General features: G+C 43.4%; 1 pseudogene; it reads right to left on the bottom strand.

Annotated features, from left to right (window-relative positions):
• Window positions 1-29,048: 29,048 nt before the first annotated feature.
• Window positions 29,049-115,450, bottom strand: LOC136169356 (small ribosomal subunit protein eS4, X isoform-like; annotated as a pseudogene).
• Between the last annotated feature and the right edge of the window lie 28,729 nt (window positions 115,451-144,179).

Below are 144,179 nucleotides of genomic sequence, written 5' to 3' on the forward strand. Positions count from 1 at the left end.
GTCAGTTCTAATGAGGTGGACGAACCTGGAGCCTATCATACAGAGTGAAGTAAGTCAGAAAGAGGACAAATACTGTATGTTAGTGCATATATATGAAATTTAGAAAGATGGTACCGATGATCCTACATGCAGGGCAGAAAAGGAAACACCGATGTAAAGAATAGACTTTTGGACTCAGTGGGAGAAGGAGAGGGTGGGATGATGAGAGAATAGCATTGTACATTACCATACACATGTTAGATAAAATAGATGACCAGTGCAAGTTCGGTGCATGAAGCAGGGTGCCCAAAGCTGGTGCTCTGTGACAACTCAGAGGGATAGGGTGGGGAGAGAGGTGGGAGGAGGGTTCAGGGTTGGGGGACACATGTATACCTGTGGCTGATTCATTTGATGTATGGCAAAGACCATCACAATATTATAATTATCTTCCAATTAAAATAAATAATTAATTGAAAAAAAACAAAACAAAATACTACCATTGCACTGATGAATTGAGTCCTATCTAGGACTGATCCTTTTGGACAGAATTTGAAAGGCACTAACTTAGGATTCTTTAAGTCTTTTATCTTCTGGTACCTGACATACCCCAATTTGTTTTTCCCAACTTGTGTTTCTTTGGAGTTGAGACAAAAACACTCTTTTCATTACGTAAGTATTGTCTGTGAAGTATGTCTAGTCAACTGGTTTGTTGGCTGTATCACTATAGACAATGTAAATTTTCAAATTATTCAGCTAATGAGTTCCTGAGAGAAGGAATCAGAGGTAAGTTTTATTGAGGTGAAGAGATTATCATTACTTTTAAAAGATTTATTTTTTTGAAGTATAGTTGATTTACAATGTTGTGTTCATTTCTGCTGTGCAACAAAGTGATTCAGGTTTTATATATATATATATATATATATATATATATATATATACTTTTTTTTTTTTTTTTTGGCAGGGGGCGGGGCGGGGATTCCCAGGTGGTTCAGCAGTAAAGAACCTACCTGCCAACGCAGAGACACTGGTTCCATCCCTGGGTCGAGAAGATCCCCTGGAGAAGAAAATGGCAACCCACTCCAGTATTCTTGCCTGGAGAATCCCATGGACAGAGGAGCCTGGCAGACTACGGTCCATGGGGTTGCAAAGACTGAAACAACTTAGCATGCACATATATATATATATATATATATATATATATATATATACACACACACACACACATATATGTACACACACAACTATATGTGTACATGTCTGACAAAGAGACATGACTGAGCACAGCATACATTGTTTTTTATATTCTTTTCTATCATGGTTTATCACAGGATATTAAATATAGTTCCCTGTGCTATATAGTCAGACCTTCTTGTTTGCCCATCCTAAATATAATAGCTTACATCAGCTAACCCCAAAGTATCAATCCATCCCTCCCTCCCTTACCTCCCACTTGGCAACCACAAGCCTATTCTCTGTGTCTGTGAGTCTGCTTCTGTTTTATCTACAGGTTCATTTGTGTCATACTTTAGATGCCACATGTAAGTGGTATCATGTTGTATTTGTCCCTTTCTGACTTACTGAGGTGGAGCTTATTGATGATTGCTGATGTTTGACGGCCAAGAGACAATAAGAAAGCATAGTGTGTGTGTGGCAGGGCAGAGTGAGGAGAAAACCAGCAGACATGGTAGCAGTCATTTTTGTAGCAATCATTTTTTCCCAAAGACCCACTGGTTCCCACTCCTTTGCAACGGTGGTGATAGCAGAGGGGCACAGGGACAGAAGTGGTATATGAGCAGGTAGCCAACTCCGAATTTCTAAATCACTGTGTTACACCTACAAGTACCTGGAATTGGATTGGGGGCATTATACTGCCTTTGTCACTGCTGTTGGACTGTGGTATTGACAGACAGGTGTTTGCATCTGTGCAGAAGATTCTAAAGTTCAATGCTATAAAAAGTAAGGGTTCTCTACAGTGAAGATCTTGAAGACCAACACAGTGTCACTTCTGATGGATGACAGTCTAAAAACCACAGAGGAAAGAGGACTGAGAGCAATGGGCACAGGGGAAGAAACTTGAAATTTACACCTCAGCTCTGCCACTGACATTGAGCAAGTTACCTCACCTTAGTGGCCTTCAGTCTCTAAGTCTATAAAATAATGTTCTATAGTAGCAGGTTTTGCAAAGAGTAAGAAGGCATCTGCAGCACTCAGGGGTTCTCTTGGAAAGACAGAACCAGTGAATCGTATATGTGTATGCGTGAATTAACTGGCTGCAAGGAATTGGCTGCAAGGAATTGTAGGGGGCTAGGCAAGCTTGAGGAGAAGGCAATGGCAACCCACTCCAGTACTCTTGCCTGGAAAATCCCACGGACGGAGGAGCCTGGTGGGCTGCCATCTATAGGGTTGCACAGAGTCGGACACGACTGAAGCGACTTAGCAGCAGGCAAGCTTGAAATCTGTAAGGCAATCTCAAGCAGGAGTGGTCTCTACAGCACACCGTGGAATCTCCCCTCTTCAAGGAAACTTCAGTCTTAGGGACTTTAAGTTGATTGGATGAGGTCCATCCACATTGTTGAGGATAATCACCTTTATTTAAAGTTAATTGATTGTAGATGATGTGAATCTCATCTACAAATACTTTTGACCTAGCCAAGTCACACATCAAACTAACCAACGCAGCACCCAAGCTTGTTTTTCCTTGCCTTTGCTCCGGTCTCTGAGACCTGGAGGAATATCCTCGGAGCACTGTTTATGTGGGACAAACAAAAGATTGTAGCGATGTGTAGAGATGCCAGCCCTCTGTGGAGGAAACTCTGCCTTCTGGTCCTTGGAGAGTCTGTCTAGGAATCATCAACCAGGGAACAGCTTGTGGTTCCCAAAGTGAAGGTGCATAGGCCCCTGAGGCAGGAGATAGGTGGGCTCCAGGTCAGACATTTACAACTGGCCTCCTGTTTGCATCTCCTGAGACAAGATATAGCTGGGCTCCAGGTAGGGCATTCACAACCTCCTGCTTGCCCTCAGAAATGGAATCAACAACACAAATAGGGTAAACAAATAAGCCGTCTTTTTCTCTGTAAACACCTTAAAGTAATAGTCATGGCAAGGACAGAGAGGCAAAACCCTGTTTGGATAAAGGATACGGGATCTCCCTCCCCACCTTTTCTGGGACAGGGAGACACTGCACATGTGCAGAAAGGCTGCTTGAGAGGCCATAAGTAAGGGCATAATGCCAGGCCATAAGGAGTCTTGTCCTCCCAGAAGCCTTCAGTTCAAGATCCGCCTTGGCTGAGGGGTGCATGGGCGCCCAGGAGAGGGTCCCAGGGTAGGTCAGGTATAGAAAAGGAAACCAGATAATTGGCTAAAGGTAAACCAAGACCTGGAAGAATTGCCCTAGATAAGTGACTTAAATGCCTTTTTATTGCTCTCCTCCTCACTGGGGGAGACACACACCCTTTCTCTCCAGGCGAGCATCTCCGCCTTGCTTCTCTCCTCTGAGCTAAACAAGCTGTTTCTGTGTGTGCTTTCCCACTTGTTGTGCTATGCCTCTAGTAATAAACTTTGTATCTGCATTTACAGTTTTTGTCTCCATGATAAATGCCTTTCCCACTGAGGGCAAAGATCCAGGGAAAGTTAGCTTCTAGCCTCCAGCACTTGCTGGTCTGGTGGGTAGAATTTCTGGTTTTCATCCAGGCTACCCAGATTCAATTCCTGGGCAGGGAATTAAGATCTCACTTCACGCCCACTCCCTGCTGCTTTGCAGAGATCACCCCGACCCTCTTCCGCTGTTCTCACAGGCGTGAGGCTACAGGAAGGCCAGTGGTGGGGCCCCTGGGCAGCCAAGAGAAAACTGGAATCTGTGAAACCTGGAAGTCAGCACAACTTGTCAGGTCCATATGAGGACTTAGATAGAATACACCTGGGGCTGGAATGAGATGTTGGCCACATTCTTGCTCTCAATGTGAAAAAATCTGGAATTCACTTTTTCTGTTCATGACCACTCTGATTTGCGGTGCCTTGTGGGCATAACTGGGTGTATGCACACATGCATGTGTGTGCACCTGTGCATTTATTTAATGGGGGGTTTTCTGTTCCTACTGGAGAAGGCAATAAACCCTTGGGGGCAGACTCACTGTGTTTTAGAAGAGCACTTTTGGGGTGCAGGGTTGTGAGCAGGAGCATATCAGGGAGTTTGGGGTGAACTGGGACTGGTTCCAGAGAGGCAGCTATGGTGGTCCTCCCCCATCCCTTCAGATGGTGTGAAGCTTGGAGGTTATTGAGCAGAGATTGGACAAAAGTAGTTAGGACTATAGTGATCTCTTAGAAGGAAAGAGATTCAGATCTTCACTTTTTCTCTTTGTGGTTCAAATTTAGTGAAATATACTGGATGCCCCATCCGCTTCATGGATTACAGCCTTTTTGTGGCAAAGCAGCTTGTGTTACTCAATGAAGCTGTGAGCCATGCCAGGCAGGGCCACCCAAGACAGATGGGTCATAGTGAAGAGTTCTGACAAAACACAGTCCACTGGAGAAAGAAATGGCAGCCCAGTCCAGGATTCTTGCCTGGAGAACCCCATGGACAGTATGAAAGGGCAAAAAGATATGATGCTGGAAAATAAGCACCTCCCCACCCACCCCCACCTCCCCCCAGGTTGAAAGGTGTCCAGTATGCTACTAGGGAAGAGCAGAGAGCAATTCTAATCACTCCAGTAAGAATGAAACAGCTGGGCCAAAGTGGGAATGATGCTTGCCTGTGGGTGTGTCTGGTGGTGAAAGTAAAGCCTGAAGCTGTAAAGAGCAATATTGCATAGAAACCTGGAATGTTAGGTCCATGAATCAAGGTAAATTGGATGTGGTCAAGCAGGAGTTGGCAAGATTGAACATCAACATCTTAGGAATCAGTGAACTTCAAAATGGACAAGAATGGGAGAATTTAATTCAAATGACCATTGTATCTACTACTGTGGGCAAGAATCCCTTAGAAGAAATAGAGTAGCCCTTATAATCAAAAAAGAGTTCAAAATGCAGTGATTGTTTAGTCACTAAGTCGTGTCTGACTCTTTTGCAACCTCATGGACTGTAGCCCGCCAGGCCCCTCTGTCTATGTGATCTTCCAGGCAAAAACACTGGAGTGGGTTGCCATTCCCTTCTCAAAGGGATCATCCCAACCCAGGGATCAAATCCTTGGTGCTTGCTTTGGCAGGTGTATTTTATACCACTGAGCCGCCTGGGAAGCCCTGATGCCTGACTTCTTTCACTTAGCATATTGTTTTTGAGGTTCACCCATGTTGTAGCATGAATAAGTACTTCATACCTTTTCGTTCTGAATAATAGCCATCTTTTGTTTACTCATTCACTTGTTGATGGACATTTGAATTGCTTCTACTTTTTGGCTATTATGAATAATGATGCTGTGAACATTCATATATAAGTTTTGAGTAATGTTATTATTATCCCCTCTTCATAGATAAGGAAACAGGCTTGGAGAGCTTAGATAGGTTTTACAATATCACACAGCTACTAAAGGGTGGAATTCAGATCATGTGATGGTAGGTCTTCCTAGCATGCTCCCATCCACAAGGTCATATATCCCCACTGCACATAGAGTGGATCTAGTAGGGGCAGTTATTTTCTCTGCTTGTGCCTCCTCTTGGTTTCTTGTCAGATGCCTACCAGGTCTCTAGAACTGCTGTAGCAGTTAAGGGAGGGATCTGTACTCACACCAGGAGGGAACCTGACTACAGGGAGCAGTAAAGCAAGAGACGTGGTCATTAAGGTATCAGCAGGATCTCAAGGGCAATCTGGAAGATTGCCATCCTCCAGGAAGGCCTGGGTGAGAGGGAAGCATTTCAAGGGGATTCTCGAAGTTTTTTGATACAGATTTTGGCAAAAGCATGAATATAGGTGTATTCTATTATAGTTTGGGTTATTAATGGAAATGAGATCTCAAAGTCTAATGAAGTCTCAAAAATATTGATTGTCTTTAAAAGGAGATGGTTAATTAAACTTACTGACACCTAAACAAATATGTGCCGTAGTCAAAGCATTGACAAAAATAGTTTATAAATCCAAGGATTAAGTTTGCATTTTTAAAAGATTTTATTAATATAACCCTTTATAATGACTAGACTTCAAATCAGGAGCCCACATGTATAAGTTATGCCATTGTTTGGTAACCCTGCTGCTGGGAGGGCTATGAGCAGGATGACTCTATAAATTTCTCACCCAGCGAGAAGAAAGAGATATAGGCACCACCGATACCTTCCTGTCTCAGAGGGAAATCAGTGAGTCCTTGGGAAGCGTGGAAGGTGACCATTCTAGCTTGTCTGGGACTGAAGACCTCACTGGAACACGGGATCTTCATTTTGAAACCAGACAGCATAGGTTCGCCCAGGATTAGTTGGTCAACCTGCAATGTGGAACACGTGATTGTGGGAGGACCACTGGGAGTCAGGAATCCTGCTGTTTTGAGCACAGGAGGAATGAGTCTTTTTCCCCAAAGTAACAGAGCAGGAATGAGTAGAGAAGTAGAGAAGCTTCAGGTGAGCACTCCTTTGTGGGCCTAAATCCCCACTGCTGCACTTTCCCCAGGATCCTGTAGGTGGGGCTATTGCTCAGCACGTTTTGTGCAGAAGGAAAACTGCGGCCAGGAACAGCAGGACGTGTTCCAGGCGGTAAAAGCAGCGGCTTATTTCATTACAGACGGCGCTTTTCACTTGTCCCAGCTCTATCGTGCATTTCCCTGCCAAATGCTTGATAGGGTCTGAGACCTAGAAATGTAACTGAGCAGGACCCTGAGAGGCCTTGCCAAGGACAGGCCTTCCTGCAGATCCTCTGCTTTAGCTCCTCTCTGAAGTACCGGTGTGTGTGAGTCGCTCAGTGATGCCCAACTCCTTGTGATCCCATGTTCTGTAGCCAGGCTCCTCTGTCTGTGGAACTCTCCAGGCAAGAATACGGGCGTGGGTAAGCCATTTCCTTCTCCAGGAGATCTTCCCGACCCAAGGATGGAACTCGAATCTCTAGAATTGCCAGCAGATTCTTTACCACCTGAGCTGGAAGGCTGTTATTTCCTGAAGCACCTAGATAAAAGTATTTGATGCAAATTTCCTGAGTTGTTTTGCAGATGTAAACCCCTCCCTATCTCCAGCAAGATGTTGACTACTTGACAACCTTGAGCACAAAGCCCCAGGCCTCCTGGAGCCTAAGGGCTGATAATGTTTACCCCTGTGACACCACCCTGCTACCTCACCAGTGTATCTGCCAGTCAGAGAACTGTATACAAGTTGATCACACACCCTGCAAACCCCTCCCTTACCTGGCTTTTAAAAGTGCTTTGCTGAAATCTTTCAGAGTTCAGGGCTGTTTAAGGCAATCAGCCACCCATTTCCTTGCATGACCCTTGCAACAAACCTTTCTCTGTTCTACACTGTGGTGTTTCACTTTGTTTGGCTTCACTGTGCATTTGGGCATACGAACTTGGGTTAATAGTAACACTGCATATGATCTTAAGATTTTCTTCTCTCACAGTTGTTGCAAAACTTCAGATTTGTAGCATGGCCTAGAGTTGGTAAGATTTTACAGAAAGGATCAAGAATCAGAGTTGGTGAGTCCTGCAGGCTCAGAGCACTCAGAAGTACAGGTATAGGGTTTATTTACTAGTTCAGCACCCAAAGGCCCTGGGCTTGTGATAGTGAAATTGCCCAGGATCAATTACTTGTTGTTTAAGAGGCAAGAAGGTCTTTCCTGGTGACTCAGATGGTAAAGAATCTGCCCACAGTGTGGGAGACCTGGGGTTTGATCCCTGGATCAGGAAGATCCCCTGGAGAAGGGAATGGCTATCCACTCCAGTATTCTTGCATGGAGAATTCCATGGACAGAGGAGCCTGGTGGGCTACAATCCAAGAGACCACAAAGAGTCAGACACGACTGAACGACTGACACTTTCACTTAAAAGGCAGGAACCCCAGCAGTGGGTTTACACAAGGAGGGCAAGGGAAGCAGAGAAAGCATAACCTTCTTCCAACGCCCTGGTCTCCTGCTGTGTAGCCCAAGTGCTATATGAGTCCTGAAGAGTTACACTGTGGGTGGGACAAGGGCACTTCCTTGAATGTGCTTAGTTCATTTAATGAATACCCAGAAAACTGGGGCGCCAGTAACTCCATGAGCAAGGGCTTTGGTGTAGGCAGAGATGTATGTGTATGTACATAGGGTAATTTGGGGGAAGATTGTATAAAAAGAAGGGATCTGTAGTTTTATGATGGATCCTATCACCTTCCAAAGTAGAGATCTGCTGATCTACTATACTATGTTTGTTAGTGACATGGTCAGCCCTTAGCTTCAACTTTCAACATATGTACCAATGACCCATAAGATCCTTGCAAATAGTCCTCTTCTTTTGCTTCCACATCCATAGGTGCTATGGCCTACAAGACATCTCCACTTCCGTGTCTCATGGGTGCCTCAATGTCAACACATGGAAACCTGAAGTTAATAACTTCTCTTTCAATATATTCCCTGTTTAGGTGAATGACGTCACAACTGACTCAAGTCCTAGAGCCCTGGGAATTGTCAGAGAATGGCTCTCTTCCATCTGATTAGCCAATAAACCTGGTCTTTGTCACCTCGGGAATACTTTTTGGTTCAGCTGTACCACCTCCTTTTCTTGATCCCACTGCCATTGCATTTATCCAGAAATGGAAACCACAGTGATAGGCCCTCTGCCCTCTCAACCTCACTGAGGAAAAATACCTCAGGTAGCTGTTTGCTTTTCCAAGGATGGTTGAGTCAAAACTTCTCTTGAAATACAGGCAAATCTTTGGTGTATTCAAAGACCAACTGTAGTCTCCTTTCAGAGTTTTGGTGTCAAGTCCAAGAAGCCAGAAATGGAGGCTCCCTGGGCCAATGGAGAGAAGATTCTGGAAACAGACCCATAAAAGAGCCTGTGTGATTAGAGATGGAATTCAGAGTCAAGAGCAGCTAGGAAGCACCTGACTCCAACTAAGTTCATCTTTAAAAAGGAGTATTTTCAAATTTTAAATATTTTATAGACTGATTTTTAACCTTTTATTTATTTACTTTTGGCTGTGCTGAATCTTTGTTGCTTTGCATGGCTTTTCTCTAGTCATGGGGGCTACTCCCTGGTTGCGGTGCGAAGGCTTCTCATTGTGGTGGATTCTTTTCTTGCGGAGCACAGGTTCTAGGCGTGTGAACTTCAGTGGTTGCAGTTCACCGGCTCTCGAGAGCAGGCTCAGTAGACGTGGCGCCCGGACTTAGTCGTTCCACAGCATGTGGAATCTTCCCAGGGGGATTAAATCCTCATCCTCTGCATTGGCAGGCTGATTCACTCTACCAGGAGGGAAATCCTGAATATTTTAAACATTCAGTATAGATAATAACAGATATATCTATCCCCACCAACAATATTAAGTAGATGCTCGCATTTGCAGTCTCTACTTCAAATTACTCTTTTTAAATTTTTTTCTTTTGTTAAACTGAAAAAAAAGTTTTCCCTTTGTCAGAAAAAACAATATTATAGATACTATAGCTTCACACTCCAATATATTTCCTCACTTTTCTTTCCCTGACTGTTTGGAAGCCTTGTTCATGTTTCTGCATATTTTGTGAGCAGACCTACTGACAACTTTTGTCCCAGACTATCTTTTCAAGGTTGTTTGTAGTGTGAACAATCTTAGAAGATGGAGATGCTGTCTCCCTAAGAGCAGAGGGCAACTTTGTTTACTATCTGGTATAATAAGAGAGGGCTTTCCTGGTGGTTCAGTGGTAAAGAATCCGCTTGCCAGTGCAGGAGATGAGGGTTTGATCCCTGGGTTGGAAAAGAAAATGGCAACCCACTCTATTATTCTTGCCTGGAAAATGCCATGGACAGAAGAGTCTAGGAGGTTACAGTCCATAGGATTACAAGAGTTGGACATGATTTAGTGATTAAATGGCAAGCTGATAAAGAGTGTCTCCCTCCAGGATTTAAGTTTTACGGCCCATTAAAAAAGCTTGGGAATTCCTCAGCTTTGTGTGATAGAAACCCATTGTGTGCACAATCTCTGCCCAGGCCACTCAGCATCACCCTTGTGGGACTTAAGAGCCAAGGGGAACTGATGCATCCATGAAGGGCATGCTGCCTACTCTGCCATGAGTGATGATGTTCTTTGGCCAGGGAACTTCATGTGTTTTGCCAGCATCCATAAAACTGGCAGGCTAACTTGTTAATGTGGAAGGAGGACATAGTCTTAGAACCTTCACAGTTCTTGACAATCTTGAAGTTGAGGTATATCATTCCTATGTATGTTCTCGCAAATTTCCTAATATATGTGAATCTATAACTAACACACTTGTTTTATATATCTTAAATTACAGGTAAATGACATTAGTCTCTACAGGTCATTTTGACACATTTTTTAATAGTTCGATCAGTGATTAAAAATAAAACCACATTTATAAACTTAGTTACAGTTCACTCATTCTAATTGTTCTATCATCATTTATTAGATAGTTTTCTATTTTATGAATAAGTGAAAATGAAAGTCAGTTGTGTCTGACTCTGCAACCCCATGTACTATACAGTCCATGGAATTCTCCAGGCCAGAATACAGGAGTGGGTAGCCTTTCCCTTGTCCAGGGGATCTTCCCAACCCAGGGATCAAACCCAGGTCTCCCACATTGCAGGTGGATTCTTTACCAGCTGAGCCACCAGGGAAACCCAAGAATACTGGAGTGGGTAACCTATCCCTTCTCCAGTGGATCCTCCTGACCCAGGAACCAAAGCAGAGTCTCCTGTATTGAAGGTGGATTCCTTACCAACTAAGCTATCAGGGGAGCCCTAATAAGACTTATGAATGAATCTTAGTTTATTTCTGAGAGCCCACTTCCTGAAGAGAACCAGAAAAAGCCATCTTGCAGTAAAAAGAGTAGTGGCTGCCAGGGGCCTGGGAGAGAGGGGATGAACAGATGGAGCACAGAGGGGTTTAGGGCTGTGGAAGTGCTTTGTGTGATACCATAATGTAGGATACATGCCATAGGTTTGTCCAGACCTATAGAATGCACAACATCAAGTGTGAGCCCTAATGTGAACTGTAGACTCTGGGTGATGATGATGTGTATGTAGATGTTGCAGTGCAAGTGAAAGTGTTAGTCGCCCATTCGTGTCTAACTCTTTGTGACCCCATGGACTGTAGACCCCTAGGTTCCTCTGTCCATGGGATTCTCCAGGCAAGAACACTGGAGTGGGTTGCCATTCCCTTCTTCAGAGGATCTTCCCAAACCAGGGATCAAACCTGGGTCTCCTGCATTGCAGGTAGATTCTTTACCAACTTAGCCACTAGGGAAGCCCCAAGTATTGTAGGGAAGAGCCAATTCTGACTCCATGTTGGAACTGTTCCTTTGATTTCCTTTTTGTTGATTTTGTTATTATAATCATACATATTGGCCTGCCTCAGAGAATCCAACCTCTCTGCCTATTAAACTAAAGTGTCATTGTTCAGAACCCTGTCCACCTGTGACTGACAGGAAGGAAGAAGTTAACACATCCTCTGCCTGAGGCTTGCCATCCTGGGAGATATTTACAAGATTCATGGCCCTTTTACTGTTTCCTCAGCTCCCCAGCATCTATGTTCTATAAAAGAACCCAGCATCCAGACTCCATAAGATGGTTATTTTTGAGACAGTTTCTGCCATCTTCTCCATCTGCCGATGGATTCATTCATTGACCTATCACGTGCTGAGCAAAGCGAGCTTGAACTCAGTAACATAGGTTCATCAGTTGTAACAAGCATACCGTTCTGGGTGGGGGATATTGACAGTGGAAGAGGCTTGCAGGTGTGAAGGCAGGGGGTTTATGGGAAATCTCTATACCATCCTCTCAATGATGCTGTGAACCTAAAACCGCTCTAATGAATAAAGTCTACTGAAAAAAAAAATCTGTCTTGCATTTTGTGATGTAGCCTTGGAAGTCTTACATCCTCACTTCTGTCATAGTTTCAACACCCCCAGATTCAAGGGGAAGGGAAGGTGGACTCTACCCTTGGATGGCAGGTGGGTCACAGTCACATTGGAAGGAGAGCACATGGCCTGGGAAATGTTCTTATGGCCATTTTTGAAAAAACAAACAAACAAACAAAACCCTTTGCCACACCAGTCCAGTCCCAATTTTAATGTTAATTTTTAAACTTGGGGTTTTCTTGTTCCCAATTTTTGAACCAATGTTAAATCCAGTGTCTCAGTTCAAACTTTTAAACTATCAAGGGAGAATTTTTCTCTTACCTAGAGCCTAGACAAGGATGGATAATCTTCCGTGGAATTCTTCCTGTGCCAGTTGGTAAATGTTGCAATATCACTCTTTTGCAGTGTAGCCTTTTGAAGGTCATGGTTTCTACTATAGCTTCAGTTTTATTTTTTTAGGCATCTTTCTCCCTCACTGGATGAACAGCGTGTGGAGTGGCTGAGTCTGTTGTGTTTCTAGCAATCAGCCCATATACCTGTTATACACTAGAGGCTCAGTGAGGGTTTCAGAACTGAGGTGAAGTCTCCTCTATTTTGACCTCCTGTTTCTGTCTTTAATTAACTGTCCATTCATTCCTTTTGACTTCATTATTTTATCTTGGTAGTTTTAAAAAATGTTAGTTGCTGTTTAAAGATTCCCTGTGATTCCTGGAGACATAGGCCTGTACATATCTGATAAATTAATAATGTTAGGAGTTTAGCATTTATACGATTCTGTATATTTGCAATTCAGCAAGCATAAATATTTCAGTGCAATGCTCTTAAAAGGTAGCAGAGTAGGAAAGCAGTTCTCCAGTTGTATGGCACCCTGGGGTGATTCTTCCTTCTTGTTTCTATCCAAGTAACAAAAGAAAATATACATCTCAACCTCCCCACCCATCCCTGCAATTTTTCCTTTATGAATGTTGAAAGCTCTTTAAAAAGACTGAGGCAGGTGGTAGATGCCCCCCTACCTCACTCCCACCCCCTCTGCCAGGGTAGATTCAATTTCTGTGTATCTAAACTCTGAAGAGAACAGCAGAACAATTAAAGGAGAGGGCTGAGCCCTGCCCAGACCACAGATCTCTCATTCCCGAAGTCAGGAGACCTCCTCGAACATACATGCACAAAGAAGACTCCCTGCAGATGTTAGGGGGAGCAATGTCAAGGGATGCTCTACCCAGACACTATTGCGGTAGGATCCATCTTAGCTACAAGGGAGTGTAGCGTGTGTACACAAGGGAGGATCCTGAGGTATACCAAACATGGACTCAGAACCAGGCAAACCAAAATAATTGGCCAAAGGAAACCCAGAAGAAATACCTCATAGAAGTAATTCAAACTGCCATGAGACTCAGCAACTCTCTTTCTGAATCCGCCTGTATGTCTCCCCACACATACTATACTTTTTTCCCTCTTAATAAATACGTTACTTGTTTCACTACTTTCCATCTTCGTGGAAATTCTTTTCAGCAAGGGTGAAGGGCCAGAGCCCTTGTCACTGACCACTGGTCTAGTAGCTAGAGTCCAGTGTTTTCCCAGTCTCTGGCTGGGAACCCAAGGCCCACTCCAAGTCGTTACAGGCTGAGGCCACCCAAGATCAAGACTGTGGTCTCCAGTAATGTGCTAGAGTTATGGGTGTAGAGCAGTCCCCTTCAATCCTGGCTACTAATCAGTTACAATCTTAGCAAAGCTGCCTGTCACAGTATCTTTTATGATGCAACTTGTGGATCTAAAAAGTTCACTTGCTCAGTCGTGTCTGACTCTGGGTGACTCCATGGACTATAGGCCACCAGGTTCCTCTGTCCATAGGATTTTCTAGGCAAGAGTACTGGAATGGGTTGCCATTTCCTCCTCCAGGGGATCTTCCCTAACCAGGGATCGAACCCACATCTCCTGTGTCTCCTTCCTTGCAGGTAGATTATTTACTGCTGAACCAACACTAAATGTCAAAAAGTGAAGCGTGACTACTCAGTAGCTTCAGTCGTGTCCGACTCTGTGCAACCCCATGGACTTTGGCCTGCCGGACTCCTCTGTCCATGGGATTCTCCAGGCAAGAATACTAGGGTGGGTTGCCATTTTCTTCTTGAGAGGATCTTCCCAACCCAGAAATTGAACCCGTGGCATCTCCTGTATCTTCTGCATCACAGGCAGATTCTTTACCACTGAGTCACCAAAAAGTGAAGAATGGAGGATAAATGAAGTTAAGCAGAGCAGGCAACGTAGACGGTGTATTTGAAGTAAAATTGTATGATCACCAAAGATACATTCACCATTATTTATGATAAAATCTTCTTTTCAATAATTCTCTGTATATTTCTTTCTGTGTAGCTCTTTAACTCTTCATAAGATGTTTTCTGTTGGTTCTGATGTGGATGACTCTGAATTCTTCATGCTAATGGAAATAATGGGAGAGTTTTAAAAATTAATTCCCAAACCTTACATTCAGTCAGTTCAGTTCAGTTCAGTCGCTCAGTTGTGTCCAACTCTTTGCGACCCCATGAATCACAGCACGCCAGGCCTCCCTGTCCATCACCAACTCCCTGAGTTTACCCAAACTCATGTCCATCGAGTCGATGATGCCATCCAGCCATCTCATCCTCTGTCATCCCCTTCTCCTCCTGCCCCCAATCCCTCCCAGCATCAGGGTCTTTTCCAATGAGTCAACTCTTTGCATGAGGTGGCCAAAGCATTGGAGTTTCAGTTTCAGCATCAGTCCTTCCAATGAACACCCAGGACTGATCTCCTTTAGGATGGACATTAGTTTAACCTTTTGCCCCCTTCCCACCTGTCTGACTCTTTGTGTGGGTTGCTTGCTTAAGCAGCAGACATTGGCTTATTGGCATTTCACCTCTTCCTTTTCATTTGATGATGTTACTAGTAACAAGACTAAGACCTGGTATTTGTATTATGCTTTGGAACTGATAGCACATTTCCACATTATCTCAAAAACAAAGATGAGAGAGACTCATGGAGAATTGTCCTAAACACTGCTCTTAATTGGACACTGGTGACTGTGTTTGATTATGGCTATGGATCCTCCTCTCTGCCTTCCAGGCCACTCTGCAATTGCTTTCAGCACGTCTTCCTAAAGTTCTAACTGAATATGTCAACTCTCTGCTCCAAAACCTTCAAGGACTCCCTCTTGACAATGTAAATATAAAGGTCAAATTCCTTAGCCCGTCATTTAAAACATTTCAAAATTGAGTCAACATACTATTCCAGTCTAATCTCCCACTATTCTTTTGTATGTATGTATAAAATGTATGCTCCAACAAGTCCTCTATTATCCTTTTCACATCCAAGTTTCCTCTCTTACTGTTCTTTTCATATGGAACTATCTCCTTTCATCTTTTCCTATTAAAACTTTAATTTTTAATGTCCAACACAAAATACATCTTCTCCATTGAGCTTTCTCTGATAGCCTAATTGTTCTTTCTCTCTTTAACCTCCTCTACTGTGTTGTTTGTATGACCCCTATTTCTGTTTTTAATTTATTCTTTTCTGACTGTGCGGGTCTTTGTTGCAGGCGGAGGGCTTTCTCTAGTTGTGGTGGGGAGTAGTTACTCTTCATTTTGGGGGGTAGCTACTCTTCATTTCAGTAGACTTCTTATTGCAGTGGCTTCTCTTGTTGTGGAGCATAGGCTGTAGGCACGAGGGCTACAGTTTGAGGGCCCTAAAGCTTGGACTCAGCAGTTGTGGCTCATGGGCTTAGCTGCTCTGCGGCATGTGGGATAATGTGGAAATGTTCCCTGCATGGGCAGGTGGATTCTTAACCACTTTACCCACAGGAAAGTCCCCCTATTTCTTATCTTTCAAAAACTGGTTAATTTAAAATGTCTCTAATTTTCTTGATTATATTGTATAGATATCCGTCTTTGTTAAGGATCTTGTGTGTGTATGCACACTAAGTGTCTTCAGTCGTGTCCGACTCTGCATGGCCCTATGGGATATAGTCAGCCAGGCTCCTCTGTCCACGGGGTTCTCCAGACAAGAATACTGGCGTGGGTTATCATTCCTCCAGGAGATCTTCCCGACCCAGGGATTGAACCTGCGTCTCTTAGGTCTCTGATATTGGCAGGAGGGTTTTTACCACTGGGAAGCGCCACCTGGGAAACCCGTTAAAGATCCTACATACTGCAATAGGTAAAATACTGATACTCAGCACTGACTGGTTTTCACTCCTGTGATGTTCCAAGGTGGCTCCCTGGTTGGAAGAAGCCATGTTGTGACTCCACCATTTTTAACACAGATTCTCGAGTTTCCCTTGGGGGTGGCGGTGGTGGGTGTCTTCTTTCTTTCCTGTCAGCTGGCAGGGGAAAGAACATGAAACGGTGTGTACGGATGGTTCTTATCAGGGAACTGGAAATAGTGTGTTCCACTTCCTGTCATATTCCATTAGAAATCTGTCAAGCAGAGCAGTGGTGGGAAATTTCTAGATCTGTTCATGTGAAGAAAAGGAAAGGAGTTTGTGAGCAAACTCATCAGGTAGCTGGTGTCGTCACAGAGTATTATAACTTCCCTCTTTTCTCTGTGTTCCAGCATCAGCTCTTAAAGGAACTCAGCAATATTTTCACCCCCTCTGGGAGTTCTGAAGAAAAAGATTCTGCCACTTCTCCACTCTTCACTTGCTTTTCCCCATGAGGGGAGAAATAGCTCATCTTTTTAGGGGAATCAGTGATAACTGGATACCCCTGGGCCAGGTTAACTAGAGTGCAGGTTGCAGGACAGACTCACATTGTGTGATACTGGAAGCTAAATAAGTTTGAGAACACAAAATTGTATGCACAGAATTGTCAGCGCCCCCAGGTCTTTGGAAGGGCTTTTGCAGGTAAGGGTCTAAAACTTAAACTCCACTAGCTTCACGATGAACCCTCAGGCAGGCCACCACATTGGCCATCAGAACAGCCTGAAACCCCTGTCCAGAGCTCTCCATTCTGCTCTCCGTCAGGATGTGAGCTGGTCATGCCTCTCACTGCCATTTTCTAGACCAAGGCTGCCAGGCCTGCGCCAAGGTCTGAGTTTAGACAAGTGCCTTGTTTTGGCTTCAGGTCTAAGCTGCATTCTCTAGCCCAACGTGGTGACTTTGTAATATGTGAATTTAGGTAGCATTTCATGTGTGCTAAGTTGCTTCGGTTGTGTCCGACTCTTTGAGACCCTATGGATTACAATCCACCAGGCTTCTCTGTCCATGGGATTCTCCAGCCAAGAATACTGGAGTGGGTTGCCATTTCCTCCTCCAGGGGACCTTCCCTACCCAGGGATCGAACCCACATCTCCTGCGTCTCCTTCCTTGCAGGGGGATTCTTTACTGCTGAGCTAGCACTAAATGTCAAAAAAGTTAAGCGTGTGTGCTCAGTTGCTTCACTTTGTGTCTGACTCTGTGTGACCTCATGGACTGTGGCCTGCCAGGCTCCTCTGTCCATGGGATTCCCCAGGCAAGAATACTGGAGTGGGTTGCCATTTCCTTCTCCCAGGGATCTTCCCGACCCAGGGATCGAACCTGAGGTGTCTCCTGTGTCTTCTACATCGTGGGCAGATTCTTTACTGCTGAGCTGGGTTTCGGTATCTGCATGCCTGGAGGTGTCATGAAACAAATCCCCCAGGGAGCAAAGGAATGACTGGACTTGTTACCAAAGGTTCCGGACTAATCCTGTGTGTCAAACTACTTTATATAGACCTGACACACACTAGGTATTCTTCTAGGCGCTCTGCATATATTCACTCATTTATGCTTCCAACAAATCCATGGAGTAAGGACTGTTATGATACCTATTTTACAGATGAGGAAATGGAGAACCAGAATTAAATTATTTAAATGGTAGAGTTGAGCTTGATATCTAGGGACTCTGGCTCATGAGTCTATGTTCTGTCCCATTGTGTTATATTTTCTCATAACTAATGGGGAAATTCAGATCATTAACTCTCAGAGTTAATGTAAGAGCTAACATCTGTTGAACGCTGGCTAATGTACCAAGCATTAGATGTTGTACATTTGTTGCCTGATTTAGTTCTTACCATCATTCAATGACATGGGCACCATTACTTTGGGATAGGAAACTGAGGCTCAGAAATGTTAAGAAATTTTCTTAAGGTCACACAACTAGTTAAGTAGTTGGGCCAGGAAGAGACTCTAGTGTGTGTGTGTGTGTGTGTGTGTGTGTGCACGCGCGCGCACGCTCAAATCCTATCCAAGACAGGAATTATTTCTTTGACATCTCTCATAGCCATTAGACTCTGTGAACCATATGGTGGTTTTGCTGACCCAGGTTCGTTTGCCCAATGCACCACAAACCAAATACTGAGACAACAAGGTTTGCAGCCGAGAAACAGTCTATCCACAAGGGAGCCAAATGAGGCGATGAGAACAAGTCTCAGACCCGCCTCCCCAAAAGTGAGGGGCTTGCGATATTTATGGAATAAAGGAAGCAAGGTGGTGTTAAGCATGGAGAAAGATGATTAGAGGTAGAGAGAATGTGAGTTAGGTGGTTTTCTGGGCAGGCATACCTGAGTTATATGCTTCTTCATGGGAGGCACATTAAAAGTGGGGGCGTTTAGCATGATTGGAGGGTAGAGTTTTTGACCCTCTGACATCCAGAGGGCATTCATCAGACACTTGTGCAGGGCCAGTTTTAGGGTCAGTGGGCCTATCCAGCTTTACCTGGCTCAGGTCAAACTAGACCCAGCTGACTCCAAGCTCTTGGAAAGGCCCTGCGCTCACATCCTGTTGTTTAGGCTACAGTGCCACTTGGATGACATGCAAGCTTTTTGTAGCAACATTAAAACAACCTCGGTCAGTGAAAGCAGGTTATAGATGTAATGGATTTAACTGATGGTTACTTATGGTTTCAGTGAGACCCCCATTTTCTTGCAATGCTGTTTACCTGATTGTTTTAAACAATTGTGTTGCAAAGCTCTTAAATCTGTTTCCCCTTCCCCATAGCTCTTCAGTTTCCCCCTGAGTCTTCCACTCTAAACATCCTCGCAGCTTCAGATTTTCCTCATTTGATGTGATTTCCAGAGCCGTCATCAACCTGGTTCCCTTTCTGTTTTGTGCTGTGGCCCGGCAGAGAATGGAATGCGGCACTGCAGGCATGATCCTCCGCTGTGTTTAGTCACTCAGTCATGTCCGACTCTTTGTGACCCCATTGACTGTAGGGCGCCAGGCTCCTCTGTCCATGGGGATTCTCCAGGCAAGAATACTGGAGTGGGTTGCCATGCCCTCCTCCAGGGGATCTTCCCTCCCCAGGGATCCAACCCAGGTCTCCCACATTGCAGGTGGATTCTTTACCGACTGAGCCACCAGGGAAGCCTAAGAATACTGGAGTGGGTAGCCTATCCCTTCTCCAGAGAATCTTACCAACCCAGGAGTCAAACTGGGGTCTCCTGCATTGCAGGTGGAATCTTTACCAGCTGAGCTGCCAGGGAAGCCACAGGCATGATCCTACTTTTTCAGTAATCACCAGAACTACGACCTTCCCGAATTCCAACACTCTACCTCTGACAAAATGTCTCTCTTTGACCAAACTCTAGCTAGGCTCCCTTGAGCCCTTTCTCAATAAGACCTTAACTTTGGCCTATGAAGATATCTATGAAGATATCAGTGAACAAAGCACTGATATGATTTCTAACAGCTCAAAGACATATCCCAAGGATGACACTAGCCCCACTGAGGGTACCTGCCTGAGAAAACTTAAGGCTGCCAAAGAACTGACTGTTTGTTCGAGCCAACACCTGAAGATAGAGTCTTCATTTCGCAGCCTCTGTGGGATGTAAGTGCCAGTTAGCAAATCTGGATGAGTATCATAAGGATCAACCACACCCCCTTCCTGTTTTTTTTTTCTTTTTTCAATTTTTCACTTCCCTGACTCTACTGAGCCCCTGCTTACCCTCTGCCTTTCTATTCCCTCATTCTCCCTTTAAAACACCCAGTCACCTCTGGGCAGGTCAAAGTGGAGTAAATTCACACTGGACCCTTTTCTCTATTGCAATTATATATGACTGATTAAAATCTATTCCTTAGTGGCTGAATTTGTTTACCTTGGACACCCCTCTCTACTAGTGCTGCCTGAGACTCTTGGCATCTGGGGGCAGCTAAACCAGGTAACAAAAATGTCTGGGTTTCCTCACGTCAGCTGCTATTAAGTCAAATTTGTGCACCCTGTATCTGTGTAATCAACTTACTAAAATCTATTTGCAAGACTTTAGTCTTAATCTCTTAGAAAAGCATCTGTTGAATTCTAGCCTGTTAAATTATTTTGGGGTGGAATTCTGCCGTGTAATGCATCACTGATCCTCCCCACTTGTGTCTCAAAATTGTCTCTCTATATGTTAACAGAAATATTGAAGAGGGCACAGATATGTGAAAGTTACAACTACCAGCAACCACTTCCGTGGATAAGAGAGGCAAGTGAGCGAGTGTTCAGTCGTGTTCGATTCTGTGCCACTCCAGAGATTGTCCACCAGCCAGGCTCCTCCGAATTTCTGAGGTAAGCATACTGGAGTCGGTTGGCATTTCCTCCTCTAGGGGATCTTCCTGACCCAGGGTTCAAACCCGCATCTCCTGCATTGGCAGTTGGATTCTTTACCACTGAGCCACCTGAGAAACCCAAGAGAGGCCACTTCTTTAATTCTTAGTTAACTGGAAAATTGAATTAAACCTTCCAGTATCTGACCCTCTTACTAGCTAATGTTCACAGCATTATTGTTAAAGGTTTGAAGAAATACTGTGTGAGCATTCCCAATTTGGGGCAAAGATAATACATATCAGGCACTGCTACTGGGGCTTTGAACTTGCAGATGAACCAAACCAATCATCAGACATATTAAACTAGCTTGAAACTATTTTTCCTGAGTTTCTGAGTGTTTGTTTCTCGTTGATTTGCAGGGTCCTCTCCAGCCCTTGGACTTTGCTCATGGCTCAGAGGTAAAGAATCCGCCTGCAATGCAGAAGATGCAGGTTCGATCCCTGGGTTGGCAAGATCCCCTTGAGAAGGGAATGGCAACCCCAGCAACCCATTCCAGTATTCTTGCCTTGGAAACACCATGGACAGAGGACGCCAGTCCATGGGGTCGCAAGAGTTGGACACAGTTGAACTACTAAAACAATAACAGCTCCAGTCCTTCCTGGTGGAAAGCCATGCATGTCACTGTGATAGTTTGCATCTCCTGGAGATTTCCGTGCACAGATTCAAGGTCACTATCTCTCCCTCAACAGTCTCCATTTTCTTTCCAAGCATTCTCTGTAGAGGATAGAGATGATCAGAGAAAATCGCTGCTTCTGTTTCTCTGCCTCTTCCTCTTCCCTCTTTCTGCTTTTTCACCGGGGAAGGACATGGGAGGAGGGAGATGGGATTCAGGGGGAGGGAGAAATGATCAGATTTGCCCTAGTGATGGCATGAGAGGAAAGGTACCAGCTTCATTTTCTATCTGTGGGTGTGTATGGTCAGCCTCCTTAAATCAAGGAGCTAGCAAGCTGAACAGTTCAGAGACAACCGTGTGACCCACAGTTCTGCACAGCCCCTCACCCTCACCGCCATGTAGGATTGGCGCAAAGCCCGATAATCTTCATCTATGGATCACCGAAGGTGAATGTCCAAAGAGACACCCCCACATCCATTAACTGCCCCAGCTTCTTTCCACGTCAATCTCGCCCGCTGACACTAGGTGGCAGCAAAGCGCCAACTCACCAACCATTCCTCACTGCGTCATGGCTGTCTTCTAGCTGACTGTGGAACTTCAAAAAAGAAATGTTAATGCAGATTTTCCATTTAGAGAAGGAGCTACCCATGCGAAAAACGTATCAGCTTTAAAGAGAGCCATGGCGATAACTGGAACGTCATCAAGATGAAAGCTGCCTTTAAGAATAGGATAGACAAACAATCAAAAGAGAAAAACAAACTAAACCCCCTAAACCAAACTATCAGTATGAAACACCTATGAGAATACAATGCAGTGTTGGCTTTAGAGGATGTAGTTTTCCAGGCTTAAGGGACCTCCAGCTTCCGATCCATGCTTGCAGGGTCTGCAGTATTAGTGATTGTCTTGTAGATGATATATGGACCCCAGGCAGGTGTAAAAATGGGGCTTTCTAGGTGACAAGGATTAGTGCAGGAGGAAGAATCCATCTGCTTTTAAGGCTGAGTCCTCAGAAAGTAGATGATTCAGACCATCTCCTTGTTGCTAGCTGCAATCCTGAGGAAGGAAAAGGACAAATGGCGGGGAGAGGAGGAAGCACTCCAAAGACAAGAGTACTATGCTAGGGTTCCGAACACCCGAGTTCTGTCTCCCAAAGACCAATGGGGCTTAGAATTCAGTAAACCCACACCATCATCCCTGCTCCCCACCCCCACTTGCATATGCTGCTGCTTCAACAATAAATTTTTAGAGTGCTCTCAAAGTCTTTGGGGCTTCCCAGGTGGTGCTAGTGGTAAAGAATCTGCCTGCCAATACAGGAGACATCAGAAGAGTGGGTTCGATCCCTGGGTGGGGAAGATCCCCTGGAAGAGAGCATGGCAACCCACTCCAGTATTCTTGCCTGGAGAATCCCATGGACAGAGGAGCCTGGCAGCTATAGTCCATGGGGTTGCAAAGAGCCAGACACCACTGAAGTGACTTAGCACAAAGTCTTTTATAAAGCAAGCTTGTTTTAACCGAGGCTGTACCTCCTGCAGAAGCCATCTTCTTGGTGAAGACGAGGTCTTCAACTTGTTTGAAAGCTGTTCACGGGGCTCTAGAGATGGCATGCAGACTTCAAAAGGCCAGGGACAGAAAGCCAGACTCGGAGCAAGGGGGATAGCTCTCAGAACCTTTTCCTTTTCCCTTTGACCATCATCTAAGTAGCCCTGCATTTCAGTTCAGGTGAGAGCTGAAAGTTTACAGGGGGTGAGACATCTGATCCTGCCCAAGGCTTTCTGAGAGGTGTATACGGCTCCCAAGTGCAGCCGTTCAGGGGAGCTGAGAATAGGGAATGGGATAGGATCTCCAGAAACCAGGCACAGGATCTGCTTCTTGGGGGGAGGAAATCATCAATTTAAGTGCACCTATTTCCATGAAGGCAGAGCTGTAGGACCCTGCACTGCCTTGCCAGGTTAGGGACTGGCAGGCGAAGGGGGTGTCCATCAGTAACAGACACTTGGGAGCCTTGATTGGTGGAGAAGCCCAGGATGCCAACCAGCAGCTAGTCCTAGTGGGGACTGACACTGGTCCCTTGGTAGCTGCCACCTCAGACGGATGTACCAGGGGCTCTCTCCTCTCCTAGAGGCTCTGCAAATGATCGGGGTGGACCCTAGCTCCACAGACCTTGACAGCCCCAGCTGGCCTGCCTAAGGGGTGGCTATTTAGCAGATGCACAGTACACTTCAAAGGAGCCAGGGATCGGGAAGAAGGCAAGGGGCGGGCGGGAGTGGTTGGGTCACAGGAGCGGGCTCTTGGGGAAAAAGGTATCTACCTACGGCCAAGCCCTAACTTACCCAAACAGGCATATGCCCACTGTAGCCAGAGCAGGAGAAAACTGGACTGCCCTAAAATGGGACCAGGGACAATGGCCAGCGTGTCCCTCTGTAAGAGGCATCTAGGAGTCCTGGTTGCTAGAGAAGCCTGCAACCCCATCAGGCAATAAGTCCAAATGGAAACTGCTAAAAAAGAAGTAACAGCCTCAAAATGGAGTTACTGATGCTAAGCTCATATCACTATACCAAAGCTTAAGACTGAACCTAGTTGCAATTTCAACTTTTCCCCAGAAATGTAGTCTGAACCTGTCAGTCTGCAATTTTCCAGTCAGCATCAATGAGATAATTTGGTACATAGGCCTTTTCCATTCTGGAAAGAGAATGACCCTCCCCTCTCCAATTTATATACATCTTCATATTGCAAAATTTCCGGCAGCTCCTCCCTGCTTGCTAGGTAGGATGTTGTTGCTGTTGTTGTTCTTCAGTCATTAAGTCGTGTCCGACTCTTTGCAACCCCATGGAAGCCCATGCAACCCCATGGAAGCCCACCAGGGTCTTCTGCCCTCCATTACTGTCCAGAGTTTGCTCAAATTCATGTCCATTGAATTGGTGATGCTATCTAACCATCTCAGCTTCTGCACACCCCTTCTCCTTTTGTCTTCAATTTTTCCCAGCCTCGGGGTCTTTTCCAATGAGTCAGCTCTTCACATCAGGTGGCTCAAGTGTTGACGCTTCAGCACCAGTCCTTCTAATGAATATTCAGGGTGGATTTCCTTTATAATTGACTGGTTTGATCTCCTTGCAGTCCAAGGGACTCTGAAGAGTCTTCTCTAGCACCACAGTTCAAAAGCATCAAGTCTTTGGTGCTCAGCCTTCCTTACGGTCTTCGAGGTGGGATGATCCTTATTCAATAAAGCCAATCAGATCTTTTAAGTTTCCTCTGTTGAATTTTTGTTATCTAACAGCAGTGACAGTCACCCACTTGCTGCTGCCTTATTAGAGCAATATCTGGGGGGTGGACTGCCTCCTTCCTGGAGGCTATGCAAGAGGTGGGAGTCAGCCTTAGCTCCAAGACCTGGGGGGTTCCATCTGCCCAATGCCTGATGAAGAGGTGGTGCTGTGCATGCATAGGCAAGCGGAGCTCAGGGGATCCAGGGATCTGGAACAGGGCAGGGCTCTGGAGAGGACTTGTTACAGGAGCTGGCTATTGGGGGAAAGAGGCATCTGCTTAATTCCAAACCCTGTGCTCTGCTATGTTTAGTAGCTCGGTTGTTTCCAACTCTTTTCGACTCCATGGACTGTAGCCTGCCAGGCTCTTCTGTCCATGGGGATTCTCCAGGCCAGAATACTGGAGTAGGTTGCCATGCCCTCCTTCAGGGGATCTTCCCAACCCAGGGATCCAACCCAGGTGTCTTGCATTACAGACAGATTCTTTACCATCTGAGCCACCAGGGAAGCCCAAGAATACTAGAGTGGGTAGGTTATCTCTTCTCCAGGGAATCTGCCTGACCCAGGAATTAAACCGGGGTCTCCTGCATTGCAGGTGGATTCCTTACCAGTTGAGCTACCAGGGAAGCCCATCCCAAGCCTTAACACCTTCATATACATGTTTCCCCTTAAGATAGAACTGTAGGAAACTGCACTGTCTTGTCAGGGTCAAGGCGTCTGCCTAATACCAAGTCGTAACCCACCCATTGGTGCATATCTCCCTTGAACATATGGACTTGCTTGCTCGGGCAGGCCCTAGCTGGATGGACTGGGTGTCCTCTCCAGACTCCTGGAGCCTGGGGGGCTGAGTAGCCTCAGATCACACTGTGTGTCAATTGCAAATGGGATCAGACCATCACCATTTTGCAGTTGCTGCTTCAGGGCAACTTACTGGGACTCTTCTACCCTGGAGGATAGGCAGGTTTTGCAGCCCAGGCCTAGTTCACTGACCTGGAAAAACCGTTCTGAAGCGATGTATACTGCTCATGTGCTTGTAGCTCAGGTCAGGGGAGCCAAAGATCAGGAAGAGGGTAAAGGCTGGGAAAAGCCATCTCTTAGGGGTGGACTGTTGGGTGAATAAAGCATCTACCTAATTACAGTTCCTTGGTCACTGAAGTCCAAGCCTTGGTAGGGTGACTTAAACTGTTCCATATTTATTACAATTAGGCCCTGGATAAACAACCTAAAGGAAATCAACCCTGAACATTCATTGGAAGGACTGGTGCTGAAGCTGAAGCTCCAATACTTTGGCCACCTGATATGAAGAGCCAGCTCATTAGAAAAGACCCTGATGCTGGGAAAGATTGAAGGCAGAAGGAGAAGGGGACGACAGAGGACAAGATGGTTGGATGACATCACCAACTCAATGGACATGAGTTTGAGCAAACTCCGGGAGATGGTGAAGGACAGGGAAGCCTGGTGAGCTGCAGTCCATGGGGTCACAAAAAGTTGGACACAACCTAGTGACTGAACAACAGACAGTCATGACAATAATGGATGGAGATGTTGTGAGCTATGCTAAGATAGGTAAAAACCAAATTGAAAATTGAGCTCTATGTTGATTAATTCACCATAATGTTTTTTCTCATTGTCTCCTCTGTTTCTGGATTTTTTAATCTTTTTATTTTTTATTTTTTTTTGGATTTTTAAAATCTTTTTAAAAAGTATTTGTTTATTTTTGGCTGTACTGGGTCTTCGTTGCTTTGCATGGGCTTTCTCTAGTTTCAGGGAGTGGGGACTACTCTTCGTTGCGGTGTGCAGGCTTCTCATTGTGGTGCCTTCTCTTGTTGCAGAGCGTGGGTGCTGGGCATGTAGGTTTCAGTAGTAGTGGCGCATGGGGCGTAGTTTCTCCCTGGCATGTGGAACCTTCCTGGACTAGGGATTGAACCTGTGTCCCCTGCATTGGCAAGTGCATTTCTGTCCACTGTGCCACCAGGAAAGTCCTTGTTTCCTGGTTTTTAGACAGAGTTTTATTCATTTTTTTCTTGAATATCAAACTTACTATGCTTACTGTAGAAAAAAGAGAATCTTATTTATTAAAAGCTATGCAAATGCTCTCCAAACTCAGAAGATACAGCAAAGATGACTGGGAAGACTGGAAAGACAGGAGACTGAGCACAAACCAGTGCAGCATGCTTTTGATCGGGTGCCTCTGAGCAAACTCCTGGGCACTCCTAAGGACGAAACTCTTCTTCTACCCCCAATTCTTCTTTTGATGGATCTTGTGAAACAGTGTGGGGGAGTGCAAAAGGCACCACCATATTGGGAGCAGGGCAGACCTAGTTTGAAACTCTGTTGCTATGGTGAGCATCTTGGTATAATTTTTAAAGCTTGCTGAACTTTTGCCTCCTCATCCATAGAGTGGGGGATAATAATACTTAATCTGCAGAGTTATTATGAGATTAGAAGGTGAGGATACTTGTCATGTGCCTGGTACTTTGCAGGTAGTGGGTTTAAAACAGAAGCAAGCGGATCCAATCTCCTGTCTAATATCAGAGTAGGCACTACTAGGATATTATACAGGGGCCTGGCTGTGAGATCTGTTGGGAGATTGACTGCCCTCCTTCCATCCTTACTGCTTGGGCATAACAGTAGTATCTCCTCTTCTACTCGAGGCTCACATGTAACCTATCACTTCATTACCCATCACCCCAGCAGCACTGAGGATGAGCTAGGGAGAATTTCCTTCTCCCTTCCACACTCCTCTCCTAAGCTCCAGGATTTGTATCTATTTTTCCCTCTGGACAGCACACCCTTCATGTTTAACTAAGCCTGGTTGTTGTTTAGTTGTTCAGTCATGTCTGACTCTTTCATGACCCCATGAACTGTAGCCCGCCAGGCTCCTCTGTCCTTGGGATTTTCCAGACAAGAACATGGGAGTGAGTTGCCATTGCCTGCTGTAGGGGATCTTCCTGACCCAGGGATCAAACCCACATCTTCTGTATTGGCAGGTGGATTCTTTACTGCTAAACCAACTAAGCCTGGCTATTTATTGCCTGTTTAAAATCATGGCTTTTGCATGTGCTTTGGGGAGAAGAAGGCATCTGAGAGCCACAGTAGATGCTCCCAACCCCTTAAGCCCAATAGATGCCTGATCTCAGTCCTCTTGCCCTGCGCGTGGCTCTCGGCTCTGTCGTGGTGATATGTCAAACAGGAGTCATTCTTTTTTGTGCCCTTCTGGAAGGGAAGAAGAGTCCTGTTAAACACATGCAGAACTAGCCCAGGAAGGTAACGTGACCACATTAGAAAAACAGGGTGACTGTATTTTCAGAAACAGTATGAGGATCCGAGGGCAAAGTAGTTATTTAACCTTCATTTAAAAAAAATTATTTATTTTTGACTGTGCTGGGTCTTCGTTACTGTCTGGGATTTTCTGTAGCTGCGACCAGCAGTGGCTTCTCTTGTTACCAAGCATAGCTGTAGGGTGCATGGGCTTCAGTAGTTAACTCTAGAGTACAGCTAATAGCTGTGGCATGTGGGCCTAGTTGCTCTGAGGCATGTGGGATCTTTCTGGATCAGGGATTGAACCCGAGGCTCCTGAATAGGCAGGCAGATTTTTTGCCACTGAGCAACCAGGGAAGCCCCTCAACCTTCATTTTTACTGAGAGATGAAGTCAAGTAACTCTGAGTATATAGAGGAGGAATCTGTTTTAGACAGTTCTAAGCTCAACATTCAGAAAACTAAGATCATGGCATCTGGTCCCATCACTTCATGGGAAAAAGATGGGGAAACAGTGGAAACAGTGACAGACTTTATTTTTGGGGGCTCCAAAATCACTGCAGATGGTGATTGCAGCCTTGAAATTAAAAGATGCTTACTCCTTGGAAGGAAAGTTATGACCAACCTAGACAGCATATTAAAAAGCAGAGACATTACTTTGCCAACAAAGGTCCGTTTTGTCAAGGCTATGGTTTTTCCAGTAGTCATGTATGGATGTGAGAGTTGGACTGTGAAGAAAGCTGAGTGCCAAAAAATTGATGCTTTTGAACTGTGGTGTTGGAGAAGACTCTTGAGAGTCCCTTGGACTGCAAGGAGATCCAACCAGTCCATCCTAAAGGAGATCAGTCCTGGGTGTTCATTGGAAGGACTGATGCTGAGGCTGAAACTCCAGTACTTTGGCCACCTCATGCAAAGAGTTGACTCATTGGAAAAACCCTGATGCTGGGAGGGATTGGGGACAGAAGTAGAGGACAACAGAGGATGAGATGGCTGGATGGCATCACCGACTCGATGGGCATGAGTTTGAGTAAACTCCGGGAGTGTGTGATGGATAGGGAGGCCCGGCGTGCTGTGATTCATGGGGTCGCAAAGAGTCGGACACAACTGAACTGAAGTGATGTCTACACTGTTTCTCACTAGGGCAGCATCCCCCACCCTGCACAGGCCGGTTAACTCTCTAAGAGTTATACAAAATGGCTTTTAAAATGATTGCTTAAATTTAACCTCAAAGATCTTTGCTATCTCTTGTCTTTATGGGTGGTGTAGGTTTCTTTCTGTAAGAAGCACTTCTGAAGTGGCAAAGAAAATACAACAGGATTTGAAAAAGTTTAGTAAAATTATAAATATTGCCTTCAATCTTCTCACTTTTTAAATTAATCACTTGGTATTATCTTTAATTAAGTACAAAGACTTTTCCAATCACATCACATAGAGATAATTTTATCACTGCTCTGTTTGGCTGCCAGTCTCTTGTCTCTCTCCTCAGCAATAGAAAGAAAGTGAAATCACTCAGTCATGTCCAACTCTTTGCGACCCCATGGACTGTAGCCCACCAGGCTCTTCCATCCATGGAGTTTTCTAGGCAAGAGTACCGGAGTGGGTTGCCATTTCCTTTTCCAATGGTAAGGCGAATACCCTTTCCACGGGGAAGAGAGATCCACCGTTTGTTGCCTTTGCCAATAACGAAAATGTTCGAGAGCCATGTGGCAAAGCTGTTGCCGTTCTCATCTTTCACGTGAACTACATCAAAAGAGCCTGGATGTCTTTCCCGGTTGATAATCACACCAATTCTTCTCAGGTTAGCACCTCCCATCATCATGCACAGGTTACCAGTGTCAAATTTGATGAAATCAGTAATCTTGCCAGTCCCCAAGTCAATTTGAATAGTGTCATTCACCTTGATGAGAGGATTGGGGTAATGGAAGGTGCAAGCATCATGGGTCACCAGATGAGGGATTCCTTTTGTCCCCACAAAGATCTTTCTTACTTTGCACAATTTATACTTGGCCTCCTTAGGTATAATACTGAAAGGTTGCTGCTGAACCATGAAAGACACCTTGATTCTTGGCCTCCGGGGGAGAAGAATTCAATCCAGGGCCAGAGATGAGGCTTGATCGCTCAAAGCTTTTGTGTAATAGAATTTTATTAAAGTATAAAAGAGATAGAGAAAACTTCTGACATAGACATCAGAAGGGGGCAGAGGGGAAGAAAGAGTGCCCCCTCACTAGTGTTAGCAATGGAGTTATATACTTTTTAATTGTTTATTAAAATGAGTCAAAAGAATGTCTGGAGGTTGTAAAGACCTCACTAGACCCACTCCCATGATTTACATTTTAAGATAACAGGATTAGCCAGAAGTTTTAATCCAGAGACTGTCCTCAAGCAGGGTACATTACTGTTACATAATCCTAAAGAATATAGAGGGAAAAAAAGCATTTGTCCTTTCTTCCTCCCTGAGAATTCCAGACCCCTCTCTCCTTGGGGACCCTTGGACTTCTTATCAACGTGCCTAGGAATTGACTCTCTCAATACAATGAACAGCAAAGCGATCCTTGGTGTCATAGATCAAATGAAAATTCTCTCCAGTCTTATCAACGCTGATGACATTCATAAAAGCAGCAGGGTAGGTCATATCGGGTGCGGACTTTGCCTTTGATCTTAATGAAATACTGCAGGCAAATCTTCATTTCATCTCCTGTTAGGGCATACTTAAATCTGCTCTTTAGGAAAATGATTAGGGGCAGACATTCTCTCAGCTTGTGGGAAGCAGTAGATGGACAAGGGGCAAACACACCAGTCAGTTTATCCAGCATCCAATGTTTTGGAGCTTCAGTGTTCTGGAGGACTGCCTTCTTCCCAACCTTCTCACTTAGCTCAACTATTTCTATTTTTCCATATTATTTTTCCTCATGCATACACATATCTATTTAATTGCAATCAATTTGAATATTATTTTGAAATGTATATTAATTTTATACTATGAAGTCTTCTTCATATTTTATAGACTTTCTATTATAATTTTACTTTCTGTGTAATATTCCATCTTGTTCGTGTAAAGTTATTAAATCATTATCAGGCTGCTGCATCTATTTAGCTTTTCAACAGATATTTTCAGTATGATATATACTTGGGACTGTGCAAGGTCGACCTTTTAATGCTGTGGATGACTAGGCCAAAAGTTGTGAATTTTTTCCGACAAATGCTTTGTGTTAACAATCCAAAATGATTGCACTAGTATATCTTGTGACAAGCAGTACATGAGTTCATTAATTTTGCCCTGTGCTCACTAGCATTGTGTTATCATTTTTTATGGTTTTTCTAAAAGCATCATTTCCCACAAAACCCTAAAATAATCAGGAGAAAGCAGCGTTTACTGCTCTGAAGTTGTCTGTTTTCAGGTCTTGCTTACATGATGGCGATGAGGTTTTAATCAGGTAACTATGCTATCTTTTTCTTTTTCTTTCATGTAAGTGTTTTCAGTTGAGGGGAAATGTTCAGCTATTGACTCAGATTCATATCAACCCTTTGCTGTAACACCTCCAACAAGTTCCTTGAAGACAGACCACGTGAAGGCAGGGGTGAGCTGGTGGTGGGTATGAAGGTGGTGACATGAAGTTGCCCAGTGACTCAAAACAGACCAGACCCAACTCAGGGAGAGGCCACGTCTGGCACCTGATGTGTGGGCTTCCCCCCGCCCCCTACCCCGGTCCTCCCACTCAGGCTGCTTCCTGCAGGAAGATCTTTGAAAGAAGAGGAAAGATTATTATATTCAATACTTAGAAAAAAGCATGATAGACACGGCTGGCTTCTAAAAATTGCTGAGCTTAATAGAAAAGGCTTTTGAAACCTTGCTTGGATCCAGAAATCCTCACTCTGCAGAGCAGCTGATTCAAGATTTTAAAAAATGAATCTTCTCTTGTGGTTCTCTTCTTGCATTTATTCATGCATATTTATTCCCCAGTGTGTTTCAAAAAGGGTCTGGTGCACATTTCCCTTTCTGCAGAGGGAGAATGGAAATTTAAAAAAGAGTCAGGCTTCTGTCAAGCCAGGTAAAGCAGTGGGGAGCTCTGCTGAAGAGATATGGAGCTATGACTTCAGAGTATTGCAGGTAACAGTGAGAAATAGCAGAGAGCTGCAGGCAGATAAGCAGGCTATTGATAAAGATCATATTAAAAAAAAAAAAAAAGCATTTCTGAAAGAGATTCTGAGCATAGGTATCCCTCATTTTATCGTGCTTGACTTTATTGTGCTCTGCAAATACTACAGCTTTTACAAATTGAAGTTGCCAGCTCCATGTTATGAAATGATGGTTAACATGTGTTTTAGCTATAAACTGTTTTTAAATTAAGGTACGCACATTGCTTTTTTAGTTATTTTTTAATTTTTATTTATTTTTAAATTGAAATATAGTTAATTTGGGCTTCCGTGGTGGCTCAGATGGTAAAGAATCTGCCTGCAATGCAGAATATCCAGGTTCAATTCCCGGGTAGGAAAGATCCCCTGGATAAAAGAACGGCAACCCACTCCAGTATTCTTATCTGGAGAGTTCCATGGACAGAGGAGCTTGGTAGGCTACTGTCCACGGGGTCACAAAGAGTCGGACATAACTGAATGATTGACACATTTATAGCTGATTTACATTGATGTGTTAGTTTCAAGTGTACAGCAAAGGGATTCAATTATTTTTCAGATTCTTTACCATTATAAGTTATCATAAGATACTGAGTATAGCTCCCTGGGTTGTTCAGTAGATAAGGTATGTACATTGTTTTTTAAGACATAGTCCTCTTGCACACTTAATAGACTTCAGTATAGTGTAAACATAATGGGAAACAAACAAAAAAAAATGTATGTGACTGGCTTTATTGCAAATTCACTTTTTTGTGGTAGTCGGACCAAACCCTCAGCATCTGTGAGGTATGCCTATATTTTGAAGTGGATGCAGTGATCAATTCCTACAGGAAGAAAATATAGGAAATGAACATCATTCTAATTTTTAAAACAGGGAAATTAATTTGCAAGCTCAGGGAAAACTGTGGATGGAGTGTATTGCCTTTGTGCTGGCTCTTAAGGAAGTATGTGCTGCGCTAGAGAAGATTGTTTACCATTTGACTGAATGTTATTGTTGTCAGATGTACCCAGATCTGCTGCAGCAAATAGTAACCTCTTCCAGCCCATGGGATGGTCTCTGAGGCACAGGGCTCTGTCCTTGACCTTGGCTTTTTCCTGTTCAAGAATATGACTCGACTGAGGAAAGAAACATTATACAATCCAGCAGATAGGACAAAGCTCAGAGGGACTTAGTAACAGTGATGGCAGGACAGAGATTTGAAAATAATTTTGGTGGCCTGGAATTAAAAACTGAAACTGAAACTAACATGATGAAGTGAAAAACTTCAAAGATTTTAAGAAAGTAATTGTTCAAATATAGAACGAGAACAGTTCCTGGGGAAAGATCTGGGAGTAATGAGATGCAGCAGCTAAAGAGATGATGGGGATTCAGAGACACACAGGCTCTAGATAAACTTGAAAACATTTGCCTGTGGATGCTGGTCCACCATTCCCTGGCCTGAAGTCCCCTAGAATTTCCATCTGAGTAACTCAGAGGCAGCAGTGCAGTCAGAGCAGGCCCCCAGGAGGGTTAGAAGGGTTGAGAACAAAGAAAAAGCAAACAACCCCCCCACCCCCGCCACACACAAACCCTACAAAAAATAGGAGTATTTTTAAAAAGTGTGAAATATAAAGGGGAAACGTGAGAGTTATTCTTAAATCCTGCAATAGATTTTATATAGAAGTGAACTGACTAGTTTTAGGTGACATCGTACACCAGAAGTAGTTCTCTAAACCTCTCTAATCCCATCTTCACCCACTCGGTTCCCAGCAGTTCCTCTAACAAGGCTTCCCTGAGTGTCTGGAAAAAATATCAGCCCATCATCCTTTCTCCTATACTCCTCTCCCTGCTGTGTTTTTCTTCACAACACATGAAAGCAACTGAATACTGATATTTTCTTGTTTCCGGGCGGTTTTGAGAGGCAGTATGCCTTGGTGAATGATAGTAGGCTACTAGGCAGTAGAGTCTGACTTCCTGGTTCAGAGCCCAGTCTTGTTTCTTTCTAAGCACTTGACTTTAGGCATGTTTGCTGACCTTTCTGAACTCCTCATCTCCTCCATTTCCTCATCTATAAATGGGAGATAGTGAGCTTCACAGAGTGAGCTTGTGCTCAGTTTCCCAGTTGTGTCTGACTCTTTGTGACCACATGGACTCTAGCCCGCCAGCCTCCTCTGACCATGGGATTATCCAGGCAAGAAGATGAGTGGGTTGGCATTTCCTCCTCCAGGGGATCTTCTGACCCAGGGATTGAACCCACATCTCCTGCATCTCTTGCATTGCCGGCAGATTCTTTAACTCTTAAACCATTGGAGAAGCCCCTCATAGGGTAATTTTAAGCATTAAATGAGTGTTTTCCTGCAAAGAGCTTAGAAACATACCCACCTCTGTCCTCAAAATCTGTTTTCTGTTTTGTTTTTCATTATTACCACATAAGAATGCAAACCTCCAGAAAAGCAGGAACTCTCTTATGTTTTAGTCCTATGACAAAGTAGGTGCTCTCTAAAAATTTATTGAGCCAGTAAGTTTAATGTGTGGAAGTTTCAAGCAGCCAGATGGCATTTTGTTGTAAATGGGAAGGAACTTGCCCCAAATCAAAGCTCATTAAGATCAGAAAGTTTGTCTGGGAGGTAATGGATCCAGGCACCTGAGATATGGAGGAAAGGGTTGGTGGTTCTTGATTTGGGTGGGGTATGAAACATTTCTGCTTAGGGTAGGATGGAGGATCTGTAGTCTCTGAGTGGGGAAGTGATCTGATGATGAGACAAAGATCGTCACTGACTTCATGCCAGATTTGACTCCTGTGTGGGCTTTCGAGGTGGCCCAGTGGCAAAGAATCTGCCAGCCAAGTGGAAGATGCAGGAGATGTGGGTTCAATTCCTTGGGTTGGGAAGATGCTCTGTAGTAAGAAATGGCAACCCACTCTAGTATTCTTGCCTGGGAAATCCCATAGACAGAAGAGCTTGGAGGGTTACAGTCCACGGGGTCACAGAGAGTCTGACATGACTGAGCGACTAAACAACAACAAGGGTTCCTTTGCGTGTAAATAACAGAAACAGACCCTGGGGCTTACAGCTCACTGGGAAGCTGGAGAAGCAGGCTTGGCAAACAGGAGGGGACCAGCTTGGTCCTGGTGGGTCAGGAGGCAGGGAGCACAAGATACTTTAATCATAATTCTGAGTGATATGTCTTCACTGGCTTCTACAGTGTGAATGGGGTGGATGCTCTCCTATGAAGACCCACAAAAGAGGAAATACCCGCAAGCAGGAAGTAGGTTGGTTGCTGGGGAGTATGGCCAACATCCCCTGTCCCAACCTGTTGAATGTACATCTTCCCGATGAGCTCTGGTGCTGGTAGGACAGTCTTGTTCTGCAGACCTGGATCATGAAGAGAATTTGTTCTCAGTCCCCAGCTGGCAGCCTCTCCTGTGCTATTTCTTCATCTGCCAGTCATCCCGCTTGGTAATGTCCAGTGTGTCTCTTCATGGACCACAGTTGATTCCTCACATGTGGTGACTTGGTGACTGTATCCTTAATGGTCTTATAACACTAACAGTGCTTCCTGGTGCTCAATGATAAGGAATGTGCCAACAGAGCAGGAGATGTGGGTTCGATCCTTGGGTCAGGGAGATTCATCTGGAGAAAGAGATGAAAACCCACTTCAGTATTCAAGCCTGGGAAATTCCATGGACAGAGGAGCCTGGCAGGCTACAGTCCATGAGGTCACAAAAGAGTCAGACATGACTTAGCGACTAAACAACAACAAACACTAACAGTAGTCCTATAATATTCAGAAAACTGATTGCTACCATGTCTGAGACTGCTCCAGATGTCAAGCACTGAGTCTGGCCATTTACACACATTACTGGTTTATTTTGGGGGGCTCTAAAATCACTGCAGATGATGAGTGCAGCCATGAAATTAAAAGACACTCCTTGTAAGAAAAGCTATGACCAACCTAGACAGCATATTAAAAAGCAGAGACATTACTTTGCCAACAGAGGTCCATCTGGTCAAAGCTATAGTTTTTCCAATAATCATGTATAGATGTGAGGGTTGGACTGTAAAGAAAGCTGAGCGCTGAAGAATTGATGCTTTTTAACTGTGGTGTTGGAGAAGACCCTTGAGAGTCCCTTGAACTGCAAGGTTATCCAACCAGCCAATCGTAAAGGAAATCACTCCTGGGTGTTCATTGGAAGGACTGATGCTGAAGCTGAAACTCCAATTCTTTGGCCACCTGATGTGAAGAACTGGAAAAGACCTTGATGCTGGGAAAGATTGAAGGCAGGAGGAAAAGGGGACTACAGAGGATGAGATGGTTGGATAGCATTACCGACTTGATGGACATGAGTTTGAGTAAGCTCCAGGAGTTGGTGATGGACAGGGAGGCCTAGTGTGCTGCAGTCCATGGAGCTGCAAAGAGTCAGACATGACTGAGTGACTGAACTGACCGACTTACTGCTTTAAATCCTCATGTCCTTGAGGAAGTTATACTTTTTCCATTTGATAAATGGAGAAACTGATGCTGATAAAGGTAAAGTAACTTTGCCAAGGTTGTTGAGTGAGGAAAGATGAAGCTGGGATTTGTAAGCCTTTGTTGGCCTCTGAGTCTCCCATCATGTAGGCAGAAAACCAAAGGTGATGAGATCTTCCATCTTTACCTTTGCAAAATGTCAGTAGATCTATCACCTGGAGTTTGGCCTTCTCTAATTTACTTCATTAAGCAAATATATGTACTTGTAAAGAAACTTCTAAATAGTAACCCTGGCCCCTGGCCCAGCCACATAGGTGCATTCAAGTCCCAGCAGGCATGGATAGTCTGCCCTGGAGAAGGTGCAGCTTGACAGCTGGAGACTGGGAGTGTCCCCTCCCACATCTCTTCTTGGTCACTGCCTTTCTTTCCCATCCTAAGAAGAGCATGCCATATCCTGTTCACTTTCTCTGTCTTGTCTGAATTTTTCTCTTCTCTCCTCTCTTCCTTCTTCTCCCCTTCTCATCCTTTCTTTTGTGTCTTTCTTCTTCTAGCTTAAGACTATTTCTCTTCTTGCCCAGATACCTTAGGAAAATCTCCCTCATTCACTAACTTCTTTTTGTCTCCTCCTTTTCCTCTTTTAATTTGCTTAGTTGATTTGTTCACCAAAAAAAGAGGAATCTTAATAATAATAAACTCATGAATATTGCCACCAATGTATCTGTATAAAGGGAAGGAAAGTTCTAGATCTGAACTGATATTAGACAATTGGGGATAACCAGGATGTAAAGTCCTGGAAGTCAGTTTGGAAAACTCACACAAGTGGATTTTATTCTCAAGCACAGGAATTCAATGAGTGAAAATGTTCAATGGTGGGCTGTGAGCTAAGGCCAGGAAGGCAGAAAAATAATTCAATAAGAATACTCCATGCCCTTAAGGAACTCTCCATCTAATTTTACTCATTATTTAGAATCACTTTGGGGTACTAATTTCTTTTCTTTTTTTTTTTTTTTCATTTATTTTTATTTGTTGGAGGCTAATTACTTTACAATATTGTAGTGGTTTTTGCCATACATTGACATGAATCAGCCATGGATTTACATGTATTCCCCATCCTGATCCCCCCTCCTGCCTCCCTCCCCACTCCATCCCTCTGGGTCTTCCCAGTGCACCAGCCCCAAGCACTTGTCTCATGCATCCAACCTGGGCTGGTGATCTGTTTCACCCTTGATAATATACATGTTTCGATGCTGTTCTCTCAAAACATTCCACCCTCGCCTTCTCCCACACACTCACACCTCCCCCCAAGTGGTTTTTTCTTTTTGCTAATGTGTACCATTTCAGCTACTTAGTGGGATAGAAATGTTTTATAGGTGGTTTTGGAACCTAGTCATCTTTTATAAGCAAATAATTCTATGGGGAAAATGACTTTTCAGCCTGCAAAAACTGAGTTAAACACAAATGGGGCACTATTCTTTTGTAGGTGGGGGTTGATTACCTGTCTGAGTATTGTTGGGGTGCTTTTCTAAGTCATTAGAGTGACTTGTGGCCAACAGCAATCTGTATCTGGCACCATCTGGTGTCTGGAGGTAAAGGAAGTGCTGCTCTCAACATTTATTCTAAGACTTGACCTTAGTATGACACCAAGAAAGCCCCAAGGCAGAAATGATACCCAAAGAGGTAGATACAGGTTTCTGAATGGGTCCTGTTATCTCCACCAACCACTGGCATTGAACTTTGGCTTTTAGCTTTCTGCCCATCCTCCTGTCACCTTTCCTGACTCCTGCCACTCTTCATCTGTCTGGGACACTTCACCACATCAGTGAGCCACTCTGTCAACGGAAGTCTAGTGGTGGTCTGGGAATGGATGTTGTTGTGGGGGAGATTGGGGTACAGGGCCACTGGCGGTCTTGGTTCTCCACTGACAACTGAGGGAAGATGCAAGTGAAATGACATAAGGGCTTTGTTGACTGTGGCCAGTGTGGTTATGATGGTAATGATTATACATGATGGAAAGCTTATGCAGGAGAAGGAGGGGAAGGAGGAGGTGAGTGCTCAAGTCTTCTATTCCTGGAAGTCATGAAAGGAGCAGCAACACTGCATACTTCAGAATAGACAGTCAGGGGAGTCTGTTTAGATAAAAGCTAGTCATGAAAAGTAGGCTGGGTCCACAAGGCCAGACTCGGACTTACACTGGGCAGAGGTCCAAAGAGAGGTGGGCCAATCAGATAGACTCTTCTCTTTTGCGTTTCCTTTCAGATTTGATTTTTTGTTTTTTAACATCAGTGATGGGACCAAGGCTCTGTGAAGGTATGAGGTACGAGTCACTAGAGAGAAGAAAATTAAGAACATGTATATTTCTCAGTGGAAAGGCCCTCAGGTGCACAAGGAAGATGACTAGGTAGTTACTTGTGTGTCTATCAGCAAATTCTGACATCCTGGCTTTTGAAAGCTACCTTTGTGGTTGATAAACCAGAGCACCCTAAATATTATCACTGGCATCTAGCACCCTTGTCTGAGCACTCATAAATGCTCAGAAGATGTATCATTAAGTCAGCAAATTACTTATTCAGCCAGTGTTCACTAAATGCTAGACTTCACTGGTGGTTTAGATGGTAAAGAATTCAACTGCAATGCTGGAAACCTAGGTTGAATCCCTGGGTCAGGAACATCCCCTGGAAAAGGGAATGGCTACCCACTCCATTATTCTTACCTGGAGAATTCCATGGAGAGAGGAGCCTGGCAGGCTATAGGCCATGGGGTCGCAAAGAGTCAAACAGGACTGAGAATGAAGCACACACACACTCATCTTACAGATGAGGAAACTGAGGCCCAGAGAGGCAGGAAGGCTGTCCCACAGGTCAGTGGGATGGCCAGGGCTCTGATCCCATCAGTGGTCCAGGATTCCTTCCACTAGCATTGCAGGGTTCTGTGCTCTCTGGAAAACTGCCATTCGGAAGATGAGATTCAACTCTGTTTGTTGTTGCCACCTCTTGGTCAACGAGACTCAGCCTGCACCCCTTCCCTGAGGCTCTGCCCCCGCCACAACCACTCTGCTTATCCTTCTGGAATTTGGATATCCTTGGAAGAAACGAACCCTCCTTTTGGCACTGAGAGCAGTGTCCAAGCAGTGGGTGTATCTGGAATAATTGGGGGCTTGAGAATATGGCTGAGGATTGATGTAGTATACAACTCAGACATCTGTTCTTTCATCAGATATTCATTGAGCACCAACTAGGTAATAAGCATCATGAAACAGGTTGAGATAACTGGCTAGTTTTTAGGCTAATGAGAAATAAGCAATTAGAATGCAGCCTAGGAAGTGCCAGGAGGTGAAAAACAGGAGCCATATAAGCACATGGAGAAGCCATCAAACCCAGTGTGGGCAGGGGATGAGCAGAGTCATGGGCGTTTAGGCCAAGATTTAATGGGGGCAAACTTTCCAGGCAGAAGAAAAGCCCCCAAATGGGTGGGGTTAGGAGGGAGATAGAGACAGAGGTGTGATCAGGCCAAGGTATATTCAGGGTCTGCCCAAGGCTCAGTGTCTGAAGCTCTGCCTGCTGGTGTGGGGCTGTGAGATGGGAAAGGTCAGTGGAGCAGATAGTGAAGACTCTGTGAGACATTTATGAAACTTGGGTTTTAAGTGATAGGTAGTGGGGAGCCATCCCTCTTATTTAATAAAAACTTACAGAAGACTTGGTGCCAGATGTTGTTCTAAGCTCAGTATTAACCTCAATCATTCTTTCAAACAGTTCTTTAAATTTTTTTTTATTCATCTATTTATTTATCTATTTTTGGCTGCACTGGGTCTTTGTTGCCATCCAAGGGTTTTCTCTAGTTGCTTTGAGTGGGGGCTACTCTACTTTGGTACATGGGCTTCTCATTACCATGGTTTCTCTTGTTGCAGAGCCCAGGTTCTAGGGCCCAGGGGCTTCAGTAGCTGTGGTGCATGGGCTTAGCTGCTCCATGGCATGTGGAATTATCCTGCACCAGGGATCAAACCAGTGTTTCCTGCATTGGTAGGTGGATTCTTTTTTTTTTTTTTTTCCAGTTGTTCAAGCTGATTTTATTAATTTATTTATTTTTTCATTTATTTTTATTAGTTGGAGGCTAATTACTTTACAGTATTGTAGTGGTTTTTTTGCCATACATTGACATGAATCAGCCATGGATTTACATGTGTTCCCCACCCTGATCCCCCCTCCCACCTTCCTCCCCATCCCATCCCTCTGGGTCTTCCCAGTGCACCAGCCCTGAGCACTTGTCTCATGCATCCAACCTGGGCTGGCGATCTGTTTCACACTTGATAATGTACATGTTTCAATGCTATTCTCTCAGATCATCCCACTCTCACCTTCTTCCACAGAGTCCAAAAGTCTGTTCTGTACATCTGTGTCTCTTTTTCTGTCCTGTATATAGGGTTATCGTTACCATCTTTTTAAATTCCATATATATGCGTTAGTATACCATATTGGTGTTTATCTTTCTGGCTTACTTCACTCTGTATAATGGGTTCCAGTTTCATCTATCTCATTAGAACTGATTCAAATGAATTCTTTTTAATGGCTGAGTAATATTCCATTGTGTATATGTACCATAGCTTTCTTATCCATTCGTCTGCTGATGGGCATCTAGGTTGCTTCCATGTTCTGGCTATTATAAACAGTGCTGCGATGAACATTGGGGTACACGTATCTCTTTCAGATCTGGTTTCCTTGGTGTGTATGCCCAGGAATGGGATTGCTGGGTCATATGGCAGTTCTATTTCCAGTTTCTAAAGGAAATCTCCACACTGTTCTCCATATTGGCTGTACTAGTTTGCATTCCAGTTTAAGAGGGTTCCCTTTTCTCCACACTCTCTCCAGCATTTATTGCTTGTAGATTTTTGAATAGCAGCCATTCTGACTGGCATGCAGTGGTACCTCTTCGTGGTTTTGATTTGCATTTCTCTCATAATGAGTGATGTTGAGCATCTTTTCTTGTGTTTGTTAGCCATCTGTATGTCTTCTTTGGAGAAATGTCTGTTTAGTTCTTTGGCCCATTTTTTGATTGGGTCATTTATTTTTCTGGAATTGAGCTGCAGGAGTTGCTTGCATATTTTTGAGGTTAATCCTTTGTCTGTTTCTTCATTTGCTATTATTTTCTCCCAATCTGAAGGCTGTTTTTTCACCTTGCTTATAGTTTCCTATGTTGTGCAAAAGCTATTAAGTTTCATTAGGCCCCATTTGTTTATTTTTGCTTTTATTTCCAATATTCTGAGAGGTGGGTCATAGAGGATCTTGCTGTGATTTATGTTGGAATGTGTTTTGCCTATGTTCTCCTCTAGGAGTTTTATAGTTTCTGGTCTTACATTTAGATCTTTAATCCATTTTGAGTTTATTTTTGTGTATGGTGTTAGAAAGTGTTCTAGTTTCATTCTTTTACAAGTGGTTGACCAGTTTTCCCAGCACCACTTGTTAAAGAGATTGTCTTTTTTCCATTGTATATTCTTGCCTCCTTTGTCAAAGATAAGTTGTCCATAGGTACGTGGATTTATCTCTGGGCTTTCTATTTTGTTCCATTGATCTATATTTCTATCTTTATGACAGTACCATACTGTCTTGATGACTGTGGCTTTGTAGTAGAGCCTGAAGTCAGGCAGGTTGATTCCTCCAGTTCCATTCTTCTTTCTCAAGATTGCTTTGGCTATTCAAGGATTTTTGTATTTCCATACAAATTGTGAAATTATTTGTTCTCGTTCTGTGAAAAATGCCGTTGGTAGCTTGATAGGGATTGCACTGAATCTATAGATTGCTTTGGGTATTATACTCATTTTCACAATATTGATTCTTCTAATCCATGAAGGCAGGTGGATTCTTAACCACGGAACCACCAGGAAAGTCCGCAAGCAATTCTTAATGAGACAGATACTACTACAAAACCCATTTTATAGATAAGGAAACCAAGGCCAAGAGAAGTGAAGCCACTTTCACAGGGTTCCCCTGGGTAGTAATGAGAGAGTCAGGATTTCAAACCAGTCAGTCCAGCTTCAGGGACCATGATCTTAGCTACTGTGCTCTGTGGCCTCATTTATGGGTTTTTAAGCAGAGAAATGTCATGACCAGACTGAATTTTGAGAAGGCCCATGTCTGCAGTGAGGGAAGACTGCCAGTCTTGGAAAGGGGCTTGAGGAGCTGCTTGGAGAAAGGTGGGTGTGTAAGAAGATGGTTGCTGTCTGCAACCACCCAGAAGTGCTGTCCCTCAACCCAGAGGTCATAGTTGCTCGCTCCACACTGTGGACATGGAGCATCTCTTGACAGTTTCCTGACTAGTACCATTTTAGGTAAGAAACAGACACATTTTTGGGGTGTTAAAAAGAGAGCAACAGACATGACTAAGGAAATAGAAGAGGGACAATGACAGAGTTAGATCACTGAGCTGACTGCCTCCTGAGGGCTTGGTGGAAAGTTTGGGGAGGGATCAGGTAGGCAAAAAGTAGGAGGGAGTGAAATAGAGAAGGGTAGGCTCTATCAGTAGTCCATGAACCCAGGAGGTGCAGAGGACTCCTCCAGGGAATCCCAGGGAGAGGGACTCAGAGCACAGTCTCAATATGGTCAGGACCCAGAAGGTCCCACAGCCACAGCTAGGGGAAGCATGGGAGGCCAGCCGTCATAGGTGAAGTCAGTCTCTCTGTCCACTGTGAGAGCTGGGCGGAAATTGGACCGCCTCTGTCCAGCTTAGCTGTGTACTCCGTCCACAAAGGGCTGTGTGATGCATCCTCATCTCTGCTCCTGGCCTGGCCCCTCACGGGCTGCTCATGGGTCAGAGCTTCTAGGGACAGTAACTCAAGCAGACAGTGAGCTGGGAGCAGGCAGGAGCTCCTCCAATCTCAGTTGACCTGCCAGTGTCCAGCTTTGTCTATTCACCTGGAAGGCATCCCTCTTTCCTGCTGTGTGAAGGGGAAGTGGAAGTGGAAGTTTTAATTGCCCAGTCATGTCTGACTTCTTTGCGACCCCGTGGACTGAAGCCAACCAGGCTCCTCTGTCCATGGAGTTTCCCAGACAAGATTACTGAAGTGGGCTGCCATTCCCTTCTCCAGGGAATCTTCTGGACCCAGGGATCGAACCCAGGTCTCCTGCATTGCAGGAATACTACTGTCTGAGCCATCAGAGAAGGGGCGATAGAGGAAAATGGCTGAATGGGCCTGACCCAAGAGGCTACCATTTGTCAACCTGCACAGCCCCAATTCCCTAACACCTGGCATGGCTTAGCATGACATCCTACTCAATAAGCATCAGTGAATGGATGGATGAATGCCTGCAGTGTGTATAAGTCTGACTCAGTCCAGTTTATAACTGGGGATATTGAAGACACCAGGGATAGACAAATATGAGGGGTCAAGGATGTATCTAGAGTTTTGCATTCAGAAACCCAGACTGTGGAGGACTTGAGTGGACATCATTCCTGCTAGGGGAAGGGTACAATTGCTTCTGAGGCAGGCCACTGTCCTCATCATTTGGAAACCTCTGAAATACTCTCCCTTTTGAAACAGAGAGAAGTGACCTGTTCAGTTCAGTTCAATTCAGTCACTCAGTCGTGTCCGACTCTTTGCGACCCTATGAATCACAGCACGCCAGGCCTCCCTGTTCATTACCAACTCCTGGAGTTTACTCAAACTCATGTCCGTCAAGTTGGTGATGCCATCCAGCCATCTCATCCTCTGTAGTCCCCTTTTCCTCCTGCCTCCAATCCCTGCTAGCATCAGCGTCTTTTCCAATGAATCAACTCTTCCCATGAGGTGGTCAAAGTATTGGAGTTTCAGCTTCAGCATCAGTCCTTCCAATGAACACCCAGGACTGATCTCCTTAGGATGGACTGGTTAGATCTCCTTGCAGTCCAAGGGACTTTCAAGAGTCTTCTCCAACACCAGGGTTAAACTCACTTTGAAGAAAACTCAGAAGAGTTGCTGAGTTATGGTGGGGAGGGTGGAGGCTGTCCTTCCCTCCCTCCCCGCTGCTGCAGGCTGACTCACTCTCCTCTGCGGCAGACAGATTGCGTCTTGCGTGGGGGCGGCTCTGCAGAGCTCAAAGCTGTTCCCTGAGAGTTATAGGGATTACAACGTGCTGCAGGGAACAATTGTTCTAAATGTGTTCTTTTAATGATACTTTATTTTTATGATCATTTCATTAATGGGTTCCTCAGAGGAAACAGCAGGTCCCACTGTCTTCGGAAAACCACTTGCTTTTCTCCTTGGGGGCACTTGGTCTATTGGCTCTGAATTTTAAACCCTGCAGTGTCAGGTCAGGCCTGACTTTAAGTGCCTCTGTGTCTGGCATGAGTCCCAGGCTAAAATCCCTTTGTAAGGCTGTTGCCTTAGGATCAGCATCTCTGGGCGTTCTTCCCCACGGCAGATGGTACCATCCTGGGGTCTGATGACTTAGCAAGGCCTCCAGAGAGGTATTACTGGCTCATTATCATCAGGGTCTGTCAGGACAGAGAGCTGACAGCCGTCGAGGCCTCCAGGGCAACGAGAAGGAGCAGGTATCATGGGCGTGATTTTTCCAGGTACCCAGGCTGAAAGAGCTCACCCAGACCTGGCTGGCAGGGGCTCTCACTGCTTGCGTGCTCACCCCTTAACCCTGGATAATTGCTTTTGGTTCCATTCTGTGGGAGATGTGGGCATAGTAAGCTTTCTAACCATCCCCAGCTTGCGAAGCCCTGGTAGTGTGCGGTGGCCACTGGTAAAGCAGGTGCCATTCATGTCAGTGTCTGTTGTGTGAATATGAATGGGAGAGGCTCTCAGAACAACAAGAGCTACAGTGAGTATTACTAGGAGGCAGGCTGCAAGGAATGCCCAACTGGCTTGTGGTTAATCCAGTGCAATTCAACAACTGTTTGCTGGCCGTCTGCTGAAGGCCTGGGGCAGAAAAGTGAAAGATAAATATAGCTTCTAGGAGCTCACAGACTAGCAACTGGTTCCCAAAGAATTTGATTAAAGTGCCAAGAGTTCAGTGTCCTAATACATGAAGTGGCAGTGCGTGCATGCATGTGTGCTCAGTCATTCGTCATGTCTGACTCTTGGCGACCCCATGAACTGTAGCCTGCCAGCCTCTTCTATCCATGGGATTTTCTAGGCAAGAATACTGGAGTGTATTGCCATTCCCTTCTAAAATGGAGATAATAAAAACTTAATGGTGGTCTTGGGAGGATTTAAAGGAATGATGCATATAAACTAAGCCACTTTGCATGTGGCCTGGCACATAGTCATGCACATTACTTGTTGAAGGAATCAACAAATAAAGATGAATCAAAGAGACAAAAGTGGATCAAGCATGCATATCCTGCAGATTGCTATGAAGTCTAAACTGGTGTCTTAACCCATTCCCAGATGGGGGGTAATAGAGGTTAGCTGGGGAAGGGGCTGACCTATTATCCAAATTAGGCAGTGTTGAAATCGTCACAAAGGGAGTGTTAGGTTGGGCTAGAGACACAAAGTCAAAGTGTCGTGAGACCAAGGAGGCCTTAGCTGACTCTTGGCATCCAGAGTGTAGTGTGGATGAGGGTCAGAGAGGAAGGGCAGGGTGAAGGGAGTGTGTAGAGAGAGGGTGACTGGACTTGGAGGCATGAGGCCCTACCTGCTGGGCCATCATCTCTGTTGGAGGTGTGTTTACATGAGCTGGCCTTGTCTTTCAAGGCAGGTAGAGGAAGGAAGCTCCCACCTGGAGGTGTTTACATTCATCTCTAACTCCTTATTCTGAGCACATAGTGGTGATTTAGTTGCTGAGTCATGTCCGACTCTCTTGCAACCCCATGGACTATAGCCCACCAGGCTATTCTGTGCATAGAATTTCCCAGGCAAAACTATTGGAGTGGGTTACCATTTCCTTCTCCAGGGGATCTTCTTGACTCAGAGACCAAACCCACATCTCCTGCATTGGCAGGCAGTCTCCTGCCAGTTGTCATGTATAGACCATAATGAAGGATCATAAAGAAGGCTAATTGCCAAAGAATTAATGCTTTCAAACTGTGGTGCTGGAGAAGACTCTTGAGAGTCCCTTGGAAAGCAAGGAGATCAAAGCATTCAATCCTAAAGGAAATTCACCCTGAATATTCATTGGAAGGACTGATGCTGAAGCTGAAGTTCCAATACTTTGGCCACCTGATGTGAAGAACTGACTCATTGGAAAAGACCCTGATGTTGGGAAAGATTGAGAGCAAGAGGAGAAGGGGGCGACAGAGGATGAGATGGTTGGATGGCATCACTGATTCAACAGACAAGAGTTTGAGCAAACTCAGAGAGATAGTGAAAGACAGGAAAGCCTGGTGTGCTGCAGTTCATGGGGTCACAAAAAATCAGACTTGACTTAGGGCTGAACAACAACAACTCCTGCATTTCAGGCAGATTCTTTACCAGCTGAGTCACCAGGGAAGCCACAGTGTTAAATTAATACCTACCTATTGAATAGAATCTTATTTCCCTTCTACTTCTTCTGCTGGTTCTTAGCATAGTGTAACAGTTCAGAGTGGGGACTACAGGGCCAAGCCACCTGTGTGTATCTGCTCGGCCACTTAATAGATGTGCAGCCTTGCTGGGCAATCTCTCTTGGACTCGGTTTTCTCATTTGTTAAATATGAAAAATACTTCATAGGGATATTATGAGAATTGGATGAGTTAGCATAAGTAAAATGCCTAGAATAGTACCTCACACATTCTCAATTCTCCATAACTTTTAGACATCACTATTACTGCTTTCACCATTGAAATAAAGATCTGTGGGATTCTGGTGGATAACCAAATATGGGAGTCCCGATTTGGAAGAAGGACCTTTGGATCTAATCCTGTATTGCTATATCCTAAGGCCCAGGGCCTAGCACATAGTAGGTGCTCATAGTAAATATTGTTATTTTCAATTGGGTAGAGTGGACTTGCTGGGGTAGAGAGGGGGAGGGTTAATTTTGAATTTATGCTGGATCTGCTTCTGTGACTTTAACTGTCATCTTGCCACTTTCGTAAGCATACTTAATGGCCTGCCTCAGGGAGATAACCTGAGCTGCTCACCTGTGAAGGAATGTAAAGACGTGACACTGACACATTTCCCTGCCCAAGGCTTGCCATTCTATGGCACATTTGCAAGGACTGACTAGTCTTTTTACTTTGTTTCCTCACCTCCCCCAACTTCTCTTCTGTAAAAGAACATGGCAACCAGCCCCTGACAAGATGGTTATTTTGAGGTGCTAGTTTGCCTTCTTCTTGGTCAACTGACTCCTGAATAAAGTTCCTTCCTTATCCCAACACCTCCTCTGGGATTCATTGGCTTACCTTGAGGCCAGCAGAGCATGCTCCTTCAGGAAGGTGAGGGTTTGGGACACAGGCATGGTTGGGATCCTTGAGCAAAAGATTTGGGGTCTGACCAGAAATGGGAAGTTTGAAGGCAAGGGAGAGGGACGAGTAAGAATGACTTTGACCGGAGCCAGCTCCATACTTGTGTGGCAGAAGTCTGAGTTTGGGTCTGTGTTCAGCTTTTTACTTTGAATAGGATGGGAATTGGGATGGGGATGAATATTTCTCATCATCTAGTATCTTATCTGTAAAGTGGATATGATAATACCAAAAATACTTCCTCCTTTTCTGGGTTATGTGTTTGTTAGTGAGCACCAAGTGAGACTGTATCTCTGAAGCTGCTTAATCAACTCAAATACCATGAAAATATTGTGGCTAGTATAATTTTCTATCTCATTGAGACTTTGATTCTCTAGCATGCCCTCAACTTTTCCTTATCAGGGATATTTTCATTTTCATAGATGGTCTAGAAAAAAAGTCAAAGGAATGAATGGTGAATGCTGAAATACCACTTTTATGCAAGAGAGACTTGTATTCTTTTTTTTAATTGAAGTATAGTTGATTTACTATATTGTGTTAGTTTCTGATTATAGCAAAGTGATTCAGTTTTATACTATATATATATATTTGTTTCACATTATTTTCCATTATGGCTTATTACAGGATATTGACTATAGTTGGCTGTGCTATACAGTAGAACCTTGTATATCTATTTTATATATAATAGTGTGTATCTGTTAATCCCAAACTTCTAATCTACCCCTCCCACCTTTCCCCTTTGGTAACCATAAATTGATCTTCTATGTCTGTGAGTCCATTTCTATTTCATAGATAAGGTCATTTTTATCATATTTTAGATTCCACATATACATGATATCATATATTTGTATTTTTCTGAGTAACTTACTTCACTCATATGATAATCTCTAGGTCCAGCCTTACTGCTGCAAATGGCATTATGTCTTTCTTTTTTAGGGCTGAGTAGTATTCCGTTGTACATATATATACGTGTGTGTGTGTGTGTGTGTGTGTGTGTGTGTACACCACACATCTTATCACATTAATCTGTTAATGGACATTTAGGTTGTTTCAATATCTTGGCTTCTATGAACAGTGGTGCTGCAAACATTGGGGTACATGTGTCTTTTTGAATTATAGTTTTCTCTAGACACATGCCCAGGAGTGGGACTGTTGTTTCCTACAGCAGCAGTATTTTTAGTTTTTTAAACAGAGTGCCTCTAAGATGCTTCTAAATTTCCGTCACTTCTTTGAACATGCACTGCTCCTTCCCTTTTTTTAGCCTCTTTAAGTTGTCAAGTGTCACAGGCAGTTGGAGTGAGAAATCTCTCTTGAGGCTAAGTAAAGGTGAGAGCAGGAGTCAGCCTAGAGGGGTGTGGAGCTCCATGGACCAAGTGAGGACTGTTCTGACCAGGACGGAGGCTGATGGTTGGGACAAGGAAGCGTGGGCTCTGTGGTTTCATTGGTTGTTGTGCCCTTTCTTTCCTTCATCAGCTGGAGAGATGCCAGGGAGATAATGGGCCCTGAAGAAATAGACTTTGATAGAAATGTCTCTGACATTTAGCCACACAGACTGTTGTCCAAACATCATGAACTACTCTTAGTGAAATATACCCTTTGGATATGCTTTTACTCACAAGAGGAAAATAGAACATTTTGGGAGGTGATTGACAGAGGCTTGCTTCATTTTTGAAAGTTTTTTTTTCTTTTTCTTTAACCAATGAGAGATAAACAGCATAAAGCAATTAGTCCTGAATATGAAACAATGATCCGTTCCCAGAAAGTAAAATTCCTCTTGCTTTCGTATAAATGCCATAAATAAATTGAAAGCTTTATAACATGGAAACATTGAATTTACTTGTACACATTAAAAAATCCCCACATTGGACCATATGGGAAATATTCTTCCATTTCTTTTCTAGTGCACATGAACATATTTTTTCTGGTGTTGGTCGATCCTATGTAGCAAATGCATGTATATAGAAGGAAATAACTCCCTTGTCTCTTGAAAGAGGGAGTGGCATCTTTGTTTTGCAAGATGGTTGTGATAGGTAAATCTGATTGTTACTTTTTACAAATTAGTGAGAAATAAGAGGAGTGAACTAAGGGCGGTTGTAATTAGAGAAGAAACATGGGTTTCTTGGGAAATCATTACCTAGTTGCATTTGCCAAGCTTTTGGGAAGAGAATGATTAAGAGAGTGAGTGAATTTCAAGTGCTTCCATGTAAGTGAAGTAACTTGAAATGCCACTGTTTTTTCTCACATAGAAATGTTTGTGACTGTCCTCCTCCTTTTTATCAATTATCAGCAATATTTGATGAGAAGAATCAGTTCAGTTCAGTTCAGTTCAGCCGCTCGGTCGTGTCCGACTCTTTGTGACCCCGTGGACTGCAGCACACCAGGCCTCCCTGTCCATCACCAACTTCTGGAGTTTACTCAAACTCGTGTCTATTGAGTCAGTGATGCCATCCAATCATCTCCCAGCTCATCCTCTGTCATCCCCTTCTCCTCCCACCAGAAGAATAGCACTTATACATACTTTCCCCCGCAGAGTCCCTTTCCATGGCTGCTGATAAATGTGCTCATTTGCCTAAAAATATTGAGAACATTTGAATTTACAGCATGATTTTTTAAAGGCAATTAATTTTTAAGTTTATTTTATTTATTTATGGCTGTGCCAGGTCTTCATTGCTGCATGTGGGCTTTCTCTAGCTGTGATGTGCAGACTTATTACTGCTGTGGCTTCTGCATGTGGAGCACAGGCTCTGGGGTGCATGGGTTTCAGTAGTTGCGGCTCCTGGACTCTAGAGCACAGGCTCAGTAGTTGTGGTGCATGGGCTGAGTTGCTCCAAAGGATGTGGGATCTTCCTGGATCAGGGATAGAAACTGTGTCTCCTGCATTGGCAGGCAGATTCTTTGCCACTAAAGAAGCCCTAAAGACAATTTTTAGAGCAGTTTCAGGCTTACAGCAAAATTAAGAGGAAGGCATGGATATTTCCCATATACCTTTCACGGATGCATAGTCTCCCTCATTATCAACATCCCCCATCAGGATGATATGTTTCTTATAAGTGATGAATTTATAATGACACACCATAATCACCCCAAGTCCATAGTTTTCATTGGGGTTCACTCTGAGTGGTTCTTCATTTTTTGCTAGATAGCAATAGTTATAATTATTCCAAGCAGAAACAATGCTAGTAATTGTAGGAGACACTGGGGTTAACCTTGGGGGTTGCTGATCATGTGAGGGGTCTGGTTCTGTGACTATTGCCTCCAATCCCAGCCCAGCAACCCTGGAGACTTGGAGCAAATGGTATCTCCTGGTACACCAGTGACCCATTTGCAGCATGCTGGTAGAAAACTCTGGCTTGAGGATCCATATGTCTTGCTCAGAGGAGAAAGAATCAAGGCTCACAAGCATCGCTGAAGACCAATGCTGTGGAGCCAAAGATCAGGGTCAACATTAAGAACAATATTCATTTTGCAGTACTCTCTCGAGCTCAAGCACCAGGAGTTAAATGATGCTTTTTGAGTGCCTGTTAAATGTCATGTTCTGTGCGGTGAGCAGAAGGCCCTGTGGAACATGTTTGCATTTTGAGAGGAGGAGGAAAGCTGTTTGTCTGAAGTCTCTGAGACACTCAGCCCAGAGCTGAGGTGGGGGTGGGGTGTGTGGAGGAGGGAGCATAATTTCTGCTGCTCAGGTCAGGGCCCTGAGGTCTCTGGCTGGCAGGTGGTGGCAGGCGTTGACAACATCTATGACTTAGCTACCCGGGACAGGAGGTGACAGCTTTGGCTGTAGCTGAAGGCCTTTTTATGGGGACTCTGGAAGCTTAATTACTTGGCAGAATTTTTGAGAGCTCCAGACATCTCAGCATCAGAGTAGGAGAAAAGAAAACTGGCTGATGCTAGTTTTGTGAGCACATGGAGACATTTCTTGGGCATTAAGCTAGGAAGTGAAAGAGCTGGTCTTTTATCCAATATCTGTCTAAATTCAGATTTCATACTCTTCACTCTATCACTCTGATTCTCTGCATTCTGGGAAGACAGTTTGTTTTTTGACTATTTTAAGCCTCTCTTTCATTCTCAAAAATATACACATATGCATATTACACCCTTAAAAATATGTAGATCAGTACTATTGGAAAGTAAGACCCACATTTTCTAAACAGGAGATGAAATGTCTTCCCTGCTTCTTTAATGAAACTTTAGATGATTTTCAAAAGAAATAAAAGTTCAGATGAGTATTATGGTAAGTGGACTGGACCCTTCAATACTTCTAGCAATTTGTCCTCGAAGATTCCATTCCTTAATGGGTAGAGAAGGAAAATTTGGGGAAGTTTAAGGGGAATTGCAAGACAGATGGCTAGATCAAGTACACTTATAGGATTTAACAGCTGAGTGAATTTTATTGGAAGTAAATATGAGAATAATCTCAAGCTGGGGTTGGGAATGAAGTAATTTGAGGGATGTTTTGGGGAGATCACCTTTATCAGCACCACTGGTACTTACTGAGAGGCAGTGTGGTAAGCACTTTATACATATATTACTTTACTTAATCATCCCCATAGCTCTATGAAGTAGATACTGTTAATATCCCCATTTAACAGATGATGAAACTGAGGCTTGGAGATATTGTTTTCTCTAAATGACTGGCTGAGGCGTCCCCAATTTGTTGTTTAGTAGTGAAATCATGTCTGACTCCTTTGCAGCCCCAAGTTCAACTCTTTTGTAGCCCGTCAGGCTCCTTTGTCCATGGGATTTCCCAGGCAAGAATACAGGAGCGGATTGGCGTTTCCTTTTCCAGGGGATCTTCCTGACCCAGGGGTCAAACCCTGGTCTCCTGCACTATAGGCAGATTCTTTACCATCTGAGCCACAAAGCATTAGGTACTTTATACATATTATTTTACTTAATCATCACAATAGCTCTATAAAGTAGATACTGTTAGTATCCCACTTAAAAAATGACAAAGCTGAGGCTTAGAAATACTGCTTTCCCCTAAATGACAGGCTGAGGCTTCCTTGATGGGCTAGTGGTAAAGAATCTGCCTGCAGTGCAGGAGACACAGGAGACGTGGGTTCAATCCTTGGGTCAGGAAAATCCCCTGGAGTAGGAAATAGCAACCCAAACCCACTCCAGTATTCTTGCCTGGATAGTCTCAGGGACAGTGGAGCCTGGTAGGCTACAGTCTATAGGGTTGCACAGAGTCAGACACAACAGAGCACACATGCAAATGACTGGCTAGTTGAGTGTGAACAGTAAGGATTTTGATAATAGTGAATGTTGCCTGCATGGAGGGATATTACACTGTTTGGGGACAGATATGGCTTGACTCAGTAAGCAGGATGATTTAGTGAAGGTTTGTGGATAAGAAGTGATGTGTTTAGAACAGTGTTTTAGCACAGTTTTCCAAGACTATATAGGGTATACTGAAGCAGAAAGACTGATGACCAGTTAGGAGGATGTTGTGTGGTTTGGGGGAGAGAAGATGAATATTTGAACTGGGTCATGGTAGGAGGTCTGGGAGCAAGGAAATTGATATCAAGTTAGAGGCCATGGTCCCTGAGTGAATAATGAAGGGAGGGAGGGGTGAAGGGCTCCAAAGTGATTTCAGGGTTTCAGATTCAGACATTGGGAGAATAATTCAACAGAAGAGGGAAGTGAGAAGGTAGACCTGTTTGGCTAGGCTTAAGGGTCCCAGAGAATTCTGGGTGAACTTATAAAGCAGGTGGCAGGAGGTCAGGTTTAAGGGTAGAGATTTGGGCATCAACTTTAAAGTGGTGGTGATAGTAACTTCACAAGTATATGCTCCCAGATTGGGCATCTAAAGCCATAGGGTCCATCCTTGACCCTGGCCTTTGGGAATTGGCTTGTTCACCTCACTCCTCCATCTCAGGCCTGCCAGCTAGTCCATGCTGAAATTTGGTGTGAATTAGAAAAAGCATACTTCCCCTAAACGTTTTTCTGATATCTACCAGAAAGTGTCAAAATACCTGTAGAAATCTACAATGATTATGAATGAATAGTGCCCCCTGAAGTTGGACAGCACATCCAATAAACATCAATCTAGTCACGCATGTCAAATCTCATGGTCCTGATACTTTGGCTTCGCAAGCACCCTCCTCCTTCTGAGCTTTCCCAGCTAGGTTTGGTGTCTGGCTCTGGACTGGGTGTTTCTCACTAGCACCGGGGACTCTGCGGTGAGATGTCCCAGGGATCCAGCTCTGCAGCTGTTGGGGCACCTATGGAGGCCCCTCAGATTCTCACTTTGCCCAAGGTCACTGAGGGAGGGAAGGCTGAACTAGTAGAAAGGCAACCAATATCAGGACTTTAGTGATCAGTACCTTTATAGGTGCAAGACGCAGGAGACAGGAACTCAGTATGTGAGTAACACAGAGACTCAATCTGTTGATGCACAGTTCATTGCTTGTGCTACTAATCTAGGCAACCTCCATTTAACAAGCCCTATGCAGGGGTTCTTGATCTTTAAAGCAGTCTTAATGTATTATGTAGTGCAAATGTCATATGTGTGTGCTTATGTATTCTTTAAGGACTCTTGTATCACTCACCCAACTAATGTAAAACTGAATTGCAATTTCTCAACCAAGTCTTCTGCCCCATCCACCACAGGGTTAGATATTTTCTGCTATACTGTATATTCTCACTTGCTCAGTCTTGTCCGACTCTTTGCAACCCCATGGACTGTAGCCCGCCAGGTTCCTCTGTCCATGGAGTTTTTCAGGCAAGAGATAACTGGGTTGCCACTGCCTCCTCCAGGGGATCTTCCCAATCCAGGGGTCCAACCCACATTCCTTACATCTCCTGCATTGACAGGGGTGTTCTTTACCATTGAGCCACCAGGGAAGTCTTTTTGCTCAGATGTTTTTTGTGTTAAGTACAGGTTTTTCTCTGCTTGATTGGTATGCATCTGGAGACCAAGTACTGCATCTTATTATTTGCTTAGTAGGCCGGTAAGTGCCAATAAGTGGTGTTGGTGAGCCCATCATCTCCCTATGCAGAGGGTTAAGTGGCCTCAAATACAGCTATTTGTTAACCTGTAGGTCAACAGTAGGAGCTAATTGGATGGTGGAAGGATAAGGAGTGGAGGGAGGTAGGGAGTTCTGCCTCAGGACAAGTCATATGACATCAAGGAGTAAAGAAGAAAATGATTGGGAGCACAGTGGTGAATTTCTTGCTGTACTCATATACACATTGTGGCAAATTTCTGAAAATTTCTTTCTGTCCAATCTATCTTTGGTGCATTACAAAATATCAGGAACACCCAAAGAGATCTTGAAAGGTAATCAGATTGGCAAGCAGCAGAGCTTTTTAAAAAGCAAATAACTAAAGGTTAAATTGATGGCTGTTTGGTTAAAAAAAAAAATGTTTGCGTAAGGATTAGGAAATGGATTAATGGTGTTGCTGAGGATTTAGGAAATGGATTAATGGTGCTGCTCGCTTGCTTCCAGAATGATGCTGAACCAAGCTGAATGAAATGCTGTCACACCAAGTTAACTGCTTTTGACTGCCCACCTGAAAGGGTTTGATTAATAGTTTTATGATAAGGTGAATGGTGTTGCGAAATATTCCATGTTATATTTTGTCTTATAGGTGATGTTTTAAATGTTCAGTTTGCTCCTTTCTGAGATTTTTTTCCATTTTAGTTTTTTAAAAGTCACAAGATGCCTTTTCACACTTAATTAATTGTAGGTCCTACTTAAGACATATAACATTAGGGTAAGCTTATGAGCTGGAAGGCTATCTATGGTAGTAATCACCCTTTGAAATTGCAATGCTTCAAAATATTGTATTAAGGCGCTGCAAAAGGAGAATTAACATCCAGGTGGCAGTTTATTTTTAAGCGTCATTTGTAGGCCTCTGTATGACATTGGCCTTCGTCTCCTGGTTTCTCAGTCACCTTTGGTATATTACTCTTTGGCACAGGTTGTCTGTACATAGTCTTCTATGAGTCAAAATACTTTGACTTGGTGAATTAAAAGCCTTTTTTAATAATTAGATTTTAGAATATTTATTTATTTATCTTCACCGGGTCTTAGTTGTAGCATACAGGATCTTTGATCTTTGTTGCAGCATACAAGATGCTTAGTTCCAGTGTGCAGGCTGTAGTTCCCTGACCAGGGGTAGAACTTGGGCCCTCTGCATTGGGATATTGGCTGTGCTGGGTCTTCGTTGCTGCATGAATTTTCCCCTAGTTGTGGTGAGTGGGGCTACTCCTTGCTGCAGTGTGTGGGCTTCCCATTGAGGTGGCTTCTCTTGTTGTGAAGCACAGGCTTTAAGTACAGGGGCTTCAGCAGCTGCAGCACATGGGATCAGTAGCTGCAACTCCTGGACTCCAGAGTGCTAGTTTAGTAGTTGTGGCACATGGGCATGTGGGATCTTCCTGCACCAGGGATCGAACCCATGCCTCCTGCATTGGCAGGCAGATTCTTTACCCTTGAGTCACCTGGGAAAACTTCAGTCAATATTAGTCTTTTAGAGTGTCCTGAACCTAAATTCTTCAACAAGCTCATGAAAGCCATACACTTTCCCCAGAAAAGGGCTGCAGGTAATTTAAGGAGATTCAGGGTATGGACAACAACTAAAAACCCTGATTTATTTCATCTTAAGAACTGCAATTGCCAGTCTTACTATCCTTCTTCCTTCTCCAGAAACCCTTCATTTCCCACCTAAACCAGGAACTGCACGGAGTGTCCCATGGAGTGGGACATAGCTGATAGGAGCAGTTCATTTCAGAATGAGGCTGGTCTCCATTGACTCTGCTCCTAGAGCACCATGCTAGAGCCTAAATTTGACTCAGGCCCAGTTACATCATGAATTCATTTAACAAATAGCACTTAAGTATACCACTCTACACTGGACTTTGTGACAGGTCTGAAAGTGGCCATGGTCTCTGGCCTCAAGGGACTTATATCTAGTGGTGGAGACTGGCTTAGAAACAAACGATAAAAGACCAGGTCTTGGTTCCTTTACAAGGTCAGATGGCATCTTAAAGCCTAACCAGCCACCTCACAGGCACATAATGTTTCTCATTAGGATATGAGTGACAAATTTCCACAGGAAAAGCAGTTAAAAATGCATGTCTTGTCAACAATGAATATCTTTGTACACATTTCTTGATAAGTTTCTGAGTGGGAGTATTTCTATTGAGTAAGTTTCCACAAGTGGACTTGCAAGATCAAAGGGTTTAATATCTAAATATTAAATAAACAGACCCAATTCCGTCTAGAAAAGTTTGTGTTATTTCCTACATCAGGAAAATTCATGTCATTGATGAATGAGGATACCTGTTCAGTGATGAAGTTTGCCAGAAATACTGATATTCTCTTACACAGTTGTTCCCTGACTCATTTGAAAAGACCCTGATGCTGGGAAAGATTGAAGGTGGGAGGAGAAGGGGACAACAGAGGATGAGATGGCTAGATGGCATCACCGACTCAATGGACATGAGTTTGAGTAAACTCTGGGAGTTGATGATGGACAGGGAGGCCTGATGTGCTGCAGTCCATGGGATCACAAAGAGTCGGACATGACTGAGCAACTAACTGAACTGAACGACACAGTTGTTGTTGTTTAGTTGCTAAGTTATAGTCCGACTTTGCCACCCCATGGATGGCCGCATGCCAAGCTTCCCTGTCCTTCATCATCTCTGGATAAAAGTTCTTTTTTCCTTCTGTTGGAGCTTTACTTGTCTTCCCTGGGAGAATGCCATTGTAAAAATGACTGTACCCACTGTTGCATCTCCAAAGCATTGTTTTTGGAATTTCACTTATCCTTGTCATCCCAGTGGCCAGTTCACAAAGCCTCTTTCTCTTTGGCTGCTCTGGGCCTAGGTCTCCTCTTCTGCCATCTACCTTGCCTTCATTCCATTTTTTCAGCATCACATCAGGGCCTCTGGGGGTGAAATCTAACATGGCTTGCTTCAACCCCCTGCAACAAAGAGCATTTGTGTCTTTTCCCTTGCAGGCAGCGGGCAGCGGGGGGGGGGGGGGGGGGGGGGTGGATCTGGCTAAGCACACATCAGATTCTGAGTTGGGGAGGATAAGATGGCTAGAAAGGGAATAGGGATACAGCAAATTTTTTCCTTAGTGATGGGAGCAAGCTTTCAAGTTTTAGTTTGGTATCATATTTCTTTGAATATGACTTCCTATTGAGAATGGTTAGACGGTAAAAACATTGCAGCTTGGTGTTATGAAGATCTCAGGGGTCAGGGCCACCACTAGCCCACTGCCTTTTTGCTAGATGTTTATGGCTACCACCGATGTGAGAATTAGTCTTGGATGGCAGCTTTGCACATATTTGAAAAGGCACTAAGCGCTTTTCCTCCAGGTGACCTGGGCTCTGAGCCTCAATGCTTGGTGTTGTCAGAAAAGGGCCAGTTGCACTTCCCTGGTGATCCAGTGACTGAGAGTCCACGCTCCCAATGCAGGGGGCCCAGGTTCTGTTCCACATGCCACAACAAAAACCGGGCACAGCCAGATAAATAAATACATAAATACATATTTTTTTTAAAAGGAAAGGGCCTGTTACACTTCAGCCCCCACTCATACTCTTGGCCGTGGGCCTTGGTGTATCGCCTGCCCACAGCAGTCCTGATAGTGGATTTTACACCTACTGAGGCTCCTCTAGGGCATCTGTACAGTGGCCTGTGGTATGCTCAAGGAGACACAAGGCCTTGGCCCCCACAAACTCATCTTCCTTCCAGCTTTCCAGTCTATGCCTTCTCCCAACGCTTGCTTCATGCCCCGTAATCTCTGCTGTGTCTGGACAAAAACAATGCTGCTGAGGGATTTTGCTATAGTGTGTTTTGCTTCAGTTAGGGAAGATTGTATGTTTAGCTCTGGTAGGTGGCTTTGCATTCTGGACACAGCTGTGCTGTGACCTCAGAACCAAGAGTCCTGGCCTGAAGGACTCATTGGATCATCTCATTAGCTTAACCTTGTTGGTGATAAGGCTGCTGTGTCAAGGTGTTAATTCAAGCTGCTCTAACAGAGAGACTCAGAGAGCCCAGCCGTCTAACCCAAGAGATTTTTTATTTCTGACTTACAAAACAGCTCAGTGATGTGTTCATTGTGTGAATTAGAGAGCCAGACTCCTTCTACTCCTTGCTCCCTGTCATCTTAACCTCAAGGCAGGAAAAGGGGTCAGAGAAGGTGGAGATGGCCTCATTTGATCAGTGAAAGACCTGCATCACTCCCATCCCCCATTTGTTGGTAGGAACTGGTCACGTGCAGCCTAGATGCATGATTCCTTGGGAAACAGACCCTTGACTGGGTAGCCACTTCTCCCCACAGAAGAGGGGCAGTGAACTTGAGTGGGCAGTAAGCCATGCATGCCCAGGGACCGAGTTCGGAGTGGTCTCCTCTCCGCTGTGCAGTTGTTATCCTTTTACTCTGTAGGGAGAAGTCCTTATATTTTATTGAGCAATGGGTTCTGCTCAAAGGTGATTTTATTATTAATTGAGGTTCCAGGTGAGGACAGGTTGGGAGAAGAGAGCTTTAACCTTTCTTTTGATTTGGTTTACCGCGTCCCTCTTCTGCCTGCTAAGCGCATAAACTCCGTAGCCTCTTTCTCCTATGCATTTTCTCTTTCCCCAATTTCAAAGCAAAGTCACAGATAAATTTGCCAGGGAACTATTCACGAGTGCCCTCTGTGATTCCTGCTCCTGTTTTTATTTATTTTTTAGTATGCTTTTGACCAGAGGGTGACTAGGGAAAGAAAGAACTTTAATAAAAAGAACTTCTCTTCTTGTATTTGCCAACGTGGGGAGCAGTGGGAGGACAGTTCTGAGAGTCCTGGAGACACTGAGGGAATTAATAATATCTGACAAAGGCCAGCGAAGTGCTGATCCAGAAGGCGAGAGCCCACTTTCCTGCGGAGGTGTCCTCCCTCGGTGACGTCAGAAGCGACTGCCGTTGCCTTGGCAACTTCACCGCTCCTGAAGCTTTGAGCACACATGCTGATTTCAGAGCTCTGTTCTTGATGACGAGGAGCTAAAAATGAATCTCACTATTCTTCCAAATGCAACTTAATCATTGGGAGATGCAAGCCAGTGCTCATGCAAATTGTGGGTAAAAACAGCTCAAAGGAGGGGATGATGTTGGAATAATAGGAGGGATATGTGGGGGACCACGAATTCTTTCTTTTCACATCAAACCTTTATGTTCCAGAGAAAAGAAACTGCTGATCCGCCCTCTAAAAATGCTCTTCACTTCCACCTGCTTCACATAAAAAGTCTTTTGAATCATGTGTCCATTACCCATGAGTTCTACCTAGGATTGGAAGGTTCAGGAAATATTGCAGAGGTGGGCAACCTCACGTGCCAGTGTGGTAGAGAAGGGGCAAAGGGCACACTCAAAGCCAAAAAAATTCTCAGCTCCCCACTGACAACAAATATATTCTTTTTCTTCCCGTTTTCTGAGGGGCTGAAAAGTTTAAATGTGCCAGTCACAAGAACTAATACATGAAGATGAGACAGAATTTCCTGGTGGCTAAACAGGGGCATTTGCCTCATATTGACCCAGTGACTCTGGAGAAGGACATGGTAACCCATTCCAGTATTCTTGCCTGTGAAATCCCATGGACAGAAGGGTCTGGTGGGCTACAGTTCAAGGGGTCACAAAGAGTCTGACACCACTGAGCATGACCCAGTGCCTCTGCCACTTCCTCGCTGTGTGATACGGGCCCAGTTAGTTGGCGCCAGTGAGCTTCAGTATCTGTCTGCACAATGATAGCAATGCCTACCCTCTGGCACTTTAAGAGATAAAGAACATAGTACACGTAAGGTGCCTACCACAGTCTCTGACACATGATCTTAATAACTAACTACTCACATAAATCATATTAATATATTTCTCCTATTTAGAATACTTCTTAAATGTTCCTAGTCCAGAGCTGACAATAGTGCATATTAAATCTTTATACAGTTTTATTTTTAATGTACCTCTGCTGGCCGAAAGAGTGAAACCAGGGGCTTCCTCCTCCAGCCTGTAGCAGCGCTGTGCAGGCTCAGAGGTGGATGGCCTGGCCCAGAAGTGTAACCTTCATATAGTCATTCAGTAGCCCTGGCTCCCACCTCTTCCTTCTACCCTGTCTTAGCAAGTTTCCTGGAAGGGATTTTGAAAGGGTTAAATCTCATAGAAACATTAAGAAATTCCAAATAAATAAGTGCTAGAAGGAACAAGTTGTCAGTAGCTTAACCGCAGGAAATCAGGGGTGAGGTCACTGAGGATGGTCGGATCTATGCTCTTGCCAGCAGTGAGCTCTCTGCCCACTCACAGTGACCTTCCTGTCTGTTTTGAGTTGCTTGGGTTTCTCTTTTTCCTCCTTGTTATTATTTGTTGTTGTTTAGTTGCTAAGTTGTGTCTGGCTCTTGCAACCTCATGGACTGTAGCCCTCCAGGCTCCTCTGTCCATGGGATTTCCCAGGCAAGAATACTGGAGTGGATTGCCATTTCCTTCTCCAGGGGACCTTCCCAGCCCAAGGATCAAACACACATCTCCTGCTTGGACAGGTGGATTCTTTACCACTGTGCCACCTGGGAAGTCCCTCCATAGCACTGTGAGACTGATTAAATCTTTGCCTTGTGTATCAACCTCTGGCACAATAGTTTCTGCAAACTGCTTACAAACCAGCAGGTGCCTGGAAAGCAAGAAATGCCCAGAATTCAGAATCACTTCTCTGCACTTCATTTCTCTGCACCTCATCTTCTCCCCCAGACTTGGGCTGCTTAGGTAGCACTTGAATTTATGTCTCTTTAGCCACAAAATACTGGTCAGCTTCTCAGCATTTGGCTGTATGCTGCTTACAGACCCATGTGTGTGTGTGTGTGTGTGTGTGTGTATGTGTGTGTACATATATCAATAAGCAAATGGTAGCTATTGTGTTGCTATTATCATGAGCTGAGTTTAGTAAACCTGGGTGCCAGTCTCTGCTCAGCCTCATGGCCTTGGGCACATCTTTGCCCTTCTCTGGGTTTCTTTTTCTTCTTCTGTATAGTAAGAATTTCAGATAAGATGATCTCTAGGTTCTTTTTCACCTCTTGGTGTCTCTAATTCTCGTGTCACCTCTGGGTACAGGAGAAGCACTGTGCTAGTTGGTTTTGTAGGGGTCAAAGAGGTGGAATCTTTGCCTAGAAGATGCTTCCAGTGTCATCATCATGTTGATGAAGTAAGATCTTTTTATATAGAAGAGAATTAGAGAACTGAGTATTATTATCAAATGACAAGACAACTCAGAGAGCAAAGATTTCAGTTCGGGTCTAATGAAATGATACAGCCCAATGTTATGAGTTCTTGTCTCTAGAAAAATAACCACCTAAAGCCTCAATACTTTCTTGTCAGCACAGCTTGGTTAATTAATCCATGATTGATCAGAAAGGTTAATTGAATTCATAGAACTTAACTAACATCATAATGGATTTAGGATCCCAGTGGAGTTGCAAGTCATCTAAATTTGGTTATTTGCACAAGCTATAATTTAGACCTGACAATTGAGTTTTTTGTAAGCAGTGTGGCAGTTAAATGGATGGCAGTTGTGTCCAGATTAAATAGGATGGAATTAGGTGGTATTCTGCAGGCTCTGCAATTTAATTTGTTTACTGGGAAGGGAGTCAAGAAAAAAGTAATAAAAGCCCTTGGTTATGTAAGCATTGGACCAAAGCTGGGACTCCACTGGGAGTTCTTTTATTCATCTTTGCCTCCTTAGCCCCCTAAAATAGTGACCAGTGACTTATCAATGATTAATTAACTACCTCTGTTGTTGTTGTTGTTTAGTCGCTAAGTCATGTCCAACTCTTTGTGAACCCATGGAAGCCTGCCAGGCTTCTCTGTCCAGAAGAAATATCCCAAGGCAAGAATATTGTAGTGGGTTTTCCTTCTCCAGGGAATCTTCCCTTCTCAGGAATTGAACCTGTGTCTCCTGTGTCTACTGGCTTGGGAGATAGATTCTTTACCACTGAGCCAACTGGGAAGTCAACTACTACAGTAACTCTTAATAAATGAATAAATAAATGATTCCTCCATCCACCTGTGCAATAAATGTTAAACAACAACAACAACAACAACTAAGCTACACTAGCCCTGTGGAAGGCACTGGGAAACAAGTCCCAGCTGCTACCCTGGGAAGGCACCCAACTTACTCAGAGTAACTTTCCCCCGACAAACAATAACACAATTTGATGTAGTAACCGACTAGGGAAAAGACTGGGACAGGCTGGGAAACTATTCAGGGACAGAGTAAAGGATCTGAGCAAGTGTGGGAGGATGTCACAGGAGAAATGACATTTGAACTGGGTCTTCAGATAGGAGTTTTCCAGGCAGAAGAGGGGGGAAACCACGTTGCACTGAGAAGGAGAGTTTGTGTGTGGAGGATGGAGGGGTGAAAGCAGAGAGCCCTTGATGAATGGCCTGTGACTTCAGGTATGTGGAAGGGAGCAGTCAGGTTGGGAAGAGCCTAGAATGCCTGTTTAGGGGGTCTTGACTTTATCTGGAGCTAGTGGGGAGTCTTTAAAGGATTTTCAGTATGTGAGTGACATGATCATATTTATGATTTGGAAAGAAATTCATAGAAGTGGGTGGCAGATGGGCTGGAGGAGAGTGGGACTCATGGCAGAGACAATGGTGAGCAGTAGGTGGCGATTGGCATGGGGAGAGGGCAGCAGGGAGGCCACAGTCTGGGCATAGGTGGGCCAAAGTGTTGGCCTGGCCATAATTTCTCTGAGAATCTTCAATTTCTCTTACTTATAAAATGGGAACCAAACTTTCTATCTGTCCAGGGTTATTTTGATGTTTTGATGAGAAATTGCATGCAAACACTGAAGTATATATATTACCTGGCACATAATAAAAATATTCCCTGGTGGCTCAGACTGTAAAGAATCTGCCTGCAATGCGGGAGACCTGGGTTTGATCCCTGGGTGGGGAAGATACCCTGGAGAAGGTAATGGCCACCTATACCAGTATTCTTGCCTGGAGAAGTCCTCGGACAGAGCTGGTGGACTACAATCCATGGGGTCACAAAGAGTTGGATACAACTGAGTGACTAACACTTTCACTTTTTTTCACTTTATTTATTATTTACCTGGGAAGAGATGACAAACGTCCTGGCTAAGACAGCAGTAAAAGGGACAGAGAGGAGGAGGGTGAAAATGAGACATATTTAGGAGGTAGGCTGGAATTCTGAGTGCTGTTGGCTTGTCCTAGAGCAGACAATCTGTGCTGATTCTTGCCGCAGCAGAGCTTGCTTTGCTGGTCTCATTATAAAACCACAGATGAGGCCCTGGGGCATTTGACCTTGGGCTAGCCTGGACTCAGGGGCAACTGGCAAAACTAGGAGTTAGTTGCCAGCAAGAGAGTTCCCCTTCTGTTTGAAGGGAGATGCAACTTGATTATCTGCCTTCTTGCTCTGATCCCTTTAGGAGCCCAGGCACGTCTTGCCTCTTCTCCATGGTGCATGATGCTTAGCTTCGTGATTCTGAGCAGTGGAGTCTGGGGCCCCTCTGCATAGAGCCGCAGACTAAGTCAGAGGAGGACCAGACGTGAAGAGCAGCTTCAGGGAGTCTGAGAGGGTGCTACTTACAGGGAGAGACTGAGGGTACGGTGAAGGCCCCCTACCTACTATTCTTCTCTTGGTCTGCAGTCCCACCATTAGGAACTGAATTGCTTGGTTTTAAAGGCTCTTTGTCTCTGACTGAACACAAATAATCCAGGGAAAAGTACTGTCATTAAGGGAAAGGATAATAGTCATAACAGAAAATAACAATAATAATGGTAACAACTGATATTTGTGGAGAACTGCTTAGGGCCAGGTACCGTGAGAGGTACTTTTACTCGTAGCCTCATGAAATTTTTCTGATAGTCCTATTAAGTGAAAGTGAAAATAAAAGAGTCATTCAGTCGTGTCCAACTCTGTGATTACCCATGGAGTGTAAACTCCCAGGCTCCTCTGTCCATGGGATTCTCCAGGCAAGAATACTGGAGGGGGTTGTCATGACCTTCTCCAGGGGATCTTCCCAACCCACGGATCAAACCCAGGTCTCCTGCATTGCAGGCAGATTCTTTACCATCTGAGCCACCTCGCAGTGAACATTATTACATATGAGTACATGGAAGCTCAGAGAAGTTAAGAAACTTGATTAAAACACACAGCATGCATTTTTGAGGGCACTATGACAGAGTAAAGTAGAACCAGGGTAAGAGGAAGTGGAGGTGGATGTTGGGTATGGGATTTGGTAGGAAGGGAGAGTAAAAGAGAAATGAAATGGTAGAGAAGAAGCTAACTTTTGGCCAGGATGGGCACTGTGTACCTCACAGTCATTGAATTCATGCATTTGCCCTTCGTCCCTAGTTCTCTCAGCCGTTATATACATTTGGAAGCTTAAGGATGATCATGGGACTCCTGAAATGGGTTGGGTTGGAATAAATGACTCCACACAGGACTGCCTAAGAGATTCAGCTTTATCTAAGTTTATCCAGCCATGGTCAGAGTGGGCAAAACAGACCCCTCACAATCAAGACTGGGGACTAACAGTCCTTGCATTCTCCATGCAAGGCCCAGAGTATGGTACACAGTAGGCATCCAGTAGATGCTCACTGGATTGGGAAGATCCCCTGGAGGAGGGCATGACAACCCACTTCAGTATTCTTGCCTGGAGAATCCCATGGACAGAGAAGACTGGCGGACTGCAGTCTACAGGGTGGCAAAGAATCTGTTATGACTGAAGCGACTTAGCACGCACAGATACTCACTGGAAGAACGTTGCCTAGAGTTCCCACTGGAACTTGGGCTTGCTCTCCTCAGAGCCCTGCAGATCTCTCTGGCTGTTCTCCCTGTGTCTAGTGATAAAGGAATTGCAAGTCTCTGCTTATGAATTCAAGAGGGACCAGATGAGGATCAAATGTAATTAAACTTCTCTGTTTATTAGTGATTGCTTACCCAGCTCATCTGGACCATTTAAAATTGTAATCCTAAATTCCATGTTTCCAATCAGTATGTGGACAGAGAGGATACAGATAAAAAAAGAATCTGGACTGATTTTCAGGGTCATGGTGACACATGTGTCCTAGACAGGGGGTTAGAATGGCTTGAGGTGCATCATCCAGTGACAGTCTGAGACGTAAGGTAACCCAGGCATCTCTATAGTGGGACGAGAAAGCCCTGGAAGTTCAGAGTTCTTGGTTTTGCCATTAGCTCTGTGACCTTGGACATTATGTTCCTTCTTTGGGTCTCAATTTGCTCATCTGTAAATTGGGCCACTGGATTAGATTAGTGGTTCTTTAGCTCCATGGAAAAGATTTGAAGAGCTCTGCAGTCTCCTGGGGTGGGTCTTCTTTGATCCATTTAAAATAATGTATCTAACATATCAACCGACAAAAGAGCACTAGTGCCTGACCCATCAAGGGGACCCCCCAGACATGAATCTATTTATCTATCTGTATGTATATATGTATATATCTGTAAAAGCTCTTTGAAAAAGAAATAACCCCTAACTGGAATGCCAAAAATTGGAGCTAAAGACTGGTAGATACAAACTGCCATCCGAAGGATACCACAAAACTGAAATATCCCAGGCTATTTCTACAACCACCTTTTCAAGCTTTATTACCTTTGGGTGAAGACTTACGGCTCCAGGGAAAGCCCAGTAAAATGCAAATAATCATGTGGCTATTCTCCCAGAAGTATTAATATCTGGATGTCCTGTACAGTTCAAGTTCATAGATATTTTGAATCTTAAATTTTCACTTATCCATATCATCACTTCTAGCATTACCTTTTTCCTTGTAAAACTTTCATATGAAAGCCTGGATGCAGATATTTAAAACATGCTCATCCATTTGCCTCCCTTCCCCTTTTAATACAGGGCACATTTTGGAAGATGTTTGGTTCCCAGGAGTATCAAAGAAGAAGGGGTGGTATGCCTGGGACCACCCTGCTTCCTTTGCAGTGTCAGGCTGTCCTGGAAGGTGTGTGTGTGTGTGTGTGTGTGCACGCATGTGCATGCACCCTCAGTCATGTCTCTTTGTGATCCCATGGACTGTAGCCCACCGGGCTCCTCTGTCCATGGAATTTTCCAGGCAAGAACACTGGAGCGGGTTGACATTTCCTTCTCCAGGGGCTCTTCCTAACCCAGGGATTGAATCGGAATATCTTGTCTCTCCTGCATTGGCAGGTGAGTTCTTTACTGGCTGAGACCCTGGGCAAGCCCTCTTTGAAGGGTGAGGTTGAGTTTAATTAAACTAGAACCTTTTTAATCCCTGCTCTCGAGCAAGCCCAGCTAGTTAGGGATGCTTTGAGAACTTGGGAAACTGGAGAATGTTTGGTGTGAGGCATGGGTAGAAAGAAATTGCTTCTAATCAGTAAATTATCTGATGAGGGATGATTGCCTGCCTCTATTCCAGTGTCCAGTGACCTGAATCCATAACAACTTGCCGATTTTGGAAAGTGCTCCAGGGGTAGAGAAACACTTGGCTGAGGTTCCAAGATTGACACTAGATTTCTGGTTCTTCTGGAATTAGACTTCTTGAAAACAAGTTTAAATTTGGAAATATTACAGATAACACATGATCCCAGTTTTAGGTTTGAGGCCTGTTATTCAGTGCCATGTTCTTGAAAAGATGCTTTGAATTAAAATAAATACTTAGGGAAAGCTATAAATAAATTTTGTGGACAGTTAGGGCTTTTTGAAAGTTCCTACCTTCAGGTTTATTAAGAGCTAGTACTTGGACTGAGGCATATTCACATGGTTAAAGACTGGGAGAAAATTGACCAAATACAGGGGTTTTGTCAAGATAAATAAATCACAGGTAGGTTTTCAGTTTTCTTTATTTTCTGAACTTTATATCACATGGTTATATATTATACAGTGATTTTGTTTGCAATTTTTACCCCAACTCTTGAACTTGCTCCATTTTGACATGTTTTCTCCTCACTGCCCTGAAACTGGGTCACCAGTGCTCTGCAGAATGAAAGGTGGTTTAGCCTCTGGAATCTTTAGCTGTTTGACCGCAACTGCTATTTGTTCTCTGCATCTATGACTTTTTTTTGTTTGTTCCGTTGTGTTTATTTATTTTTTTTTTTAATTTTACATACAAGTGAAATCATATGGTATTTGTCTTTCTCTGTTTTACTGATATCACTTAGCATACCTCTAAATAAGTCTATCCATGTTGTTGTGAATGGCAAGATTTCATTTTCTATGGCTGAGTTATATTCCATTATGTGTGTTTATGTATAAACATATTTGTATATATGTGATAATCCATTCATTCGTCATTCATTAATCCATTCTTCTATTTATGGGAACTTGAATTGCTTTTATACATTCCTTGGTGGTTATAAATAATGCTGCAGTGGACATAGGCTTGAGCAAACTCTGGGAGATGGTGAAGGACAGGGAAGCCTGACCTGCTACAGTCCATGTAATCACAGTCTGACATGACTTGGTGACTGAACAAGAACAGCAATGTCTTTTCGAGCAGATTGTTTAAAAACTCTAATGTGGCTTCATGTATCATCATTAGAATTAATCTAATGACTTATTTATGGAAAAATAACAAGTTATTACTCTGTTCTCATAGTTGAAGGGAGGGATGGATATAAGAAAAGCTGAAAGTTTTCTGACTTGATTTGTAAATAATTTTGACACATGGCAGTGATTTCAAAGGGTTAAACAGTGAGAATTAATTTGGCCAAAACAAAATGAAGATGAATACTTCATTGTTATTATTGATCTCATCACTGGGGAAAGAGGTCATTAAGGATTCAACATAGTTTTATCTCCCTGGTCACTTAGTGTTGATGTTCAATCAGATTCATTGAATAAAGTAGTCTCTTGATGAAATAAAAGTAATGAGTGAATGTGTTTTTGTTTTGTTCAGTTATTTTTAATGCTGATATCCTGTTACTATACTAGGTCTACTCTTTGATTAGTTTTTGTTTTGTGTTTTTAGGCAAATTCCTTAACTTCTTTGAGCTTTAGTTTCTTCACCCTGTACAAGGAAAACAGTCCTGGCAATCATACTCCAATCATAGGCTCACTGGAGGTATAAAGCAATTTATATAAGAAAAGTGCCTGACACAGTGCCTGGCACATTATATTGAATAGGTTCTCACTCAATCCAGCTGCCACTGATGTAAACATGAAGGCACATGTACAAAGCATGTGGCCTCAGAGACAGAAGAAAAATCATGGCTATCATACACAGAGGATAACTGTCTAACTAGTCACAGAGAAATGAAGCCATACTGAAAAAGAAGAATGGCCAGGGCAGGCAAGTGGAGTATTTCATTGAAACCACTTCAGGCAAGACTCATGATTTTGGGGGAATCTTAATGTATTTCATTTTGTATGCTTGTTGGTTGCTGGCCTGCCTTGACTTCTTATAAGAGTTTGGATTAAAATTTCTCTTTCTTCCAATTACTCATTCCCACATAAATTGACACTATTTCCGGAAGAACTGGTAAGGATCTTTTGTGAACTTATTTTTTGGAATCATGTCTACAAACCTTCCTACAACTTAAGACATTTTTATTTCACAGTGGTGAGGCAAGGTATTTCTTTTTAAAGCAGAAAGGTGGTGGGTGGGAAATGGTCTGAGGTGAGGGGGTCAGAGCAAGGAAAGAGAGGATAAAATTAGTTACAAATATCTACATCACTTTCTAATTTAAGCTATGACATTTGGACCCTTTCTCAAATTACTCAAATTTCCTCTGAATTATTAGATTGCTTTTCCAGGATGAAGCCCCTGAGGTTCCCCAGGCCAGGCTTTGTCTAGAATTAGCTGACAAGGTGGATCAAGTTTGCCAGTTTGAGGCTCTTCTGAGACAGCTCTGAGGATTGGTGGGGGCATAGAGCCAAATTAGAGTGTGGTCAGGGCTGGGGGCCAATTACTGGCCTCTGAGCTGCTCTTTTCCAAAGTGCATCTGGGCTGGAGAGGAATAGCATGTGAGTCCCAATGCGCAAGTCTCGGGTCTGATTAGTTAAATGAGTTCTGCAAGTCACTTAACCTTTTTGTTTCTCGTTTTCTACACCTGAAATGTGGGAATGATGCTATCTGCTTTACAGGATTGTTTTGAGGCTTGAATGATACAATTTCTGTAAAGATCCTTGGAAAAGGAGAAAGCACAGTATAAACGCAAAACACTTCAGGCTAGAATTGACAGGCTGGGCTGCTTGAAGGAGAAAAGTAGGACTGAAAATGTCACCAAAAGGGCAAGATTGACAAGTAGAGGGGTGTGGTAAGCCGACAGGCAGTGTTGGATGCCTACTGAAAGTTCAGGTCTGGGCTTGAATCCCGAGGCTATCATATACTGCATGTGTAAAGTGGGCATGCTATTTAACCTCCCTTCGTCTGTTTCACCAATTGTAAAAGGGGAATTAGAAACTATTTCCCACCTGGGTTGTTGTGAGGATGAAACAGAAAGGGCATGGAACGTGCTTGCTGCCTTGTAAGCCCATTAGTGATTGTTGCTGGGCTGTGCTAAGTTGTTCAGTCATGTCTGACCCTTTGCGACCCCACGGACTACCCCAGAGTAGCCCACCAGGCTCCTCTGTCCACGGGGATTCTCCAGGCAACCATACTGGAGTGGGTGGTTGTGCCCCCCTCCATGGGATCTTCCCGACCCAGGGATCGAACCAAAGTCTCCTGCATGCAGGTGGGTTCTTTACCATCTGAACCACCAGGGAAGCCTCAAAATACTGGAATGGGTAGCCTATCCCTTCTCCAGGGGATCTTCCCAACCCAGGAATTGAACTAGTGTCTACTGCATTGCAGGTGGATTCTTTACCAGCTGAGCTACCAGTTACTGATTGGTGGTAACATGGGAATAGATCTGGCAGTTCTATTAGCTCTGTGCTGTGGGATGACTACCTGTATGTGAGACTTGGATCCTCTTTTTCTACAAGATCTTTCTCAAGTTCTTTACGTCCTACATGATGGAGGGAGAATGGGGAATATACAGATACTGTGACAGTTTCCTAATTGTCATGTTTTCTTGCCTATAATATGGAAATCTCATGGGTTTTAGTCCTCTCAGAAGGGGGTTTGGTAACATAGATCGAATATTTTTTTAGAGTGGCCTTATCTGTGAGGTAGTCTAAGAACATTACTATCCATTCATTCAACAAAATTTGAGAACTTACCTTGTGCAGGATGATGAAGTAGGCTAAGAGATAAGAATCCAGCGGTGAGTAGGAAAAATAAAATTCCTGCCCTAAAACAGCCCTCTGATAGGGAAGGCAAAAGATTACATGTTTCATATGTAGTATGTGCTAACAGGAAAAATAAAGTAGGGAAACGGAGCAGTAACATCTTTGGGAGGACTTAGGGTGGAGAGAGTGGCCACTCTCCTTGCTCTGAACTCAGGGGTGCGGACTGCAGGGCATGGCGCTGGGGATATTGCCTCCTGACTGCTCTCTGTGGTTCTATTTCCTTGTTCAGGTCATTGTTTGGAGATATGGAACGAGAATGACCACATACCACTCTATCTTTAAGGTTGCTGTTATGATCTCTAGGCTGACTAAGATAAAAGTGAAGTGAAAGTCACTCAGTCATGTCCGATTCTTTGCGACCCCATGGACTATACAGTCCATGGAATTCTCCAGGCCAGAATACTGGAGTGGGTAGCCTTTCCCTTCTCCAGGGGATCTTCCCAACCCAGGAATCAAACCCAGGTCTCCCACATTGCAGGCTGATTCTTTACCAGCTGAGCCACAAGGAAAGCCTAAGAATACTGGAGTGGGTAGCCTATCCTTTCTCCAGCAGATCTTCCCAACTCAGGAATTGGAGTGGGGTCTCCTGCATTGCAGGCAGATTCCTTACCAGCTGAGCAACTAAGATAAGGCAGGTGACAATCTCCTCTCACCTGTGCCCCTGTCCTGGCCCATCACCCTGTGTGTGTGCATATGTGTGTGTGTGTGAGCATTTGTGTGCGTCTGTGCGTGCATTTCTGTGTATGTCTCTGTGTCCATTTCTCTGTGTGTGCATTTGTGTGTATGTCTGTGAGCATTTGTGTATGTGTCTGTGTGTGCATTTGTGTGTGTGTGAGCATTCGTGTGTGTGTGTGTCTGTGAGAGCGTATGGGGATGGGGCCTGGTTCGGGTATAGAGGTAAATGTTAAGGACACATAAAGTCTGGCTCAGAACAGTTGAAATGCAGACCTCATTTGGCAGGACGTTCTGTGACTCGGGTATATCATCTCCGCAGCTCACAGTTTCATGGGACATTTGTGCAGATGAAATTGATCAGCAGGAGGGGGAAAATAGCCGTCACCTAGGCAACCAGCTGATGACTCATCCTGGCACTGAAGCAGCAAAAGCCTGAGACTGCAGTAATTTTCCAGATGCTTAACCTGCCCTCCTCTTTCTCTCTCTTTGTTTCCCACTCTCCATCCGTCACATCTTCCTCTATACCCACTTACCTGGGTTCTTCCAAAACTTGACACTGCTCCTTTGTGGGGTCTACCTGGGTCCTGAGCTCTCTGGAGCAGTTATGCAGACCCCACCCCTCTAGTAATTTGTGGGTGTCTTAATTTGCTGCTGCTCCTTGTCTCTAGCAACCAGGAAATGGCCAGGCTGCAATAGTCTGATGCCACAGAGCCCCCAAGATGCGGCTTGCTGACCTTGATTAGAAAAGCCTAGAGGGAGTCTAGCACTTTTCCCCTTCTAACATAAGCTAACCTGAGCTCATCCATTTATCTCAGAGATCTGCAGTGTGTTCCTTTGCAGAGGAGCAGCTATACCTTGGACCTCCCAAGCAAAACTGTGAAAATGATGTTTAAAGGTGACAACACTCACCTTTGACAGCTTCTCTCCCTGCAGGATTTTCTTGTCCTCTTTTCCTACCTTTCTCCACTCATAACCTAGTGTCTGATGTTTCAGCTCCTCCTTAATTATCCATCATAATCCTCTCTAAAACACGAAGTGATAGAAGCTTAAACCGTTCCCTGTCCCAAAGCATTTTCCTTTTAATAAGGGTTTTCAAAGTCAAACTATTTCAAGACCCAGAGAGTAAAATAAACTATTAGCCTTTGATATGCAGATATAGACACTAGGGCTTGGGTAGGGGGCTATGCCTGTGAGAGGGTCTTTCTCTGCATATCTTATGTGTAGCACCTATGTTGCTGCTGATTCTGACTTAAAACATTTCTATGTTGGATACAGGTTGCCTTAATTCTGTATTCCCATGCAATCCATACATATGCATTCCATTTACACATGTGCATACAACACACACACATGCCACCTTGAGCACCAGCAACAGCTGATGAAGAAACAACAGCAAACCCTCAGTGATGACTGGTCTACTCACTTTTATTTACTGAATGTATGTCAAGCTTTTACCATGTAGAACATGGTAGCGGGCAGTGCAATTGTGGTATCCTGTTGTTTAGCTGCTCAGCTGTGTCTGACTCTTTTGTGACCCCAAGGACTGTAGCCAGGCAGGCCTCTAGATCCATGGGATTTCTTAGGCAAGAATACTCCAGTGGGACCATTTCTTCCTTCAGGGGATCTTCCCAGCCCAGGGGTTGAACCTGGGTCTCCTGCATTAGCAGGTTGATTTTCTACCACTGAGCCTCCAGGAAAACCCCAATTGGGGTTGTCCACATCTTTCAAAATAGCTTATGATCAGCAGAGATATGGTGCCATTGGGGAAACAAGATATGAGAATGTAACATAGGGGACTCTGGGCCAGATGGAGTGGGAGGTAAGGCCAGGGAAGTCCAAGAATGATTTCCCTGGGAAAGGGATGCAGGGGTCAGAGTCAAGCTAGCTGGGTATATAGGGTGATAGTGGAGAGAGGGAAGAACATTTCAGACTGAAGGAATAGACTGTGTAAGAAAGCACCTTGGGATGAGAGGGACCAGGCCAGGTCTGAGAAAGGGCAAGGAGACCAATATGTCTCGAGAATTTGGTGAAGGAGAAAGGCTGCGAGGCTGGCAGCAGATGGAGTGTGGAGGCATCCAGGACACTAGAGCGGAGGTGCCAGCTGACTTGCAGGGAAGCCCAGGTGGGACAAAGGGATGGTTTCTTTCTGTTTCCCCCCCACCCCTCCCTTTCTCTTTTTCCCTCCTTTGCCCCTTCTCCTCCCTACATGGCCTATCACCTTCCCTTTCTTCTCCCCCACTTCTGCCTCCTCCTCACCCTTCTTTGTCTTTGTGGGGAGATCAGCATCTAATTTTGTCTTTCTCAGAAACTCCATCTGCTGAGGAGCAAAAATTTCAGCTCCAAAGCTTAGTGTGACACAAAAATATAAATAGTCCCTTTTGAGTAGACCTGCTTAGACTCAGCTACCCATGCTGGTAACTCTTCAAGTTGGCTTCTAAGAGTATTGGGGTGGGTTCTGGCTTTGCTTCGTACTTGCAGCAGTGTGACAGAAAGGACCTTGGAGCCCTGTAGTGACCTGGAATATCTCCTGACTCTTCTGGTCTCTGCAGCAGCGCTGCTGCTCTTCCTGGCCCATGTTTGCTGCTCCTGTACATCTTGTAGCTGGGTCATTGACTGATTCTCCCTTTTTCTCACTTCCTCCCTCCCTCCCTCAAAGTGGTCAGAGCCTAATTGTCTCCTGGATAATTCAGCCTCACCTCAACTCTTGCTATGTTTCTGTCTTGTCCTCCAAATGGCCTCTGCAAGGGGAACCTTCTGTGTACTGTGGAGAACCCTGGGGTCTGGGGCAGCCAGTCTTGAGTCTGGATTAAGCCAAAATAGAGGATAAAAGAATTCAGAAAATCTTCTCTTTGATGGCTGTTGGCTTGTGGTTAAACCTCCTTTCAAGAGTCAAAATCTGGATACTCCCTCCCTTCTTCCCCCTCGGCATTCTTCCTTTGGAGTCCTAATCTTTTCTCAGCAGATAGACGTTCTGGCCATCTAAGGAGAAGCTGATTTTTTTGGGGAAGGCAAAAGATAAAAGCGTGTGGGTATGTGTGTATGCTTCAGAATAGGATTTCTGTTACTACACTATTTTAAGGATTTGAGATTCTTTTTTGTAAGATCATTAAGAAATCACTGAACCATTTTTAGCAAGGAAGTGATAGGTTCATATTTGCATTTTTATAAAAATCCTGGTGGCTGCTGTAAAGAATGGATTGGATGGGAAAGCTATGTGCAGACAGATCAACCAGTGGTTATTGGCTGGTAGCAAAGAAGAGAACCAGAGGCAGACTTGAGAGATGTTTAGGAGATTGGGAGATAGGACATGAAGATTTAACCACATGTGGGGATGAGGAAAGGCAAAGATGACTCAAAGAGCCTCAATTTCTATTTTAGTTGACTGGAGAGATTTGAGGATTATGTACTGAAAATGGGAGTAGGAGACCTAGATTTGGAGAGTTGAGAAGACAGTAATAAAACCAGTAGGGTATTTGAAGTTTAAAGAGTCTTTGAGAAATGCAAATAGAAGTGACCAGTAAGTTGATATTTGACCCTGGAGTTCAGGGGAGAGTCATTCTTGTGAGCATGGTTGCAATGTAATTGCAGGGAAGCAGAGAGCCTGGGGAGGGAGCAGCTAGGGAGGAGAGAAGTGGGACTGGAGGAACTGAAGCAATGAAGGTAAATAAAGGGGATTTATAAGTAAGAGGGATTCTTCTTGAAGCTGGGAAAGCCTTGGGTGCCTGTGCCCAGTCATGTCCAACTCTTTGTGACCCCCTGGACTGTAGCCCACCAGACTCATCTATCCATGAGATTTTCCAGGCAAGAATACTAGAGAGGGTTGCCATTTCCTCCTCTGGGAAAGCCTTGAGCATATCTAAACAAACAGTCCTGAGACTGACAAAGTGACAAAGGGTTTGAAGAGGAGGAAGTAGATGGTTTTAAAGCACACCTATAGGGTTCATCCCAAAGAGGGTGGAGGCTCCTCTCTCCCTGTGGTATAGAGGGCAGCCGGGCTTAGCGCATTAGAAGGCAGGATCCAAGGAGTCCTGGGGGTTTCCACTGATGGCCTCTGTTTTTGTTGTCACAAAAGAGTCAAGTCCTCTTGAAAGTGCATGGGGGTGTTTGTTGGGCAGGGGGCTGTAGGGATGACTGAGGCGGTGCTGCTGAGGAAATAGGAGATAGACAGACTGGAGTAAATTGAGTGAGTGATAGGATTTTGTTGTGCCATCTGCAGTCTCAACTTGTGTATCATTTTTCTTCACATTTTCCATCCATAGACAGCCAGGATAGAACACAGACAGCCAGGATATATTGACTCTCTTCTTGATTGGCTTCTTCCGTTTCTTCTTGCCCACCCCCACCCCTGCTCCTCCCCACCCTTCTAAAAATATTACAGTCCAGAATTTGAGAAAATGACCCACCCCATTGAGTTAACAAATCAACAGATCACACCTTAGAGACAAGCCATCATTTATTTAAATAGAACATTAAAAACAAACAAAAGACTCACTTCCATCAATTCTCTGTAGCAAATTGAAGACTTCCCCTTTACTTCCCTTTTTCCTTCTCTTCAAACTAAGCATACTAAGTTTTCCTTTGAGTTTCCCTTCTGCTAAGAGATTAAGAACTCTGAAGGGAAAATGAGGTTATGAGCATTGCAAGGCTTCAAGGAATCTGAAAGATCCAGCTAAGACCATTATAAACTTTGCTAGCATTAGGGAGAGGCATGATTTGTATGAGAAAAAAATAAAAATTGAAAAGCACAGTAATTTCAAAACATCTACAGTGATTACTTTGTTTTGGTCTGAGAGGAAAACATTAAATTGAAAAACTTCAGTTTAAAAAATGAAAATAGCTAATGCTAATAATGACAATCTTTATAATAAGAAAACTCTGAAAACAGTATGTGTGCCTACCCTCCATAACTGTTATGTATTTGTGTACTTTCTTCAGATTCATTGGAAATATATTGCTTCATTTCTTGGAGTTTAGCAGGATGGTGTTAGCCATAGAGATGATTTTTCCTCTTAGAATTGTGATTAAAGCTGAGACAAAAGGCATTAAGCTCATATATTCCAAGTTCAGAAGACCAGAGTGAGTTACTAAGTCCAGTCATATTGCTGGAGGAGCAATTGCTTGGAGGAGCAATTTCACTGCATGCACATGTAGAAGAGGATTGAGGAGGAGAATGGAGCCCTCCTTTTAGAGTAGTGCAGTGTTTATGATGCAGAGAGCGAATCATTGGAAAAGACCCTGATGCTGGGAAAGACTGAGGGCAGAAGGAAAAAGGGGCGACAGATGATGAGATGGTTGGATGGCACCACCACCTCAATGGACATGAATTTGAGTGAACTCCAGGAGATAGTGGGGGACAGAGGAGCCTGGCGTGCCACAGTCCATGGGGTTGCAAAGAGTCAGCCGTTACTTAACAACTGAACAGCAAGTGTTTATGATAAAAAGCAAATCCTTTCCCTCCTTCCCCCATAGTCTCCTGTGGGAAGGTCTTCCCCCAATTGTGGGAGGATGTCCCAAGGGAATTGCATATAGAAATTCCTACCTGGCAAGGCTATTGTGAAAACTGAGTGAGGTAATTTGTATCCTGTACCTCTCAGAACATTTGGCTTGTGGTGGATGCTTCTTTCAAAGCTATGCCCTGTGGCCACTATGCTTCAGGACTGCAGCCATGAAATTAAAAGACGCTTACTCCTTGGAAGGAAAGTTATGACCAACCTAGATAGCATATTAAAAGCAGAGACATTACTTTGCCAACAAAGGTCCGTCTAGTCAAGGCTATGGTTTTTCAGTGGTCATGTATGGATGTGAGAGTTGGACTGTGAAGAAACCTGAGCGCCGAAAAATTGATGCTTTTGAACTGTCGTGTTGGAGAAGACTCTTGAGAGTCCCTTGGACTCTGAGGAGATCCAACCAGTCCATCCTGAAGGAGATCAGTCCTGGGTGTTCATTGGAAGGACTGATGCTGAAGCTGAAACTCCAGTACTTTGGCCACCTCATGTGAAGAGTTGACTCATTGGAAAAGACCCTGATGCTGGGAGGGATTGGGGGCAGGAGGAGAAGAGGATGACAGAGGATGAGATGGCTGGATGGCATCACCGACTCGATGGGCATGAGTTTGAGTAAACTCCGGGAGTTTGTGATGGACAGGGAGGCCTGGCGTGCTGTGATTCACGGGGTCGCAAAGAGTCGGACATGAATGAGCGACTGAACTGAACTGAACTGAGAAGGAAGAGTATTTCAGCAGTTTGATTCTTAATCCACTCTACAGTATCTCAGGATATCTTGGTCTGCATTTTGTAGAAAATATCTTGTGGCTCAGCTGATAAAGAATCCGCCTGCAATGCAGGAGACCTGGGTTTGCTCCTGGGTTGGGAAGTTCCCCTGGAGAAGGGAAAGGATACCCACTCCAGGATTCTGGCCTGGAGAATTCCATGGACTGTATAGTACATGGGGTTGCAGAGTCGGACATGACTGAGCAACTTTCACTTTCAATTTTAATCTTAACTTTTGACTCCATTTTGCCACCAATCTCAAATCTTAGTAGACTTCTAAGTGGCAGTAGTGTCTGCTATCTCCTGCCGTGACAGATGGGCGCCTTTCTAAAGAACTTTCAGTGTCTGTGTGGAAGGGTGCAATGCAGAGTTTTGCTGCAGTGTTTCTGCAGCCTTGCTGAGTAAGCCTGTCAGACAGCCTGGAGCTGCTTTCACCAGGTTGCTGTTTAGCATGTCAATGCACTTGGCAGAGAAATGACGTCAGGGATATCATTGTCTTTTTCATCTCGAACCTGATTCTGTCAATAAACTCCTGAAGAGGAAGTGAAGCACTTTTTCCTCCTTGGGCCTCTTGGGTACTGTTTAGAAAAGCATGAAGTCAATGGAGTAGTGGAACCTGCTTCTCTTGATGGTCTAGCTAGTCTAGATGACTTGGGGCATCTATGGGTTGTCTACAGGTAACTGCCACTGTAAACTACTTTCTTCTACCTGCAGAAGAAGAAAAACAAGAAGCAGACCATTCTAGAGGAAAATATATTCAGATTTACTAATCTAGGACTTTTTTATTTGAGACTGATCCCATTTGATGTGTGTGTGTGTGCGCTCAGTTGTGTCCAACTCTTTATGACCCCATGGACTGTAGCCCACCAGGCTCCTCTGTCCATGGAATTTTGCAGAGAAGAATACTGGAGTGGGTTGCCATTTCCTACTCCAGGGGATCGTCCCAACCCAGCAATCAAAACTGCTTCTCCTGCATAGGCAGGCAGCTTCCTTACCTCTAATGCCACTAGGGAAGCCTGATACTGTTTGATGTTGAGGTTTAAATAAATCAATAAAAGAACTCTACCTCCAATCTTCAGAAATATCAACCTGGATGAGCTTCTTTTTATTTTTTGTAACTAAATGTTTCCTCTGGAAGGCATAAAATTGTATTATAGAAATAAAACTTTAGTACCAGTTTTCTTAATGCCATAATTATTACTGTCAGTGTAATAGTAGTTGTCTTTTGGGGCTTCCCTGGTGGCTTAGTGATAAAGAATCTATCTGCCAATGAAAGAGAAGCAAGTTTGATCCCCGGGTTGGGAAGATCCCCCAGAGAAGGAAATGGCAACCCACTCCAGTATTCTTGCCTGGGAAATTCCATGGACCGAGAAGCCTGGCAGGACACGGTCCACAGGGTTGCATAGAGTTGGACACGACTGAACAACTAAACAACATCTTTTATTAAATCCTTATTATGTGTTAAATACCATGCCAAGTGCTTAACCTATATAATCTCTTATTATTTTTAAAACAATCCTGAAAGTAAAGAATTACTGGACCCTATTTTACCGCTGAGGAAACAGAAGTTCAACAGGAAATGACATGCCTTCAGTTTCACTAGAAGATCTTTTCTTTACTACTCTGCTTACATGGACAGTTGCTTTCTGAATCTTTGAGTATATGTTTTTAGACTTTTCAGTCTCTTCCCTCATGATTATATAAAATGTGATCTGGGCTGTGAGCTCAGTGTGTGAGCTTTGATGCTTTGATGTATGGGCAACAGTTCATCAGTATGGGATGTTTAGGGACTTTTTTCTGGCGTATATTCTGGGTTGATGAGAATGTCAGGGCACCGGCTCTCAGAAAGGAACTGTGGTCCTGTGTTATTTTGTAAAATTGGTGGTAAACTTATGTGGCTTGATAGTTCCAGAGTGAGACAGACTCAAGATATAGTTTTTTTTAAAGAAAGTTTTTAGAGGAATTTATCCAAGAGATTTTTCTGTGAGCATCAGAGTTGGCATGGCTGGCGCATCTTCTTTTGTCCTTAGGTCCTGCTTCTCCTAGGTATATTTTCTCCAGTCCCTGAAGATATCTTCCTCAGTTCTGCTGGATGACAGTGGTGCTGTCCATTTCGCCATCCTGCCACCCTTTTCTCCAAGCGTGGATGCAGTGAGTGAGGGAGAGAAAAGAAACAGCATGGTGTCTGGTTTCTCCCCTTGACTCTGCCACCAGCCAGCTATGACACTTTTGGGAGGTCACTCTCGCAGGTTTCCTTACTGTCAGGGGACGTTCAACTTTAAGGGATCCAGTATGTTGCCTTTTCTTCCCCTGTGTGCCATTTCTCAAGGACTCTCTGTTCCTTATCAGTTCCTGGAATGCAGGAACGAGCAGAGCTGCACGCAGTTCTCAGGACTGAGATCACAGGAAGGAGCACCCGCTTGGATTCCCTTCCGTGACTCCCTTCAGTGACTATCTTCAGCGACCTTTTACTTACAGGACTATCCATTTTGTTGCAACTGATGGGATTTCATTCTTAATGGCTGAGTAATCATTTTATTGAAGATATATAAGCATGCATTTCTGCAAATAAGGTACCCTTGTTTCACTTGAGACCTGGGTCCCCCACGTCCTTCTTTCCTTCGCCTTCTTTTTCGTTGACTCCAGTCCCCAGGTCCTGGTCTGTAAAGACCATAACACTTAGTTGTAAAATGATGGCATTGGACTCATAGATCTCCTGAGAGGCCATTTTAACAGAAAATTAGGCTGCTTAGAATGGAGAAAGCCATCAAGCTGTTTATCAGGAAATAAGCTACTGGTACCCGTGACAGACTGTCGGATGAATTGGGCATTGCTGTGGAGCATGGTGGTCATTCCTGTGTTCATATCATCCAAATATTGCTGCCTTCCTCTAAGATGCTGAAAGTATATCTTCATTTTTCAGATGAGTGAACAGAAGCAGAATTGGCCATTAGCTGGCCATGGACTATTACTTATTGCTGATTGCTTAATTTGCTGGGCAGATCATTGGCAGTGAGTGACAGCCGATGTCGTGCCTGGGAGCAGTCACCAGTGAAATGGAGAGGACTGCCCTCCTTCGCTGTAGTGACACAGAATGTCAGTTCCTGCAGAGGCTCCTGTGTGGATCCTAATGATTTTTGTTGAGTTGATGAAACGTTGAACTGCACATTAATTTTAGCGTTTTTTTCCCCTGACATTTTTCATTTAAAAGGTGGTAAAACTTTAAAATGAACAAAAATTAGAAATGACTGCTTTACTCATGGGGAAAATTACCTCTTTACAAAAATGCTTTCTAACCCATGGCTGATTCATGTCAATGTATAGCAAAAACCACTGCAATATTGTAAAGTAATTAGCCTTCAATTAAAATAAATAAATCAATTTAAAAAATGCTTTCTAAGGAGTATTCTTGATTTGACTGTCATATTTATATGGCATGACTTCCCTCACTGACCCTATTTCCCTTTCTTCCTCCAAGTTATTTCTGCTCCAGTGGCCCACTCTCTCTCCCTCCCTCCTTCTCTTTTTTCATTCTTTCCTTCTTTCCTTCCTTCCTTCTTTGACCTAAGACAGCTTTTCTCCTTTCTAAGTACCAGCACTTTTACCTACACTTTGAAATATTTTTCCTGATTTTAAGAATCAGAGATATCCATTATGAAAAACTTAGAAAATATTAAGAAGTAAAAGAAGAAATTGAAATCATTCTCAATCCTCTTAATTATAGACAGCTGCTATTAACATTTTTGAAGTCTTTCTTTATGGTTTTTCTTTTAAGCATACTTTAAAACAATAACAAAGTTGATATTCCACTATACACTAGATTAGAGTATTGCTTTTTTAAAATTTAGTTTTGCATCGAACGCTTTCCATGTCTTCCAATATTTTTGAGAACCTCATTTTGATGACTATATTATATTATGTGATGATGCTATTATACATGGTCATTCTCCTATCATCTGGTATTGAGGTTTGTCACCTGTACTCGACCCTATCCTTTCTTAGCTTCCCTGGAATCTTACTTTTTACTCATGCCTTTTCTCTTCCCTGATTACTGCTTGTCATTTACGCCTTTCTCTGTGCCTTCATGGGCTTCCCTGGTAGCTCAATGGTAAAGAACCTGTCTGCCAATGTAGGAGATGTGGGTTCAATCTCTGGGTCAGAAAGATCCCCTACAGAAGAACACAGTAAGCCACTCCAGTATTCTTGCCTGGGAAATCTCATGCAGAGAGGAGCCTGGTGGGCTACAGTCCACGGAGGGGCTAAGAGTCGGACTTGACTTAGTGACTGAAGCGACTGAAGTGACGGCATGGACTATGTCTTCACACATCGTAGTTATGCAGACTTATCTCTAGTCTCTAATGGACCGTACCTAGTGCCTTTTCTGAATTTTGGTATTTTTATATTTTGGACTTTCCACATGTTAGTATATTTCCCTTTTAAACATCATAGCTAATCTAAAGCAAGGTTCTGAGCATGCCATCTCTGCCGATGATCAAGCCCCAGCCTCATTTGCCCTCCACTGTGCCCATGATCTAATCTATTGTATCACATGCACAGCCATTCTATTCACTATCTCCCTTCTGGCTTTCCATCCTTGACAAACAGGATAATCATCCATCTAAGCCACTGATGCGAATGTTAAACCTCAGCCCTTTGGCCCAACACAAGAGACTTACTCAAGAGATGACACCATTCTATTCATCAATATCCTGTAAGCAAAGATTATTTTGCCATCTGATTATGTGAGAAATTGCCTTACATTGTGGCCCATATTATTCCACTCTGCTTTCTGGGATCTTATGAAAATTGATATTTTGGAGTGGATCAGATATACTGTGTCTCCACATTTTCTTGATCAAAGTATCCGCTCTAAAAAAAAAAAAAAAAAAGATGAAATTGTCAGATCCTGGTCTTTATGAACTGGTACTAGTTCTTGGAATCACTGCTGCCTTTTCCAACATTTCGTAAGACTTCTTCAAGAGCCACTCCAAACTGGTAGATTTTTCTTTCTCTCTTTAAAAAAAATTAAAATGATCTGTATAGATTGTTTGCTGATACCCATAAGATAACAAGTGGAAAGGGCAGGCCATGGCCCTGGGTGGACTTGAACTGGATAGGTGGTCTTTGTAGGCATTTGTTCTGTGGAAGACCTAGGTATTCTGTTTTCTCTCTCTTTCATAGGCCCTACCCAAGGTCCAATGCCCTCTCAAATGCTGTGGTCACTCACTGACATGGTAGATGTGATAAGGAGAATAATGGCCCCCTAAAGTCATGAATGGTCTGTCTCTGGAGCTTTTGAATATGTTGCTTTACATGATAAAAGGGTTTTACATATACAATTATGTTAAGATTTGAGATGGGGAGATTATCTTGAAATAATGGACTGGGTACTATGAAGCTGGGTTTCCCTGATGGCTCAGTGCTGAAGAATCCACCTGCAATGCAGGAGCCACACAAGATGTGGGTACAACCCTTGGGTCATCCCCTGAAGGAGGACATGGCAACCTACCCCAGTATTCTTGTCTGGAGAATCCCATGGACAGAAGAGTCTGGTGGGTTACAGTCCATAGGGTCACAAAGAGACAGGCACAATTGAAACGACTTAGTACACATGCACGCTGTATGCAATTGCATTGGATTTTAATAGAGTCAGAGAAAGATTTGAGGATACTCTGCTAATGATTTTGAAGACAGAAGAAGGAATCATGAGTCAAAGATTCAGGCAGCAGCTAGAAACTGGAAAAAAAATAGTGTACATGTTCTCCCTTAGAGCCTCTAGAATGAACATAACCCTGATGATACCTTGATTTTATTCCAGAGAAACCCATTGCAGACTTCTGCTATTCAGAACGGTGAGGTAATAAATGCGTCTTGGTCTAAGTCACCAAGTTGGTGATAATTTGTTATAGCAGCAACAGGAAACTAACACAGTGAATGTTTTAAATTCTTGAGGTTTGAAAAGGACCTTAATGACTGTCTATTCTAGATCCCTAATTTTGAATTCCCTGTCAAAGGAGGAGCCTGTGGTGTATGTGGTGTGTTTATTAGATTTGGGAAAAGGAAAGGGAAGGAAACGGGAATGAGAAAACATTTTTTATTTAGAACAGCTTTTTGGAGATATGATTCATATGGTTTATACTTTACCCATTTAAACAGTACGATTCCATAGTTTTTATTATATTCACAGAGTTGTGCATCCATCACTACAATTGATTTATTAGAGTATTTCATCACCCAATAGGACTTTTCTGGTGGCTCAACAGTAAAGAATTGGCCTGCTAATGCAGGAGATGCAGGTTTGATCCCTGGGTCAGGAAGATCCCCTGGAGAATGAAACGGCAACCCACTCCAATATTCTTTCTTGGGAAATCCCATGGAGAGAGGAGCCTGCCAGGCTACAGTCCATGGGATCACAAAAGAGTTGGACATGGCTTAGTAACTAAACAACAACATCACCCCATAAAGAAACTCTGGATCCATTAGCCATCACTCTTCATTCCCCTCTGCCCCTACCTCCTGGAAATTGCTAGTCTACTTTTTGTCTCTATGAATTTACCATTCTGGTTACTTCATAATAATGAAATCATATATCAAAAGGACTTTTATGCCTAGCTTCTTTCATGTAGCATAATATTTTCAAAAATTCATCTATGTTGTAGCATGTGTTAGTACTCCATTACTTTTTATTGAAGAATAATATTCCATTGTATGGACATAACACATTTTGTTTATTCATTCAGTTGATGGGCATTTGGATTATTTACCTTTCTGAATATTATGAAAAACATTGCTATGAACATTTGTTTATAAGTTTTTTTTTTTTTTTTGGTAAACATATGTTTTCATTTCTCTTGGGTAAATACCAAGGAGTGGAATTGCTAAATCACATGGTAATCCTGTGTTTAACTGTTTGAAGGACTGCCAGACTGTTTTCCAAAGTAGCTGTATCATTTTACATTCCTGTCAGCAATGTATATGAGGAAGCATCATTAATAAAAATTCTTGCTGGCCCCTGAATGTGTAAAGAACACAGAATGCAAAGTGTGGCTTAGAAAGACTGGCCTGGATATTTCCAGAGGTAAAGCAACATCAAAAGAAGCATGAGTGCCCAGAAAATTTGCTTGGGAAATCTAGAGTGACATCTAATTTTTTTTTTTTTAAGTTCATATTCCATTGTTAACTGACTGCAATAAATTCTCTTAATGGCTTTTAGCCTGTTTGGTTTCCATAAATTTCGGAGAAATTCTGATGAATGATGACTCAGAAGAACTTCATGGACAGCACAATAGGCAGGACTATGTGCCCTATATAAATAAACTTAGGCCGTTCTCCTTTGTTAAAAATAAAGTCAATTCAAGGTGACAAGCATTTTGAAGTTTACATTAGTTTGCTTGGGTTTTCATAAAGAAGTACCATAGATTGGGTGGCTTAAACAACAGAAACTGATTTTCTCATAGGTCTGCTAGGTCTAAGTCTGAGACCATGGAGTCCACAGGGCTGGTTTCTTCTGATGCCTCTCTTTTTGGCTTTTGGATGTCTGTCTTCTCCTTGACTCCTCACCTCCAGTGTTCCCCTGTAAATACCTATGTCCTTGCCCTCTCTCTCTCTCTCCCTTTTTTAAAAAAAAATTTTAAAGACACCAGCCATTAGAACCCACCAAAATGATCTCATTTAACCTTAATTACTTTTTCAAAGACCCTATCTCCAAAAAGAGTAGCATTCTGAATTACTGGGTGTTAAGGCTTCAACATGGCTTCCCAAGAGTTGCTAGTGGTAAAGAACCCATCTGCCAAGGCAGAAGACATAGAGATGTGAGTTCAATGCCTGGGTCAGAAAGATCCCCTGGAGGAAGGCATGACAACCCACTCCAGTATTCTTCCCTGGAGAATTCCATCGACAGAGAAGCCTGGCAAGCTATGGTCCATAGGGTCGCAAAGACCTGGACACAACTGAAACAACTTAGTACGCATGCATGCACACAGGGCTTCAACACATAACTTTAGAAGGGGATACAATTCAGCCCACACCAAATTACAATACCTAAACTATTCTTACTACACCAAACGGGTCTGGGCTAGGGAAGAAAAAAGATTTTTAAATATACATTGTTCCTGTTGTGTGTCTTTGGATGAAAGAATGAGCCTAAGACCTTTGTCTTCTTAAGAGTGGCAAACTGTTTATTCTTGGTGCAAGCTGTCCTTGAGGGTACCATGAGACCTGGAGTGGAATCTTGTTAAGTGGACGCATCCTTTGTTATCCTTCCAACTTTCCTTCTACTTTTCTGTCCTTGATAGTTATGCACCAGTAAAGTATCAGTATTTTTTTTTTTTATTAAATGACCTGGAATATACTTTAAATTTGTTACATAATTCTTCCGCTTTCTAGGTGGGAAGAATGGGATAGTAAAATGTTTTAAGCCATATTTACACATATATCATCCTAAAATATTATGGGAATTACATGAAATTTGAATATTTTATTGCTGTATCTGCTTCTATTAAAAAGCCTGTTCTCATTATCTGAAACTTATTCATACCATACTGTAGATATCCAATAACCACTTCAAAAGTTATTCTATGCTTTATGTTTCATTTTGCCAGAAACCAAAGTCTTAAGTCAAAAGAATCACACTTTAAGGGAATTTTAGGGATCTATCTGAGGATGCAAAAAGTATTTCCCAAGGTCCTTTATCAACACTGTGGATATCACCTTTCTCAGACAATTGCTAACAAACCCTTTCATAGTATTAGCCCTGGTAAGAATGCAAGATCAAAGATACGCTTAATTAAAAACAAAGTCTACTTCTAGAGACAGGTATATTGCAAAAAATATTCTCCAGTCCTAGTTCTACTTACCTGAATTGCTAAAAGTGGTGATACAATTCTTTTAAAAAAATTTATTTGTGGCTGCTCTGGGTCTTCGTTGCTGTATGGGCTTTCTTTAGTTGCGGTGAGTAGGGTCTACTCTCTGGCTGTGGTGCATGGGCTTCTCATTGAGACAGCCCCTACTGTGCAGAGCAAGGCCTCCAGGGTGCGAGGGCCCAGTAGTTGTGGCTCACGAGCTTAGTTGCCCCACGGCATGTGGAATCTTCCTGGATCAGGGATCGAACATGTGTGCCCTTCATCTGCTGGTGAACTCTTAACCACTGGACCCCCAGAGAAGTCCCCAGTGATACAATTCTTGATGTGAGTCAATATGAGCTGGCTCCTATTTTCAGTTTTCCTAGATTTTTATCTGCTTGCCATGTTTTCAGAAGAACTAACATCTCATGAGTATTAATACTGTTGGAACTGAGCAATATTTGAATTGGCTAGTTAGTGGGGTGAGGCTGGGCAGCTGAGTTTCATGTTGATTTCCTGCCTGCAGAACTATTATCAGTCATGTAGTCTGCAAATTCCAATTTGAAAGGTGTTCACAAGGTCATTCACTTGTCTGAAGAGCAACACACAGTGAGTTAATAGTGATGACAGCAAAGAATGAAAGCTTGAATATATTTAGTCTTCATAGTTTCTCTTTTTTAAGTGTAATACCTTTATTGAGATAAAATTTCACATACCATACTATTCCATCATTTAATGTGTACAATTTGGTGGCTTTAAAAATATTCATAGAGCTGTACAAACATCACCACAATCAATTGTAGAACATTTCTTCACTCCAAAAAGCTATGCTCATTATGTCACTACCCATTTCCTCTACCTTTCCCCTCTCTCTTTGATCCTAGACAAATCACAAATCTACTTTCTGACTATATGAATGTGCATCTTCTGGATTGGTCCTCATGATTTCAAAGTCCGAAATGGTGACTGGATTTCTATGTGTCTCTTTCCTTTCTAGTTGCTGAAAATATGTTTGACTCAGTGAGAAGGTCCTTCAAAATGCATGCTAATGGATTTGTCAGGGTTTCTTAATTATATACAAAAGGCTTCTTCTACATTGTAGTGAGAACACAACTAGGATCATTCTATCATATTTGAGGAACAGTCAGAAGCATAGCAATTAAGGGGAGAAAATGGACAGAATACCTTTGGAACCTCATTTGACTACAACTAAACTTACCTCCAGAGAGTAGATTTGTAGGTTTTGAGTAGAGATAATTTTCTTCTCTAGTTCTGAGTGTGTGCTAAGTTGCTTCAGGCATCCCCGACTCTTTGTGACGCTATTGACCATAGCACACCAGGTTCCTCTGTCCATGGGATTCTCTAGGCTAGAATACAAGAGTGGGTTGCCATGTCCTCCTCTGGGGAGCTTCTCAACCTGGGGATTGAACCCACGTCTCTTATCTCCTACCTTGGCGGGTAGGTTTCTTACCACTAGCGCCACCTGGGAGATGACTTTAATAGCCAAAGTTTTGAAATTAGTTTAATTAAAGGCTAAACATCCATCTTCTATTTTATTTTATTTTATTTATTTTTAATTTTTTTTTATTTTTTCTTATTTATTTTTTTTTCCAGTGGGTTTTGTCGTACATTGATATGAATCAGCCATAGAGTTACACGTATTCCCCATCCCGATCCCCCCTCCCACCTCCCTCTCCACCCTATTCCTCTGGGTCTTCCCAGTGCACCAGGCCTGAGCACTTGATTCATGCATCCCACCTGGGCTGGTGATCTGTTTCACCATAGATAATACACATGCTGTTCTTTTGAAACATCCCACCCTCTCCTTCTCCCACAGAGTTCAAAAGTCTGTTCTGTACTTCTGTGTCTCTTTTTCTGTCTTGCATATAGGGTTATCATTACCATCTTTCTAAATTCCATATATATGTGTTAGTATACTGTAATGTTCTTTATCTTTCTAGCTTACTTCACTCTGTATAATGGGCTCCAGTTTCATCCATCTCATTAGAACTGATTCAAATGAATTCTTTTTAACGGCTGAGTAATATTCCATGGTGTATATGTCCCACAGCTTCCTTATCCATTCGTCTGCTGATGGGCATCTAGGTTGCTTCCATGTCCTGGCTATTATAAACAGTGCTGCAATGAACACTGGGGTGCACGTGTCTCTTTCAGATCTGGTTTCCTCAGTGTGTATGCCCAGAAGTGGGATTGCTGGGTCATATGGAAGTTCTATTTCCAGTTTTTTAAGAAATCTCCACACTGTTCTCCATAGTGGCTGTACTAGTTTGCATTCCCATCAACAGTGTAAGAGGGTTCCCTTTTCTCCACACCATCTCCAACATTTATTGCTTGTAGACTTTTGGATAGCAGCCATCCTGACTGGTGTGTAATGGTACCTCATTGTGGTTTTGATTTGCATTTCTCTGATAATGAGTGATGTTGAGCATCTTTTCATGTGTTTCTTAGCCATCTGTATGTCTTCCTTGGAGAAATGTCTGTTTAGTTCTTTGGCTCATTTTTTGATTGGGTTATTTATTTTTCTGGAATTGAGCTTCAGGAGTTGCTTGTATATTTTTGAGATTAATCCTTTGTCTGTTTCCTCATTTGCTATTATTTTCTCCCAATCTGAGGGCTGTCTTTTCCCTTACTGATAGTTTCCTTTGTTGTGCAAAAGCTTTTAAGTTTCATTAGGTCCCATTTGTTTATTTTTGCTTTTATTTCCAATATTCTGGGAGATGGGTCATAGAAGATCTTGCTGTGATTTATGTCGGAGAGTGTTTTGCCTATGTTCTCCTCTAGGAGTTTTATAGTTTCTGGTCTTACATTTCATCTTCTATTTTAAAAAAGAAAAGATCAATATTGTTTAAATGTGCTAGAATATTGTCACGTGGTCCTTTCTGGGGAACTTGTGATAAGACATCTTCTGAGGATCCCATTTATATTTAGCTAAAGATTTAAAAAGTATAAAGAAATAAAAGGAAAAAAGAGAAAAAAGATTTAAAAAGTGTAGTTTATGATCTGACTACTGGGAGTTTGTAGTTTAAAGGAAATCATTGTTTCTCAATGAGAGGCTATTTTGTCCTGCAGGGACATTCGGCAGTGTCTGAAGCCTTTCTTCATGTCACAGCAGAAGGTCATTTCCTACATCTAGTAGGTAATGATGCTGTTAATCACCCTACACTCTACAGCTCAGGCTCCCACACCATCCACCCCCAGATATCAGTAGTGCAGAGGTTGAGAAACTTAGAGTTTGGTGTACAATGTCTCAGGTTCCTCTTCTGTTGCTTGGTAGGTGGTAAGGATCGATAGTTATTTAGCCTCTATGTGTTCCTTTTCCAGTGACTTCCTTTTTAAAAAGAATGATCACTTCTTCTTTTGTACTCTATTCACTTCAGTTCAGTCGCTCAGTCATGTCCGACTCTTTGTGACCCCATGAACCACAGCACACCAGGCCTCCCTGTCCATCACCACCTCCTGGAGTTTACTCAAACTTATGTCCACTGAGTCAGTGATGCCATCCAGCCATCTCATCCTCTGTCGTCCCCTTCTCCTCCTGCCCTCAAACCCTCCCGGCATCAGGGTCTTTTGCAATGAGTCAACTCTTCGCATGAGGTGACCAAATTACTGAAGTTTCAGCTTCAGCATCAGTCCTTCCAATGAACACCCAGGACTGATCTCCTTTAGGATGGACTGGTTGGATCTCCTCGCAGTCCAAGGGACTCTCAAGAGTCTTCTCCAACACCACAGTTTAAAAGCATCAATTCTTTGGTGCTCAGCTATCTTCACAGTCCAACTCTCACATCCATACGTGACAACTGGAAAAACCGTAGCCTTGACTAGATGGATTTTTGTTGGCAAAGTAATGTCTCTGCTTTTTAATATGCTATCTAGGTTGATAATAACTTTCCTTCCAAGGAGTGTCTTTTAATTTCATGGCTGCAATCACCATCTGCAGTGATTTTGGAGCCCCCAAAAATAAAGTCTGGCACTGTTTCCACTGTTTCCCCATCTATTTCCCATGAGGTGATGGGACCGGATGCCATGATCTTAGTTTTCTGAATGTTAAGCTTTAAGCCAACTTTTTCACTCTCCTCTTTCACTTTCATCAAGAGGTTTTTTAGTTGCTCTTCACTTTATGCCATAAGGGTGATGTCATCAGCATATCTGAGGTTATTGATATTTCTCCTTGCAATCTTGATTCCAGCTTGTTCTTCCTCCAGCCCAACGTTTCTCATGATGTACTCTGCATATAAGTTAAATAAGCAGGTGACAATATACAGCCCTGACCCCTTTTCCTATTTGGAACCAGTCTGTTGTTCCATGTCCAGTTCTAACTGTTGCTTCCTGACCTGCATATAGGTTTCTCAAGAGGTGGGTCGGGTGGTCTAGTATTCCCATCTCTTTCAGAATTTTCCACAGTTTATTGTGGTCCACACAGTCAAAGGCTTTGGCATAGTCAATAAAGCAGAAATAGATATTTTTTGGAACTGTCTTGCTTTTTCGATGATCCAATGGATGTTGGCAATTTGATCTTTGGTTCCTCTGCCTTTTCTAACACCAGCTTGAACATCTGGAAGTTCACGGTTCACGTATTGCTGAAGCCTGGCTTGGAGAATTTTGAGCATTACTTTGCTAGCATGTGAGATGAAAGCAATTATGTGGTAGTTTGAGAATTCGTTGGCACTGCCTTTAGGATTGGAATGAAAACTGACTTTTTCCAGTCCTATGGCCAATGTTGAGTTTCCAAATGTGCTGGCATATTGAGTGCAGCACTTTCACAGCATCATCTTTTAGGATTTTAAATAACTCAACTGGAATTCCATCACCTCCGCTAGTTTTGTTCATAGTGATGCTTCCTAAGGCCCACTTGACTTCTCATTCCAGGATGTGTGTCTCTAGGTGGGTGATCACATATTCCCCAGTGATTTCCAAATGTATTTCACATCTGGTTTATACAAACAAGATCTGAATAGAAACTTCTCATTAGAGAACCCTACTTTTTGGTTGTTGCCCACTTCAGGGACTGGCCTGTTTCTTCTGTTGGCCGGTTAGCAGAGTTGAAATTCTTTCAGTAAGTCATGATAAGAATATATTTTAAGCAAACTCAATTCAAAACTCAGATAAATTATTCACAACAGTTAATGACTCACATTTTTTTTTTTCTGGGATCTGCAGGAACTATTCAGTCGTAGCCTTTCTCTCAGTGCATTCAGAGATGGTAAAATGATTAGTGATAATGGGTCTCTGGTAACACAAAGAAGAATCAAACTAAAGTATTAGATGGCCTGCCAAATGAAATGTACATAAGAGAAAGAGTTCTGGGAAACACAATGCAAATCAATGAGAAAACTGGATTCAATATGTGGAGTACATTTTGTACACAGACTCTCCAGGATACGCAATCATTCCAACAGTATCGACAACAGCCTGAAGAACATCTATTGCATAAACCAAGATAAGCAAGCATATTGCCCTGAGGCATAATACCACAGCAACCATGTGGGACAGTCTCTTGTTTTTTTGTTTTCATGGGATTGGGTCGCCCCCTAGACCAACAAGTGAACATGTCAGTAAGGGATGGTCTGGAGTGTCCTGTAGGTAAAGTGAATCTGATCTAAAAACAGTAGCCATCTAACAGATATCTTTGAACGGAGAGCTGAAGTGATGGTGAGGAAGCATGTGACAAAAGTTGACTTTTACAAGGACAAGTAAGGTGGGCTGGAATAGCAGCAGATTTGCATTAAGGACTAAGATGAGTTACCAGCAAAAATGTTACTGGGTTGATTCAGGATGAAGTACATTTGGGAGTAGAGATGTCATAGAGAAACTAATGGAAATATTAATTCTACATTTCTTGATTCTCTTTACTTTCCATTTGATTTATGCTATTTGTGTCTATGTCTTATTGCTATCCTCACTGGATTGTACACACTTTGAGGTCAGTGCCCATGTCTTTGACATTTCTGTATAGTACTTTGCACATGGTAAGTGCCTAATACATAAAATGTTTATACTTATTTTTTAAAGATACATTCAGCACTTGTTAAAAAAGTAAATGCTTATAATTATGTGACAAGATAGAGATGCTAATTATTGCTACAAAGGCAATATGCTACAATATATAAACATATCAAGTCAGCATGTTGTATACCTTAAATTTACACAATATTGTTTGTCAAATATATTTCAATAAAATAAAATGCCCCTCCCTAAGGGGGAAAAAAAAAGTAAGTGCTTATACATGTAAAACTTGTTTACAAAGGTTAATATTCCTTTTGTGCTATGATATGATAGAAAACTATGGAGCATGAAAAGGTTTAGACACAAGCAAGGATAAAATAGAAAAGCCAGATACATGAAAGGAAGATTAGAAATAGGGGCTTTGAGAAATATTGAAAGGACTGTGAATCCTCATTATCTAAAGAGTAGAATGGTGATTACCAGAGGCTGGGTGGTAGGGAAATGGGGCAATTTTGGTCAAAGGGCATAAACTTCCAGTTATAAGATGAATAAGTTCTGGGGATCCAATGTACAGCAGGATAACTATTCTTAACAATTGTACTTGAAATTTACCAAGAGAATAGATCTTACCACATATACAAATGATATTTTGTGAGGGGATGGAGTTTTACAGTAACCCTGTTGTGGTAAGCATTTCAACAAAGTATATGTTGCTTTAAATCATCACACTGTACGCCATAAGCCTACACCATGTTATATGTCATCTATATCACAGTAAGGTTAGGAAAAGAAAAGAAATAGAATTCTGGCTTGATTTGGGAAAAGGATAATGGTAGAGAGAGATCTAAAGTGGGAATAGGATGGTAAGCTAGAAGAGACTGGATGAAGATGGAATGGAAATAGTAATTAACTTGTATAAATTTAATTTACCACCTAAAGTCATGACTCAGTGAAAGGGCACAGATCTGGGTTCAGACTCAGACCCACTCTCTAGTTGCATGACCTTGGCCAGATTACCAAGACTTGCAGGCCTCTTTTCCTTTCTGTGTGGTGCTCATAATTTCATCTGCCTTCTTCATCTTGTTCTTCACCAGGGCTTTCTTGATTTCTCAGATGGTAAAGAATCCACCTGCAATGCAGGAGATCCAGGTTTGATCCCTGGATTGGGAAGATCCCCTGGAGGAGGGCATGGCGATCCATTCCAGTATTCTTGCCTGGAGAATCCCCATGGACAGAGGAGCCTGGCGGGCTGCAGTCCATGGAGTCGCAGAGAATCAGACACGACTGAGAGACTAGGCATCGCCTACTTCATGGACAAGGACTATAATTTGTGAAGGCAGATTTCCACATAGTAGCTACACCATGAAGAGTATCTATTATTATTGTAATAGTCATTTCCTTTGGTGGACAATACTGTCACTTCTGTTGATGAGGACATCCCAGAGACAATTGTGCTCAAAAATATGATTACCTAGAGTGAAATAAATGTAGGAGACAGGGATTGGATATTCTGTACTACTTTAAGCAAAGACATTCTTCTCTGACCTCTGTCAATCTCCTAACCCTCTCTGTCTACGTAGAGGTCTTCTGCTGCCCAGGGTCGTGAGACCATCCATGACTGAAGCCTTTTCCTAATACCTGGTTGCCAAAAGCTCGCAAGGCTCTGCTTCTTGCAGGCCCTGCTTTCCAAGGTCAGTTCTGGATGTAACCCGCTGGCTGGAGGCTTTTAGAAGGAAGAACATTCTCCACTGAGCTCCCAAGCAAGAACAACTTCCCCTAAATTCCTTGCCGCCCAAACTATTTTTATCTAAAGCAAACTGTTTTTAAAGAATTTAGAAAGCAAGACATCTTTGTTTTCCCAGGAGAGAGGGTTTCACTACAGCATTTGGCAGGTTCTTGTCATGGCTTGGGGGTTGCCAAAGAGACAAGTGAATGCTAGTTCAATATCATTGCAAATCATGGCTGTCTACCCTCTAGAACCACAGTCTCGCTCTCAAATTTTAACTTTCATGAGAATCACCTTGGTATTTAAAACCTGAATTCCTGGATCTCATCATTAATAGGTCTGGGATGGCCTGTGCTTTTAATGAGCATTTCAGGTGATAACACTGCAGTGGACTCGGGCAACATATTTGGAGAAATACAGAAGCAAGCCCATTTGCCCAAATGTTGGTATGTGGAATTGGCTGTCTGGAAATTGGTTTTTAGCAAATTGACCAGGAGCTTGGAGACATTGCACTAAAGAAAGGAGGGTATTTTTAGTAAGGTTTCAGGATTGTAAGTCACTACAGTCATTTCTTGGTTTGGGGGCTATGGTCTTACTATAAAACCTTCCATGGACACTAATAGTGCATTTGTCTTTTCACAAGAAGCTTTCAGATATGTACATTGAGACATATTTGCATTTTTCGTCATTCCTCACCTTGTTGACTTGACCTTCTTAATTACGGAATTATTTTGATAAAACCTGCTTTCAGATGATCAAGATGGTCTGAGCGTGACAGCAAGTTGGAGAACAACTCCAAGCATAATCATAATAACTTCAAAAATTTCTTTTGTTTATTCATTCTTCTTAATGACAGTTATAATGACACTTTTTTTATCAAAATGTGTCAGCTGCAATTAAATTAATATTTGAAAAAGTTTTGTAATGTCAAAAGCTAGTAACATTTTAAAAAATTATTATTTTTTAGGAACTTAATTGAGTCAGATGAACTGAGGTGGATGAACCTAAGAGCCTGTTACATAGAGTGAAGTAAGTCAGAGAAACAAATATTGTGTATTAATGCATATATATGGAATCTAGAAAAATGGTACTGATTAACCTATTTGCAGGGCAGGAATAGAGAAGCAGATATAGAGAACAGACTTGACACAGCAGGGGAAGGAAAGGGTGGGACAGATTGAGACAGTAGCACTGATACATATATACAGTATATATATACACTATATATATATATACACTATATATATATACACTACATATATATACTACCATGTGTGAAATAGATAGCCAGTGGGAAGCTGCTGCATAACACAGGGAGATCAACTTGGTGCTCTGTGATGACTTGGCGGTGGGGGGAGTTAGGAGGGATGCTCAAGAGGGAAGGGATATATGTATACATACATATGGCTGATTTGAGCTGTTGTATGGCAGAAACCAACACAACATTGTAAAGCAACTATTCTCTGATTAAAAATTTTAAGATATGTATTTTTATTTTTTTTAATAAATTTATTTATTTTAATTGAAGGCTAATTACTTTACAATATTGTATTTGTTTTGCCATACATTGACATGAATCCACCACAGGTGTACATGTGTTCCCCATCCTGAGCCCCCATCCCACCCCTCTGGGTCATCCCAGTGCACCAGCCCCAAGTGCCCCGTCTCATGCATCAAACCTGGACTGGTGATTCGTTTCAAATATGATAATATATATGTTTCAATGCCATTCTCCCAAATCACCCCACCCTAGCTCTTTCCCACAGAGTCCAAGTGACTGTTCTATACATCTGTGTCTCTCTTGCTGTCTCGCATACAGTGTTTTCATTACCATCTTTCTAAATTCCATATATATGTGTTAGTATACTGTATTAGTGTTTTTCTTTCTGGCTTACTTCACTCTGTATAATAGGCTCCAATTTCATACACCTCTGATTGATGAACTGATTCAAATGTATTCTTTTTAATGGCTGAGTAACATTCCATGGTGTATATGTACCACAGCTTTCTTATCCATTCATCTGCTGATGGACATCTAGGTTGCTTCCATGTCCTGGCTATTATAAACAGTGCTGCAATGAACACTGGGGTGCATGTGTCTCTTTCAGATCTGGTTTCCTCGGTGTGTATGCCCAGTAGTGGGATTGCTGGGTTGTATGGCAGTTCTGTTTCCTGTTTTTTAAGGAATCTCCACACTGTTCTCCATAGTGGCTGTAAGAATATTTATTTTTAATTGAAGTATAGTTGGTGGGCAATCTTACAAGTATAAAATATAGTGATTCACAGTTTTTAAAGATTATGCTCCATTTATAGTTATTATAAAATATTGGCTATTCCCTATGTGTACAATATATCCTTTTGGCTTACTTTATACCTTAGTTTGTACCTCTTACTCCCCTACCCCTATGTCACCCCTTCCTTCTCCCTACTTGTAACCACTAGTTTGTTCTCTGCATCTGTGAGTCTGCTTTTTTTTTTTTTTACCTTCACTAGTTTGTTGTATAAAGTGGTACCACACATAATTGATATCATACAGTATTTGTCTTTCTCTGTCTGACTTATTTCACCTAGCACAATATCCTTCAACCATCCATGTTGCTGCAAATGGCAGCATTTCATTCTTTTTTTTAATGGCTGAGTAGTATTTTATTATATATATATTTTTTATTTTAATAATAGAATTTTATTATATATATAATATACATATTATATATAATATAAAACCTCTCTCTCTCTTTTTATATATAAAACCTATATATATATATAGGTTTTCCAGGTGGCTCAGTGGTAAAGAATCCACCTGCCATATATTAATGTATATATCTCACATCTTTATCCATTCATCTGCTGGTGGACACTTAGGTTGCTTGCATATCTTGGCTAATGTAACAATGCTTCTATGAAAATTGGGTGCACGTATATTATTGAATTAGTGGTTTTGGTTTTTTCAGATATATACCTTGGAGTGGAGTTGCGGTGATATGGTAGTACTATTTTTAGTTTTGGAGAAACCTCCATACTGTTTTCCACAGTGGCTGCCCCAATTTACAGGAAACCCTAACATTAAAAGACAGTGAAAGGAGGAGGGGCCAGCAAAGGGGAGGTTGAACCAAGTTCATTTTTTTCATGTGAAAAGTTTAGACATTAAAAACTGGAAGAAACCAGGTATCCGAAGGAGACTGAGTTATAAGAGAGAGAAGTTTCAGTATTGAAAAATGCCTACGAAGGCAGGAAGGGATAGGATCCAGTGTCTTGTGTCTCAAAGAGGTTATGGTGACATCATCACCAAATATCTTGCAGAATTTATGGCAGGAAACAGATATTATCAGGGGATTCACAGGGTTGTACACTTTGGTTTTAGACCTCGACTTGACATTTCTTGCCTGGGAGCAGATATTTCAGTGAAATTCCAAGAACTGGGCATTTTTGCAGAAAATCTTTTAGGGTCCCTAAGAGTTCCTGTCTGTCTAGTCAAGGCTATGGTTTTTCCAGTAGTCATGTATGGATGTGAGAGTTGGACTAGAAAGAAAGCTGAGTGCCGAAGAATTGATGCTTTTGAAGTGTGGTGTTGGAGAAGACCCTTGAGAGTCCCTTGGACTGCGAGGAGATCCAACCAGTCCATCCTAAAGGAGATCAGTCCTGGGTGTTCATTGGAGAGACTGATGTTGAAGCTGAAACTCCAGTACTTTGGCCACCTGATGCGGAGAGCTGACTCATTTGAAAAGACGCTGATGCTGGGAAAGATTGAGGGCAGGAGGAGAAGGGGACGACAAGGATTAGATGGTTGGATGGCATCACCGACTCAATGGACATGGGTTTTGGTGGACTCCAGGAGTTAGTGATGGACAGGGAGGCCTGGCATGCTGTTCATGGGGTCGCAAAGAGTCGGACACAACTGAGCGACTGAACTGAACTGAACTGAAAGTGCATTCCCGATATTCCCATCATCCCAGTGTCCACAACACTCTGTGCCCTGACTTGGCCTCAAAAGGAAGGTCTTAGGAAAGCAATACTTGTGTTTTTTTCCTTTTCTGTTTTCCTCCACAGAATTATCCAGCCATACGGAAATCCTATTTTAAATTCCATGAATCAGCTCTCCCTAGTGAAAGAGTTTAGCAGATTTTGTGGAAACATTTTGCAGGATGAGAAGCGACAGCTGCCTCTTTTCAGACATCCTGATTCCAGCTGCACTGGTGCTTTGGGTTTCAGAAAATTATCAGACTGGAAGGACTCATGTCATAGACAGAAAATAACCAATACATTTAATGCCGCTGAAGTTGGACTCAGATTCTATAATATCGCTGGAGAAAGTGTCTAATAATGAAATGGTTGTTGGAAAAAAGTGCTAATGCTGACCCTGAAACGTGATCAGATTTGACAGTCAAATGGGAAGGAGACTTGGAATGGGACTTGGGATGGAAATGTGTATAAAGAGGCACTTGAGTAAGGACTGGGCTTCCCTGGTGGCTCAGGTGTAAAGAATCTGCCTGCAATGTAGGAGACATGGGTTCACTCCCTGGGTGGGGAAGATCCCCTGGAGAAGGAAATGGCAACCCACTCCAGTATTCTTGCCTGGAGAATTCCATGGACAGAGGAACCTGGAGGGCTACAGTCTGTGGGGTCACAAAAGAGTAAGACATGACTTAAGTGACTATCATCAAACTACAACAGTCAACAAAAAGAAGTCAGTGAGCAAGAGGCAGCCAGGACTGGACTTGGGGATGGGGAGGCCTGGAGAAAAGATACAAAAGGGACAGGTGAGGCCCAGACTGATGCTGGTTGCTGTGAGGAAGTTTTCTTCTGAGGATTCTATGTGAACCTGAGAACTAGCAGACGAATGCAGTATTTTGTTCATTTCTGTCTTTTAAATGCTCAGAAATGTTAAACAAGGGAGTTCTGATTTCAGCTAGGGAACTGGAACTAGTTTCAGAATCCTGATAGACATGTGAACCAATACCAAAAGGGCATGAAAAATGTATCATTATGTGCCTTTTGCTTAATATGCATGCACCTCCTGTCCTGAGAATCTCTCACACAGTAGGGGGTTTGTTTGTGAGGGGTTGAGTAGGTAGTTGGGGAGCAGGTTCTGATTCTAAAAGCAAAACTTCTGAAAGAGAAATGTTCACTGCCCTAGACTACAGCACTGGAAAGTCATCAAAGGGCTGACAAACCAGTAGTGACACATTTTGTTACCTTTATTAATTCATTTATTACCTTATATATAGTATCTATAGAACTTCCCAGGTGGCTTAGTGGTATAGAATCCACCTGCAATGCAGGAGACATGGGCTCTGTCCCCAGTCTGGGAAGATCCCCTGAAAGAAAAAATGACAAGCCACTCCATATTCTTGCCTGGAAAATTCCATGGACAGAGGAGCCTGGTGGGTTATATAGTCCATGAAGTCACAAAGAGTTGGACATGACTGAGCACGCATGTATGGCTAGATGGGTGGATATAGCATCTATGTCTCACTGATACCACTCATATTCCATCATATATCTATATATATTTTAAATTTACTATTGTATATCCTTAATGGTGGCGCTAGTGGTAGAACCTGCCTGCCAATGCAGGAGACATAGGCAGTCCATGGGGTCACAAGGAGTCAGACATGATTGAAGTGACATAGCAGCAATGCCTTTTATACTGCCTGGCACAAAATAAACTCAATCATTTCTTCTCTGTAATCCTCTATATCTCATTTTTCCTAGAAATATTCTCTCAGCAGATGTTTATTTTGGTGCTATCAGGTTGCCCTAGCCATCTTTCCCCTGGAAATTAACCCTTCAGAGCACCCTACCCAGAGGAACTCATTTCCAAGGAGATCTTACCAGCAGAGGATGAAGTTCCCAAGCAGCCTGCAATTGCAAAAGCTCTAGTCCGGAATTATTTTTGGAAAGCAAGAGTGACAAAAACACACCTTGCTGTACCGTATCAGGAAAATGCAAAGTATAGAGGGAAAGATGGTATGGAAAAGGCTGTGAACATAAAAATGAATTGCTGGGGACCAAATCAGCAGGCGAACGGTGAGAGAGAACCCGGCTAGCATCCTTCATCCTGACAGGTCCCGAGACACAGCCGGCACCTTCCCGAGGAGTCATTTCAGCCTCCTGGAGAGGAGCGGGCAGCTGGAAACTGCCGAAGTCAAATGCCTGTTTACAGGCAGGAATGAGGGCACTGCAGCAGAGCGGCCCTCACCAGGGGCTTTACTGAGGGGAGGGGAGGAGGCAGGCAGGGCCAGGGGACTCCTGCCTCGGACAGGCAGGTCCTTGTGTACACCGGGTCTCTGGGCATCAGTGGACAGAAGGGAACTGAACTTTTTTGTCCTTGATCTACAAAAGATGCTCAGAAGATGTTAGTCCTCTTCCACTGGGGCCACATTTCAGGACTGGCACCTGCAGAATTTGTCCGTGTGATTTTGCACAAGCTTTTCTACCTAAGGTGGCGAAAGCAACACACCCAGGATTTTTTGCTACGTGAATGTCACTGAGCAAGTGGGGCTGCCCAGGGGGACCCTTCACAGTTTTTGTCAGTCTTGTGAACCATCCTCAAGTGGCAACCCCTGTCCAGATGATACAAGCTATTTATAGGTGTGTGTGCTCAGTCTTGTCTGACTCTTTGTGACCCCATGGACTCTAGCCCGCCAGACTCTGCTGTCCATGGAATTTTCCAGGGAAGAACACTGGAGTGAGTTGCCATTTCCTACTCCAAGCTATTTGTAGGGTGTCCACCTTGTGTCCTGCACTGTGGATAGGGACCATGAATTAAATCTGCAGAGCTATTCGAACATAACCTCTGCCCTGCCGTGTTTATAATATGGATGGGAAAGAAGGTGACGCTGACACTTGATAAATTATAAATGCTGAGCTCAGAAACAGACACAAAATGGTCTGTACTGCAGAGCACAAGAAAGGCTCTGCCATCCGGGCATGGAAATGCTATATTTCCATCAATGCAGCAAAAGATGACAGATAGCTGCATCTCAGGTTGAATTAATCAGATTTAGAAGCACTGATAAGGACAAATAAAAGTCCTTAATTTTTCTAGAATTCTTTTGTGACAAGCACTGTACCACATTAATCTTTATTATAACCAGTAAAGAAAGAAAGAAAAAACCCTAACAAAATGCTCTCCTATCATGGATTAGCAGATTCTTTCCCTGGGCCCTTGGTTCCCCCTTTCACCTTTCCTGAGTCAAATAATGGGATGATTCTGTAGCTGAGACAGACTCTTGGTCAGTCAATCAGGAAATGATATCTGCTTTCCCATCCAGCCCTATATAGGTGGGAGGTGGGGAGAAGGCTTGTGGACCAAGTTGTTGTGTTGATACTGTTCGTCCTTCAGGGTGGAGTTGGCACCTTGGAGCTGGGCAGCCCTGCTTTGGTTAGTTCTGGGGAATGCAGCCACATTGCATTAGTCTTCCTGTTGACGTCAGGAACATACTTTGTAAAGATGAGATTCTCTTGCCTTGATCCCCTTGGGAAGCAGGGTTGGTGACCCAAAGATGGAAGGTTATTTCAGGTGGAGAATTTAAAGTCTAAGGTGATCTGAGGAGCTCCAGGGAATGCCAGGAGGATTTGGATGGGTGTTGAGCATGCATTCCAGCACTTGGCCAACCTAAAAAATTGCTCAGTGTCAAGCCCATTCCAAGAAAATCACACTCTTTATTACAAGGGCAAATAATAAGAACTCATGCTCCTATTCTCTCATCAGGGGTCTGGGGTAGCCATTGTTGATCAGTTGTAACACTCTTTGAAACTCAGCCCAGTCTTCCTGGCATTTGAAGTCTTTTCAACAGAGAGCTCTATGAAAATTTACCAATTGTCAGGGGCTGTCACTTGAAATTTATTTGTTTGTTCATTCATGTGACACATATTTATCAAACTTTTACTTAATGCCAAGCAATGTAATAGGTACACGGATACAATGCTCGGAAAAATGAGAACATATTCTTGCTCTTCAGAGTTTAAAGTTCAGTGGGAGAGCTAGATGATATGCATATAGTCATGCCAACAAATACAAAATTGCAGTAATGACCTGTGTGTTGAAGGAGACCTGGCCAGAGAAGTCAGAGAAGTCAGGATAGCTGAGCTGAGACCTGAAGGATGCCTAGAGGTTAATCAGGTTGAAGGTAAGGGGTGGAAGAACACGTTAGGCAGAGGGAAGAGCTTGTGCAATGTGAGGGAGCATGGTGAGTGTGAGGGTGTCGGGGGGACTGAAGCAGGTGGGGCCCAGGTCCTGTTGGGTTTCCTCAGCCAAGTTGATGGAGTTGATTCTTATCTGAGAATAGCAAGAGGCAACCAGGGAATTTTCTGTTGATACAATGTGTGCTCTGGAAAGCTCACTCTGGATAGAATGGGTGTGGAAAATGGATTGGATGAACTCATTGGGAATGTGGGTAGACCAGTGTCCTGGATCATGGTGTTACTGGCATTTTGTACTGTGAGAGGTGGTTAAAAATTTTCTTGAAATCACTGCTCTAGAGGCTTCTAAGGAAACCAGTCAGTTCTGGGGTTCTGTTGTTGTTTTTGTTCAGTGGCTCAGTTGTGTCCGACTCTTTGCAACCGCCGGACTGCAGCACGCCAGACTTCCCTGTCCTTCACCATCTGCCAGAGTTTGCTCAAACTCTATTGAATTGGTGATGCCATCCAACCATCTTATCCTCTGTTGTCCCATTCTTCTCTTGCCTTCAAGCTTTCCAAGCATGTGGGTCTTTTCTAATGAGTCAGGTCTCTACATCATGTAGTCAAAGTATTGGAGCTTCAGTTTCAGCATCCAAGGAGAAAAAACTCAGTCCTGAAAGGAGGAGGGGCTTTAGAAATTCACTCTAATCTTGGGGCTTTGGCCAGGTTTTCTAGGGTGGTTCCATATCTCTGGACCTAGAGGCAAGGAGATATCTCATGTATCAAAGTCAGTGCTAGAGCCAGAGTATAAACCCACTCTTCCCCAACCCCATGCATGCTACTTGCTGAGAGGAAGGACATGAAAGAAAGCAAATTTACTTTTGAGGGCTCATGACTGCCCCCAGGGGTCCATTCGTACAGAACATGTGCATCTGCTAAGGCTTCTGCTAAGGGTTACCAACGACTGCATCAGGTCTAAGACCTCCTTTGGTCTTCACCAAGACTCTCTCTCAAGTCTTCTCAAACCAGTCTCTGAAGATTTCTAGGCTTGAAAGCTCCCTAATCTACCCTTTTCTACATTTTCTAGGTTGGATAAAGACTTTAACAGAAGCTCCCATACTGCATCCTTGTACCTGTGGCTCAAGTTGAGAATCAAGGGCTTCTGAGAACATCAGAGCTCAGATGTTTGGGATGTTGAGCATGTTGTAGGCACCCTGCATTTAGAAATCTGACATATGAGCCATAGAGAACTGGTTCTCTCTGTTGCCACAGAAACCAAATTGAGCTGGATTTAGCATTAAATTACAGGGTACACACAGAGATGGAGTTAAACATTTTCTATCACTACTTTTTTTTTTGGCTTTTCAAATTGAACCTTCCCAGCAAGTGGCAGCAACACCTGCGAAGCTAAGTGGGGGCAGCGGAACATGTTGTGCCAAAGGAGTGAGGGTTCTGGAAGCTTTGTAAGAGGCAAGGAGATAGAATTCCACCAAAAGCAGGGTTACTGCCCGGACGTCTCCCTCCAAGGCTTTATTCAAGTTCTGCCAATTCAGAAGGAATAGCTCAGAGAGGATGAGAAAGAGAGTTGGATAGAATCTAAGCCATGGCTCCTGATATAGTTGCCACATGTGGCTTCTGAACACTTGAAATGTGGCTAGTCCAAATTGAGGTGTATTATAAACGTGAAACACATGTCAGATTTCAAAGGCTCAGTGCCATAAAAAGAATGTAAAATGTCTCATTAATTTGTACTACCTATTACATGTTGAATTGATAATATTTTGGAGCTCCTGGTTTCCATTCAATCTACTACTAAAATTAATTCCACCTGTATCTTTTAACAACTTTTAGTGTTGCTACTAGAAAATGTAAAATTGCACCTGTGGCTCATATTACATTTCTATTGGACAGTGCTGCTTGAGGGACTGTTGTTCTAACGATGAATTGATTTGCCGCAGTTGTTTAATCTTGAGATACGAGACACTTCAGGTTCTTCATCTGCAAAATGCGGGTACTAACACCCTCTCTAGCTTCTTCACAGGTTTACTATGAAGATTTAATTTAATTCTAGAATGGATTTTGTGGTGCTTTGTTCAGATTTCCCCTTTAGGTACTTATTCTCCCAGTTGCCCGAGTGTTGGCTGCTACTGAGTCATAGCTGAGTCTCTCTTCAAGAACTGCTTGCAGTTGAACTGTTGTTTTGATGGGTCTGTAAAATGCAAGTGGATCATCCAATATTAAACACAGACAGGGCCAGAGATCACTGGAAGGTCCATGAGCAGATGGCTCAGGCTTCTGTGTCATGACTATGATTGCATCTCCTTCAGCTGACAGCCATCCCTGTGGCTCCAACTGAGCCTCCATTATCCATAGTTTATGGAGGAGAAGAATGTCATGTTTGGGTCACAGATGGGTTGGCTTTATTTGTGGGTGAAGGCTGAAGGTGGACTGCTGTGAACCACAGTCCTACTTGCTAGTAGTTCTTAAAGAGAGAGGAGATGAAATCTTCTCAAAAGGCAGAAACTGGAGTGGTAGTCCTGGCCATCCATTCTGTGCAGGAAGGGAAGTGAACTAAAGGAATAACAAACCTAGACTCCGGAAGAATAGTGTTTGGCTATGGGTCAGGAGCCTGGATAGAAAAAGGTTGCAAGATTGAGCGCATAGGGGCTGGGGAAGAGGTGTATGAGTGGACCTCCGGGAGTGGGCATAAAGTGTCTGGATTTATGTGTAACATATTAACATCACTGGACAGCGTTTTCCTGGTGGCCCAGTGGTAGAGAATCTGCTTTCCAATGTGGGAGACACAGGTTTGGTCCCTGGGCCAGGAAGATCCCACAGGCCATGGAGCAACTAAGCCCATGTGCCACAACTATTAAGCCTGTGCTCTAGGGCCTGGGATTCACAACTACGGAGCCCATGAGCCACATCTCCTGAAGCCCGAGTGTCCTAGAGCCCATGCTCCACAGCAAGAGAAGCCACCACAAAGAGAAGCCTGTGACCACAACCAGGGACTAGCCTCACTCTCTGCAACAAAAGTCTGAACAGCAACACAGACCCAGCACAGCAAAAAAAAAAAAAAAAAAAAAAAGCCCTTAAAAGAGAGCAGCACATGGAGAGCAGCCATGGTGGGAGAGGCACTAAATAACTAAGTAAATGAAATGAGTCGGCCAGTTAACATCAGTCAGCCTCTGTTTTTTCAGCCACCTCAGTATCTGAGCAATGGGTGGGGATCCCCTGGTGGCAGGGATCAAGGAAATCCACATGGCACACACTCTAAACAACACTATAGGACGCTGCGGCCCCACAAGATAGAATATAGGGATCAGGAACCAAAGGGTAAAGTAGGACAGGTCCTGCTTACTCCCCTTCCCAGTGACTCACCGGTGGGATTTGGGCTCCCTACCCCCGCAGTGTAGACTCCATGGGTCTAAGGGTGCAGGTTTCCAGAAGGGGATGCTTTCATCAGAACGTACTGTAAGAGCTTGTTATACATTAAACTGTCATTGCCATCTGGTCTCTTTGGGCTCCTTATATCAAGAGATTAGTAAGTGAGGAAAGAAGCCACCATACTGGCAGGAGTCATTGACCCTGGCAATCAAGAGGAAATAGGCTGTTGTTATATAAAGGGGCAGGGAAGGGTGTGTTTGGCATTCCCTTGCTCCATGGGGGCATCTCTTGGTACTCCCCTGCCCGATATGAGGATAAGTATGACAATCATGGTGGGAGACAGGTGTGGTGACCAGGGTGTGGTCTCTTTAGGGATGAGGGCCTGGGTCACCTTACCTGGTAAGTTACCTAGAAAAACAAAGGTGTTGGCCTAGGGTGAGAGGAATCCAGAATGAATCATAGAGGAGGGAGATGGGAGAGTCATTTGCGGTCTCAAGATCAGGTGTGGTAATGGTGGTTTTTCCCACTAGTATTTCTCTGATGGTTTTCTCTGGTGAATGGAGTAACCTGAATAGCGCAGATCTGGATTCCAGAAGGGCACACTTAGAATATGCAAGTGGTGGCATATATGCAAAAATGCACTGTGTCCGATGCTATAGTATGCTGCCCAGAATTCCTATATGAAATATGCCCTCAGTCGCTCAGTCATGTCCGGCTCTCTGTGACACCACAGACTGTAGCCCTCTGCCCAAGGGATTTTTTTCAGGCCAGAATCCTGGAGTGGGTTGCCATTTCCTCCTCCCAGGGATCTTCCCAACCCAGGGACAGAACTCATGTCTCCTGTGTCTCCTGCATTGGCAGCGGGTTCTTTACTGCTGAGCCACCTGGGAAGCCCAATATGGAATATTGGAAGTAGTATATGGAACTGAAGTATTTATTCTCTCAAGTGTTGGGAGTTTTGGCTACTAATGACTCAGATCAGAGCCTTCTCTAAGAATGTCCCTCATCTGAAGGTAGCCAAAGGTCCCAGCTCCTCCCCAAAGGAAGGAGCAACTGGTTGGTTTGAAGTCTGGACTGGTTCTTTGTCTTGATTCGGGATAACTTTGTAGGGAAGCCCAGCTCCTGAACTTTCTATGTGATTCAACTTCTCCCTGTTCCTTACCTTGTTTCTCTTACTCCCTTAAAGCGAGAGCACCCCCAGTAAATTTCCTTCATGCATATATTTTTCTCAGAGTGTGTTTCCCAGATCATCCAACACTGAAGTGTTGGCCCTGGTCTCTCTGTGTTACAAACCCCACCTCGTATAGCCTGGGAATTCTGGTTCTAGTCAGAGCTCTGCCACTTTATGAGTTGGAATAACAGTTTAACTTGCCTGGTTGACCCAAGTTCTCCATGTATAAAATGAAGACAGCAAGGAAGCAATTCAGACCAGGTAGTCTAAAGTTCCTTTCAACTGTGACTCTCTGTATGTGTGAAATGAGGATAACACCTGGGAGGACCTTTGGAGATGCACTTTACTTTAAAGATGAGAGAACTAAGAGTCAGAGACATTGCTATTTTACTATAACTGCCCTGCTAGAAGTAGCAGAACTGAAACCTGGACCCAGGCTTGAGTGTGACACCGTATCTGGAGTTTATCCCCTTCATCATCTCTGGATCTCTGATGTCAGTGACTATGGCAAAGATGCAGGAGTGGGTGGAAAGAGGACATTCAAGATTGCTTAGGGTCTCCTGACCAACTGCCTGCTCCTACTGCACAGCTCTGCATTCTACCTGTCACTCAGGACCTTAACCTCCATTGCTGGGAGGTCATAGCCTCCTAGGGCAGTGCTTCTCAAACTCCAGTGTGCAAATGAGCCCCATGGGCTCTTATTAAAATTTAAAATATAATTCAACAGGTCTGAAGAAGGGCCTGAGGTTTGCTGTTCTAGCATGTTTTACCTAGGTGTTGATAGCTGGTCCAGAGACCATACTTAAAGTAGCAAGGGACCAGAGAGCAGTTCTCAAAATCTGTAGTGCATCAGAAACATCTTGGAACTTATTAAAACTACTCACCCTCATAGATTCAGATTTAGCAGGTGCAGGGGTTAATAGATGGGCAGCTCTAATTTTAACAAGTGTTCTTGGTAATTGAGGTAACCACCAATGTTTGAGAATCTATAACTGTGACCTTCTTGTGTGTGTTGTGTACTAAGTCGCTTCAGTCATGTTCAACTCTTTGAGACCCCGTGGATCATAGCTTGCCAGGCTGATTTGCCCATGGAATTCTCTAGGTAGGAATACTGGAGTGCGCTGCCATGCCCTCCTCCAGGGGCTCTTCTCAACCCAGGTATTGGACCTGAGTCTCTTATGTCTCCTGCATTGTCAGGCGAGTTCTTTACCACTAGCGCCATATATTTTTCCATGACCTTCACAGTTGCAATCAGCATTTGTGTTCATGATTAAGTTGAACAGGCAGCATATGACTCCTGCATGAAGAAGAACCAAAACTGTAGCCTGAGCATCTCTGGGGACACAGCTATTGCAGATGAACTGAGTGTTTAATGCCGCCTGGGTGCAGATAAACATAGAAAGAACCCCTGGGATTTAAAAATTAATTGGCCTTAGAAGATTATAGTTTTATTAAAACAATCAAGAGATTGAAATAAAATGTTATTTACAAAATTTAGTTTCAAAGTAGCCCTAACTCTTACAATAATTAAAGAGCTTCTCTATCTCAAGGTGATGGAGGCTGACAACATACTTGTGAGCCACGAAAGTCCCTCAGTCATGTCCGACTCTTTGCGACCCCATGGACTATACAGTCCATGGAATTCTCTGGGCCAGAATACCGGATGGAGTGGGTAGCTATTCCCTTTTCCAGAGGATCTTCCCGACTCAGGGATGGAACCCAGGTCTTCCACATTGCAGGTGGATTCTTTACCATCTGAGCTATCAAGGATGCCCTAGCTATGACTGTGCATTAGGCCATTTTCTGGTTGTCTTCCTTGATGGTTTAGCAGATAAAGAATCTGCCTGCAATGCAGGAGACACAGGAGATGAAGGTATGATCCCTGGGTTGGGAAGATCCCCTGGAGGAGGAAATGGCAACCCACTCCAGTATTCTTGCCTGAAAAATCCCATGGACAGAGGCGCCTGGTGGGCTACAGTCCATGGGGTGGCAAGAGTTGGACATGACAAACATCATAAGCGCATGCGCAGCAGCAGCACGACTCTGCTGACACTGAGACTGATAGTGTAGACTCAGGCTGTGGGAGCAGAGGGTCCTGCTTCAGAATGCCTTGTTTCATCCTCTGAGCTCCTCTCCAGAACTTGTCCGAGACTGGCATCAACATTCAGCTAAATGTCTTCCTTAGCCTATTTCAGGTGTGAACACCCAAACAGGTTCTTCAGTGATGTTGTGTGGGCAGAACAGAACCTGCCCTCAAGTGTCTCCAGATGGTTCACCTGCCAGCCAGCCCACTCCTCAGAAACACCACCTCTACCTTCACCACTGCTCACTACCTCGTGCCTGACTAATGGATGTCCTCCCTGCCTGACAAAGGGAAGGTTCCACGGGGTGGGCTGGACATGGAGAGTGAGTAACGGCAGGTCCCTGAGAAATCCACCCTCCCTGCCAACTGTGCATGCCAAACTTACACCCACGGAGAATCTGGTCGCCTTTGAGCATCAGAAGATAACCATTTTAACCCTGAAGGGGGCACTGTTGGCAGGACAACCAGGATCGCTGGCTATGGTCTGCCCACGGCGGCCCTCAGCACTGGGGGCTGGAGGCCCCTCTCACAGCTGACCTAGAGGACCTGCCACAGAAAGCCTCAGCCATTTGGCTGGCTTCACAAACCCTGGTAATTGTGCAGGTTGGAATAGTGTGGGAGAGGAAGAGTCCTTCAGCATGCGGAACCTGCCAAGAGGTGGATTAATGGAGCTGGAATCTGACCAGGAAAGCAGTGCCAGCCCCATTCTCTAGTGAGGGCAGTGGTCCAGATACCTGCGGACAAAGCTCCATGGGTGGGGTCAAAGGCCTGGGTTTTGCTTATGCCTAACTTAAAAAAATTTTTTTTTAATTTTTCTTTTTTCATTTGTATTTTTCTAGCTTTTTTGTTGTTCAGCTGCAAAGTCGTATCCAACTCTTTGTGACCCCATGGACTGCAGCACGCCAGGCTTCCCTGTCCTTCACTCTAGCTTTATTGATGTATAATTGATTGTATAATATTATTTGAGTTCAAGGTGGATGCAGTTTCAGATCTTACATTTAAGCCTTTAATCCATTTAGAGTTAATTTTCATGAGTGGTGTAATTGTTGTTGTTTATGTCTGTCGTGTCTGACTCTTTTGCAACGGCATGAACTGTAGCCTGCCAGGCTCCTCTGTCCATGTGATTTCCCAGGCAAGAATGCTGGAGGGGGTTGCCCTTTCCTTCTCCAGGGGAATCTTCCCAACCCAAGTATTGAACCCGTGTCTCCTGCTTTACAAGGAGACTCTTTACTGTTGTGACACCGGGAAAGCCTGAGTGGTATTATGTGTGCAAGCTCAGTCATAACCGACCCTTTGGGACCCCATGGACTGTAAGCCACTAGGCTCCTCTGTCCATGGGATTCTCCAGGCAAGAAAACTGGAGTGAATTGCCATGTCCTCCTCCAGGGGCTCTTTCAGACCCAGGGATTGAACCCAGGTCTGCTGCGACTCTTGCCTTGGCAGGCAGATTCTTTCATCACTAAGACATGTGGAAAGCCCATGAGTGGTATTGCATTGGGGTCCAATGCCAGTCTTTTGCATGTGGATATTCAGTTTTTCCTGGAGAAAGAAATGGCAACACATTCCAGTATTCTTACCTAGAGAATTCCGTGGACAAAGAAGCCTGCTGGGCTGCAGTCCATGGGGTTGCAAAGAGTTGGACATGACTGAGCAACTAACATTAACACATTCAGTTTTCCCAATACCATCTAATGATGTGATTATCCTTCCTCATTGAATATTTTTGACTTATGACCACCTTTAAGAGACATCTTCCCTCATGGTATTCTCGGTCTTTCCCCGAAATGATTACTCCTTATATTTCACTTTGGGCCTTTTTCATCTTCCTTGAAGATGTTAGTCCTTCATGTGCCTTTTGCCATCAATAGTTTGTTTTATGAAATAAATTACCTAATTAATTAAACAACTGTTCACTGTAGACGGAAAAAGTAACCCACTCCAGAACTCTTGCCTGGAAAATCCCATGGACAGAGGAGCCTGGTAGGCTACAGTCCATGGGGTCTCAAAGAGTCAGACACAACTGAGCGACTTCACTTTCACTTTTGCTGTAGACTAAATTTTTGCCATATACCTTGTTGGGAACTAAGTGAAAAACAAGATCAACCTGATAACCAACTAGAGTTTGTTGAGTGAGTGAATAAATGTAGTGATAGTAGTTGACCTCCTGTGAGTACTTCCTGGGTGTGAGGTCTCAGTACCTCTTTATCTCAATCCTTACAGTTTTCCTAGCAGGCAACACTTCTATTATGCCCATTTTACAGATAAATAAAGTGAGATGCACAGTGGTTGTGTAAGGCTCTAGAGCTTCCTTTGGTGGAAAATCATGGCATTTGGCATTTTTCCAGCTCTGGCCTGTGACACTGCAGTTCTGCTTCCAAGGACCTTTATTGGGGTAGGATGAGAGCAGAGGTAAGTGGAGTTCCCAACAGGATCTTATTTCCTTTATTTCAAAAGACATTCAGAAAAATTGGGGGGAAACTCACTGTGTTTCTTGTCTGTTTATTGGAGTAATTAGAAATAAAACCCTTTCAGATTCCACATTGTATTTAGTTGTATTGAGCAGCTTCAGCTGCATGTAGCAAATTCTGATAAAGTCTCTTTTCATTTTTATTCTGTTACAGATATTTTCTAATTTTTCTTTCTATAGCTTCTCAGAAACACCTATCCTTTAAAAGTGAACATTTAATTTTCAAATACATGGGGTTTTCAAAGTACCCTTGATATTAATTTCTCATTTTGATATTAATTTCTCATTTAAATGCTTTCTTCTCTGCAGTCACTCTCTGTGTTTTTTCAGTCTTTTAAGAGTCAAAGATCTCTTGGCAAATGTCACATTGCCTTGAAAATATGTGGATTATTTTCAAATATCTTTTGATATTGATTTCTAACATAATTCCACAGTGGTAAGAGAACAGACTCTGTGTGATTTCACTACCTTTAGACCATGAAATTTTTGCACCTGATTTTATGTCCCTGGATATGTTCCAGTGTCCCCTGGTTTTTAGTCTATGGGAACTTGAGTAGAATTTGTATCCTACTGTTGTGTGAAAATTGTATAAATCTTAATTATGTTGAATTGGTTCATAGTGCTTTTCAGGTCTACTATATCCTTCTACTTTTCTGTCTATTCATTCTATTACTTTTTGAGATTTTGATATTGAAACTCCAGCTAAAAATCTTAATTTATCTACTTATTAATAAAATAATTGTAATATACAATGATATAACTGATGTATAACATTGCATAAGCTTAAAGTGTACAATATGTTTATTTGATATATTTATATATTGCAATATGATTTCTGCTGAAATTTTTAAGGGGCCAGGAGAGAGAATTTAATTTCAGAGGCCCTTGAGAAATCAAAGTGGGGAGCTGGTTCCTATCTGGTTTACTGGCAGGAAGTCCTCCTTGATGCATAGACTTGGATATTGAACCTCCTTTCCTGGGACCTGGGCTCTAATAGGGGCCATGCGAACACAAAGAGTTGCATTAGAGAGTATAGTGCAGAGGGGAGAGAGGCCTGTAGCAAAGCAGAAGCGAAGAGACTTCGGCTGCAAAATTTCTACAGCAGGCAAAGAGAGAGACATTTGAAATGTATGAATTCAACCCAGCCTTTACGTGTTGTGAGAGAAGTCTGTGTGGGAATAAAAAGGGGGCTACTATGAGACCTGGGTCAGCCTCTTCACCGTTGGAATCCTTAGCTGAACTAGAAGTCCCTGGACCGTCTTTGTATTCTGGGTCAGAGAGGAGAAACGGTAAGGAAGGAGAAAGACCTGTGCTACAAAGGCTCTGCCAAGGTTTTTTGGGAGAGGTCATTGGCTCACTGTCTGACATGGGGGAATTGGCACCATTTACAGGTGGCCTGTTTTCCCCTCACTATGGGGGATCTGACCCCTTCAGGCCCTGAGCAGCTTGAAAATAGCAGCTCTGCGGTTTTCAAGAAAGAGCATTACTGCAGACAGAGATAGTTTGCGGCCAGAAGGTGGCGCTCTTTCTCCTGAAACAAATTGATGTCCCCGCTTGATTTGTAGACAGAGCCAGGGATGCAAGCAGAGCGAAATCTCTGCAGTCTGTAGGCATTCAAGGGGCCTGAGTAAAATGGCTTGTCAGGACTGCCCCCTAGGCTTAGCTATCCCCTCAGCTGAATGTGCCTTTCAGGCTCCAGTGGGCTTGAGCTGCAGCATCGACCAAAGCGAATGTGCATAGGCACAGCCCCCTTCTCTGACCTTAGCACCAGCAGCTCCATTTGCAGGGAAATCTTCAGTGTCACAAATGACTGCACATTTAGATCATGACAGGGAGGAGTCACGCCATTTCTGGATGAGACAACCATACTTATCACTTATCATATGGGCAGGTGAGGGGACCAGGTCTTCCTGCCATGTTGGGTGAGACAGTGTCCCATGGGGAACATTTAAAAACTCAATAAAACCCGCTGCCCTCAAAATGAAACACTTAGGTATAATATAAGGGAGGCAGGATTCTGGGGAAATCTCTCACCTGGTGGACCTCGCTCTACCTGTTGCAATAACTGTTGCAATTTTTCAAAGAAGAAAAAAAAAATCTAGATTGGGTCTCCTTTCAAGACATAGTAAGCAGAAGCAAGCAAGCAAATAAAACACAAGACAAAATAATCTCATGATGGTGTGAGAAGATCATTGGACTGGAATTCAGAAACCTGGTAAGGACACTAACTAGCTGTCTGATTTTAGGCAAATTCTTTTCTTTGGTCCTTAGCCTCACTTTGATTGTGTAGCCACGTGTTCTGGGAAACAAACTCACTCAGAAGGACAATGCAGATAGTGGAGTGCAGTTTATTACACTGGCAGGCCCAAGGCAGAGCCTCCTCTTAGTCAAGGACCCTGAGCAGTTTTTGTGAAAACCTTATATACCCTAAGTGTACGTGCCCAAACCCACCTCTGCAAATTCCCTGAAACTAATCTGAACAAAGAAAAAGAAAGATACAATCAAAGTTAACCCATGATTCATATGCCTTAAGCCTAGGTAGTTAACAGTGGACCATTATCAATAGGCCTGTGGTCATACCCCAATAAGCATAATAGAATGTATGATTCTATTCAGTTACACAGATAATTAGGTATTCTTTTAGGTGATGGAGAGTCTAGGTACAAGCCTTGGGGCTCTTCCATCCAGGGGGCCTGGTTTTCCAGTTGGTATGTTGCTTCCATAGATACTGGGCATATAGCTCAGAGTCCACAGTCCAGCGCAAGATGGAGTCCTACTTTCAAGATGGAGCCTGTCTGTCTGTTTCCTTCTTCATGATCACCAGTAGTAGTTAATTGCTAAGGTCCCTTCTAACCCCACATTTAATAGCATAGGTGTGTGTGTGTGAGAGAGAGGGAGAGATAGACAAGGACAGAGACATAGACAGAGACAGAGACAAAAGAGAGGCTCTCAGATAAGGCAGGATAGAAGCATGCATTCTTGGGGACTGAAAAACCCCCTTATTGTTGATTTCTATTTTAATCATTAAATCCCCTACTGGCCACACCAAGTGGAAAAAGCCATGCCGCTGTCACCCTTCTGGGAATTGAGGTCCTTTCTTCAGAAGCATCATAACCAGCATCTATATGTTTACACTCTTCATGTAGTTGCTATTAATAGAACAGCCATGTGCCTTGCATGAAAACCCACATTCCTGGCTTCTGGGGAGCAACTTTAACAAACCAAGTTTTCCATATGGAGAGAGAGTGAGCTCTTCTTTGCTCCTGGGGCGCTGGAAACATTTGGTAGAGATGAAGAAAGGGGAGACAGGATGGAGGACAGGTTGGGTGGGAGTGGGGAGTGCAGCATTACACTCCTACATAATAGGCTTGGCGGTTCATCAACCATCATCAGCCATCAAATACTGATTGATTACCTACTGTGCATGGTCTAGGCACTGAGGATGCTGCCGAAGCACAACACGGTCTTTGCTCTCAAGGAGCTCACTGACTTGCCAAGAGGAAATGAAGTCTGTGCTTCCCCTTCAGCTCAAATATGCAAATGTAGGCCCTAAGGGGCTCACAGAAGGGCTCCCCCTCCCTCTGCTTAAGGTTCGGCTGGACACATTCAGTAGTGAAAAGTATACTTTTCAGACGGAGGGTCACAAGCTTTGCATTTGCTTTGCCCCCGGTATCCAGATGGTCAGCAGGCTGCCCTGTGGAAGATTTTGTTTGGCAGAAACATGCTCTGATTCCTTAACTCTAAGCTTTGGGGGCCAGGTGGCTGAAACGAAGCAACTGTTCTGCACCCTCAGCAGTGTCAGGCTATCTATGCTCCAAACCTCTATGAGGCAGGCACCCCAGACAGTTGCAGGGTCGCGGCGGGGTGCTGCAGAGCCGGTCGGGGCAGCTGCAGGACTCACTGAGCATAGCCAGCCAACGCCAAGCCTGAGCTGCTGGCTCCTGGGTGAGCTGCTGACTCATTGCTGCAGCCATGCTGCTTGGAACAGCTCCGGGGAATTCTTTCTTCTTTTAAAGGAAAATGTGATGTAACTTTAGAGACAGCAGAAGAGGGCAACAGAGGATGGTCCAAAACCTGGTTTTTAACAGCAGCTGTAACACACATTTCCATCTGAATTCTTGGGCAGCAATATTTTTATCAGCCCTGGAAGGATGTGGCCGCTTTAGGGCAGCTATTCAATCAGTCAATACGTGGGTATCAAACAGCTTCTGTGTGCTCAGCACCTGTTATATGCTTGGGTAACAAGGGGGGAAACGGAAAGTGAAAGATGGTCCTTGCCCATTTGGGCATTGTTAGAAGGCTGACACCTAGAGAGACTTCCTTCCTGCTGTGCTCCAGGCACCGCAGTCTAGATGCAGTCTTGATTTTAGCTTATGCAATCTCACGGCAGTCCTGTAAAACAGATACGTTATTTTCATCTATTCTGCTGTAAGCTGGGGAGTCAGGATTTGAACCTACATCAGTGCGAAGTCAGAACGCTTTACAGCCGTGCCATTCATTATCTGGGAGGCAGAACCAACAAAGGCACTTGGCTGTGGGAGAATAATATAGGATGATACATGGTTGAGTGAAAAATTATGTGTAAAAGATACGCATTTATGATTAGTCCAGAATAAATCCCTGTCAGTCTACAGTCTTGGTCCAGCTGAAATGTGCAGATATGCTTCTGTTGAAGCAAATACTGAGCCTGTGGAAGAATGCTTTTGAGAAGGCCGAGGGTCAAGAAGAGAAATCGTCAGGTCAGGAAGTGGGAGCTGTCAGTAATGTGATAGGAGCAGCACTGGGTGACCTGTGAGTCTAATGACCATGGTGCTGGGGGGAAACACAAAAAGATAACTAAGCATGTGTTTGCCCTCTGGGAATTTAGTCCTGTTGGGTTTACACAACCAATGAATCAATTTAGGAGCTATGTGCAAAATAGAAAGGCAAAAAAGGGATTATCAGAGGGAACAAGGGCCCTTTTTAGTCCTGAATGGGTCAACATTCACATTAAGGAGGAGTCTGTGGGCCTTTAATCAGATGATACTGACAAAGGGCTCAAAAGCTCTTGTTTTTATTTAGAAGTGTTGGCCACGCATTTGTGTGGTGGAGCTGGTAGAACAACTTGCGTCTTCTTGGTTTCCGAGTTGGCAGATATTCTTGGGTAGCTGTCAGGGCAGCCTCTCATGAAACTCATAAAACACCTCTGTCTCTCAGCTGATAGATGCATGCTTCCAGGGCACAAGTGTGCCAGTTCTGTGACTCAGTTCCCAATGTCCCCTATACTTTTCAGGCAATCTTTTGGGCCCCATGAATTAAGAGTCCAGGATCTCTTTTCTCCCTCTCCTAGCATTTAGCTATGTAGAGATTGATCAAAGCTACCTGTTTCTAACCTTGTTTTGCTCATCAGTATTAGATTTTCATGAGCCATGTTGTAACATATCTATGGCTGAGATATAATAGAGGTTTTAAGAGCTCAAAAACTGTGAGGAAGACAAGAGAGATAAGGTCAGGTGCAGATGTCTGTCTTGGACACAGCCTCTTTGGTGGAGTGCTAGAAAAGTCACAGAGGAGTCCAGGAAGACTTTTGGGATGGAGTCAATTAGGGTTCTTGTGACCATGGAGAAAGCAGTGTGAGCTACACCTAAGGAGAAAGAAACAGATCTTGTTATCCTTGAAAGAAATAGCTTTGGCCCTATTCCATGGGAATAGAATAACTAAAGGGTAGGGTAGGGGTGGGTACAAGTGAGGAGGGAGGGATCAGAATTATTCTGAGCTGGGGAAAGAATAACCAGAAATGATTGATGACCTTGAACACTGTCCCAAGCTACAGAGAGTACTCGGATTTAATTACAATTCTCAAGTGATATTTCTTATATTTAAAGTTCTCAGTTCAGAGAAATACCATTGTTGTTAACTTCCAAATACCTGACTGTTCCTGCTCAGTGCTGAGAAAAACCATGTCAACAGAGCGCTGCCTAAGAGTAAAGAGAGGAGCCGAAGACCCAGAGCCCTGCTGCTCCAAACCCAAACCACCATCTCTTGGCATCACATTCTCTTTGTGTGGTTACAGTAGCTGGGCAGCTTTCTCTTTGGGGCTCTCCTTGGCCTATATCCTGGTGCAATGCATGTCAGATGAGACCCATGTTCCTTGATAGCTGCCACATTCCTTGACTCTGGGAATGGGCTTGAAAGAGAGATACTTACAAAACTTAATTTCTCCAGAACTGGATTGTGTCTCCCTTCTCTCTTCATCATCAGAGCCTAAAACAGTGCCTGACACATAGTAAGTCAGTAAATGTTTAGTGAGCTGTTTAAAACAATCCATGCTTCGGGGATTGGCCATGTGGAAGACACGAGGTTTAAGAAAATGGTGCCCTATCTCCTTTGCCTCTGAATTATTTCTCAGATGATAAAATGTTGGCAGATTCCTGATCACCATCAAGGAGCCTGGGATTTAGGGCTGCAGAATATGGAAGATGGTAAATTATCCCAGAGATAGAATGAAACAAACCCCTTGGAGAGAACTTGTTGAGGTTTTGGTTTCTGCAAGGACTGTGTGGTGTACAGAGATGAGTTGTTCAAATGCTTGCAGGAAATGTTTTCTCAAAGAATGAGTGCCTGGGAGATGGTTGAAGACAGAGTGTGCAGAACAGGTGGGGCCCATCTGGGGAACTCTGAAGGTGGGGGTGGGGAGGTGGGTGTGGTGAAACCGGAGCACAAAGGAAAGGTGGAAGGAAGAGGCTGGAAGGGTTTTACCGGTGGGGTAGTAATGATTGCATTTTCATGTTAGAAAGATAGCCCAGAAGTAGTGTAGCGGGAGAGGGAGAAGGAAGGTGGGAGGCACCGAGACCAGCCAGGAATCCACAGCAATAACCTGAGGGAGATGTGATAAGCACCCGAGAAAGAGAAGTGTCAGTGAGCAGGAAGATGAGTCAGACTGGGCAGTAATGAGGAGTTACACTTGTCTGAGCTTTTAAGTTGAATAGGGAGAAGGAGGAATCTAAGAAGGTGAACATCCAGAGTTTGAGGTCCTGGTGCAGATGATGAAGCTTTTTGAAGTGATTTTTATCTTAAAAACTCATGCAGGACTTCCCTGCTGGTGCAGTAGATAAGAATCTGCCTGCCGATGCAGGGGACATGGGTTCGATCCCTCATCCAGGAAGAGCCCACATATCTCGGAGCAACTAAAACCTGGGGGCCACGACCACTGAGCCCGAGGACAGCAACAACGGAAACCCTTGCACCTAGAGTCTGTGCTCTGCAACAAGAGATGTCCACAGTGAGAAGCCCACGCACCTCAATGAAAAGTAGCCCTCACTCACCGTAATTAGAGAAAGCCTGTGCAAAGCAGAGAAGATCCAGCACAGCCATTAAAAAAAAAAAAAAAAAAAAAAAAACACAAAAATTTACATAAAGAGATACTAGTGTATCTCCAATATGCTTGCCTGGAGAATCCCATGGACAGAGGAGCCTGGTGGGCTACAGTTCATAGGGTCACATAGAGTCGGACAGGACTGAAGTGACTTAGCAGGCATGCACACATACTAGTGTATTCATTGTTATGAAAATAATGTTTAAAGCCACTTAAAAGACATAGCTTTCCTTTCCAAAACTTCAGAGGAAATGGACACCCTGGAAAAACTCACCGTGGTTATGTGTGGTTTCTGAGGCTCCCAGCATCTCCTTTGAGAAGTGTGAGCATCCTTCCTTATCTGTCTGCATCCTTCTTTCCATTCTTCCCTTGGCCAACTGGTCTCCTCACCTTCAGTCTCCCAACCTCCTCATGAACATTCTGCTTCCCTGGTTTTGCACATGATTAAGGTTTTCTTTCCATCTCTAGCCCAGCATTAAGGTCCAGTTCAGACATTCCCTCCTCCATACAAAATCCACAACACTGTCTCACCTCCTTCCATTTTCCTTTCCTGAGATTTTGCAAACTAGTTTGCTACACTGTTTTTTCTCTGAAAATGTGAAATAATAAATGAAAAAGGTGAAATCATAAGTGAAAATTGCTTTAAAAGCTGATTACAAGTCCTATGAGGTCAGGGACCATGTTGTTGATACTTTGTCAGTCAGTTCAATAACTACTTTTTGAATAGATGCAGTCGTTTGGTATATATAAACCAAATGTATACAGAAAAAGCAAAAAAGTGAATAGTGTTAGTCACTCAGCTGTGTCTGACTCTTGGCGACCCCATGGACTGTAACCCACCAGGCTCCTCTGTCCTTGGAATCTCTAGGCGAGAATACTGGAGAGGGTAGCCATTCCTTTCTCCAGGGTATCTTTCCTATCCAGGTATTGAACCTGGGTCTTGTGCATTGCAGGCAGATTCCTTACTGCCTAGCCCCTCCCAAAATAGACATTACATTTATTATCTGCTTCCATTAAATAAAACCTTTCACTGCCTTAGCAAAATACACTTAAATATCAGAAAAGAGAAAAGGAAAGGTATACCCATTTGAATGCAGAGTTCCAAAGGATAGCAAGGAGAGATAAGAAAGCCTTCCTCAGTGATCAGTGCAAAGAAATAGAGGAAAACAATAGAATGGGAAAGGCTAGAGATCTCTTCAAGATAATTAGAGATACCAAGGGAACATTTCATGCAAAGATGGGCACAGTAAAGGACAGGAATGGTATGGGCCTAACAGAAGCAGAAGATATTAAGAAGAGGTGGAAAGAATACACAGAAGAGCTATACATAAAAGATCTTCATGACCCAGATAATCATGATGGTGTGATTACTCACCTAGAGCCAGGCATCCTGGAATATGAAGCCAATTGGGCCTTAGGAAGCATCACTACAAACAAAGCTAGCGGAGGTGATGGAATTCCAGTTGAGCTATTTCAAATCCTAAAAGATGATGCTGTTAAGGTGCTGCATGCAATATGCCAGCAAATTTGGAAAACTCAGCAGTGGCCACAGGACTGGAAAAGGTGTTTTCATTCTAATCCCAAAGAAAGGCAATGCCAAAGAATGCTCAAACTACCGCACAATTGCACTCATCTCACACACTAGTAAAGTAAAGCTCAAAATTCTCCAAGTCAGACTTCAACAGTACATGAACTGGGACCTTCCAGATGTTCAAGCTGGATTTAGAAAAGGCAGAGGAACCAGAGGTCAAATTGACAACATCTGTTGGATCATCGGAAAAGCGAGAGAGTTCCAGAAAAACATCTATTTCTGCTTTATTGACTATGCCAAAGTCTTTGACTGTGTAGATCATAGATCACAACAAACTGTGGAAATTTCTTAAAGATCACCTGACCTGCCTTCTAAGAAATCTGTATGGAGGTCAAGAAGTGACAGTTAGAACTGCACATGGAACAACAGACTGGTTCCAAATTGGGAAAGGAGTACATCAAGGCTGTATATTGTCACCCTGCTTATTTAACTTATATGCAGGGTACATCATGAGAAATGCTGGGCTGAATGAAGCACAAGCTGGAATCAAGATTGCCGGGAAAAAATATCGATAACCTCAGATATGCAGATGACACCACCCTTATGGCAGAAAGTGAAGAACTAAAGAGCCTCTTGGTGAAACTGAAAGAGGAGAGTGAATGGCTTAAAACTCAACATTCAGAGAACTAAGATTATGACATCTGGTCCCATGACTTCATGGCAAATAGATGGGGAAACAGTGACAGACTTTATTTTGGGCGGCTTCCAAATCACTGCAGATGGTGACTGCACCCATGAAATTAAAAGCTGCTTACTCTTTGAAAGGAAAGTTATGACCAACCTAGATAGCATATGAAAAAGTAGAGACATTACTTTGCCAACAAAGGTCTGTCTAGTCAAAGCTATGATTTTTCCAGTAGTCAGGTATGAATTGAGAGTTGGACTATAAAGAAAGCTGAGTGTCAAAGAATTGATGCTTTTGAACTGTGTTGTTGGAGAAGACTCTTGAGAGTCCCTTGGACTGCAAGGAGATCCAACCAGTCCATCCTAAAGGAAATCAGTCCTGAATAATGATTGGAAGGACCAATACTGAAGCAATACTTTGGCTACCTGATGTGAAGAACTGACTCATTTGTAAAGACCCTGATGCTGGGAAAGATTGAAGAGAGGAGAAGGGGATGACAGAGGATGAGATGATTGGATGGCATCACCAACTCAATGGCCATGAGTTTGAATAAGCTCTGGGAGTTGGTGATGGACAGGGAAGCCTGGTGTGCTGCAACCCATGGGATCACAAAGAATCAGACATGACTGAGCAACTGAACTGAACTGAATAACTTTCCCCTTCCTCTTTTCTGTCTTTTCCTTTCTTTTGATGGGACAAGTAAAAGGCATGACTGGGGTCATCTCAGGTGACTCTGATGGTATAAAAGCATACACACTTTTTCTGTACAGTCTACCTGAGCCAGTTTATAGCTGTTTAGTTGCACGTTTCTCTGCTTGCAAAATCAAAAGGTGGAAAAGCTAGGAGAGGTGTGATGGGAAATGCTTTCTAAAGACTTAAATACAGACACATCTCTTCCTGAAGCCTTTTTCCCTCCCCTGCTTCCTCACTCACTAGGTTAGTGGTCCCCACTGGGTCACACTTTACTGCTAGTGCTTGTTTGTGCCCGATAATGAAGCTTGCCCAGGGAAGGTCTGTATCTATGCAGCTCATTATCATATTCTTAATTAGGTAAAATCTCATCAAAGAGTGTATTGGGTCCATTTCTTGAGGGAACATAGTAAAGGACTGAAAATGTGCCTAAGGAGGGATCAAGATGCTTTTTTGTTCACTAAAGCTCTAAATCTGGTCAACATGGGAGACAACAATGGAGAGGGGGAAAGAAATGGAGGGAATTTCTGGTGAGGCTGTTGACACAAGTAAAAAGCCTGAACAAGGGAAGTCACATAAAAAATCCAGAAGGTACAAATGGACTAAATGGCTGGGGCTATGCTTTGGAGGAATGAAAACATTGGCTATCAATTAAGTGACTTTAGATTCAGAGAATAAATGGAGCCTTTGAAGTTTATTTCATCTCCTTTTACTTCATCTTGGAATCATTCAAGTTCTAACTATCTGGGCTTCCCTGGTGGCTCAGTGGTAAAGAATCCACCTGCCAGTGCAGGAGATGCAGGAGACTCAGGTTCAATCCCTGGCTCAGGAAGATTTCCTGGAGAAGGAAATGGCAACCCACTCCAGTATTCTTGCCTGCGAAATCCAATAGACAGAGGAGCCTGGTGAGCTATGGTCCATAGGGTTGCAAAAGAGTTGAACATGACTTAGTGACTAAACACCAGCAAAAACTATCAGGACACTGATTATCTACTGGATTTCTAAATCCTGTGAATTTAACCCTGAATTAATTTCCTATTACTATAACATTGTAAGACACACTTAGTGACTTAAAGCAATGCAGATATATTATCTTACGGTTCTGTAGGTTAGAGTTCTGACAGATACCTCACTGCACTAAAACCAAGGTCTTGGCTGGGCTGCATTTCTTTCTGTAGGCTCTAGAAGAGAGTTTATTTCTTTGCCTTTTCCAGTTTCTAAAGGCCAACCTTAGCTCATGGCCCCCTTCTTCCATCTTCAAAGGCAACAGCATTACATTCATTGATGTTGCTTCCACCATCACATTTCTTCCTGTCATCCTCTTCTTTTGCCTCCCTCTTCCACTTTTAAGGACTCTTGTGATTACTGTGGGTCTACTCAGATAGTCCAGGAGGATCTCCTTATTTTTAAAGTGAATTAAAAGTTTCCACCAGCAACCTTTACATCCCTTTGTCATGTAACTTAACACAGTCACATGTTCTGGGGATTAGGGTATGGGCAGCATGGAAGGGGCATTATTCTGCCTACTGTATCCCTGGTCCCCTTGCCCAAATCCAAGTCACCATTACTCTTACCTGAATTACTACAAAAGAATGCATTTTGGAGTCAGACTGCCTGTGTTCAAATTCTAGCTCTATCATCTATTGGTTGTGTGATGGATGTTAAGAAAACTCACAGCCTCAGTCTCCTACCTGTAAACAGGGGATGCTAATAGTGCCTACTCCATAAGATTGTTGTGAGCATTAAACACATGCTTAGCATGTAGCATGTATTTACTCAGTGCTAGCTATTATTGTCATTAATACTATCATTAGCTGTTGTCACTGCCTTTACTCTCAACCTTATTACTCATATCCTTCATGTGAAAAGCAAAAGTGTTAGTCACTCAGTCATGTCCAAATCTTTGAGAGCTCCTGGACTGTAGTCTGCCAGGATCCTCTGTCCGTGGGATTCTCCAGGCAAGAATACTGGAATGGTCATCCTCTCCTGCAGGGGGTCTTTCCAACCCAGGAATCGAACCTGGATCTCCCACCACGTTATGGTCAGCTTCTTTACAGTCTGAGCCACCAGAGAAGCCCCATATTCTCCATACTGAAGCCATCTTTCTTAAACACAAGCTAGTCATGTTCCTCTTAACCATGCCGTGACTGTCATTCATGTTACTATCTTTGTGTGTCCAATACCTCTTATGCTGTCTGAGGCATCAATTTACTTCAGGAAGTATTAGGTTTTCATAACAGGAATGCAAGAAGGAAAATATTAAATATCCAGCTTTCAGCACCCAAAGTAAAAATTATTTCAAAAAAACTTTTAGTTTTTCTTTTTTAAGTTTTTTCAATAAGTTTTGAAACCAGGTTTCACAAATGAGAAAAATTCCAAAAACTTCTTTCCTCTTTTAGCATATTAAAAGTCAGTTTGATCCTGTCAGGACTTAGAGATTCTTCCATGAACGTAGAGAGGACACTGTGTTCTGCAGTTACCCTGAGCATGAAATGTTGTGACCGTGAGAAAAAGAAAGAAATTGTAGGGGTTGTCATGATTGCAAAGGTAGACACAAGAGGCATCTTCATTTCCCAGTTTCCTTTTGGGACTTGGAAGAAACCACCTTCAAGGATATACCCTATACTGATGAGGCTTGGTTTTTGTGGTGGTATTTTGGTTCAGTCACTCAGTCATATCCTACTCTTTTTGGCCCCATGGACTGCAGATCACCAGGCTCCTCTGTCCGTGGGATTTTCCAGGCAAGAACACTGAAGTGGGTTACCATTCCCTCCAGGGGGTCTTCCTGGCTCAAGAATGGAATCTGAGTCCAATGCATCTAATGCATTGGCAGGTGGATTCTTAACCACTAGTGCCACCTGGGAAGTCCAATGAGATATGGTTACACAGTTGAAAACCTTGATTCTAACTTCTGGAGATCTTTCTCTGCTCTGAGGTAAAGAGCCAGAAGAATCCAGAAATTGCTCCCTGTCCTGTTGACCAATGTGGAAAGCAGTTGATTGTGCTTTGGGCTAGTAACTGTGTAGTGAAAGTTATGTGGTAGACCCTTGGACTAGGGATCAAATGGCCATCACAGCCAGACCCCAGAGGGTCATGCAATGCTCGTGTGAGTTGATCTGGGGCCAAATCAGCAAGGAGGTTCACTAAGTTCAAAGAAAACCAAGAGAAGGCAGACTATGAGTCTGACCAGCTGTCTTTGGCTGTGAGCATTGGCAGGAAGAGCGTCGATCAAATGGACGAGAACAACCATTGCTTAGGAGGCCCAGGAGGATTTTAAGAGAGGCACTGAGACCCATGTGCAGATCCAAGCTCTCTCTACCCACCACCATGATCTCTGCCATGTATGCAGATGCTATCTCAGGTGGAAGAAATGGGAAGGGGAAGAGCTCAGGGAGACTAAGCATGTATGTGCTCAAAGGATGAGATGGTAGGATGGCATCACTGACCCAATGGACATGAACTTGAGTAAACTCAGGGAGATAGTGGAGGACAGGGAAGCCTGGCATGCTGCAGTACATGGGGTCACAGAAAGTTGGACATGACTTAGTGACTGAACAACAACAACAACAATATGTGCAAAAACTTTTACAAGGTAAAAGAAACTGTTTTAGATCAAAATGACTGATAAATAACTAACTGGGAAGTTCAATTTTTTTTATTCTTGCTGCATATTTTTTGTTGACTATTGTTGGACTAGGGGTGAGGTCAGTATAGGATCAGCAATACATGAACTTTGATACCTAGTCACTGAATTCCTTATTGCATAAATCCAGGGTATCTAGTAGCCTTTCTGTTTAGTCCCTGAAGAGAAGAATGGCTTGACTCTGTGGGCACACCTCTCAAAATGTCATGCTTAGCACATTTTCTTCTGAATCTTGTTCCTAAAGGACTTAACAGCTTATTTGGGCCACATGTATTCTTCCTTGTTACTTTTGCTACTGGAATTTTATTTTTTCCTTTGTGTATAAAGAAAAACTTCACATCACAAGTAACTTTGAATCCTAAAAATTTTAAAGGCATCTTTAAGACTGTCCCCAGTTTGCAGATAGGTTATAATTCAAAATATCATTTGACAGTTGGTTGTTTGGAAATCAGAAGGGATTATTTTCACATAAAAGTAGTGTGCTTACTGGTGATTAGATTCCTACACATATATGACTCAAATGCAACTGAAATACAGAGTATTTGAAATAATATTCATAATGTAATGGTACCATGCCAAAGATTAAACAAAACAAAAAAGAAATTAAATTAATCCATGTTTATTTTGAATGCTAGTGTTTTAGGGGCAACACATTTAATTAAAAATGGCTAAGAAGTATAGAAAGTTTCTGAAGAGGGTTTCTCAGTAATTTTCAGGGCTTTACTGGCTTTTTGAAAATATGATTTTCATTTGAAAGTTTCCAAATTTCCTTTCTCTTGTTATTGCTGCCACAGGCATGAATCTTATGCGTATTGGCTATGATGATGCATTTTCCATTGTTTGGGGATGGGTGAGGTGGGAGGGGCTTCCCTGGTGGCTCAGAGTGTAACGAATCAGACTGCAAGGCAGGAAACCGGGTTCGATCACTGGGTCGGGAAGACCCCCTGGAGAAGGGAATGGCAACCCACTCCAGTATTCTTGCCTGGAGAATCCCATGGACAGAGGAGCTGGTGGGCTACAATCCATAGTGTCTCAGAGTCGGACATGACTGAGCAAGTAACACTACTACGGGGCAGGGGAGATTGGGGAGAATTTCTCTGCTGTGTCCGGCCCTGGCTGGCACACTTATAAATCAGAGGACAAAACAAATTTTCTACCTTTGAGAAATTTCCTTTCTTATTCATAAAGGGAGTATTCAGACAAAAACTGAATGAAGAGCAGATTAATATAATGTGATATAAATGTTAATTGTATTATATACGATAAAATATCAGTTCAGTTCAGTTCAGTTCAGTCGCTCAGTCATGTCTACCTCTTTGTGACTCCATGAACCACAGCATGCCAGGCCTCCCTGTCCATCAACAACTCCCAGAGTCCACCCAAACCCATATCCATTGAGTTGATGATGCCATCCAGCCATCTCATCCTCTGTCGTCCCCATCTCCTCCTGTCCTCAATCTTTTCCAGCATCAGGGTCTTTTCAAATGAGTCAGCTCTTTGCACCAGGTGGTCAAAGTACTGGAGTTTCAGCTTCAGCGTCAGTCCTTCTAATGAACACCCAGGACTGATCTCTTTTAGGATGGACTGGTTGGATCTCCTCACAGGCCAAGGGACTCTCAGGAGTCTTCTCCAACACCACAGTTCAAAAGCATCAATTTTTCAGCACTCAGCTTTCTTCACCATCCAACTCTCACATCCATACATGACCACTGGAAAAACCATAGCCTTGACTAGACGGACCTTTGTTGGCAAAGTAATGTCTCTGCTTTTTAATATGCTGTCTAGGATGGTCATAACTTTCCTTCCAAGGAGTAAGCGTCTTTTAATTTCATGGCTGCAGTCACCATCTGCAGTGATTTTGGAGCCCAGAAAAATAAAGTCAGTCACTGTTTCCACTGTTTCCCCATTTATCTGCCATGAAGTGATGGGACCAGATGCCATGATCTTAGTTTTCTGAATGTTGAGCTTTAAACCAACTTTTCACTCTCCTCTTTCACTTTCATCAAGAGGCTCTTTAGTTCTTCTTCACTTTCTCCCATAAGGGTGGTGTCATCTGCATATCTGAGGTTATTGATATTTCTCCCGGTAATCTTGATTCCATCTTATGCTTCCTCCAGCCCAGCGTTTCTCATGATGTACTGTGCATATAAGTTAAATAAGCAGGGTGACAATATACAGCCTTGACATACTGCTTTTCCTATTTGGAACCAGTCTGTTGTTCCATGTCCAGTTCTAACTGTTGCTTCCTGACCTGCATACAGGTTTCTCAAGAGGCAGGTCAGGTGGTCTTGTATGCCTATCTCTTTCAGAATTTTCCACAGTTTATTGTGATCCACCCAGTCAAAGGCTTTAAAATATCAAGTAGTGATAAATTCTTTAAAGAAAGAAAACTGGATGAAAGGTTGATTTTAGACTCAGTGGTCAAGGAAAATCTCTTTAAGGGAGTTGATAACTGACAAAATTCCTCAGAGAAGTAAGGGGGTGAGCAGCGTAGACACATGGGGGGAGGACATTCTAGACAGATGGAACTTCAAATGCAAAGGCTCTTAGGTAGGAATTTGCTTGGGCATGTTCAAGGAACAGCAGCAGTCTAATATGAATGGAGTGGGGTTAGCAAGGAAAACCATGTAGACCATAAGGTCAGGGAGATAGAAGCAACAAGTGTGATTTTTCTGTGTGTGAAATTCTAAGTTTTTCCAGGAGAACTGAGAAAGAATTGGGCCCAAGAGAAGGACAGCCAGAATTTGTATGCATTTATGTTTTGTGGTAGAAATCACTGTACTCTCTTTAATGTATTTATTTATTTTATTTTTGGCTGTGCTGGGTCTTTCTCTAGTGGCAGTGAGTGGGGGGCTAGTCTCTATTTGCAGTGCATGGGGTTCTCATTGCCGTGGCTTCTCTTGTTGAGGAGAACAGGCTCTAGGATCCAGAACTTCTGGAGTCGTAGTTCAGGGACTCAATAGTTGTGACTTGGAGGCTCTAGAGCAGACTCAATTGTTGTCATACATTGGTTCAATTGCCCAGGGGCATGTGGAATCTTCATGGACTAGGGATTGAACCAGTGCCCCCTGTTCTGGCAGGTAGATTCTTAACCACTGGACCACCAGGGAAGTCCCAAGGGTTTTTGTTTGTTTCATTCACGTTTGCAGCATTTAATAAATATTTGTTGCCCAGTTCAAGACTGTACACTGAAAAGGACAAGGCCTGATCTGAGAAGTCACAGGCTTGAGGAATGGGATGCAGGATATTTAAGGGCCTCCACGGGCAAGGAGACCAAATATTTAAGTCTTCCCTGCCAACTGTTTTCTTGGTTCCCAAAGGCCCTGTGGCTGCTGCAGCTGCTAAGTCGCTTCAGTAGTATCCGACTCTGTGTGACCCCATAGACGGCAGCCCACCAGGCTCCCCCATCCCTGGGATTCTCCAGGAAAGAACACTGGAGTGGGTTGCTATTTCCTCCTCCAATGCATGAAAGTGAAATGTGAAAGTGAAGTCGCTCAGTCGTGTCCAACTCTTAGCGACCCCATGGACTGCAGCCTACCAGGCTCCTCCATCCACGGGATTTTCCAGGCAAGAGTACTGGAGTGGGGTGCCATTGCCTTCTCTGAAGACCCTGTGGAACTCTTATCAAAAGAATGATTTAAATGACAAGCTCCATGTGGGCCCTGGTGTTCTGTAGTACTTGGCATTTGCCTACAGGCTTTTCAGTAAAGGAGGTTTGCTATCTAGATGAGGTTACCAAGAGTGACCGTACAATCCAGTTTGGGGAGTGACTTGGGATGTTGCGCTTCTCTTCACTCTGATAAGGAGGGCTGGGTTTTTGTACCATCTCTTCCACATCCTAATAACTAGTAGGAGTTGCCCCAGATCAGATTAAAAGTAGTTCAGTTTAGGGACTTTCCCGGTGGTTCAGTGGCTAAGTCTTTGCTCTCTCAATGCAAGGGTCCTGGTTCAATCCCTGGTCAGGGAACTAGATCCCACATGTTGCAAAAAAAAAAAAAAAAAAAAAGATGATTGAAGATACCACATGCCATAACTAAGATCTGGCACAGTGAAAATAAATAAATATTGTTTAAAAAGATTGACATAAAAAAAAAAGTGGTTCCGTTTATACAACTTACTTTCCAACTGGCTTTCCAAATAAAATCACTATTCCTTGCCGCAACAACTGGCCTCCTGATTATTGGTCTATTGTGCAGCAATTGGGGCTTCCCTGCTGGCTCAGTGGTTAAGAATCTGCCTGCAATGCAATCTCCTGCAATGCAGGAGACACAGGAGACATGGGTTCGATCCCTGGATCGTACAGTTACTGCCCTCCCACCCTTTGGCTGGGCAGATGTGGTGGCAGCTACCTGCAAGGCTGCAGGGAAATCACCAGCTTTGGAAATAGACTGCCCTTTTAAGATCTTTCTTCCCTTGTAAGTTTAGTTGCTTTTTGGACTCTGAGAACCTTGAGACCAGGTTGCTCTTTACAATGAGAGCAAGACCCAGCAGGGCTGGGTTTGTCCATCTTTGTAGCCCCACAAACCAAGTTCAATTCCAATCCTTTCTTTTCTCCAGGAGACATAGTTGGTCTACACTGAGTGGTAATCTTGACTGATATTGGCCTGGTGACAACTTTTAGTTTTAACCAGGAGTGTCCGATTTTGGGAGCAGGCTGTGCCTTACACAGCCCCCTGCTTATGAACAACTTCCTCCTCTGCTTGATTTGTGCCATTCTTTTTGTGTCTGGTGTAATGCACTGAGCTTGAGGAGTGTTATGTCAGAGCAGTTGGGTGGATCTCTATAGAATATGTTTTATTTCATGTTTATTGAAAACTGGTAGGGAGAGTGTGACTTAAAAGTGCATGTCTATTTTATTTCAGCATCTACAACTTATAGAAGGAAGCTAGATCACAGTTAAACGGAGACTCCCTCTTTTTCTTTTCACATCTAAACAGATTTTTTCATCTACTCTCTCTCTTTTATTAACAGACAGACCTTCAAGTGACATGGAAGAGTAGTGCTGACAGAGTCTACAGCTCATGTTCGGAAGATAACAGTGACCGTGTTACTGAATCCAAGCTTGGTCTGCTTGCTGTGCATGCGTGCTGTGTGCTAAGTCACTTCAGTTGTGTCTGACTCTTTGTGACCTAATGGACTATAGCCCGCCAGACTACTCTGTCTGCGGAATTTTCCAGGTAAGAATACTGGAGTGGATTGCCCTGCCCTCCTCCAGGGGGTCTTCTGATCCAGGGATCGAACCCATGTCTCCTGTGTCTCCTGCATTGCAGGAGATTGCATTGCAGGCAGATTCTTAACCACTGAGCCAGCAGGGAAGCCCCAATTGCTGCACAATAGACCAATAATCAGGAGGCCAGTTGTTGAGGCAAGGAATAGTGACTTTATTTGGAAAGCCAGGCATCTGAGAAGATGGCAGACTAGTGTCCTAGAATACCATCTTATTGGGGTCTGACTGCTAGTAACTTTTATAGAACAGAGATGAGGAGGAGGTGAGGAAGTAAAGTAAAAAGACTGTTAAGTCTTGCAGAATATCTCCTGGCTTGGCCAGCATCAGGGAGGGGATGTGTCACTTTTTTCTTTTCTGCAGTCATTCACAGGTGGACGGAGTCAGAATATCTCCATGTGAGCTGAACAAGGGCACTTTAGTTTAACATTCAGGCAGAGGGGCACCAAGGCAGAACATTGTGTATGCTTACAGCTGTAGACAGCATCCTTTCAGTGCAGTAGCAAAAGCAATGGAGAACAAAGGTTAAAGTAAAAGAAACAGATCCACCATGGAGTCAGATTCAGTTCTTCCCTGTTAAAATCGTACCATCACCTTGTGATGATTTAAATGCAGTCTGGGGCCTCATCCTCACACCCTCATGCAACTTGACTATTTCAGTGCTCACTGTTGTTCAGTCACTCAGTCATGTCCGACTCTTTGCCATCCTGTGGACGGCAGCACACCAGGCTTCCCTGTCCATCACCAACTCTCGGAGCTTGCTCAGATTCATGTCCATTGAGTCAGTGATGCCATCCAACCATCTCATCCTCTGTCATCTCCTCCTGCCTTCAATCTTTTCCAGCATCACGATCTTTTTCTAATGAGTCAGCTCTTTGCATCATGTGGCTAAAGTATTGGAGCTTCAGCCTTAGCATCAGTCCTTCCAATGACTATTCAGGACTGATTTCCTTTAGGATTAACTGGTTTGATGCTCATTAGCATTTCTATAAAGGGATAATCCTGGAAGGTGGAAAGCAAATAAGTCAATTTTGCTGTAGCTTTCTTGTTCCAAAATTCAGGTAATAAGGCGGGGGGTGGGGAGGTGCTGAAATTAATGTCGAGGATAGCAATTGAGATTAGTTATGTGTCAGCACTTCTCATTAAATTAGGATAAAGAATTCATTTTTTATTAGCTTAGAGAGCCTTGTACATGTATCTATCACAGCAGGATTCTATGGAGTTGGAAGAGAAATATTATTGTCCTTGCAAAGATGCTCATGCCTCACACATATGTCTCCATTCTTTTTATATCATAGCCTCCACAGTGGGGTATGTCAACTTCAGATTGGTGCTTGCCAAGGGCATTTGCCTTCTTCCTCTGCCGAGATTGAACCCTGTGCTGCTGCAGCTATTGACCTTTGATACACCCTGAAGGGGATTCAGGGTGGAGAGTAAGGCACTTCTGTGCTCCAGGGAAACTGGTGGAACAGGTCTTTAGACAGTTAGATATTTTCAGGAACTGATTTCATAATCCCTATCCTTCAGTTTAGTTTAGTTCAGCTGCTAAGTCATGTTCAACTATTTGGGATCCCATGGACTGCTGCACACAAAGCTTCCCTGTCCTTTACCATCTCCCAAAGTTTGCTCAAGTTCATGCCCATTGAGTCTGTAATGCCACACCCAACCATCTCACCCTCAGTTGTCCTCTGTTGTCCCAATCCTTGCATCTCCTCATATCTAAAAAAGCACTAAATCCCTTCATGGTGACATCAGCTCCTCATGACTAGCAAAAAACCTCTTGTAAAGGAAGTGCTTGATTGCACTGAACTCCCCCTTCACCAAAATCTTATTTACTGACCTTACCCCACTGCTGCTTTGGAGCAGTCTCTCAGAGGTATCTGAGGTGTTGTACCCCGAGCTGTGTCCTCATTTTGCCCCAAATAAAACTCAACTTGCAACCCACATTGTGAATCTTTTTAGCTGACAGGTAAAAGCATTCATTCTCTATGATAATCAATAGTTACGTAGGAGTAATATATTAGAAATTCTGTTTGTATCTAAAATAAGAAATTGAGCTCTAATAATACTGTAAGATTGACAATGATTTATGTATAAAATTTATAAGTGAATATAGATGTATTTTGGAGGCACATGTTCAAAATTTTTTATTCATAAGAATGGATGATCATAAAATTTTGGAGATGATGTAAATGATCACTAAGAGCAAATTCCCTAAGCATATCAGGAGTTTCTTTGAACTGTATAGTATTCAGAACAAGAAAGATATATTCATGTAGGTAATTATTCTACCACCAACATTTAAAATCACAGCCCAGGGCTTCTATTTCCAGAAATATTACTGTATATTACCTTGAAGCTCATGTCAAGACAAGGTGTCAAGACAGAGATGTCATGAAAGGGATAAATAAAATTGCATTAAGTTGTAATTTGGATGTGGGAAGTTACAGAAAGGAAGTGACAGAAGAGGGCTTCCCTGGTAGCTTAGCTGATAAAGAATCTTTCTGCAATGCAGGAGACCTTTGTTCGATCCCTGGGTTGGGATGATCCCCTGGAGGAGGGCATGGCAACCCATTCTAGTGCTCTTGCCTGGAAAATCCCCAAGGACAGGGGAGCCTGATGAGCTATAGTCCATGGGGTCACAAAAAGTCAGACATGACTGAGCAACGAAGCACAGCACAGAGTACAGTAACAGGAGAGCTTCTGAGAAATTCTGATAAAGGCATAGCAAAATGGCCCATGAGGGAGGGGTCTTGGTCTGATGTGCAGTGCTAGTGAGGTCCTGTGTGGGAGGCCCTTGGGTAGTGGGGCATCACATGGCACCAGCTATGATGCCAGTGATGACCAGCCAGAGTTGTGAGGCATCACACAAAAGTTATGAAGTCCCTCTTCCCCCTGATCTTTCTCTTGTCAACCTTGAATTCTTCCTTCACTCCAAGTATTAGGAGGCACTTGTTGGGAGTATCTCCAGAAAGGAGATGTGTACCAAGGGAATTAGGATAAATACAGCATGAACATTCTTAGCAGACAGAGGGCTGAATGGGAATACTGAGAAACAAGACTGGTGTAAGGGCTAGTTTTCCTTCCTGCTCCATATCGAGACCATTCCTTTTGGTCGGACTCTGCAAGTCAGTGAAATGCTCAGCTTATTCTCTGGTTCAAAAAGGGTTTTAGTTTTATCTGTTGGACAACAGGTGGAGAAAATTATCTCTTTGACTATTTCAAACTTGATTTCTCCTAAGTAAGGGAGGTGAGTCTTGAGTCCTTGCTGTGAATCTGGAGACTGGAGGACTCCTTCCCTTTTCCTGATCTGGACTCCCTCCCACGGGGTATAATCAGTGTTGAGTCAGCTGACTCAGAGGTTCATATGGTTGTAGGTACAACCATACAGATTGTTCATATGTACAACCTCTGGTTGTAGGTCACTTTTCTGCCTTTTTGATGACCCTCAGTTAGGGAGAATCTGGAGTGGGAAACTACTGAGTGGGATTCCAATATAGCGACTATGGAAATGTTCAGACCAAAAGGAGGGCATTGGGCCAGTGTGTAGGGAGGACTCAGTAGGTTCAAGGTGAGTGCCAAGGCCAAGGTCAGTTATTGTACCTGGCCGTGGACCCCTCATTGGAGAAGGCAATGGCACCCTACTCCAGTATTCTTGCCTGGAAAGTCCCATGGACGGCGGAGCATGGTAGGCTGCAGTCCATGGGGTCGCTAAGAGTTGGACACAACTGAACGACTTTCCTTTCACTTTTCACTTTCATACATTGAAGAAGGAAATAGCAACCCACTCCAGTGTTCTTGCCTGGAGAATCCCAGGGATGGGGGAGCCTGGTGGGCTGCCGTCTATGGGGTTGCACAAAGTCGGACACGACTGAAGCTACTTAGCAGCATGGACCCCTCATAAATGTCTTCCTATGAAGGGACATTGTGAGAATAAACCATCCAGTGTTGGGATCCAGGGAATTATGCCCACTTTTCTATGTTCTAGTTATTTGCTACACCTTCATCTTTATTTTTTGACATTTTTCTCTTTACTGAAAAGGCTTTTTTTGAGCTTTTTATTTTATATTGGAGTATAACCTATTAACAGGCTTCCCTGGTAGCTCAGCTGGTAAAGAATCCACCTGCAATACAGGAGACCCCAGTTTGATTCTTGGGTCAGGAAGATCCCCTGGAGGAGGGCATGGCAACCCATTCTAGTATTCTTGCCTGGAGAATCCCCATGGACAGAGGAGCCTGGTGGGCTAGAGTCTATGGTGTCTCAGAGTCAGACATGACTGAGCGACTAAGCATGCATACACACACACACACACACACATACACACACACACATTAATTGACTAATTAACAATGTTGTGATAGTTTCAGTTGAACAACCATACATTTATGACATCCCTTATATATGGAATCCAAAAAGAAATTATACAAATTAACTTACTTATAAAACAGAAAGAGACTCACAGACTGCTGTGAGTAAATAGAATGGGTAACCAATAGGAATGGATACAGGTATATGAAAAGATTTTGAATGATTTTTTGTTTTCAAATTCCATCTCTTGCCCAACAACTTGAGTCCTGTTTGTTGTATGCAGAAAATTGGTTGGACATGTGACATTTATGGGGGCTTCCCTGGTGACTCAGATGGTAAGCCATACATATATATATGGCTGAGTCCGACATGACCGAGCATCTGAGCATGTACCTGGCATTTATTGGTGACTTCCTTGTTCCTACAATGTCACAGGGATGTCATTGTTTGAAAAGGTCTGAGAAGCACAGCTCTGGTTTAATGACTACTTTTTTCTTTTTTCCTCCTCCTGTTTGGGAGTGTTCAATGCCTTGTCAGTGTAGAATGCAAATATACCAAGATTTATCTAACTTGCTTTTGTTTAGCAACTGGCTGTCATCTGACTTTAAATTTATCCTCTTACTAATGATTATGTGCCTTTGGGAGGGGAGGCTGGCTTTGCAGATAATAAAGCAGCTCTGTGTCTCTGTTTAACTCCCTCATCACATCACCCTCTACAACCAAACTTCTCTCTCATTAGCTACAGGAAGCTTTGACTACCTCCTATATCCAGGGCACCATTGAATGCTACAGAGAATTCAAAGAAGTAGGAGACAAAAACTCTGCATTCAATGCACTCACAGTAGGAGAAATAAGCCATTTTTTAGCATGAGAAAGACTGTGGGTGACAAACTTCAGCCTCAGTTTCAAAATCTGTAAAGTGGACACAATAATCTTTACCCTGCAGAGTGATTTTGAAATATGGATATACTATACGTAAAGGTGTGACCTCTAGGAGACATTATTCTCATTGATTTCAAAAGGTTATAGTATGGAAATTTCACTGATAGTGATGCTGATATCGAGTTAATCCCATAGATACTGAAGTTTTTAGTGGGAAGTCTGCAGATGTCTGCAATATATTTTGAAATTCATCAAAAAGAAAATAGTTTGGTGGATGGAGGGAGGAATGGATAGATGTCTGTATGTGTAAAAAAGTGAGAACAGTAAAATGTTAATGGCAGAAACTGGGTAGTGGATAAATGTGCATTCATGACAAAATCCAGTCAATTCTGTTTGAAAAATTTTAAGTTAAAAGTTGGGGAAAAATAAACTGTGTTATTGCTATTGAGAAAAATATAACCAAAACAAACAATAAACAATAAAAGGTGATATTATTAAGGTGTTTGTGGAATACAGACCAATGGCACAAAGGAAAACCAGAGGCCTAGAAGGGCTGAAATCAATCAGGAAAGACTCCACAGATGAAGAGGATTATTGTCGTTGCTGTTTTTGTTGCTAAGAGGAAGGAGACCCAGTGTGTCTTCATGTATTTCTCTGTGTCACATAAGGCTGACCTGTCTCCTTTCTGAAATCTTAGCAGCTGCTGCTAATGGAAATCCTGGAGCCTGCTGCTGATGCTGAAAGCTCATCTTCTCTATATACTGGTGCCACATTAAAATCTCAGAGACAGAGTTTTGGGTGAAGTAGAAAAGGGGACACAGTAGGCTAGTGTCCTCAAAACTGTGTATCCCAACTTGGGGAAGATAGTGACAAGTTTTATAGTAACTGCTCAAAGAGAGCGTGATCAGCTCATGGAGATTCTTCTGATGGGTGGGTGGTGAGGTAAGTGGGAGTCAGCATCAACCTTCAGATCCAACTGGTCTGGGATCTACATGCTTGTGGGCAGCATATCATTCTTAAGACTTCTCCTACCTAGAGAGAGAGTTCCTGTATCTGCAAAATAGCTCAAAGATATTGTTGAGTATATCCCTTGATAAGGAAAGAGGACCTTGCTACAAGGCTGCTCTTGACTGTTTCTCCCTAGTCTCCCTTCGCTAATTAGCAACTGCTTATCTGCTCACTGAAACTCAGGAAGGTCATGGAGGCTGAATGAAGGCTGCTTCTTATAATTAAGGAAATGCGGACACAGAAAGGCCTTGTGCCCAGGAGCCCCACAGGGCCCTGGTTGGTATTGAAATTGTTTACCTTAGATTGGGACTTGAACACATGTGCTGGGACTCAAACCCAGCCAAAACTCTGCTTGGGACTTGAACCCACAAGGCTGAGACTCAACCCAGTTAAAGCCCACAGTACCTGGTTTCAGGACCGAATAAAGCTCAGGTTCTTGACGTCTCATCACAGATTTTTCGGTGAGAGATAAAGTGATAGTTAAGAAGTGGATTTATTCGGATTCAGAGAGGAGCACATTCCATAGACAGAGTGTGGGCCATCGCAGAGGGCAAGTGCAACTGCAAAATGTAGTGTGGTTAGTTTTTATGGGCTGGGTAATTTCATACTCTAATGAGTGGGAGGATTAGTCCATCTATTTTGGAGAAAGGGTGGAGATTTCCAAGAATTGGGCCAACACCCACTCCTTGGTCTTTTGACAGTGCCTTGGAACTGTCATGGTGTATCTGGGTGTGCCATTTTGCTTGCTGATTGAGGATCAAGACCTATCTTGTCTGCCATCTTGGTCCCATTTGATTCTAATCTTTATGTTGTGTCCTTGGGCTATGTCATTCTTTCAAAAATTGTGTCCTGCCATGTTCCCTGCTGTTATATAGTATCACTGCCTCTGAGGAATGGATTGTGGCCAAGATTCTACATGTGGCCCCCACCAAGTCTCACCACTAGCTCAGTGCAAGAGCAGAAGGTGAGTTGACTGCATCTTCCCAGGCAACAATAGGGAACAGAAGAGAGTCAGAAGAGGAGGTAAAAGGTGGCAGGGGACTCAGGGCAGTGAGGCAGCTGGAGAAGGGCAGGGAGTGAGCAAGAGGGGAAGAGGGGAGGAGGAGTGTGGTCCTGAGAGAGAGCTGGCCTTGGCCCAACCAGCTTTACCTTCACAGTGTTTGGAGGCAAATGCCTTGGATTTACCTTCATTTCTCATCCCCAGTCCAGGAAGGCAGGAGAAAATCCTTGTTAAGAAGGTCCTGAGGATCATTAGCGATAAGAACCAGGTAGCTGAGACGCCTTGCAGTTCAGCATTATTTTCTCTATTTTCATCCCTGCAACCTTTTCTTTACCTCTTTCTACTAAATTTTTTTCCTCTTTCCTCCCAAGGGTCAAGGAGAAGAGAGGGGAGAGAAAATAAGATGAAAATGGAAGGAAGGTGACTTAGGTTTGGCCATGTTTTGTTCCCCTCTTGAGTCTGGGATGCTGGGAACACTGCCCTCTTCCAGAGATTTTCCATAGGGTTACAGAGGCTAAATATCACATTTCACCAAGGCTGTCTTTATAAAACACCTTTTTGGTCCATTCTTATTGAGGTCTATGGTGTATCTCTTTGGTGCACAAATCTGATGGGAGAAGGCAGATCAGAAGAACCGAGGGTGTAGAACAGTAAAGAATGAGAGATGAAAGGTTCTTGGTGGCAAGGCCATAAAGTCCTGGCTGCCGTAGGTACTGATTTCTACCCCTTCCCCTGCCTCTTCTGCCATCCGGCCCAGGTATAAAGTCACAGACCTCTTAATTCTGCCTTTGCCTTCCTTCCGGAAGACTTCTCTCAACCCCAAAACTTGGAGGTAACTCCTTTCTGTTTTACTTTATTTCACATTGACTTTCTCCTGTGGTTGCAATGATCGTGTGTGTGCATGGTCAGTTGCTCAGTCTTGTCCGACTCTTTGTGACCCCATGGACTCTAGCCCACCAGGCTCCATGGGGATTCTCCAGGCAATAAAACTGAAGTGAGTTGCCATGCCCACCTCCAGGGGATCTTCCCAACCCAGGGATATAACCAGCATCTCTTATGTCTCCTGCCTTGGTGAAAGTGAAAGTGTTAGTCACTCAGTCTTATGTGACTGTGTGACCCCATGGACTATAGCCCACCAGACTCCTATGTCCATGGAATTCTCCAGGCAAGAATACTGAAGTGGGTTGCCATTTCCTACTCCAGGGCAACTCCTTGACCCAGGGATCAAAGCTGGGTCTCCTGCATTATAGGCAGATTTTTACCGTCTGAGTCACCAGAGAAGCTAGGTGGGTTCTTTACCACTAGTGCCACCTGGGAAGTCCCACAGCGATCAAACTATATCACAATTACATTTTGGTTGCTTTTCCCTCTCATTGCACTGTGGTCTACCCAGGTCTTTTCTCACTATATCCTTTGGCATGTAGTGGATACTCAGTTGATGAATGTTGAATGTTAAATGAATTAATTAATCCTGTCATGTACAGCCTGCCACTATTCTTTCCCAACTCCTCATGCTCACCTGGCTCAGTTCCATTTCCCCAGGATACTCTTCTCTGGTGTCCAATGTGGGAACTGGTCTGGAGTTCACCTAGCACCCACAGAACCTTCCTCAGACACCATTCTTGGAACGGATACATGATTAAGCCATGATGAGATAGTGCCTTATCTCTGTGACCCCCAACAAGTCTGATCTCAAGAATAGAAATGAAGTCTTTTGGAAGGAAAGGATAGACCTGAAAGCAACTGGTAGGCAATCTAATTCTGTGGCCACTGACCGTGGGTACAAAGTCTCAGGTTACAGAACAGGGCAGGGTAAAAAGTTGCACACTGTCCACCATCAGGTTCCAGGTAGAGAGTCATACTTCAGATTCCAAAATGCCTTGGAAACAAGCTGAAATAAGATGACCTTCATTTTTAGTTGAGCCCAGGGTAGTAATTGCTTGGAAAGTGCAGATGGAGGCAACAGGACTGAGAATGAAGAACAATCCAACATGAATCAGAGGGATGGAAATTGCTTTTCATTCTGGGTTCTGAATAGGTGATGGTCAGAGATGGCAGTATGTCCAGGACATGTCAGCAATGCTGGAAAGGAGATGTTCTTGCTATAAATCTTGTGTTGATTCTCCCCGCTCCTTTCCCACTGCATTCCTGGCAGCATCCTCTTCTCCATTGTTGGAAGCTTCTTACACAGGCTTCCTTGTCCTGGTAAGTGCACCTAAAGCACTCTATACCTCCCTCGGGCAGGGATCACACTCTGACTTGGAGCAGTTGTGAGTGTAGCTGTCTTTTTCTCTCAAAGTCAGCCAGCACATTGCAATTCCTCACTCATCTGTATCATTGCCTCAATGCTTGCAGACAACTTTCCTCATTATAAGGACTCTCTAAGTATTTTTACTCCCTTGAATTAAATTCACCTTTTGGCTAAAGTGCCAGATGGATGGGGCATTCACCAAGTTCAAGAGCAGTTTTGGCTTCTCAGTGGGAAAAAGTTGTCTTGTAACAGGTATCCTATGTGAGACTTCCTATTTGTCTTTCCCAAGACAACTTCTCAGGTGCATCTTTGTCACTCCAATTCCCCATAACATTCTGCCATTGCAAAGGCCCTATGGTCTCAGCTGGTTTTCCTCTCTTTGAAGTCATTCTTCCTTAGTTTATCCTGTGGTATTCTTTATACCTAGAAGTCCCTAAGACTGGGCCCAGAGCAGGTAACAGTCCTCCTCAAATGCCCTTAGTTTTTTACACTTCGGAGAAGTGACAACCCCTCTTACTGCTTTTACTGGGGGAGGCAGACTGGGGCAAAAACAAGTTAAGGGATCATACAAAGCTGACTTGAGCCCCTTGTGAGTCAGAGACTGAGAATCCTAGTGGACTCTGTGCTCTGTTCTTATTTATGAGGGTGAGACCCTCTCAACTCCACAATCCTATCACCCTTCTTAAGGGTAGGCTGGAGGATAAAACTGCAGTTCAGTTTAGTTCAGTTCAGTTGCACAGTCATGTCCGACTCTTTGCAACCCCATGAACCACAGCATGCCAGGCCTCCCTGTCCATCACCAACTCCTGGAGTCCATCCAAACCCGTGTCCATCAAGTCGGTGATGCCATCCAACCATCTCATCCTCTGTCATCCCCTTCTCCTCCTTCCCTCAATCTTTTCCCAGCATCAGGGTCTTTTCCAATGAGTCAGCTCTTTGCATCAGGTGGCGTAAGTATTGGAGTTTCAGCGTCAACATCAGTCCTTCCAATAAACACCCAGGACTGATCTCCTTTAGGATGGACTGGTTGGATCTCCTCATAGTCCAAGGGACTCTCAAGAGTCTTCTCCATCACCACAGTTCAAAAACATCAATTCTTTGGTGCTCAGTTTTCTTTATAGTCTCACTCTCACATCCATACATGACCACGGGAAAAACCATAACCTTGACTAGACGGACCTTTGTTGGCAAAGTAATGTCTCTGCTTTTTAATATGCTGTATAGGTTGGTCATAACTTTCCTTCCAAGGAGTAAGCGTCATTTAATTTCATTGCTACAATCACCATCTGCAGTGATTTTGGAGCCCAGAAAAATAAAGTCAGCCACTGTTTCCACTGTTTCCCCATCTATTTGCCATGAAGTGGATACCATGATCTTAGTTTTCTGAATCCCAAAGAAAGGCAATGACAAAAACGCTCAAACTACCGCACAATTGCACTCATCTCACATGCTAGTAAAGTGATGCTTAAAATTCTCCAAGCCAGGCTTTAGCAGTACATGAACCATGAACTTCCAGATGTTCGAGCTGGTTTTAGAAAAGACAGAGGAACCAGAGATCAAATTGCCAACATCCTCTGGATCATCAAAAGAGCAAGAGAGTTCCAGAAAAACATCTATTTCTTCTTTATTAACTATGCCAAAGCCTTTCACTGTGTGGATCACAGTAAACTGTGGAAAATTCTGAAAAAGATGGAAATACCAGACCACCTGACTTGCCTCCTGAGAAACCTGTATGCAGGTCAGGAAGCAACAGTTAGAACTGGACATGGAACAACAGACTGGTTCCAAATAGGAAAAAGAGTACATCAAGGCTGTATATTGTCACCCTGCTTATTAGACTTATATGCAGAATACATCATGAGAAACGCTGGGCTGGAAGAAGCACATCTGGAATCAAGATTGCTGGGAGAAATACAATAACCTCAGATATGCAGATGACAACACCCTTATGGCAGAAAGTGAAGAAGAATTAAAGAGCTTCTTGATGAAAGTGATAGAGGAGAGTGAAAAAGTTGACTTAACACTCAACATTCAGAAAACTGTGGTAGAGCAGTGAATAATAGCTGACATTTATTGAGAACTTACTAAATATCAAGCATTAAAGTAAATTCTTTACATGCTACTCTTTAATTCTTTCCACGAACCCTATGAGGTAAGTATTACTGTGGTCCCATTTCAACAACGCAGAGCCTGAGCCTCAGAGACGTTAATTTGCATGTTCAGAACACCCCAGCTTTAGTGTTGGGCCAGGGTTTATATCTTGCTTCCAAACAATAGTATTAACTAATAGTCATCTCCCAATAGATGTCTCCTAAACTTCAATAAGGAGTTTGCATCTTTGAGGATGTCAGACTGAGCACACATTCATTTTATTTCTTCTGAAAAGAATAAACTATTATAGTCTATTTCTTTATTCCTGGTCTAACAGGAAACGGTCTGCTTCCTTACTTATAAACCAGTTCTTAGAACTAAGACCATAAACCTTGATGTGGTACAGGAAATGATGCATTTTGCATGCTCAGGAAGCAGTGACCAGAATAAAATATTTGGCAAGTTTCATACTCTGATTGAGAATCAGAGAGCTGAGCGAAGTAGCTGAACATCTTTCCATTCTACTAAATATTTCTCTGCAGTGTGATTTTTTGGGGCTTCCCAGGTGGCGCTAGTGGTTAAGAACCTGCCTGCCAATGTAGGAGACTTAAGAAATGTGAGTTTGATCCCCGGATCAGAAAGCTTCAGAGGAGCCTGTGGGTTATAGTTCATAGGGTCACAAAGAATTGGACATGACTGAAATGGCTTAACACATACACACACACACACACACACACACACACACACACACACACACACAGAGTGTGATTTTTTAATGACTGTATAAGTATTCTATTGCATGGTGTATTACAACTTAGTTGCATGAAACCTGGGCACTGGGGGAGTTATTTAAAGCATGGAGAAATTTTGAAAAAGAGAATTGGAGATTAGGTATACAATAGCCAGATTCTCAGGCTTTATAGGTTTGTGTGGGACTAGCTCTGCCCTGAAATGGTAACATAAACACTGTATTATTTTCCAGGTAGTGAGGGGAGGGGCGATGAAGTCTAACTTCATCCCAGCCACCTCTATGAAAGGTCATCCAATGAAATCTTGTAGTGTTGGAGAAAGTCAAATTCCAGCTCTCCTAAACCATCTATAGAAGACATAATCCCATCTTCTTACTCTGATGGGTCAGACTAATTTTGGTTCAGAGACATAGAAACCTTAATTAAGTGAAAGAAGGTGAAAGCTGAATAAGCATTCTTTCTTCTCTTTCTTTTGGCTGCACCAGGCAGCATGCAGGATCTTAGTGCCCTGACCAGGAACTGAACTTGTGCACCTTAATTGGGAGCAGAGAGTCTCTAAGGAAGTCCTTAACAAGCATTCTTAACTGGGTGCCAGGCATGGGAAGAATATCCATAATATGATTCTTTGTGTTTGCTGCATTTGAAAGAACAGTATGTTTTGAAAAGAAACACAAAGAGAAATTAATCTGACCTTATGTACTGGCTAGGGATCAAAATATTAAGAGAAGCATAAGAAATTATTTTTCCAAAGTGGGGGGAGTTTACAAATATTAGATACACTGAATTAATTCATCCATCAGAATAGTGTTCTATTAAGATATTGTACCCAATGCACCTGGCCAGACAATTTCCTATTTTGTTTCAGATCCAAAGTAATAGATTCTTACAGTAAAGAGGGGCCTCTAGGGACACTTGATCTGGGCTCCTCTTTCAGACTGGACAATAATGATGGTATCTTTCAGGCAAAAAGGAATAGGATACTAAGATGGTAAAGGAAATAAAGAGCTTTCTAGTTTAGTGAAAGATCATGTTTTTTCACCATCAACACCTAGCATAGCATCTGGCATAAACTGGTAGGTACTCAATACATGTTTTGAGAACTAATAAACGATTTAGAGGTTGAAGAAGAATTGTGGATTGTCCACTGCTTGGCACTTCAATGGAATGTGTCAGTCAGTCAGTTCAGTCGCTCAGTCATGTCCGACTCTTTGCGACCCCATGAATTGCAGCATGCCAGGCCTCCCTGTCCATCACCAACTCCTGGAATTTATTCAAACCCATGTCCA

The sequence above is a fragment of the Muntiacus reevesi genome, chromosome 5, assembly GCF_963930625.1.
Source record: "Muntiacus reevesi chromosome 5, mMunRee1.1, whole genome shotgun sequence".
Lineage (NCBI taxonomy): Eukaryota > Metazoa > Chordata > Mammalia > Artiodactyla > Cervidae > Muntiacus > Muntiacus reevesi.